Source organism: Lissotriton vulgaris, chromosome 3_1, assembly GCF_964263255.1.
Source record: "Lissotriton vulgaris chromosome 3_1, aLisVul1.2, whole genome shotgun sequence".
Lineage (NCBI taxonomy): Eukaryota > Metazoa > Chordata > Amphibia > Caudata > Salamandridae > Lissotriton > Lissotriton vulgaris.
Genome location: NC_141689.1, coordinates 2,103,592,433 through 2,103,736,611, shown reverse-complemented (window position 1 = coordinate 2,103,736,611; position 144,179 = coordinate 2,103,592,433). Strand labels below are relative to the sequence as shown.

The 144,179-nt window shown below is 46.4% G+C and overlaps 1 protein-coding gene across 1 annotated transcript; it reads right to left on the bottom strand.

Moving 5' to 3' along the window:
* Positions 1 to 27,400: 27,400 nt before the first annotated feature.
* Positions 27,401 to 122,576, bottom strand: OCIAD2 (OCIA domain containing 2). Its single transcript, XM_086962660.1, has 7 exons — positions 122,401 to 122,576; positions 83,199 to 83,295; positions 78,178 to 78,231; positions 73,317 to 73,364; positions 55,105 to 55,222; positions 32,868 to 32,959; positions 27,401 to 27,560 (listed from the first exon to the last, which is right to left on the bottom strand). Exons 1-6 carry the CDS (start codon positions 122,464 to 122,466, stop codon positions 32,878 to 32,880), a joined length of 465 nt encoding a protein of 154 aa, XP_086818786.1. The 5' UTR covers positions 122,467 to 122,576; the 3' UTR covers positions 27,401 to 27,560; positions 32,868 to 32,877.
* Positions 122,577 to 144,179: the final 21,603 nt, after the last annotated feature.

Genomic DNA, 144,179 nt, shown 5'->3' with positions numbered 1-144,179 from the left:
TAAAAGTTTTTTTTAAATAAAAAAAGAAGAATACTGCTAATCTTTGATTATTATTATCGACGTTCTATGCAAGTCACAGTACTATTGGTGTCTTTTATCCCTCTTCGTCCCTCTCTAACATACATCCTTCTGTTTTTTCTCTTGATTGCTTACTCTTCACTCTGTAGTGTCTTCTTCCTTTCGTTATTTTACTCTTATTTCACTTCAAAGCGTTTTACCTTCACCTTCTCACTCTCCTTCTCTCCCCTGTATTTCTTTCTTACTCTCTCTTCAAGATCAGGGGCAGCGGGAGACATGAAGACAACAAACACCCAGTGGCACCGGCCGCCTACCTAATGTGGTGGGGCGGCACTTGGGGGGTAGAAATAAAGTTCTTACTGCCCCGCTGATGCCTGCCTCGCTGCTCCTATGATAAGTCGAAAGGGGATAGGCCCTCAGGGCACAGGCTCCACACCCAATCCAGACCCTGCTCTCACATGACAGCAGCGTCAGGATTGGTCTGAGTGGCCTCGTTTGCAGCTCAGATGGTGCAGTGGAGCCTGTGCCTTTTCTCCAACCCGACTGTGTTGGAGAAACATAAGTGCGCATGTGTGTTTGGCTGGCTTAGGACGACTGGGCAAGCACACATGCGCACTTATAAGTACCCTCTACTCCTCCTCCCTGGCATACCCGGCCCCACCCCATACTTATTGTGGGGCTCAGACAGACAGCTTGAAAGAATGAATGATAATAACATTGTGTTATTATCATTTTATCTATCATCTGCTGGCAGAGGCTGTGAGGCGACGCTCCTCCACCATTACACCTTCGTGCGATGATCTTTCCAACTTCTTCCGTGAAAAGAAAAAGGTCATCGACCTCGACATCCAATCTAAGATGGCCCTCCCACAACCTCTGGCCAATGATGCTAACGGTCACTCACAATTCAAGGTCCTCATCAGTTCTCCACGGGAAATCACAAAAAACAATGCCTCCTGGAACACCTTCGCGCCAATCTCTGAACAAAAAATATTTAATACTCTTCTGTGAATCAATCCATCCAATCACTTCGCCGACCCCCTTCCTCCTGCCCTCTTCAAAATGATAAAAACATCCATCCTACCATTAAGGGAAAAAATGTAAACGCCTCCCTGGGGCAAGGCACCATACCAGATTGCGTTAAAATTGGGCAGGTTACGCCTATACTAAAGAAATCTGACGCCATCCAATCTGATCTCAACAATTACCGCCCTATATCTAACATCCCCACTTTGGCGAAACTGCTAGAGAAATGTGTACAAATTCAATTATGCAACCATATTGAGAATTACAACCTACTTAACACTCACCAATCTGGCTTTCGCCAAGGGCACAGCACAGAATCTGCTCTCACACACATAATGGATGACATATTATTAATGCTTGACCGCAACAAATCCTGCCTAATGATACTGCTTGATTTATCATCCGACTTCAACACTGTTAATCATGACAAGCTACTATCACTATTAGAAGGAAGGATGGGCCTCTCAGGCACAGTGTTACACTGGTTCGCCTCCTTCCTTAATAACAGGTCTCAAAGAATCAAGATGAAGAATGCTCTCTCTCAACCATCCGGGGTCGACATAGGCGTTCCCCAGGGATCAGCCCTCTCACCTATTCTTTTCAACCTACTAATGGAACCCCTGGCTAATGCATTGAAATCAGCGAATATCCTTTATCACTTGTATGGGGACGACAGCCAACTGTATTTGAAAATCTCCACTCCTGAAGACTTCATCTCCCTCAACGCTATTCTTCTGAACACGCAAAGCTGGCTTATTAACAACCACCTCATTCATAATACAAAAAAACCCCAGAATTCATTCTCATCTCCCCACCCAATCACACACCAAAGATAGAGCAATGGTTGAAACAATTAACAGCCATGGACTGTGCACCACTCATTGACTCAGTGAAATCCCTGGGAGTCACCATAGACAAACACCTGAATATGCAGTCGCACATCTCTAAGGCCACCAAGGGAGCCAATCACCAGATGAGCTTACTAAGAAAACTTAAACCCTTCCTCCCTCAGACCGACTTAAAAATGGCAGTGCAAGCTTTAGTGCTATCAAGATTAGACTATGGAAGCAGCACTCTGTGGCCTCCCAAGATACAAGCTGGCCTCCGGTGAGGGCCTCACTTAACGCTGCAGGAAGACTGGTACCAGGATCTAAAAGAAATAGCCACATTTCCCCAACTTTGAAAACACTAAATTGGCTACTATATGAGGCAAGAATACAACTAAAGGTTGCTTGCATGACCCATAAAGCACTTTATAACAACACACCCAGTTATCTAGCCCTAAAGCTTGAACGATCCGGAGGTTGCAGACAACTGAGAAGCACTAGTTCTTTACTTTTGAAACCACAATCCTTTCATAAAAAGAGAACTGGTTGCAGAGCCTTTTCAGGGTACGCTCCTAAGATTTGAAACGCCTTACCCCCAGTGGTTCGGGGAATCTCCTCATTTACTGCCTTCAAAAAGGAGGTAAAAACACTCCTAATGAACAAATTTACATCCTAAGATGTCACAATCCTCTTATATCTGGGTACTGAGTGTCATTATATGCATGTTTATTTCCACAATATTGACCTAAGGCGTAATGACCGATTAAATTGTAATGTACCGTTGCCCTCTATGATCATCATGTGCTGTCCATCGGTCACCTATGTTATCTTATACCTATGTTATCTCATACCTCTTACCTCTTTTGTGAGTAATGTTGTTTATCAAATGCCTGTAGACTACCTTATTTCCTATGTCTTTAACTATATACTGTAAAGCGCTCTGATACCCTCGTGGGTCACGTTCGCGCTATAAAAATTTATAAATAAATACTGAGGAGCCGCCTCTATGCACACCACTTAGAACAATAAATTATTATTTTCCAAGTTAGCTACTGTCCTCTGAGGTCAGGAGGTCACAGTGACAGTGCTGGGGGTCGCGGGAGGCAGATGTGACCCCTTGGCAACCCCTAAATGACGTCCATGGTGGCATTGCAATTATTTGCATTACATTAAAAAACCTTGCCATGTGCAACAAGGCCTGTGATCATGAAATGTCTACTAAGGGCTCTGAAACGGCCTCTTGACTGCACGAGCTCTTTATAGTAAACATATTCCCACACAGAAGTGTGAAAATATTGTGTTCTTTGATTCTTCTTGTAAATCCCTTGCATGATTTCCATGTATGGCAATTAAGCCTAGAAATGACTTATAGTGGCAACACTAAAAAACACAAGTGGCATTTGGTTTCTAATCTGCAGCTGTCACAGAGTAGGTTAAAGGTTCCTGAATTATATTAAGTGTTGTTTGGTGGTTGTTCAAATAGGTGTTTTATGTTGCATCAAAACAAAACTTGCTACATTCACACGTTGTATTGCATTCTAATTACACTAACATAGTGCTTACTACCTCTGACGAGGTGTTGAAGCACTCTACGCTGGGAAGCACGTTGCTCCAGAACCCATGGGTAGTTGTTAGGCCAGTGTTGGTAGTTATTGTCATTAGTCGTGTGTGCACAATCAAACAATGCCATACATTCACTCCAGTTTCTTTCTGGTACATTAAACTTAATAGGAATTAAGTAGGATAATTAGTGGGGAGGAAGAGGATGGATTCCTTCAAGTAGTTGAAGTTAATAGATGTGCTAGGGATGATTACGTATTGTTTGGTTGCAGGGGTCTGATTTGGGAAGATAAAGTTGTGATCTTTGAAATTACTTGAGGGCAATTTGCAGAAATGGAAAGGATGGAAGGGCATTAGGTGAGCATTATAAAGATAAAAGTAAAGGCAACAGAAAGAGCAGTTTTCATGTTGGATTTTAGCATATAGAGGATGTTTTCCTGAGATCGCATGCAATGTTAGTTGCAAGACTGTAGAAAGAAACGTTATTTGCATGTGAAGCTAGTGTCATATTATGTTGTCCTTTTGTACTAGAGTCATGTTCTCTGTCAGGCTACCTAAAGTAATATCAGGACACACATATATGGAAATAGCTAAAGCTTTAGGCTACTCTTAAAGGTACTGGTGGGATTCAGTTTTGAGACCTGCCAGTTTTGAGAAGCTGTAACCTCAAGGTCATAACAATGTGAGAAAATATGCAACCACTGAAAATGAGATTTTGCAAATGGTGGAATGGATGATATGCAACACCCTGAGACTTGATTTCATAATAAAGCAGACATCTCCGAGCCACTCTGGACCTCGAGCAGGGAGGGACTGCCTCCAACCCTGACCTTGGCCTAGAGGGCTGCTATAAATGGACAAAGCATTCAATTTGAAAAGGGCATGCTACGAACCTTTAGTTTGTCCAGGTCTGTGGGGACCTCTAGTGGATGAATAAAATATAAACCCTAGAAAATCAGTCTGGCTTGTCACAGATCATTCTGGCTTGAAAATCTAGCGACCATAGCCTTATCCGTTAAAGGAGACGTAAAAGCCTCTTAAGGGTGATAAAAGGCGGAATGTTATTTTCAGCGCAAGAGCCGATCTCTAGTGCCAGTTTTCACTCTCACCCTGGCATGTCTGTGGCACAGGGGCAGCACTCCCATAAGGCCATTGAGACATTACTGTACCAATTGTGAATCACTTCTTTTATAGTAAAAATATAGCACTTCATTTGCCATTATAACTTGTTTCAGCCTCTGTGAATAGAACATTTAATAGATAATAAAATATGGGGCCTAGCCAAGATGGCGGGCACATAGAAATCTGCGGCTGGACTGTCTCCTCCTGATAAGGAAGACTTACAAGCCGCTGCGCAGAAGTGGGAGGGAATCGGCTTATATATATATATATATAGGCCCAATTAAAAAAAAAAAAATACCACTGGCTGTTTGACAATTCCCAAAGAGATCCAGGAGTGTTCCAGAAAAATGCATCAGTTTTGCTCCTGGTAAGGTTTTCTGTATATTTGTTGAAGTGCAGGAGGGTCATAATGGGGAACCAAAAGGAGCCCAGGCAAAAATACTAAAACCAGCCTCCTGGGCGGTAGTTAACTCCTACAATCGACTGACCCCTGCAGCCTACCTCTCCATGACATTTTCACTTTATCTAAAGCGCTGCTTGATAGCCCTAAGAATGGGAGATTGGCGCTTTCTCCAAAACCTACCCACCTGGCGCCGTAAGAAGGAAGACACAACATGCAGAGGATGCGGGTTAGCAACAGAAACAATCCTGCATGTGCTCTGCATCTGTCCCTTATTTAATTTCCAACGCAGGTGTCTGCTCAAGCCAGAATGGAACAGGCTGGGAATTCGGACCTGTAGGCATGCCATTATCGCTGCTTTGTCTCCAGATAATACTGTCTTAAACATAAACTTGTCCAAATTCATTCAGCACGCTTACCGCACCCTAGATAAAATGGACATTGCGGAGACTGTACTGCCGATTGACAAGATCGAATATGCACTTTAACAGAACTTGCAATGCCCGGGTGGGCCAATCTATGAATTGAAATGTTTTAACTAGCATGCTTACGGTTACATTTTATTCTTTTATCATTTTTTATTTATAAAACTGTACATAATGTAATTTGTGCAATCTTTAAAGATATGTTTTTATATCTAAATAAAGAATTACTTACTTACTTGTACTAAAACCAGCCCTGCTCCCTTCGTCATTTCGCGCTATCACTCCCTTTCCCATTCTCTCTCTTTCTCCTTTTCGCTCTTTACCTTCTCTAATCTCTTCTTTCTACCTCCCCCTCCCTTTCTCACTAAAGACTCCCGTGTCTGTTGCAAATAAACATTGGAGCTGGGGAAAGTGAAAGCCACGAGCAGCAGCCCTGAGCTTTCAAAACCAGCCTCCCAAGGTTCCAGCCCGCTGGGGAAATGCCAGGAGGAATACAAGGCCTGTCCAGCCCTGCTCATACGAAAATCTCTGAGCAATTGTATTTGATAATTAGGTTTGCTTTTTTCTCTGTGGGGGAAATATTTTTGCTCTGAAGAGACCCGTTGGACCGTTCCCTTCCTTTTCACACGCTGGAAACTGACCTACTGCTGCCATTGATCAGAGAACATCTCCAGCGGTTTCTATGATGGGAATGTGCTGAGAAATTATTTGTGACTGCCAATAAACTTAAAAGCTTAATATTGTGTACAGTATTTCGAGAACATTTTTTTTTAGCAGATCGCCTATTCCCAACAAATTTAGGGCCGGATTATGATATCGGTCTGAAAGCCTCCAGCCGACAGTCGGATTCCCCTAGATCTTGTCGGAACCCATCGTAATTGGTCAGTCCGAAACAATTCCGACTGAAAGATTATGATGCAGGGAAACCATTCGGTCATTCCAAATCGGTTCCGACCGGCATTCCAAGAATCCGGGTCAGTCAAAGCTGATTCGTACCGCCCTACAGACAGCGTTTCCAACCGATTAAAATGTCAGATTCCGACAGCCTTTCCAGCTCGGTCCGTCTGACACGAAAAGGCTCTCAGAACTGACTTTGTGGGCCCCTCGCAGCCCACCCTACATCCTGAGTGTTCCGGTTTGGGGTTGAGGGGTCACCCCTGTAAAACCATGCACAGTGTGGCAGGCAACATGGGGTGCCCACCACAGGGTGCAAGGTTTTCCGCAGACATCCATTTTCCCCACAGAAGCCTGTGTTAACGGTCGGAACACCAACTTCCGAACGATGTTCGGAAGCATCATAATTGGTCGGTAAGGACTGCAGACAGCATGTCATTCGGAACCGAATCCGACAAGGAGTCAGGTTGCTTAGTTTCCAACCATCTTAATCAGGCCCTTAGTTGCAAAATAGTCTGAACATATAATAAGCCAAAAGTTACCAAATAACTTTAAAGCTTAACGCCGCTTTGTAAATATGGAGCAGGACTTTGCACTCCCGGAATGTCAGAAAAAAATGACGTTCTGGTGGCGCATTGCCCTTGTAAATAAGCCCCCCAGTATGTCATTAAGTCGCAGAGCATGTCTAAGAGTGGCCTCCTCACCCCTTGTTTGTGTGTGCATTTCAAAGGTTTTCTATAATGTGCGCTGTTGGTGTGATCTGTCATTTGATCGGTTTACCTGATGAGGTAGAGGGCTGCATGGTGTGGGTCAGTGTAATTGTAATAATGAAGGAGGGTATGTCAAAGTATTCACTATTGCCTGCTGTTGTGCTCAAACCTGGAGTCTAGTGTAGTGTAGTATGTCGATGTAGTTCGAGCCATGTGAGGGGTTGGTATAGTGCAAATTGTCATTGTATGGAGTAATATTGTGACAACCATGGCTACAATTGGAATCAAACCGAAAATACAAAGCCTCCCTGAAACCCAAGATATATTGTACTTAACTTATAATCACAAGCATTTACAATCAGGCTCGGGGGAAATGGAAGAGAGGGAACGGGAGAAGCACTGGAGAGCCAGCAGTATGGGACCCCTTGCCATCACCTCTAAGCAAAAGTTTTATCTATTCAAAGTTTGAACACGCTTTAAAACTAAATAATTGGAAATCATATATATGCAATCATTGGTTATTCCACTCACCACCTGGTAGGCTATGGGACAACTTTGCAAACAGGCTGATTCCAAGACGAAAGGAGCTGAATGAGTATGACCAAGAGGTAAGTAGCAACAGCACACTCATTCCTGCCTAGAGAAGATACCCACAGAAATGGGAGAAAACAAACGTGCTAATAGGAGGGAAGCAGGGTAGGAAGTGAAATGACACACCAGAAAGCCCAACAACATGCACAGTTGCCAGATATAGACCAATTAAAAATGCAGCCCTTAAATACTATTTTGCCAATTGTGAACCGGAAGGGGAGCCTGATCACACTCTTGCTTTGGTCTGATCCCTACTTGAAGGTTTAGAATTCCATCATTTGCTTCCATGGATCACCATCCTCCATTTCCCCTGTAGTCACTGGTGCCATGTTGTTCTTTGGTTTCTGAATTTGCCATGGATCCACAACCCCCTGAGACCTGTTCCCAACCACGGTCTAACAGATAGTGCGGATTGTGGTGCAATATGTGTAGAGGATGTTAAGGAGTTTGAGGTAGAATGTCCGGAGGTGCATTCATGAATTTGTTGGATGTCGTGTTGGATGTGATTTTGAAAAGTGCACTGGTTGTCTGATACATCAGTGAGTTGTCTGGTTCAGTAGAATAAGTGGTGGTGTAAGAATAATATGAGGCGGGATAAAGACGTAGTCAAGATGAAATTGCTTCCACAGCAGAAACAAAGGCATGAGCGTGAGAAGGGGTTTCTGTTCCTCTGTCAGGATGACCATTTGGGCAGAGCCCAGGCACTTGATTAATTTTAATGGGGCCTCTCCTGTTACATGTAGATATCGGACGACACCTGCACAAGCCCTTTCTTTGTTCTCCCAATCAACCAGGTTCCAATTCCAATGGGGTGGGAGCTGCCTCCAGAACTGGTTTGAAGTGACCACCACATAGGAGGAGTTTCTCATTTCCCTGGCCGCACCTCTGGGGTGGACACACAGTTTCTGAACAAAGGGAGAATGTTTTCACCATCTTGAATTTAGTAAGAAAGGGAAATTGTGAGATTGTTTGCAGTAGAACAAACTGCTGCAAACTTGGGTAGAGTAACCCCAGGGAACATGTATCCCATTGGTTAGGGAGGAGTCAGGAGTCCCCTCCACCCACAAGGTGGTGCCAGGCATAAATGTGGCATTCTTAGTACCCTACTTAGAACACTACTGGACCTGAGGAAGATCAGAAGAAGACTGCAGCTTATGTTCAAACTACAGGGACACAGCAAGCTACACGAGGCCTACTCTGAAGATTAGCAGCAGACCAGTTCCAACTAGATCTGCCATGGCCCTTGCAGGTGGCCTCTGCTGGAGTGAATCTTGACCACCAATCATTGTTGCTTAGATCATGGAACCTATAGCTGGGTGGAGTTCTACCACTCCTAAAATTCCTGTGACTTGGAAACATTTTGGCTCCATAGACTTGTGGAGGACAGAGACAAACATGCCAAGCCTATCCAACTAAGGTGCATTGCCGGTTAGCCTAGGATTCTGGTTTCTCCTGCTTGAACTTTTTTGCATCAGCAAAACGGATTCAGTGGGACCACGTGGAGAAGTTACGTGGCTTTATGGAGTCCTCTCTGGCAATAGACTGCAGCCCTACCCACCTGGAGGAATCAAAGCTCCAACAAAGTGACTAAGTGCAACTGAAGTAATATTGATCCGGCGAAGTCGCCAAAAGTATGTGACCATGAGGGGGCTTTCCTGGGTGCGAAATCTGAATTTCTCCTGCTCAGAGCCTTCCTAAAAAAAAATCAACACATTCACTGGGAGCTCGACTAGCCCTATCTGACTATCTGGAGCCCTTCTCAGCTACAGACTGCCGCCTTGCTTCAATGAAGATTTTGGATTTCCATGTTTGAGAATAAGTCCTAAGGTAAATCCTCCTACCAGGTCGTACCTGTAGCTGACTTGTGCACCATCGTGGTCGGCCTCAAATTTTGTCTCGGTCTTTCACAACCAGTTGACCATGGTTAAATGTAAATGTAAATTGATACTTGTATAGCGCACTACTCACCCGCAAGGGTCTCAAGGCGCTTGTACGAATACCGCTGTGGAACCCATCCTGGCTTTCCCTGTGAGGTGTCCACTCCTGGGCGCCCCCAAGGTGGACGCCAGGCATCCTTAGCGTAATGGGGGCCGTTGTGGAGATTAAGCAAGCTATTGCCCAGAGTTGCAGAGTGGGACTCCATGATTGGAATAGGCACCGAGGCGAGAATTATCAGGTCCGTGGAATTTAGAGCTCAAGACCCGCTGAGGAGGGGAATTGAACCCTGTTCCCGGGCTAGACCTCTGCATCAGGGTATGCCGCTCTAACCATTGAGCCACACTTCTCCTTAAAACTTTTTGCCGCTATGTCCGGTTCCCCTTATTATTTTAGTGTCACTTTATTTATTAAATTTGATTCCATTTTTGTAAATTGGGTTGGGATTTTTCTTGAGATGTGTTTTGGAACTGCATAAAGACGCTTTGCCTCCAAGTTAGGTCTGCTCACTCTGTTGCATAGCTACCAAGGGGTTGCTCTCAGGCTAATTTAAGACTTTTGTGGTTCACCCTGACAAATATTTTTTTGTAAGGTGCGTATTTATCCCCCCCCCCACCCACTTAACTAACAAGCCTACTTCTTGCATTGTATTCAGTGTTGCGATCCAGGACTTTTGTTTTACAGTACCACTCAGTGATGTAAGTTAAAACGAAAAATATATTTTTAAATTGTAGCAGAAATTGACGTTTTGGATTTTATTTTTTTGAAAAAAATGTATTGCTTTTTACTATGAAATAAAACCCAGCAGTAGTGAACCAGTACTTGTGGATAAATTAAATCAATACAAAAACAAGTATTAATTGGTACGTGACTCCGATCATGGGTTTACCCCAGCCAGTCCACCCCCTCACTCTTTCCTCCCCCCCTAGAAATTGGGCAATTCTGAGGATCAGGAATGAATGTCCAGTTGCCATGGCCATCCACCACCAGGCTGTAGCTGAAGGTCTCTATAGAGGGCTCAATCCTTCATTATTTGACTGTGTTCCTGGGAGCAGCCCCGGGCCATGTATATGGGTCACTCTAGGATGAGGTTTTTTTTCCAAACCCTCCATGGACTACGCCTGTTCGTCTTTCCAAGCAACTGTTATGTCCCGTAACTATCTGGATTTTTAATTGGCTTTTTGCGTTAAATTGCTAATTTTTGATTTGGTCTAGTTTCATTCCTGTCCTCAATTTTTGCACCTCTGATTTTTGCAAACAGGGAGGTAGACTTGAGCAGCATGGTGAACCCAGAAGGAGGTCTACGGCTTTGCACTAAGAGCTTGGGAAGAAATATGCCTGCTACAATCTACGTTTTAGGACCATAAGGATGGGTAGGAGGTGGAGGAGGGACATGAGAATGAAAGTGACGAGGCCCCAGTGTCAGAAGAGTATATTCCCACAGAGGCAGCATTCCCTGCCTTGTCCTGAGCAGAGACAGGAAGCTGTGTGCTTGTCTACATCAAAGCTGAAGGACAGGCAAGCAGAGAAGGCCTTGAAATTGCAACTGGTCACTCTAGGCTTCAAGGAAAAGATGATGACCCTGGCCTTAGAAGAGAAAAAGCCTCAGAGTCCAGTGATGATGATGACAGTGACCCTGAAGTGCCTAGGAGAGGTAAAACAGTCAACATTCCTGACCTCCCTGGTCTAAATGACACCACTCCCACACTGGCATGGCACCACTGTAGTAACCTTGCCGGTCATTTCCTTTTTGCTTAGTCAGTTTTTTGTTTTTCTGAAATTGTCTGACTGCTGTAATATCTTATCACTGTATTTATATCAACTTTATTTCTGTATGCGGAGTGTTGATTTGTGCCCAAATTCCTCATTGCCTATCACAGTTTTCTACCGCCAGTTTCTCCCTGCACCCCCACCCCCCTGACAGCCCCACCCAACATTATTTCTGCAGGCCACTGCACGGCCCCTGGGACAGGGCCGGCTCTAGGCATGTGCAAGCTGTGCACCTGCACGGGGCCACCAAACCCCAGGGGCCACCACACCAATATATATCATTAATATATTAATCCTCTGAGGATGGATACATATTTGCGTGGTGGCCCCTGGCAGGGATTTGGCGGCCTCCGGCTCTGTTCCACTTCTAAACTCCCTGACCCCCTCCCCTCTTTACTGGCCAGCGCACTCCGCCCCGCCCGGACTACCTCTTCCGGGCCCCCTACCTACGCTCCCTGCCCAGGGCCACCATGAGCCTAGAGCCGGCCCTGCCTGGGAGCAGTCCTGGCCTCCCTGGTCTAGTTGACACCACTCCCACACTGGCACGGCACCACTGTGGTAACCTTGCTGGTCATTTCCTTTTTGTTTACCCAGTTTTTTTTGCTTTTCTGAAATTGTCTGACTGCTGTAATATCCTACCACTGTATTTATATAAAATGTATTTCTGTATGCTGCGTGTTGATTTGTGCCCAAATTCCTCATTGCCTATCACAGTTTTGTACCGCCAGTTTCTCCCTGCACTCTCACGTCCCTGACAGCCCCTCCAGCGATTATTTCTGCAGGCCACCGCACGGCCCCTGGGAGCAGTCCTGACCTCCCTGGTCTACTTGACACCGCTCCCCCGCTGCCGCCGTTCAGCTGACTCTAGCTCCACAGGTCGGGCGACCAGGCCGCGATCCCGCCAGTTTGGTACAGCCGTGAACCTTACCGGTCATCTCCTTTTTGCATAGCCAGTTTTGTTTTGCTTTTCTGGTATTGTCTGACTGCTGTAATATCCTATCACTGTATTTTATATAAACTTCTTTTCGGTTTGCTGCGAGTTGATTTGTGCCCAAATTCCTCATTGCCCATCGCTGTTTCTCCCGCCAGTTTCTCCCTGCCCTCGGGCCATCCGATAGCCTCTCCCAGGACGATTTATGCCGGTTGATGCGCGGCCCCTGGGATGCAGTCCTGACCTCCCTGTTCTAGCTGACACCGCTCCCCCGCTGCCACTGTTCAGCTGACTCTAGATCCACAGATCGGCCGACCACGCTGCAATCCCGCCGGTTCGGTAACATTGTGGTAAACTTGACGGTCATCTTCTTTTTGCTTTGTCAGTTGTGTTTTGCTTTTCTGAAATTGTGTGATTGCTGTAATATCCATTCACTGTATCAGGGTCGGATTGGGATCACAATTCGGCCCGGGCACTGACGAAAAAAGTGGCCCACATTCAGGAGGCGTGGCCCATATTTAAGGGACGTGGCCCACATTCAAGGGGCGTACCCTTTCATGAAACACCATTTGCACAGACAAGGAATGAAATTGGGAGGATACTGTTCTTGCACACAACACAGGGCCAAGATGACAATGGCCTACATGCTGAGCAACTAAAAAAAATAGCAATGCCCCTTTTTGTCACAAAATTATTCCAGCCCTCCAGCAGAGGAGCACCTGAAAAGCAGCAAAGCCCCTGCTATTACTAACTTACTCAGCCCTCCCCAGACCTTCAGCTCAGGAGCACATGAACAGAGGTAAGGCCCCTGCAATTAGTAAATTAATCAACCCTCCAGGCCTTGGGAAAATGTCCTGGCAGGGGAGCACAAAACACAGCTTTCTGGGTCATCCCAGGTAGCCAGGGGGGGAGGCTGAGGTGAAGCTGGTGCATGGTAAGTGCCTTCCCAGTGTGTTCTGGCAGTTTGAGTGTTTACCATTTACTGTAGTATTACCCTTGTACCTGTGTATGGTACCCTTTTGTAACTTGCACAAGTCACTTTTCTTTTGTAACACACTGTTTGCTACCTCTTACATTGTGTTTGCTTTAGATACTTGCACAAGTGCCACCATTGCCTATGTAGCCTTTGTTCTTGTGCTGGAGTGTCTGCCATTAATTGCAGTATTATACCTCTACTTGTATTTTGTACGCTTTTGTAAACTGCACACATATCTCTTTTTCCTCCTGTAATGTATCGTTTGCTCCTCTTGTATTTTGGTTGCTCACTATTGTCACTTTTGATTTATGTAACTTAACGTGCTTTTGTAATTTGTCCACTTATAATTTTCTCCTCATGTATTATTGCTGTTCCTAGTGTGAAGCGCTCTGACACCTTCGGGTAAAGTCCGTGCTATATAAAATCACATAAATAAATAAAACAAAAAAATTCCAAACATCACCAGGCCCCCACAGCAAGACCCATTCTTCCTCGCCCACTATGCCCTGAATGTGAAGGGCTGTGTGCGAGGTGCTAAGACTAACACTGTTTCTGGGCTGCATGGGCGCCAGGGGGCCGAGGTGCAAATGGCTCAAAGGCCTGAGAAACACCTGGCCCCCAGGGAGGCCGATTATTGCAAACAATCACCCCTCCCCAGCCCAGCCTCAGATTGCTTGGCAGGGTAGGGGTGAAGGAGAGCCCACCGCTGACAATCGCTGTCTGGCCGCACAGCGAGGCTGCTTTCATTTTCTCAGTCTCTGTCTCTGTGCACTCTGTGGGCCGTTTTTTTAGGGTTTGCCTGGCGAAAGCTGCGCTTTCTGCGCAGCTTTTTCGCGCAGGCGAAAACCTGATGAAAACAGTAGTGTGGCTTTGGTTCGGCCCTCGTCATTGATTGGCTGGCTCCGTAAACGGAGCCTTGCCATTGGACGAGGGGCCTGTCCGTCAATGCCGGACCAGACACGGGGGCGTTCCCGAGATTCTTTGGCTTTTGCCGACGTCACGGGACGCCGGGAACGCCCCCGTGTCTGGTCCGGCATTGCCGGCACTTCTGCGTCTCTCCTGCCCCGTGACTGGCCGGCCGGCCAATCCTAGCGCGGCCGGCCGGAAGTGCCCGCCCCCCGCAGCCCGGGGGAAGAAGGAAGACGGCAAGAGTATACGGAGCTCGCCTGGCCGGGACCCTCAGCAGAAGTTGCAGATAGGTATGTGCGGTTAATGGGTTGGAGATTACAACTCGAGCTCTTACCTAGTCTGTTTTCCTCAAAAACGCCAAATATACGATTGCAACGACAGAAATAAACCCGCTTGCCTCTGCGAGTACAATTCCTGCCGCTGCTCTGAATTGTGCTTCCTGCCTGCAGTCCTGAGCACACGTTCCTACTGGCCCCACTTCACTGCTTCTGTTTGTTAGCTGCATTTCCCCCAAGTGTAACATCGGCCGTGCCTCACGTCCCTGGCTGCTGCCTGCGGTTGCTGCTCTACGGTGCTGCTGCAGCCCTGAGATGCCTGGGACAACCGCCTCCCTCGCGGAAACTGTTTCAAGCCCTTGACTTTCCTGTGATAACCTACTGCATTCTGGGGGTTGTAGTCTTGAATTGCCCATATTGAGCTAATTAGTCTAACACACCTAAAACTGTGATTTATCGGTGAAAAGTTCAGGACTGGAGACAGAGTCCCTGAGGACCCAGAGGGAGTCGGTCACCCTAGTGGCACTCATGGGTGCTCCCCCTTGGAAGCTTGCACGTTAAAGGTGCCTATATGAATCTTAACGCTCATCCCGGGTGCCTCTAGTACCCGTAGGTGTTACCACTGTGTCCTGCTGCTGAGTAGTAGCATGTTTGGATATTTAGCGGTGCTTGCTGGTACTGCCCCGACAGATGCACCTGGATTTCATTCCCTCTGTCTTTAGGAGACGTCTCCTGGTGATGCACACGCCACAGAGTGCTGCACCTAGTTGTTTCCCTTCGGCCTACCTCGGGTTCACCCCTAGGTGCCTGGAATAATGAATGTATGTAGCGCCTCTGGGCCTGCTGCCTTCCAGCACTACCTCAGGGTGATGTTCCTCAGTGCTGCGCCTCTAGATGGCCCTGGACGCGCCAGTCACCGACTCTCGTTCGTGCCCCTGGGCGGGTCTCCCGTGTACTGCTCCCGGGGTAGCTAGGCACTGCTCCGCGCGCTCATCCCCTGCCCGCGCCTCTCCCAGGGCCGGTGGGCGGCAGGCACCTGGGAAGCCTTCAGTGTGGAATGTCGGGGGAGCCGCGGAGCCGTGGGGCGGTGCCAGGGGAAGGAATGCGGCGGCACTCGATGTACCGTGCCCTCTGAACCCTGGACGAGGGAGGAAGCGGAGGCACATACCGGAGAACACTGAGCAGGACCCGACCACCACAGGCCGAGTGACCCCCTGCTCTCCCCCCTCCGCACACTCGAGCAGCCACACTGATGCCCCACACTGATGCCAGGGTCTGCTGCGACACTCCAATGCCACCATACCCGCACACTGGCACTCCCACACCGCCTCTCCAAAACGACGCCATCCGCACGCAAGCACTCCTACACAAATAACCTCGGCAAACACTGCCACCGAAAGACCTTTCCACCTTCCAATCCGGCACCGCAACCTGCCCACCCCCCAGTGACACCCGCGCGCTGGCGCCCCCCTGACTACTTCTCAGGGTTGCACTGGGGTCGCAATCGGCCCGGGCAGCCCAAAAAAGCGGCCCACATTCGCAGATAGCAACGATGACAAATGCCACCATTGCATACGTAACGTTTGTTCTTGTGCTTGAGTGTCTGCCATGTTTTGCAGTATTATACCTCTACTTGTACTTTGTACGCTTTTGTAACTTGCACACATGCCACTTTCTCCTCCTGTAATGTACCGTTCGCAACCTCTTGTATTTTGTTTGCTCACAATTGTCACTTTTGCCTCATGTAACTTAACGTTTGCTTTTGTGTAATTTGTTTTCATGTAATTCTCTCCTCATGTATCATTTACTGTTCCTATTGCGAAGCGCTCTGACATCTTCGGGTAAAGTCAGCGCTATATAAAAACGCATACAAAAAAAGTAATTTGAAGCTTATAGGGCCAGTAATTAAATAGGAAATTAAAATTCCAAAGAGAAAAAAATAAACGTTAGAAGCACAGAGTTATCAAAAACACTAGGAACTCGCTTTTAATTGTGTTTTTTATCCATACGTTTGCTGAGGATATTTTGATGAATGTTTACTGGGGCACATGATCTTGCACAGACCTAAACTGCCTTTACACTCACCATGGGGGTTTATGATATTCATTTTTTTCAGTGCTTCAGGGAGGCCCTCCAGTGTTCTTGTGGCTAGCATCATGAGAGCTTTCTGAGAAAGGGAATGATGCTAATGAGTAAATGCAAAAAGAAATAAACAATAGTGCTTTCCTTACATGCAGTTTTATAAAGCATGAGCCAGACCCAGAGGCATTGGAGCGCTTTATCGGAGCACCAGATAGCATTACAGAGGGTCATATTTTTTTGTTGGTTCATGTAAATTAAGTGATTTCCCCAGAATCACAGGATGTCGAACTGACGCTGGGACTTGATCCTGGTTACTGATAAGTAGACGCTAATGGCTTCCCATCAGCAGCCCCTTGAAGACACGCGGAGGGAGGCAGGCACACCTCATGCTGTGACAGTGGGAGAGCAGACTATTGTCATTCTGCCTCCGAGGCTAGGTCGCTGGCCTGACTTCATGTGCATGGGGTCATGTTTGTTATGGCTCTAACAGCCTTTCACACTGTGCGCCAGGGGTGGAGTACTTAATGGAAGGGGAAAACAAGCATTTGCAATGCAATTGGTCTCGCATTTGGGACCTTATATGTATTTAGCTCTGGTAGTGACTACGGAAGAGCGTCTCGCGGGCTGAAGCACCAGCATGGACCCACTCGGTGCACTAACCTGTAGCCAGCGAGTACCCGGATGTAGCCTCTGCTGCCGCCGTTTCGTTTGCTGCCCAGGGGAAGAAAATTACCCGGATGGAGCTGCAGCTGTACTGTACAGTTCAGTACAGTAAGCATAGATATAGAAAAGGGACGATAAAGGCATGCATAGGCGCACATTATTCTGCACCTACCCAGACGAGAAAGCCATTTTGGAAGTATAAGTGTTTCATGCACTTGAAAGCAGGAATCGCAGTTATTCACGAAGGCAGCAACTTCCCATCAAAAATGTCTTTATTTTAAATTTGCCTGTATGTAAATTATTTGTAATTATTTTTTCCAGCCTCGTGTAGACATTGCCTGCTTGTGCTCTGCTTGTGCCTCTGTGTGCCCCTGTTGCCTGCTTGTGCCTCTGTGTGCCCCTGTTGCCTGCTTGTGCCTCTGTGTGCCCCTGTTGCCTGCTTGTGCCTCTGTGTGCCCCTGTTGCCTGCTTGTGCCTCTGTGTGCCCCTGTTGCCTGCTTGTGCCTCTGTGTGCCCCTGTTGCCTGCTTGTGCCTCCGTCTGCCCCTGTTGCCTGCTTGTGCCTCCGTCTGCCCCTGTTGCCTGCTTGTGCTGTGTTGGTGTGTGTGGAGGGCTCTGTGTGGCTGTGTGTGTAGGAAGCTTTGTGTGGCTGTGAGTGTGGAGGGCTCTGTGTGGCTGTGTGTGTGGGGGGCTCTGTGTGGCTGTGTGTGCGGGGCTCTGTGTGGGGGTGTGTGTGGGGCGGCTCTGTGTGTGAGAGAGAGAGATTTGTTTAAATACCAGGATAATTGCCGGCAGCAGCACCCTTGCCGTGTAATGCCTTGTACTACATCTGTGTTAGCAGTCGCCTCAGGCTGTTTTTTTTTTTATGCAGGGGACGGGATTTGATCATGCCCATTACGCCGTATTGCTTTTCAAAGGCAACTGTTGCAGAGCCAAGTGGGCTGTTGAAAATTGTGTTTTCTCCACCTGCCCCTGTTGCCTGCTTGTGCCTCCGTTTTCGTGCCCCTGTTGCCTGCTTGTGCCCCTGTTGCCCGCTTGTGCCTCCTTGTGCCCCTGTTGCCCGCTTGTGCCTCTGTGTGCCCCTGTTGTCTGCTTGTGCCTCTGTGGGCCCCTGTTGCCTGCTTGTGCCTCAGTGGGCCCCTGTTGCCTGCTTGTGCCTCTGTGTGCCCCTGTTGCCTGCTTGTGCCTCCGTCTGCCCCTGTTGCCTGCTTGTGCCTCCGTCTGCCCCTGTTGCCTGCTTGTGCTGTGTTGGTGTGTGTGGAGGGCTCTGTGTGGCTGTGTGTGTAGGAAGCTTTGTGTGGCTGTGTGTGTGGAGGGCTCTGTGTGGCTGTGTGTGTGGGGGGCTCTGTGTGGCTGTGTGTGTGGGGGGCTCTGTGTGGCTGTGTGTGTGGGGGGCTGTGTGTGCGGGGCTCTGTGTGGGGGTGTGTGTGGGGCGGCTCTGTGTGTGTTTGTGTGTGTCATTTGCGATAGATAAAGCTAGTGGCATTGTAAATGACAATGCCATTTATTTATGTTAAAAAAACATAAATAAAAATAATGTCAAGAGCAATGCCAATAGCTCTAACTTTAACAAAGGCAAAACCATTGCATTGTAAATGCTTGTTTTCTCCCCTTTCCTAGTCCACTCTCTGTGGACTGGGACAGGGGAGAAAAAAAAACGGCCCACAGAGGGCACTGAGGCACCGGCCCTTCGGCCCATTCCCGAATGCCCGCCTTGCCAATCCGCCCCTGCACAGTATTTTAAACAAACTTACTTTGTTTGTTGTGTGTTGATTTGTGCTCAAATTCCTCATTGCCTAACGCGGTTTTCTCCCAACAGTTAACCCCCTCCCCCTGCCTCCTCACCAGCTCTTCCCACCTCCCAGGACTATTTATGCAGGTTGCTGCATGGCTGCATTGCTGGTGCAGTAAAGGCAAGCCCATCTGCACACGGATCGCACCCAGGGCCAGAAACCGTGGCTCACTAGGGTGGACCTCCGAGCCCTGGACCACAGACATGCCAACAAACACTGCTGCTGCACATCCCTAAACATCACCAGAGGAGCATTCTCATACAGACACTGCGGCCTCACCTGCTTCACTGAAGCAAGCAACAACACTAGAGACATTAACACAGACACCACGCTGACCAATAGCACCATGACAGAACTCCAGTGCATTTTACTCTACACACCATTGCTAAGCAAACACAACATGGAAATCTGGGACACGATCTTATCCCTCACCCCGGACATATTCTTCCTCACAGAGTCCTAGCTGAACCCCTCCCCCAGACCATACAGAATAACTCACTGAGACTGAACCAACAATCACAGAAGTGGAATAGCCATCATCTACAAGGACAGCATCCGCTGCATGACATCCCTAGACGAGTGGAGTGGTGTGGCTCACTGGTTAGAGGCGGCAGACCCGTAAGCAGAGAACGGCCCGGGACCAGGGTTCAATTCCTGACGCGGCAGGGTCTTGGACCAGGGTCAAAACTGACTCGATAATTCTCGCCTCAGTGCCTACCCTAACCAGGGAACACACTCGGCAACTCTGGGCATTAAGCTTGCCTCATCTCTACAATGGCCCCCCACAGACGCCGGGGATGCCTGGTTTCACCTTGGAGATACCCAGAAAGGGACCATCTCACAGGGAAAACCAGGACGGGTTCCCCAGCGGTCTTCAGCGCCAGGATACTCCATGGAGTCGCAGTGCGCTTTACAAGTACACCCACATTTACATTTACATTTAGACGACCCAACCCCGTTAACGGAACACCTCAACTTCCAACTCCACACAGACTGAAAAATCACCATCAGAGGGACCCTTGCCTACCAGGATCACGCCCCAACTTCTGCAACGCCATCCTAGCCCTAATCAGACTGATCGTCATTGACTCCAAGTACTACATCTTTTTAGGGGACCTCAACATTCAACTTGGCAACACCACCAAACTCCTGTAGAGTTTCAGCAACATCGGTCTCAAGCAACTGCTCACCCACTCTACCCACATCGCAGGACACACATTCAACCCCATCTTCACCTCCAGCAACAGAAACAAGTACACCTACGACACACAATTCACCTAGTCCAACCACTACAGCATCCCAGCATCCACTTCACCATCACAGGACCCACCAACGCAGGCACCACACCCCCCAGATCAATGCTGGAGACCGAAAAAAAAAAAATCAGAACAATGGAACAACACTCTTCGCTCCCACATCCCAGACTCCACACCCGACCCAGAACAAGCAGCAAAGATACTCTCCCAGTGGATCATAGAAGGTGCCAACAGAATTGCCCGCGCCAAGACTGTAAAGGTCAGAGGACCAACCATAAGAGCCAGCTTGTTCACCGAAATATTGCAAGCAATCAAATGCAACTGCTGACAACTAGAAAGAAAATGGTGCCTCAGCAAACAGTCAGAAAACTGCCTCACCTTCAGGACTGCAGGCTTTCGATGAAGAAACTAGTCAACACAGTCTCATACGCTTGATTTCACATCCTCTGTTTGCTCCACAAGATTTTCAGATGTCGCCCAGTCAACATTAGAAGGACCACCACGCTAGCCCACATCACAAGCATGGAAATACACTCTACGTGGGAATCACTGCACGCCTCCTAACGAGACTCCAGACCATAAAAATCTCAGCAGCATGACTCCTCCTCGGTATCCCCAAAAGGACCCATGTCATGCCCCACCTCAAGAAACTACACTGGCCCCCGAACCAGAAGAGATGCCAGTTTACGGTGCTGGCCCATGCCTACAATGCTTTGCACAACAAAGGACCAGCCTACATCAAGAAAATGCATGACCTTCCATCAACTGACCAGACCACTTCAATCTGCTTCCCTCACCTTCACAGACAGCCCACTGATCACCCAAACCAACAGTCGAGGACGCACCTTCTTGCACCTTGCAGCCATGGAACAGCTTTCCTCTACACCTCAGGACTGCACGTTCACTCCAGCTTTTCAGGAAGGAACTCAAAGCCTGGCTGTTCGACTGAACACCCCACCACGCAGCACTCAACTTCTCCAGAGCCTCAAGACCCTCAAGGGTGAGTTTCAAGGAATTATAAAATCCCCCGATTGATTAATTGGAGGTCTAGCCTATAGAAACACATGCTTATGTTGGAAGGAATACTTAAGAGGCCTAGAAGTAGCTGACAAGATGCAGCATGCCCCATCAAGGAACCGCTTATCTGCAAGATGGTTTTGATCTTTGAGAATTGTCACCAGAAGCAGTCAGCTCAGTCATGGGTAAGTTATGTGGGCTCATCTAGTAAGGCACTGGATTGATGGCTACAGGACAGCAAAGTAAATGTAAAATCAGATGAGAGAGCATGTTTTAAGTAGTTACATGGAGTATAAAAATTATAGTTGTCATTGTACACCCTCGCCCAGTTGACTTTTAAATATATCCTGCCAAGAAGCTTTGAGTTTGATAACTAGATGATGTTTTGACATAGATCGGCTTTTAAAATCGTGCTTTAAAATTTAAATTTGATCTTACTCTGATTTAATTTAATTTAAAATCTTACTTTGTGGTCCTTTTACTTGGAAAATGTTTATCTTATATTTACTTATCACAATGTGCTTTCTATTTTGTATTTCTTTTATGAATTGAATTGACTGAAATAAAGTATTTAAACTGAGAGAGCATATTTTAAGTAGTTTATTTACAAGTTACACCTGAAAGACACCCGGCTCACTGTGATGTGAGGGATTGGAAAAGAAGAGTGGACCGGGTCCCCACCAGCAAAAGAACAGGGGAGGAAAAAATAACCAATGGGAGTCTTCTAAAGCACCCTAAAAGTATTCCCATTTTAGGAAGTCCCATTCCTCCCTATACCACAAAAATTGAAAATTTAGTGCGAAGAAGCACCAGGGGCCTTAGCAGCCCAGGTGCTAGGACTATATCCAGTCAGGGCACAAGAGGGAAGATGCCATCTTCCACTAGAAGACCTCTACTGATAGACCTACACCAGGGGTTGCTAGTTTAGCGCTGGTGGAGACTAGCTTTGGGACCACTGCACAGGTAACTCTAGTGTCCATGGGTGACAAGGAGATGGTACCCAAAACCTATATGCCTGATAACACTAAACGGTACAGGCAGTGGCTTACCATCACTGTGCACAGGGTGGAGGCTCTGATAAAAATAGGAGCTAGCCTGATGACTATTTGATGTTTGCAGAGCAGGTTATCCCCAATTTAATCCTCAAAGTAATGACAACTCACAATCAGGTGAGCCACTACCCCGTGTCAGTTGTTACCCTGGAGTGAGGTTGGGTCTCTGGCTTTCTAAACATAGCTACGAGTCCAGCTATTCCTAAAGACTGTCTGCTAGAGAATGAACTGGAGCAAACTATCTGGAGAGAGGTAGAGCTCAGGTCACATGCTGTAATGTTTTGCCTGAGTTGGTGCTCATGACCACATGGTCCTTGGCAGCCCGTCAGGGGAGTCGGAAGGACCTGCAGTCTGAAAGAGGGCCCAGGTTCCCACCAAGAAGAGAGGTGGTACGGGCTCCCTTGTAGGATTTCCCCATGGTGGAAACCACGATTTGAGAAAGTAGGTCTAGACATTGGTGGGTCTCTGGATCCCGGGACAGCCCGAGGGAACATGTTTATCCTGGTGTTGTTGGGCCATGCCACCTGGTACCCAGAGGCCATTTCCATTAAGGACAGAAATTGAAACCATAGTGGCCAGGTCGCTGATGGGAATATTTAGAAATGTGGGATATCCCAAGGAGATCGTGTCTGATAGAGGCATCAACTTCATGTCCGTGTACATGAAGGCTATATAGGATGAGTGTGAGGTTACCTATAAGTTCTCAACACCATACCATCGGCAAACCACTGGGCTTGGTGAGAGGTTCAATAAGACCATGAAAGTCACTATGATAGGCCATGATTATAAGGCCCTTTAGACGTAAGCTGGGCTGCATCTTTTGATACCGGTTTGCTTTTGGGGAGTTATTACAGAAAGAAGTGGGGTTATAGGTACCTGCTTTGGCTTATTAAAAATGTTTTTTAAAAAGGTCTGTACCTCCTGCAACAAAAAACTGATCCAGGCCTCTAGGTTGCACTATGCCAACTCAATCTACTGGGGTCTTTCTACCCATCCCGAAGCGACTACAGTTGTTAAAGAATGCTGCCGCTAGGCTTTTGCTGTGACCCCCCCAGTAGAGCTCACATGCTGTCTGCTCTAAACTAACTGCATTGGCTGCCTGTTAAAGAATGCGTGAGGTTCAAAGATTTAGTCCTAACACATAGTGCTTTTTACCGCTAAGGTCCTCAGTACTTGTCCAACAGATTTACCCTTTACCAACCGGCCAGGTCCCTCTGGTCCTCCAATTTCTTGCTTGTGGTAATTCCTCAATTCAGAAGGAAAATGATGAGTAGCAGCTTCTATTAATACCTTGCCGCGAAGGACTGGAATGCACTCCCACTATAGCTCCGTGTCACCAGGGAGATCCTGATCTTCAAGAGACTCCTTAAGACTTGCCTCTCTGGGTCTGCTTTCTAGCACCCTTATGAGTTGAGATTAGATCTTACTGCTAAGCACCGGGGCACTCAGAGTAGCTAATGCACTATCCAAATCCCAAAATCAAATAATAATAGCCCATTTAAGTTATTGTTTGGGCTCCTTGTGAGAGGACATCTCAGTTTTATGAAGGACAGGTGGAACAGAATAAAGGGTCAGAGGTCAAAACTGAAGGGGAGCTGCCAGGCAGGACTGAGGTGACAAAACACAAGCCCATGGTAAGGAAGAGGAAGCACTGAATGTGCCTTAAGTCTGCGAAAAACGAAATGGAGACCAAACCCCACCCCCACTTCAAAATCTGACACAGCAGGCGAAGAAGACAACATTGAATAGAACTCCCTTGACCAAGTCATAACATAGAGAACTCAAACACAAATTACAGCAAAAAAGGTTGTTGTCATAGCCAATAGACTTCCACTCTTCGTTCCATGAGTATACACCCCCTCTATGAGAAGACATATGGAGGAGGGCTAGCATAATTTGGCTGTGGACCAGTCACAGTGAGCTGGCTGATTCTAAGGAATCACAGTTAGAAATGCAAAGCGATGCGTACCAATGGGCCTTTAGGCCGATAGGAACAAAAGGTTTGGTATTTTCGAAACTGCATTTCCTAATAGCGATTCCTACTCTGTAGGAATCGCTATTAGGAAATCGCTATTTTTGTACATTCCACTTGCTTTTCCTAAATAGAGATTTCTTGGAATTTGCCATTTAGTAAATGCAAAATTGGAATTTTGTACATCTCGCCCTTAGTCACCAAATGGGGTTCGGGCGTCTTAAGGGAATGGGCTCTCTGTGAAGGTTTCTGTACATGGTAAAATCTGTGGCTGTAGGGGCTTGGCCACCAGCCTTGCACTGATTGTGTACGAGAGGTCTCCTATCTGCAAAGGGTCTGGTACAGGGCAAATGCTGTGCTTCGTAGGGGTGTAATGAAGACACTGAGATTAGTGGGCTTTCCAACATGGCCACTGCAATGGTTCCCAAAGGACAGGAGATGAGCACTCTAATTATTACACCAGATGCAAGAGAGCGGAAGGTGCGAGTGGGAGCTGCTCAAAAGGAGGACGGCAGGGAACGCAAAAAGAAGGAGCAGGTGTGGAATCGAAAGGCGACCCAGAGCCGACAGGGAGAACAGACAGTACAGCCAGCGAGAGGGATGTGTAGAGAGAGCAGAAGAAGCTTGCGAGCAGTGGAGCAAAGGAAGTCAGGTGAAGTGCAGCAAAGTCTGGCAATACGGAGTATCCTGAACACAACACTGACAGATCCTGCAGCCATGGTCAGGAGGAGGCCTGTGGCTTCAGGCAAGTGCATTTGCCAAATCTAAATGGCTTGCTTGGTTGATGGAATAGGGAAGTAGGCACAAGTAAAACTGCATATACAACTAGGGTGATTACCATGAGTGTGACAAACACAAATCCAAAGGCGTATATGGTGAAGGTAAAATTGGGTGGGACACATGATAGCTAGCAGCCAAAACATCCTAATAACATTTTCCCTTCTTTCCTCTGAGGGCCTTGTTCCTTCCTGACTATGACCTGAAACGATGCCTGGAATCCAAAAGTGTGAAGGAACCAGAAGGGAAACTATACAGAAGACATTAATAGAAATGAGTGTGATATTCAGCCCTTGACTAGTCCAGTCCAGGGCAGAGACTTTGTATAGCAGGGCTTGGCCACCTAATGTGGCTTGGGTGTTTGGTGTGACTGGGTTGTCCATGAAGACTGCTGTACAAAGCGAAGGCTGTGTGTTATGGGGACTTGGCCATCTGCGTTTCACTCATTGAGCATGACATCACCTATGCGCAAAAGGTCCTGTAGAAGGCAAAGGCTGTGCACAGTAGAGGCTTGATCACCTAATTGGGCTTGGGTGTCTGCAAAGAGCTGGCTTTCCATGAAAACTTCAGTACAAGGTGGAGGCAGTGCATTGTAGGGGGAATGGCCACCTAATGGGGCTTGGATGCCTGGAGGGAGAGGGCTTTCCATCACTTGTGCCTATGAGTCATGTTTTGCCACCTTGGGGTGATGGGACACATTGAGAGAGGCTAAGAGGACTGATCTCGACTAACGTATGGAATTACTAGAATGACCATTGAAATGGCCTTTTTCAGTGTTAAAAACGAGGGAGTAGCCCAAAACATTTAACATCCCCTACTTGCAACTATATTTCTAATGGTACTAAGCAAGAGAATTGAGTGACCCTGACCCACTCTGAAAAGTACCTTTCAAACTTCTAATTTCTCATTCTAACTATCCATATATCTTTCTCCTTCCATCTATCTATCCCTCCTGACATTGCTCACCTATTCTACTTTACACTGTTCCAGCCTCGATCTTTCCATCCTTCTTATATTCATCAACCCAGCCATCTTCCCATTTAACTGCCAACTCACCCATTTATATTTTCTACCTTCCATGCATCCTTTCAGACTTGCATCCATCCTCTTGCCCGCCTGTTCTTTCCCTCTAATTCACCCATCCCTTCTGTCACCCAGCCTTCAATCCTTTCACCTACCCTATTTTTGTCTCCTTTCATCCTTCTTTTTCTCTGTTCTGTCCCTTTCACGCTTACATCCTTTTAGTTTGGCTTCACTTAACATTTCCTTCTACCTTTTACCCCATTGTGCTACCACTACCTTCTTTTGCTCACATTTATCATTTTCATGCTTTCACCCTTCCTTCACTACTTTCCTTCTCTTTTACCTTCCCCTTTTGATCTTTCCGTTCTCCACTACCTACCATTTCATTCCTACCTTTCTATCTCAAGCTTGTTGTTTATGTCAATCAATCATTTGTAAAGCGCACTACATACCCGCGAGGGTCTCAAGGCGCGGGGGGGGGGGCGCTACTGATCGAACAGCCAGGTCTTAAGTATCCTCCTGAAGGTCAGTAGGTCTCAGTGGGTCTGTCGTAGGCTCAGTGGGAGGGTGTTCCATATCTTGGCGGAGAGGTGGGAGAAGGATCTCCCACCGGTGGTTGTTCTTCGGATGCGTGGGATGGTGGCGAGTGAGAGGTCGGCGGAGCGTAGCTGGCGGTTGGGGATGTAGAAGGAGAGCCGTCTCTTCAGGTAGGCTGGGCAAGTCTTCTGGAGTTCCATGTGTGCGTGGGTGAGGAGCTCGAAGGATATCCTCTTGTTGACGGGGAGACAGTGCAGGTTTGTCAGGTGGGGGGTGATGTGGCCGTAGCGTGGTACGTCGAGGATCAGTCGTGCTAAGGCGTTTTGGATGCGTTGTAGTCGTTTGAGGAGCTTGGTCGGAGCTCCCGCGTAGAGGACGTTTCTGTAGTCGAGTCTTTCACTCTGTTGTCGCTCATGTTCATCATTTCTTTTGTCTGCCTTCACAGTACTGGTTTTATTGCAGCCCTGTATCCCTACCCCAGCTCTGGTATGAATTTGCTCACATGGATATTTACAATCTATTGTCTGCAGACTGTCAGACAGAAAAGGCCCATAAATAACATAATAATATTCAAGTGGCATGAGGTTTACCAGTCCTTTAGAACGCATTTGCAATTTCCTCACGCCTGCTCTAGCGTTTACAGATGATGGTTGAAGACATCACTGCCTAAAAAATATCTTTACATGTCCCAAGGGATTCACACTAACAATAGACATCAAAATACTCTGTTTTCAAATATATTATGTGAATTATCATTCAAAGAGAAGTTCATAAACATACATAGCACAAGAGAGCATTGTGAAGGTTTACATTATGATCGTGCAATGCAGTTAGGAAAGAGGCACCACTAAAAGGCACAGTTACTTCAAAAAACTTTATTGTACAACATTTTTCATTATAGTTTATTTTCTGTCCAAAACGATAGTGCACTATTCATGATTAAGAAATAAAAAAATACGTTTTCTTTGAAAAGGCTATTTCAGCTTCTCTTCGTGCTCTTTTTTCCAGCAAAGTCCTCATCTGATAAAATAAAAGAACAGTTAGAAATAGCAATGATTTATAAGAGACATCTCAATAAACACAAAGCTACATTTGAATAACCTTCCCTCTACCCAAAGGATTACAGTTATAAACAAAAAGTTTCAAGCATCCCACTGCTATGCATAGGTGCTGTAAAAGATGGTAAGGGTCTCCCAGTTTTCACTGGCTGGTCCAAGTAGTGCAATTTTGATCCCTTCTTTTCTGAAGTACCTCACATCAACTTTGTGGACCCCAATATTGTCAGACCGTTCACTAAACATCAGTAATATATACTTGGCCATGCTGGCTGCAATACCATAGTGCTGAACATTACAATATGCAGGCAACAGCCAGTTAGATCTAAAGCTGCAAGAGGGATTGATGGCGCAAAAGTAAGGGCTACATTGCCTTAAAGATGTTTAGGACTATAATTAGAGGAACTGGCTGTGCCTTAGAAACCTGAAACTGTATTTCCCGCTTCTGGGCATTGTGATAATCTCATCCATCCCATTTAAGATCTGACTCGAAGGGTATTTTCTTAGGTCAGTGCAGCTAGCAGGCAGCATAGGTGTGCCCTTTAATACTGACTCAAGAAGTTCAGTGATCTTTATTCGATCTTACCAAGTAGATCATAAAAAATAAGCACATAGCAGATGCACACAATAAAATCATAATAAAACATACAACATTGTTTTAAGAACAGATAATTTATTTATTTATTTTTATTTTATTTTGAAAGTTTTATATAGCGCGAACAAGATCTTTGCAGATATCAGAGCGCTTTACAAGGTCAAAAGCATAGTTACATAGGTAGGTCAAAAAAAAAAAATATATATATATACATATTAAGAGCATAATAAAACCATCCGGAATGTAATACATTTAGAATGCTCTGTCTTAAAAAAAAATATCAAAAGTGCATTGGTCGATTTAAAACAATATATGGGAAAACCAAAAACAAAGTGCAGTTGTGCTCAATATGGAATAAATTAAAACAACATTCTCTTCTCTGAGGTAAAATACACTTAAAAAAACAATCGACAGAATAGCAAATGTCATAATGATTGAGTTGCTGGAGGAAGAGCAAGTCAACTTTACATTAGTAACCTTGCACCTACACAACAATGGCAGGAAAAATCTCCTTGTGTAAGGTAAGTAATAATTAGAGAAAAAACTAAGTGCAATAAAGACTGGGTTGGTTGTCTCATCACATGGACAAATGTCTGCTGCAAAAGAGTATTTCCTTGTGGAAAACACAACAACCAGCAATTCAAACCCAGTCTAAATCGGGCCAGTACTGTTCGCTCATACACATCCATAACATAAAATAGATGGAGTGACATCTGGATTATACAATAATCTCTCACAACTTGTTTCACCACCTCCACGCATCCCTAGAAGCGGTTCTATGCTTGATGAAACTGTCCTGGGACCAGTTTTTATCTTTTTTTGTAATAATATCAGGATTCTCAAACAACTGTGCGCAAACCAGGGTCGAGAAAGTGCCTGACGTATTTTAGCCATGCGATCAATCAATCACTCAATCAAAGCATTTGTATAGCGCGGCTCTCACCCGGAGGGTCTCAAGGCGCTTGGGGGAGGTGGGTCCTCTACTGTTTGAACAGCCAGGTCTTAAGTTGCTTCCTGGAGAGGTGGTCTTGGGTCAGGCGGAGGTGGATGGGGAGGGAGTTCCAAGTCTTGGCAGGCAGGTAGGAGAAGGATCTTCCTCCCGTTGTGGCTCTTCGGATGCAGGGAACGGCGGCGAGGGTGTGGTTGGTCGATCGTAGCTGGCGGGTGGGAGTGTAGAAGGTCAGGCGGTCGTTGAGGTATCTGGGGCCTTGGTTGTGGAGAGCTTTGTGTGCGTGGGTGAGGAGTCGGAACGTGATTCTCTTGGTGACGGGGAGCCAGTGCAGGTCTCTCAGGTGTCCGGCGATGTGGCTGTGTCGGGGAATGTCCAGGATGAGTCGTGCTGAGGCGTTCTGGATGCGCTGGAGTCTTTTCTGAAGTTTGGCTGTGGTTCCGGCGTAGAGGGAGTTGCCGTAGTCCAGTCGTCTGGTGACGAGGGCCTGGGTGACTGTCTTCCTGGTTTCGGTGGGGATCCACCAGAAGATCTTGCGCAGCATGCGTAGGATGTTGAAGCATGACGAGGAGACGCGTTGACTTGTCTGGTCATCGAGAGGGAGGAATCCAGGATGAAGCCCAGGTTGCGTGCGTGGTCCGTTGGCTTGGGTGCGTTGCCCAGGGCAGGGGGCCACCAGGAGTCGTCCCAGGCGGAGGGTGATGATCCCAGGATGAGGACTTCCGTCTTATCTGAGTTCAGTTTCAGGCGGCTGTTCCTCATCCCCTCGGCTACGTCTTTCATCCCTTCGTGTAGGTTGGTTCTGGCGGTTGTGGGGTCGTTGGTGAGGGAGAGGATCAGCTGGGTGTCGTCGGCATAGGAGATGATGTTGAGGTTGTGCTGGCGTGCGATGGCTGCGAGGGAGCTCATGTAGACATTGAAGAGGGTTGGGCTGAGTGATGATCCTTGTGGTACGCCGCAGATGACTTCGGTGGCCTCGGATCTGAACGGGGGGAGGCGGAGACTCTGGGTTCTTCCGGCGAGGAAGGAGATGATCCACTCCAGTGCCTTCTCCTGGATTCTGACGTTGTTCAGGCGCTGCACTAGGGTGCGGTGGCAGACCGTGTCGAACGCTGCGAAGAGGTCCAGGAGGATGAGGGCCGCTGTTTCCCGGTTGTCAAGCAGGGCTCGGATGTCGTCGGTGGCTGCGATGAGGGCGGTCTCGGTGCTGTGGTTGGCCCGGAAGCCGGACTGCGAGTGGTCGAGGGATCCATTCGTCTCGAGGAAGGCGGCCAGCTGTCTGTTGACGGTCTTCTCGATGACTTTGGCAGGAAAAGGAAGGAGCGAGATGGGGCGGTAGTTTTTGAGGTCGGTGGTGTCCGCTGATGGTTTCTTCAGTAGGGCGCTGAGTTCGGCGTGCTTCCAGCTCTCTGGGAAGGTGGCGGTGTCGAAGGAGGTGTTGATGATGTCCCGGAGGTGAGGTGCGATGACGGAGTCGGCCTTGTTGAAGACGTGGTGAGGGCAGGGGTCGGTTGGTGATCCAGAGTGGATGGAGTTCATCGTGCGGATGGTGTCTTCGGGTTTGCCCGGGGTCCAGGCGCGGAGGGTGGTGGTGGGGGGCGTTGGTACGGTCGTAGGGTGCGTCGGCTGTGTGCTGAAACTGTTGTGTATGTCTGCGATCTTGCTGTGGAAGAACGAGGCGAGCGAATTGCAGAGGTTTTGCGAGGGAGTGATGTCGTTGTTTCCGGCGCTGGGGTTCGAGAGCTCTTTGACGGTGTTGAAGAGTTTCTTGCTGTTGTGGGCGTTGTTGGCCAGTCGTTCCGTGAATGCGGTTTTCTTGGTGGTGTGGATCAGCTGGTGGTGTTTTCGGGTGGCGTGCTTGAGGGTGGTCATGTTGTCTGTAGTCGGGTCTCTGCGATATGCTTTCTCGAGGGCCCGGCAGTTCTTCTTGGAGCTCTTGAGTTTGTCGGTGAACCAGGATGCTTTCTTGTTGCTGGGTCTGACGGGGGGGTCTTCAGTGGAGCAAGGTCGTCTGCGCAGTTGGTGATCCACCTTGTGAGGTTGTTGGCGGCTTGGTTGGGGTTCGTTGAGCTGGCGGGAGGGTTCTGGCTCAGGGTTGTGGTGAGTTGGTCGGTGGTGATCTTGTTCCAGCTTCTGCGGGGAAACTGTTGCGTGTGGTGGTGAGTGGTGGTCATACTGAAGCTGAAGTGGACGCAGCTGTGGTCTGTCCAGTGGTGTGGCTGAAGGAGATGTTCTTGCTGTAGGAGAAGACGGGGTCAAGCGTGTGGCCGGCATAGTGGGTGGGGGTGGTCACCAGTTGCTTGAGTCCGAGGTTGGCGAGGTTGTCCAGCAGGGTGGTGGTGTTGCGGTCGTTGTTGTTGTTGCAATGTTCATTCCATGGCTACAAGAGAGGCAATCTATTATGACAGCCGGTTAAGCTCCGCTTCCTTATTCGCCTAGATTGACCACCAGAGGAATGAAATGAAATGAAATGAAATGAAAAGAGATTTGTAAAGCGCATGGCTGCCCTTGAGCGTCCCAGCGCTGAAACCAAACACAGGACCACCACCCAAATACAACAGAAACGAAAGCCTAAAGGGGGAAGAGATAAGTTTTCAAAGCCTTGCGGAAACGCACTAGATTGGATTCTTTCCGCAGGGCCATCGGCAGAGCATTCCATAAATGGCCTGCATTAATAGAGAACCGGCGACCGCCGGACTTCACCTTTTTGGCTCTGGGTATCACCACAAAATTACCATCATCAGGGGGATGTGTTAGTCGATTGTATTGTACATACCCCAGGCCTAATTGCTAGTGCAGAGGGAACTTTGGCATCCAGTGGGGAACTCCCAACAGCCAATGAAAGCATCTATTATCCTCCACCTGGATGATCCCAACATCTCTACAGATGAATTGTCACTCAATTAAGGGCTACTACAACCAGTGCATTCAAACACCTACGAGCACAAGCTCTCATAGCTGGGGAAACCTCAGCTATTCTAATATGGCTGAAACATAGTTATTTCTATTTCTTTTTGTCCTTTTTAAACAACACACTAAACTTATTTCCACTCCTGATATCAAGAAAACAAAGGAAAGGATTAAAGAGCTCTCAGAATTCTTTGCAGTAGGATATGAAATCTTGAACGTTCCCCTTCCCACCCAAAAGTGGATGAAACCCTACTCGCTCTAGCTCCAAAAAGCAAATTGTTCAATCTAGAATAATTCACTGTAATTGCTAAAAGCGAACATGGTAAAACTAAAATGAACACTAGACTATATTCTCACTACAATGATCCAATTCTGCTACCACAGGAAAGACCAGCATATTTCTCATTCAATATTGAAAGGGGCCGATTAACAACGCAACTTTTTCGAATGAGGGGCGGGTCCCAGGCCACCCACTCCACTAATGCTTGAAGACAAATAACTTTCATCCAGTAACACATTTCTAATTTGTTAGTCAAAAATCTATAACGTTGTATTGCAGCTCAAATTGTATGAATTGAAGATTGCAACGCATCAGATGACCTACAGTACGGATTCAGATCAGAGTGTAGCACAGACAAAAACTAGACTTAAAATTGTGACAACAGACTTTCATATGGAGAAAGGGTGGCTCGTGCCACCTTACCCTCCCAGACTTACCAGCAGTATATGATGAAATCAACAAGGCCCTCATCAGCACATTCAGGGAAAGAATGGGGTTATTCTCTTTTCTGATTAATACACTTTCGTGCTCATCTTACCTGCATGGTTTTAAGATGACGAAGGCTGAGTGGTTTTATTTTCATTTGTTGCATTTTTCGATTTGCATTCCTCACACACGTGTTGACAGTGTCTAAAAGGAAGCATGCAGACAAAAGGATGGTGAAGTAAATGAGTCATGATGGTTCAGTAAGGGCAGGTAAATGGAGAGCATTAAGTGTTGTTAAGATGGGGGATATGTATGCTCCAGCTTACAAATGTTCCCCTCCACCCCCAAGGTTCACTAAAGATGATTTGAAGAACATGTGCAGGAAACATTTGGCAATGGTAGTACATATGTGCCTTCGTTATTCAAGCCATCATCGGATACAAACCTTTACTAAGCAATGCCATGGACAGACAGATTGTCACTATCCAAGCACAGTGACTATCTCTAAACAGAGTGACCACAGACCACCTTGAATCCATTCAACAAGAATCACAGACCCTTAAAGTGTGCCTTGGCTCAGATAATACTATTGTACCCAAAAAACGTTAGTGTGTGAGATACAAATGTTGGTAACATAAAACTAACTATAAAAACATTAATCAAATTTTCAAAAGCTAGGAAAAGGAGGCTTGGAGTGGCATGTACTGCAATTAACTGAATGCAGACGATGCCTTCTCAAGGGTAGACATTGAAAGGGAAATCAATATCCCCTTGGATAGATATCAGGAGATATCAAAGGCACGCTTCAGTCGAACGTTACCAGTGCTGGGTGGCTATTTGTACCAATAGTCTGAAACAATTGATCATTCAATTGCACACACATCCTCAAACCTTTCCTTGGTCTTCAATTGATTAATGAGTAGGTTCTGGATCTTACAGCTTCAGTATTTTCAATCCCTCTCAGATGTCTGGATCTCTACTGACATCATGAAGTGGATTGCTTTACTAACACTTTTGTTGTACTAAAGCTTTACAAACTCGAACTCTCGAACAGGTGACTATATCGATACTTAATGTTACTTGTAGCATCTTGGAGAACAAACCTATGAATTTGCTCATGAGTAGCTTTACTCTGAACAACAATAAAAGAGTGCTGTTAAACATGTTGACCATCACTTAATATTACTGGAAACAGACCAATCAACTTAGTTGGTCTAGGTTTCCAACACATTTTTAATATGTCTTATTGATCAGCCAATAAACCATGTTTTGATACAACTAAGGCATTTTTAAACTCACTATTCACACGTTCACTAATCACTGAGACTATCACTTAGCTCCCACATCTTCACATTACCCGCTCCGCAGTAAATCTGGCATTGAAGCACACTGGGGTGGCACTCGTTCACTCCCAGTGGGGCCCCATGATGAAGCATGTCACCGACCAGGTCGGTGAGTGAGGGCTTTCTAGACACACCAAATAGGTGTTGTTTTCCTTTGTGCTTGAATACTCCTTTGTTCTATAGTTAACAACATTCTTTTATTGTTGTTCATTATGTCAAGAGGGGAATAAGAGTGTTGCTTGCTCCCTACCTCTCTTCTTGTTGATACATAGCTTTACTCTGAGACACCCTTTCCCATTCAGAGAGGTATTTTGCGATTAAGAAATAGCTTATAGGGAAGCTTGTTTTAGAGATGACATTTCACCTTAGTTTTTTATGGGCATACGAGAGAAAAAGGGAGATGTAAAACAGAATAAACAATATGCCCACTTTATACAAGTGCCTTAAGGTATATCATTCTGCCCCTACGCATCCTTCTCGGCTCACATTCGGCTGAACCATATAACAGAATGAGAAGGTTTTTCACCTTGATTCAGATTAGTAAAATGTACGTTACTCCTAGTCTTGTTTTCCCAATGATTTCTCTGAGACCATGTGACTGGGATCTGCTGTCAAATTACACCCATCCTTGTTTATACAGACCACCATGTAAGGTCTGTATGAGGAAGCACACTGCAGACTCAGAGGTGTGTGTTTTCCCAATATTGTATTAAGATCGAGAGTACAGCGATCAACCAAACAGAAACGCAGTTCCATTGCTGAAATCTAAACCCAACACATCTCCCCTCTTCACAATCTTTCCGAAAATAAAACAAACAAAACAAAAACAAAATCCAAACTGTAAACATCATTAGAACAACACTACATTTATATCAACTAGATTATGGAAAATGGGAATATTACACAGTGCCTCAGTTTTATGGGTGGTCTCTCACAAGTTGTCCTCGAGGTTTTTGTCTGTTCAGGATGAACACTATCCCCTCTCGAACAATCAACCCTACATACACAACTACCCCGCCCAGGAGACAACCTCTCGTTGTTTCACCACTTGTTATGCTCTAACATGAATACTAGATCTTTGACAAGGATAACTTTCTTTGGTTGAGATTATTTGTACTGACCCTTTTCGAGATGACTGGTAGACAAACTCTGACCACATCACCTGGTTTAAAAAGTGAGGTATATGTTATCTCTGGTTATATGCAACCAGAATACTTATCTTGTACTATTTCACGTTCCAACTTTACTGATGACAAATTCCTTTCCACCTTGGACACACCCATCCATGGACAAATCTACTTGGTAGCAGGCTCACAGTTTTTAAGAAGGGCAAACGGAGACACCCCGTTGACTGCACTTTGAGAGGTTTTTAGGGGGATAGTGAGTGTGTTAGCAACAGTTCTTTATATCATTAGGCTGAATCCTTGCTCATATAATTTGAGTCAAAAGTCCATTTTGTGTAGGAAAATGCTCTTTATTAATTTAGGTAAAAACATGAACAGCCGACACGTGTTTCGCCCCCTGTGGCGATTCGAGCCAGGGCTTTTTAAAGGCTATTTACATTACAGTTTGTTTCGAAGCGGAAGGAACGACCTGCAGGCTCCCGACTACGTAACTTAGGGATTTCCCCTCACAAATCTTTACTTTGAAAAAACGGACTTTGTTTGGAAAGTAGTACAAATTATGATGAAGAACTGAAAAGAACAAACTGTAATGTAAATAGCCTTGAAAAAGCCCTGGCGCGAATCGCCACAGGGGGCGAAACACGTGTCGGCTGTTCATGTTTTTACCTAAATTAATAAAGAGCATTTTCCTACACAAAATGGACTTTTGACTCAAATGATATGAGCAAGGATTCAGCCTCATGATATAAAGAACTGTTGCTAACACACTCACTATCCCCCTAAAACCTTTACTGTTTAAAACTCAAGAGGTCCAGAGTTTTTTTGAGTGTGTTTCTCCTACAAAAACCATGTGAAAACTGATATGGACTTGGATTTTCCTTTGGACCACCCTTCCTCTCTAGAAACTTTTCGAGAGGTGTGAATTGCCCACAATCAATCCTTCTTTTCTTTGCCCCAATCCAACCCAGTAGCAATGGATAACTGAATGTTGTTCTTGATAACTCGATTACACCTTTCCACCAGACAATTGCTGCGAGTGCGGTACAAAGATGTCTTAGTATGTTTAACAACCCAATTGGAAAAGAAGTCATAAAACTCACGAGATGTAAATTGAACCCCATTATCTGTTATTATCGCCTCAGGAGCCCCTTCTCTCATGAACATGGGTGGCAAGAAATTTATGACATTGTGAGGTGTTAGATCACCTCACAAATTCCACTTTTGGCCACCGCAAAACGTAATCCATATGCACAATTGCATACTTGCAACTTTTTTTGACCACATGGATAGGTCCTATAATGTCCATCCAAAACTTGGTCCAAGCCTTGTCTGGTACAGGCATCGCTTCTACTAGACTGGGTATGGAAACTTCAGATTTGTCGCCGATATAACATGCTAAACACTCCCTCACAAAATGCTCCATTTCCTTATCCACACCTGGCCACCAAAACATATCTTGGATCCTTCTTTTCATAGCTCTCATTCTCACGTTGCCTTCGGGCTTGGCTCCAACACTTCAGTACAAAGACCACTGGGTACAATCAATGCATCACCCATTTTTAGAATGCCATTAGATATGTTTAATTCAGAAAACACATGTTTAAAGCCATCAATATGCATAAAGGACTTTTCTTTGGGTCAATTCTTGCCAATCAAACTCCTAATATCCTGCAGGATTTTGTTGCCCTCAAGAGCAGACCTCAACTCACTTTCTGAGATACAACCATTTGTAAGATTGCACACCGCACCAGCCATACTAAAATCTCCTCCATCTTCCTCCACAATATTCTCACAGTCATGCAAGGGTAAACAGGATAAACAATCCGCAAATGTGTTCCCCACACCCAGAATGTATTCCTATTTCACTCTATACTGGGATTCCTGTAGCCTAAATTGCCATTTAGCTATACATAGCAACACATGAAAAACTCCCTTGGTTGTAAAGAGATTTACTAAGGGTTTATGATCCACTCTAATGGTGAATTCCACAACCCACAAGTAGTTCATAAAGTGGTTAACCCCCACCAACAGGCTTGAGTTTCCTGCTCTAAGACTGAATAGGTACTTTCAGCACCCCTCAGGGCACGAGAAACAAAAGCAACCATTTTGTCTTTTTCTCCAGGAGTCTGCAATAAAACAGCGCCCATACCATGCTGGCTAGCAGCTGTGACAATAATGGAAGGGTCACTTGTGTCATATGGTTTCAAAGGAATGGAATTAGCCACCTCCATCTCAATTAACTCAAACTCTTGATTCATTTCCTTGCTCCGCACAAATTTCTCATTCTTTTTGAGCTAGGTCCTAAAATTGCATGTTCTTTCTGCACACTTGGGAATAAATTGTGAAAAAAATCCCAACATGCCAAACAATGACTGTACTAGATACTTGTTGGGTGTAGGGAACTCTGTTATTGCCCTCACCAAACTCACTTTTGGTTACACCTTCACCCTGTTTGCCATTTGTAGTTCAAATAGTCAACACAATCTACCTCAAACTTGCACTTGTCCGCTCTCAATATCGTGCATTTCTCCTTCAGTACAGACATCATAGCCAGGGATTTATCATTAGATGACACGTTATGACCAAATATCAGGATTTCACCCTGAAAGTATCTGACATTTGGTATACCTCTGCACGTTGCCACCACCACACATTGAAATACAGAGGAGGCCAAGGCCAAACCAAATGGCATGCGCTAAAATCTGAATGCTCCCTTTGGAGTAATGAATGATGTTAAGTACCTCAACTCATGTTTCAACGTGATCTGATGGTATTCAGCCATCATGTCTAAGGTATGAACACCTTGGCATCCTTGAGACAAGCTAACATTTCAGTTATATTTGGTAGGGGTTGCCAAATTCTTTCATTGAGGTCTCTCAGATCGATGCACATCCTCTACGACCTATTGGCTTTCCTCGCCATTGCGATTGGAGACAAACACTCAGCACTCTCAATAGCTTTAATTATGCCTTGATCACACAGATTTTTCAATTCCTTCTTGAGCTCTTCCCTTGTGGTCATGGGTACACGTCTTTCTTTATGAACAACGTGTGTTGCCCCAGACTTCAATATGATCTGATAGGAAAAACATTTTAATGTACCTAATTTTTCTTGGAAGATTTCTGTTAACGCACTCAAACAAGGACATGCATCTACTGCACCAACCATGTCACAATCGTTTTTCAATAACACCTGCTCGGGGCTGTTGGGATCCAAGATGATCAACAGTTTTCTTTGTTCCAACCATCCCAATGGGCATGAACCATCCTAGGCCACGTACACTGTGGCCTGCACCTTGTTCCCTTTAAAGTCCAGAGTGGTATAAACTTTCTCTACTACTACTATGAATTTTCCTCCATGCGCAACCGGACGTTCACATGACTTTATTAACTATATATTTTAAAAAAATTCGCACTCCTGCATACGAATTAGAGTAAAAAAAGATCTGTTATCGGCTATCATGTTGATGGGAACATCCGACACATCAATGAGACAATATTGTCTTTTAATCCTATCTGTTCCAACTTGCAAAATATTATTGTTCATGTCCTCCTCACTTTCCATGCATTTCTCCTCTGCTTCTTGTAAGAACTACATTGCCCTTATCAGACTCCGATTTGTTTTCATTACTGTGAGTAGATTCAATCATATTAACATTACTTAGGAACAGATTTGTCGCTAGTAGATTTACATACTTTGGCAAAATGTTCCTTTTTCTTACACTTTACACACTTTTTTAATCAACAGCAGGACACAATGAGGATTTACCTAAATGGTTTCTCTTCCCACGTCTAACACTCCATAACTTTTTTCCTCTCAAATTTCTTCTCTTTATGTTTTTCAACATTCACACCTTGAACAGAATGTTCATGTGGGCTTACAGGCATCTGTTCCATGTAAATCGTGGTTGCTTCAATCCTGCTTGCAATTTGAACTGCTCTCTCTCCAAAGTTACCTTTTCTGTAGTTAACAATTTTTCTTGTAACTTTTTATTGTTGGTTTTCTCCACCATCTGATCTCATCATTTCTTCCTTGAATGTCCCATAACCACAAATAGCTGCCAATATTCTTAAAGCTCCTATGTAGTACTCAATGGACTCCCCTGACAATTGATTTCTGGAATACATTGTGTGTCTTTCCATTATTATATTAATCTTTTTCTTGAAACACATGTCCATGGTCTTAATGGCCGTAGCGTATTCATCTAAAACATCACCATCCCCCATCACATTAGCTGTGGGTAGATTTTTCAAAATCTTTCTTCCCTCAGAACCAAATGAAGGCCTTAAAATGGCATATTTTTTCTGTGTAAAAACCTCTTCTATGGCTTCTAAATAGGTCTCAAACCATCCTTCCACTGTTCCCATTCAATATGAAGAGAACCAGGAGTTGTAAAAACGCAGGGGGAGGAATACTATTCTGCTGAATGTTGTCACTCTCCTACAAATATTATGCAATTAACAGAAAATAAAGCTGATATTTGTACACAAAAAAAATAGATATTTTTGAAGTACTCGAACGTTGGGCATTTGAGGTGTGCGAATCACCATTTATTTTCCTTTTTGGTGTTGCCACTAGCATGTTCAGTAGTCTTACCAAATATATATATATTTTTAAATTGTAAGGTGTGTTAATCAGTGTGAAAGCACCCATAAACCTGTTGTTTTAAATCATAAAGTTATATTTTGTGTGCGAATCACCGAAGCTCCGCACAAATTTCCAAATACCTGACAGAAGGAGTTCCAATAAGCTCCTATCCAGCTTTTAATTACAGCTGTCAAAGCAGTCAGGGGAAAATTGAAAATAAAGCAACGATGAAGAAGTTGGAAACTAGCATGTCGGTTTCCGGTCCTCACTAAGGAGCAGCATGCATCCAAATGGGCATGCGCAGAACATGCACAACAATTTCCAGGCATCACACAGAAGCTGCGTTCATCCAAATGGGCATGCGCAGTACAAGCACGGAACAGAAATGTAATGCCTTCACGTGCATTCTCACGCACCGCCACATGCACTGAATCGGAAAGCGGAACTGCCAATTTGGCCCCGAATCCGAAAAGGGCTCTGCCAAATTAGTTCCGGTAAAGCAGGCATGATTTGGCAGGCTGCCCTCCACAACAGGCACTAATTCCAATGCCAAGGTCTAGAATATGTCTGGAGGTCCGTCGACGATCTCCATGTAGATTCCTCAGTCGGTCGTTAGTCCGGCAATGAGGTAAGTCCTCCTTGTCACCACTATGAAAAAGCACACTGCAGACTCCGAGGTGTGTGTTTTCCAAATATTTTATTAAGATCAAGAGGACAGCATCTAACTGAGCAGAAACGCAGTTCCAACTGACGGTCAGTTTCCACAATCGATTCAGAAAAGGGGGTGGTGATGAACAGAGTGTCTGAATTGAGCAGACCACTCTTACCCAGTCCAAAGATCGGGGCTTGATCCATCACCGTTATTTATCTCACTGCCCCATCCCAGCTCAGAACCTGGCTATATGCAAATCAGTCTGTCCCTGGCCCAGTGCATCATGGGAACAGGGCAGACTAAACTACCAAGCCAATTCTTCACCAGAAAGGAAACAAGCTACCGGGGACCGGTTTCTGGCATTTCAGCCGTCTTCGGCCCGGCTTGCTTGAATCCTGATGGAGCAGTGAGAAAGGGACTCATGTCTGAGTATACCCTGCCACACCTATAGTGGCCAAAATCGATTCAGAAAAGGGGGTGGTGATGAACAGAGTGTCTGAATTGAGCAGACCACTCTTACCCAGTCCAAAGATCGGGGCTTGATCCATCACCGTTATTTATCTCACTGCCCCATCCCAGCTCAGAACCTGGCTATATGCAAATCAGTCTGTCCCTGGCCCAGTGCATCATGGGAACAGGGCAGACTAAACTACCAAGCCAATTCTTCACCAGAAAGGAAACAAGCTACCGGGGACCGGTTTCTGGCATTTCAGCCGTCTTCGGCCCGGCTTGCTTGAATCCTGATGGAGCAGTGAGAAAGGGACTCATGTCTGAGTATACCCTGCCACACCTATAGTGGCCAAAATCGATTCAGAAAAGGGGGTGGTGATGAACAGAGTGTCTGAATTGAGCAGACCACTCTTACCCAGTCCAAAGATCGGGGCTTGATCCATCACCGTTATTTATCTCACTGCCCCATCCCAGCTCAGAACCTGGCTATATGCAAATCAGTCTGTCCCTGGCCCAGTGCATCATGGGAACAGGGCAGACTAAACTACCAAGCCAATTCTTCACCAGAAAGGAAACAAGCTACCGGGGACCGGTTTCTGGCATTTCAGCCGTCTTCGGCCCGGCTTGCTTGAATCCTGATGGAGCAGTGAGAAAGGGACTCATGTCTGAGTATACCCTGCCACACCTATAGTGGCCAAAATCGATTCAGAAAAGGGGGTGGTGATGAACAGAGTGTCTGAATTGAGCAGACCACTCTTACCCAGTCCAAAGATCGGGGCTTGATCCATCACCGTTATTTATCTCACTGCCCCATCCCAGCTCAGAACCTGGCTATATGCAAATCAGTCTGTCCCTGGCCCAGTGCATCATGGGAACAGGGCAGACTAAACTACCAAGCCAATTCTTCACCAGAAAGGAAACAAGCTACCGGGGACCGGTTTCTGGCATTTCAGCCGTCTTCGGCCCGGCTTGCTTGAATCCTGATGGAGCAGTGAGAAAGGGACTCATGTCTGAGTATACCCTGCCACACCTATAGTGGCCAAAATCGATTCAGAAAAGGGGGTGGTGATGAACAGAGTGTCTGAATTGAGCAGACCACTCTTACCCAGTCCAAAGATCGGGGCTTGATCCATCACCGTTATTTATCTCACTGCCCCATCCCAGCTCAGAACCTGGCTATATGCAAATCAGTCTGTCCCTGGCCCAGTGCATCATGGGAACAGGGCAGACTAAACTACCAAGCCAATTCTTCACCAGAAAGGAAACAAGCTACCGGGGACCGGTTTCTGGCATTTCAGCCGTCTTCGGCCCGGCTTGCTTGAATCCTGATGGAGCAGTGAGAAAGGGACTCATGTCTGAGTATACCCTGCCACACCTATAGTGGCCAAAATCGATTCAGAAAAGGGGGTGGTGATGAACAGAGTGTCTGAATTGAGCAGACCACTCTTACCCAGTCCAAAGATCGGGGCTTGATCCATCACCGTTATTTATCTCACTGCCCCATCCCAGCTCAGAACCTGGCTATATGCAAATCAGTCTGTCCCTGGCCCAGTGCATCATGGGAACAGGGCAGACTAAACTACCAAGCCAATTCTTCACCAGAAAGGAAACAAGCTACCGGGGACCGGTTTCTGGCATTTCAGCCGTCTTCGGCCCGGCTTGCTTGAATCCTGATAGAGCAGTGAGAAAGGGACTCATGTCTGAGTATACCCTGCCACACCTATAGTGGCCAAAATCGATTCAGAAAAGGGGGTGGTGATGAACAGAGTGTCTGAATTGAGCAGACCACTCTTACCCAGTACAAAGATCGGGGCTTGATCCATCACCGTTATTTATCTCACTGCCCCATCCCAGCTCAGAACCTGGCTATATGCAAATCAGTCTGTCCCTGGCCCAGTGCATCATGGGAACAGGGCAGACTAAACTACCAAGCCAATTCTTCACCAGAAAGGAAACAAGCTACCGGGGACCGGTTTCTGGCATTTCAGCCGTCTTCGGCCCGGCTTGCTTGAATCCTGATGGAGCAGTGAGAAAGGGACTCATGTCTGAGTATACCCTGCCACACCTATAGTGGCCAAAATCGATTCAGAAAAGGGGGTGGTGATGAACAGAGTGTCTGAATTGAGCAGACCACTCTTACCCAGTCCAAAGATCGGGGCTTGATCCATCACCGTTATTTATCTCACTGCCCCATCCCAGCTCAGAACCTGGCTATATGCAAATCAGTCTGTCCCTGGCCCAGTGCATCATGGGAACAGGGCAGACTAAACTACCAAGCCAATTCTTCACCAGAAAGGAAACAAGCTACCGGGGACCGGTTTCTGGCATTTCAGCCGTCTTCGGCCCGGCTTGCTTGAATCCTGATGGAGCAGTGAGAAAGGGACTCATGTCTGAGTATACCCTGCCACACCTATAGTGGCCAAAATCGATTCAGAAAAGGGGGTGGTGATGAACAGAGTGTCTGAATTGAGCAGACCACTCTTACCCAGTCCAAAGATCGGGGCTTGATCCATCACCGTTATTTATCTCACTGCCCCATCCCAGCTCAGAACCTGGCTATATGCAAATCAGTCTGTCCCTGGCCCAGTGCATCATGGGAACAGGGCAGACTAAACTACCAAGCCAATTCTTCACCAGAAAGGAAACAAGCTACCGGGGACCGGTTTCTGGCATTTCAGCCGTCTTCGGCCCGGCTTGCTTGAATCCTGATGGAGCAGTGAGAAAGGGACTCATGTCTGAGTATACCCTGCCACACCTATAGTGGCCAAAATCGATTCAGAAAAGGGGGTGGTGATGAACAGAGTGTCTGAATTGAGCAGACCACTCTTACCCAGTCCAAAGATCGGGGCTTGATCCATCACCGTTATTTATCTCACTGCCCCATCCCAGCTCAGAACCTGGCTATATGCAAATCAGTCTGTCCCTGGCCCAGTGCATCATGGGAACAGGGCAGACTAAACTACCAAGCCAATTCTTCACCAGAAAGGAAACAAGCTACCGGGGACCGGTTTCTGGCATTTCAGCCGTCTTCGGCCCGGCTTGCTTGAATCCTGATGGAGCAGTGAGAAAGGGACTCATGTCTGAGTATACCCTGCCACACCTATAGTGGCCAAAATCGATTCAGAAAAGGGGGTGGTGATGAACAGAGTGTCTGAATTGAGCAGACCACTCTTACCCAGTCCAAAGATCGGGGCTTGATCCATCACCGTTATTTATCTCACTGCCCCATCCCAGCTCAGAACCTGGCTATATGCAAATCAGTCTGTCCCTGGCCCAGTGCATCATGGGAACAGGGCAGACTAAACTACCAAGCCAATTCTTCACCAGAAAGGAAACAAGCTACCGGGGACCGGTTTCTGGCATTTCAGCCGTCTTCGGCCCGGCTTGCTTGAATCCTGATAGAGCAGTGAGAAAGGGACTCATGTCTGAGTATACCCTGCCACACCTATAGTGGCCAAAATCGATTCAGAAAAGGGGGTGGTGATGAACAGAGTGTCTGAATTGAGCAGACCACTCTTACCCAGTACAAAGATCGGGGCTTGATCCATCACCGTTATTTATCTCACTGCCCCATCCCAGCTCAGAACCTGGCTATATGCAAATCAGTCTGTCCCTGGCCCAGTGCATCATGGGAACAGGGCAGACTAAACTACCAAGCCAATTCTTCACCAGAAAGGAAACAAGCTACCGGGGACCGGTTTCTGGCATTTCAGCCGTCTTCGGCCCGGCTTGCTTGAATCCTGATGGAGCAGTGAGAAAGGGACTCATGTCTGAGTATACCCTGCCACACCTATAGTGGCCAAAATCGATTCAGAAAAGGGGGTGGTGATGAACAGAGTGTCTGAATTGAGCAGACCACTCTTACCCAGTCCAAAGATCGGGGCTTGATCCATCACCGTTATTTATCTCACTGCCCCATCCCAGCTCAGAACCTGGCTATATGCAAATCAGTCTGTCCCTGGCCCAGTGCATCATGGGAACAGGGCAGACTAAACTACCAAGCCAATTCTTCACCAGAAAGGAAACAAGCTACCGGGGACCGGTTTCTGGCATTTCAGCCGTCTTCGGCCCGGCTTGCTTGAATCCTGATGGAGCAGTGAGAAAGGGACTCATGTCTGAGTATACCCTGCCACACCTATAGTGGCCAAAATCGATTCAGATGCTCATTGCACCATCAGGATTCAAGCAAACCGGGCCGAAGACGGCTGTAATGCCAGAAACCGGTCCCCGGGAGCTTGTTTCCTTCCCAGTGTAAGAATTGGCTTTTGTAGTTTGGTTTGCCCTGTTCCCATCATGCACTGGGACAGGAACTGACTAATTTGCATACAGCCAGGTTCTGAAACTGGGATGGTGCAGTGAGCTAAAAAACGGTGTTGGATCTAGCCCTGATCTCTTGACTGGGTGAGAGCTTTCTGCTTAATTCAGAGACTCTGTCCCTCACCACCCCTTGTTGTAAATATTTTTGTCCACCCTAAGCGTGGAAGGGTATTCTCAGATGTGAGACCCTTGCTCATTGCACCATCAGGATTCAAGCAAACCGGGCCGAAGACAGCTGTAATGCCAGAAACCGGTCCCCGGGAGCTTGTTTCCTTCCCAGTGTAAGAATTGGCTTTTGTAGTTTGGTTTGCCCTGTTCCCATCATGCACTGGGACAGGAACTGACTAATTTGCATACAGCCAGGTTCTGAAACTGGGATGGTGCAGTGAGCTAAAAAACGGTGTTGGATCTAGCCCTGATCTCTTGACTGGGTGAGAGCTTTCTGCTTAATTCAGAGACTCTGTCCCTCACCACCCCTTGTTGTAAATATTTTTGTCCACCCTAAGCGTGGAAGGGTATTCTCAGATGTGAGACCCTTGCTTATTGCACCATCAGGATTCAAGCAAACCGGGCCGAAGACGGCTGTAATGCCAGAAACCGGTCCCCGGGAGCTTGTTTCCTTCCCAGTGTAAGAATTGGCTTTTGTAGTTTGGTTTGCCCTGTTCCCATCATGCACTGGGACAGGAACTGACTAATTTGCATACAGCCAGGTTCTGAAACTGGGATGGTGCAGTGAGCTAAAAAACGGTGTTGGATCTAGCCCTGATCTCTTGACTGGGTGAGAGCTTTCTGCTTAATTCAGAGACTCTGTCCCTCACCACCCCTTGTTGTAAACAGTTTCCACAATAACATTCCCTCACCCAGGGCACAAGCCCTAAAAAAAAGAAGTGGGGGGACTCTCCAAGTTAAGTAGTATCACAGGAAGAGACTTCACGGTGCGTGGTATTGCAGGAAGTGACATTACAGCATGTGACAGATTCCTTCACCCAAGAATTGACAAACTAACTCTGCTGCCAGCCTACCCCACCAGGCGTAATATTCCATGTGCAGCACATTTCCATGTAGATGTGATTGCTTTAGCTGCCTGGCGGTGAACACATTTGATGGAAAGATCTTTTTTTATCTAGTCCTAGTTTTGACTTAACCCGTTCAGTGCACTACCTCGCTAGTACTGCGCACGACCTTTGGACGTCCGGATCCCGTTAGCGCAATCGAACGTCCGCACTGGGGCGGAATTTGCGGCGCGCTTAACGGGTTAAAGTAGCATACAGGGTAATGCGCCTCCTGAAAAGCACATCATGTAACATGCAGATGGTAGATCTTATTTTATGTAGATAGGTAAGTAGGTTACTGCTTTGAACACAGATATCCTTTTGTTACACACAGTTGCATTGTAATCCTTCTATTAGAGCACAGTGAGCTATGATGGATGATATGTGACTCCTACACCCAGTAACCCTCACTGTCTTATGTAACACATCATGTGCAATGATTTACAAACTTGTGTGATTTATTGACAATATAAAATGTATGTTTGCTGTAAAGGGATCTGGCACCTTACATTGGGATGAATAGTGCTGTAAAACAAATAAAAAATACTTGTATTTAATTTATTTTGCACTGGGACAGAGTAACGCATTTGACATTCTTACAGTGCATGAAAATCTATGATATATGGGGGTCTGAACAAAGTAAAAATCGTGCCTCTCTTATGCGCCTTAGAAGTGTTAACAAGCTGATATTGTTGTTTCCCTTCCTCTGCATTTACATCTAGGTGTGAGGCTACAGGCCGCCCCCAGCCTGGATACTCTGACAAAGAAGGCCAAATGGGCCCTTAAGTTCGGCCTTTGTTATGGCCCAGCTGGAGTCCCAAATAACAAACCCCCCCTCCCCGTCTGCAAGTTGCTGCTTGGAAGGAAAGCAGATAACGAGCAGGAGCTGCTGAATAAATCCCGGTGTCTCAAACTTACACCGGGATGAGTTCAGCATATTTTAGAGTGGGGCTCAACTTCATGACAGGGTGGACGGCGTCCACTCTGTGAAAAGAATGGGTGGACACTGTCCACCTGCGGGTACCCCCGACTTGAGCTCTGTCCTCATCACATTCAGATTCCATTGCTGGAATCCAAACTTAACAGGCTTCCTTTAAGATGCCCTTACAATAAAGTAACCCTGACAGCATTCATCATGGTTTTTCTTTTTCTTTAATAAAGTAAACCCTTGGTTCCCACAGACTGGGGTCTCTTTATTATTATTCTCTTTCCTCCACAATACAGGCGAGGAGGAGAAATGCTGTTCATTATGGATCAGTAACTTGCCTTAGATATGAATGGGCCTGGGGCGGCATCTCATCAAGGTGGATGTGGTGCCAAAGGGGATTTTATCAATGCCATGGCCCTGCTGGGCTTGCAGATGCACAAGTTACTACTTGTGTAACGATATATCTGTAAGAGACATTAGTTAGTGATAGATTCCTTACCTTAGAATTCCTTACCTTAGAATATCCCCAGGCGTCAGACTGGATCCGGAAATTTTTGCGTAGCAGTACCCTTGCGCGTCGGTAGGCGTCGTCTGCGGCTCCGCGTCCTTCGGCGGCGGCGCCGTGATGACGTCGTCAGAGTACTTAGACGCCGCCTCCGCGTGCTGACGTCAGTTCTTAGACCCAGCTTCTCCGCGCCAGAAACGCAGAGCTATGCTAAAAACCAACACTGGTGCCTTGAAACTAGGGCCCTGAAAGAGAATGACCTTAACCCTAGATATCGGTTCACAGAACGGGGAGGATGGGTGGGTCGGTAAGGAATCTATCACTAACTAATGTCTCTTACAGATATATCGTTACACAAGTAGTAACTTGTGCATCTGAAAGGAAGCCATCAGCCCCAGAAGCCGCAGCGTCAACCTGACCGAAACTCGGGAAAAGGCTGAAAGATTGGAATCAGAGCCTGTATATTCCGAACCCGCTGTTCAGGTGGGTAAACCCAAAACTACGCCGCGTCGAGAACCGCTCAGATGAAAAGGAGCTTCTGAGAGGGGCACAGGTGTGACTTCGGCACATTGATGGAGAACCCCAGCTGGTGCAAGAGGTCTGCCGTCGTCTGGAGGTGGCTAAGGACTCTCTGGGGCGAGCCCGCCTTCAACAACCAGTCGTCGAGGTAAGGGAAGACTGAAACCCCTAACCTGCGCAGATGAGCTGCGACCACCGCCATCACCTTTGTGAACACCCGTGGGGCGCTGGTAAGGCCGAAGGGGAGCACGGTTAACTGAAAGTGCTCGTGGCCTACCGTGAACCGCAGGTAACGCCGGTGGGCCGGCAGGGCGGGGATGTGGAAATAAGCATCCTGCAAGTCCAACGCTACCATCCAGTCTCCTGGGTCCAGGGCAGCTAAGACCTGAGCCAGAGTCAGCATCTTGAACTTCTCCTTCCGGAGGAAGCCGTTGATGTTCCGTAGATCCAAGATAGGGCGTAGGCCCCCTTTGCCCTTCTTGGGTACCAGAAAGTAGTGGGAGTAGCAACCACGTCCTACTTCTGGCCCAGGAACGCGCTCAATGGCCCCCTTGGCCAAGGGGGCTGAAACTTCCTCCTGCAGAAGCCGCAAATGATCCCCTGATACGCGGTGGTGTTGCGGTGGCATGACTTGAGGGGTCGTCTCGAAGGGGAGGAAGTAGCCCCTTCGGACGATCTGCAGCACCCACCTGTCCGAAGTGACAGTGCACTAGTGAGAGTGGTGATGGCGAACCCTGCCCCCCACTGGCGTCACATGGGCCGAAAAACACGGACTAAGAGGGTTTAGAGGCCAATGCTGCGGGGGAGGGTGTGGACTGGCCTCGCCGTTGACCCCGATCACCTCCACAGCGATTTCCACGGCCGCCACTGCGCTGGATGTTAGCCTGCGGCGTGTGGCTGGCAGCACCTGTGGGGGCGCCCCTTCCTTGGCCACGAAAGAAGCGAAAGGCACCAGTTTGCTGGCGCGGGGCGGTGGCGTCTGGCCACGTTCCTATCTACGGGCGAACCCGTAGCGGGCCTGGACCAAGTGCCCAAAAGAACATCGGTCAAGGCCTCATTAAACGGCAGCAGAGGCTCTGTCGGGCAGGACTGCGGTTTAAGGACCTCAGTGAGGAGGTTAGTCCTCACGGCCACGACATGGAGCTCAAGGCCCAAGGCCTTAGCAGCCCTCATCAACACCACACTGTAGGTTGCCCCCTCCTCCGAAGCCACGGTAGGAGGCGAGACAAAACCAGTGTCTGGAGAGGTGTCAAGACCACTGGCATCCCCAAGTTCACCTGTCCAGTCCTCATGAGACTGACACTCCCGTGTCAGAGGGTCCTCAGACCCCTCCCAATACACCTCATCACCCATCTACTGATAATCAGGGTTCTCAATTGATGGGGCCGGTTCATTGAAGTAAAACTCCCCAAGCGCCGTCGAGAGCGGCGCCCAGCGGTGCCGTTCCGATTTTGGAACCGGAGCGAGGGAGGCATCGGGGACGGCGCCGCCCGAGGACGGCGCCGGAGGGGACACCTGGCGGACCGACGCCTGGGGGGTCATAAGGTCCACCGGCGACAACCCAGATCCCAAACCGGGTCCAGTGGGGTCCCGCAGTGCCGGGAACGTTGGGCCCTGCGGCGCCGGGCCCGAAGGCGTTGGGACCGTGGGGCTCTGAGGCGCCGGGCCCGAAGGCGCCGGCGGCGTCGGGCCGAAGCACTCGAAGGCATCTGGGCCGAAGCCCCCGACCCGCTAGGGGCCCCAGACGGGGCCCAGCAGAGCCCGTCGGAGGAGAGAGAGACCTCATGGCCAGGAGGAAGAGCTCGATCTCCTCCGGCGTCGCGTCTCGCCCAGGGACCGAAGGGTGTGGAGCTGGACGCAGCGCCCGCGACTCCGACGGAGCCACGTGGGCGGTGTCATCCGAACCCCCGGCCGCGTCGCGCGAGCATCGGGGGGGGATGGTGGGGGAGTCAGAAGAGCGATGACGCCTCTTCGACTTCTTGTGTTTCTTACCCGACGACGACTTCGACCCGGAGGAGTGGTGCAGACTCCCGGAGCTGTGGTGGCTCCGACCCCGCGACCTGTCCCTCGACCTCCCGTGGGACCGGGACCTCTAGCGGCGCGGGGCCGACTGCCGGAGTTCAAGTCGCCTCCGGGACCGCTCCCGCCTGGCTTTCGAAGAGAGGGCCCGGCAGTCGGAGCAGGCCTTGTCGTCGTGGTCGACGCCTAGACAGAGTAGACACAGGTGGCGAGGATCCGTGACCGACATCGTGCGGTTGCAATCCTCGCAGTGCTTAAATCCAGGCATCCCTATGGCACCGAGTCGTACGACTTCAAAAAGATGATCAAAAAGATCCAAAAAGTTAGTCAAAAAGTGACTAGAAGTACTGATTTTTCCTGATCTGCAATTGCTGGTGCGGAAAAAAGAAGAACTGACGTCAGCACGCGGAGGCGGCGTCTAAGTACTCCGACGATGTCATCACGGCTCCCACGACGCAGACAGACACGGAGCCACAGACGACGCCTACCGACGCGCAAGGGTACTGCTACGCAAAAATGTCCGGATCCAGTCTGACGCCTGGGGATATTCTAAGGTAAGGAATTCTAAGGTAAGGAATCTATCACTAACGTGTCTCTTTCAGATAAGGCAAGCCAGGAAAGGCATGTTTATAGGTCCTTGCTTGGTAAATCATAAGTTGTGAGGTGGCTGCAAAAGCTGGGTATGATACAGCAACTTGGCCACTGCAGGGCTCCCTAGCCACTCAAGCCTAGAAGTAAGACTGTGTACTGCTTAAATGTCAATTTGAGAAGGGTGCAATTAAAGAACAAATGATGGATCTGGGAATCAAAAGATGAAGCATCAGGTTGAGTGTAGTAGGGAAATGCATAAGCCTGTTTGACTTTTCTTTAGTTTACAAAGGGTTTGCATTGTGCCTTTTGGCTACTTTGTTGTGCCATTCAACACAATCGAGCATGTTGTAATGTGTATCAACTGATAACTAAATACTATGCCCGATGATTAGTAATGATTGACGAGGGTGATATCTGGATTTTATACATGTATACTGGGTGGGTCAAAGATAGTCTTAGGGGGAAGTGGATGGACTTAGGTCGGTACAATTGCTTAGTTCAGGTAGTTCACGCACAGCTGCATTTCTTGATGTCTATGTAGTGTGTTCCAGGAGTACTGCATGACACGTAGACCATGTACAGCATGAAAGGTGTCCTACTGAAGGAGGACAAGATAAGTGGCTTCTCTATGAATGAGACAACTTACAGGTTACTATTAACCGTAGCCACCGTTTGCAAGCTGGGGATTGGAAGAATATACATCTGCTTCTCGGTCTGCCAGTACAACTCTGCAATGGTACCCAAGCTGGTCTTCCTTTCACTCCTCAATTTGTCTTATGGTAGGTGTGGCCTAGCAATAAAAAAGGGCCAGAGTGGCTACTAGCCACTTCTCAGTCTTCTAGAACGCCTGGAAAAAGCTGTAAAGCACAGGAGGATGAACTCTGTTATAACTGTCCGTGTAACTGGAAGCTCAGGCTTTGTTTTTTATTGGCATCCCACCGGTGACTCCACAAGAAGTTACACCGTCCTCATGTTGCCAGATGTTTACTTCACCTTGACGTCTCAAGACTGTGCACCAGCCCACCTACTCAATGCAGTCTATCCTAATGGCAGGAACCTGCCCTGGAAGAATAGCGTGTAATGGCCGGCGTCATAAAAGGAGAGAGCAAAAGGACAAACAGCATTCCATAGCTTACTGAAGCCTGTGGAGAAGTCTTCTTAAGAGGGGCACAGAAACATCTGGGTGACTAGGGGATTGAGGACCTGCAGAGATTTATTCCAGAACTCACTGGAACATCACTGACTTTGTGGATGCCTACGTTTTCCACTCTCCAGGCCAAGAAAGACAGAGTTTTTTTATCGCAGTAGGCATTGTGGTAGTTTTGCACTGGCTGCAGCTAGTCACACTGATTCTAGAGCCATGGGAAAGATCTCACTAATTCTTATGGTTCTAGCAAACAGGGCAGTGAAACTGAAATCCTATCAGGTCTTCCTACTGTACCTTGGAGATGCTCCATCTTAATCCTAGATAACAGGGGTGAGGGGGGGGGTGTCACATTGCTTTCCTTCAAATAAGGCTTCTGAGCAAGACATTCTCTCATCTGCTTTGCTCCTAAATTGAAAGAGCAGAAATGGTTGGTGCTAGTATAAGAAATATTTTAGGACACTCTCCAATGTGGTCTCTCTCTCTCTGGCATTTTGAAAGGGGTATCCTCTGGATCTTCTGAGAGCATTGATCTTTTTTACTGACACCAGTGGTCTTGACATGGGCGACAATGTTCTCATGTCTTTGGTTTCCAGGTGAGGAAGTCAGCAGTAGGGACACTCCAGTCGCTAAAATGTATCCTAGGAGGCAGGGGCACTAGCACTGGTGATCCCAGGCTGTTCACACAGTTACTGATAACTGGGCAAGCTAACATGGTAAATTCACTATATCATTCTTATCCCGTGCATCTTCTCTATGATTTTTCCATTCATTCCTACAGAAGATAACACAGGAGGGGATAAATTGCGATACTAGGGGTGGTGTTCTGCCCTTTGAAGTCGAATTACTAGTGGCAATACCTTATGGCCAGGCTCCCAGGGTTCTACGTTTTGTAGGAATTCCCACCTCTGGAAATGTTGCTATATGTATTAAAAGCGGCTACTAGTTATTTATTGCATTAGCTGAAACCTGTTCGAGGTCTGAGGGTCAATTTGCGATCTTTGGTTAGCAAGAAAGGGACTTCTACTGGACAGCTAAACTCTCTGAAGCATGGGAGACTTGGCATCTATCTGACTATTTTCCCATTCTTTACTCCGTCTTTTCCATTCTTCATCTCTGTGCATTTTCCTCCCCTCCCTAACCTTCCCTTGTGCTGTTAATTTTAAATCAACTGGTGATGCAAGGTAAAATAAGCAGACTCTAAAGGAGATTAGCAACACTGGGCCCAATTCACAAAGGGAATTGTAAATCCAACCTAGGTCAAGTACTATTCCTCAAGGGAGCACATGTAAGATGTTTTGTTATTCACATAACTCAACAGTAGTGAACCTGGGTAGCAATCCCAAGCCCAGCAAGTCATATGAATTTTTTTTTTCGAAACTCAGAGTGCCTACTAAGTATAACAAATGTACTCGTCAAGTTGAAGATTTTCGCTTTCTCCTCAAGGCATATGCTTTTAGAGCCGTCCTCATTTAATGATTCATATTTGATGTTGGAACATCTACAAATCTGAAGCAGCAAACAGGGGCCATCGTTCCGACCTGGATTACTGCAACATGGGCATGCCCGAAAGTTAAAGACAGAAACAGAATAGCTCCATAACCAAGCCACCATAGTCTATTAAAGCTTAGAAAAAAAAACACGTCACCTATTTTGAATCACACAGGCACACCCAACAGGTCTAAAATCCTCTTTGCTACCTACAAAACCAACACACAAAATCCAGATCTAGAAACACCAGAACAACCTACCAATAAAGTTTGGATGGGCAAAGTATGAAGGGAAAGGCATCACTAGGGGAAGCACTCATCATTGGAATTCTGAACTTCTCTGGTCTCCTCCATGAGAGCCCATTACAGTCCCCCAAATGTTAGTACTCAATCGTACGTGCCTCTGCCCCAGCTCTGGTCTGCTGACTGGTGGCCGCCTGAATTGGGCCCAGCCCTTCCCCTAAACAGTCTGTGAAAAATCTTGGAGTGAAGCTGGATCGGTCTCTGTCCATGAAAGACCAAGTTAACACCACCTGCTGCTCATGTTTCGCCAGTATGAAGCTTCTAAAAAAGGCTCTTCCTTGGCTCCCTGAGAGTGCCAGAAAAACTTTGGTCCAAGCTCTTATTATGAGCAACCTGGACTACGGGAATGCTCTGTTGATATCAGTAAATGCCTTTTTGCTGACAAAGTTGCAGGTGGTACAGAACACCGCTGCTAGACTTATTTGTAATCTTCCTTCTCGTTCCACCTCTTACCCTATTCTTTGGGATCTTCATAGGTTCCATATCAGGAAATGGGTCATTTTAAAACTCTGCTGTCTGACACATAAGGCTCTTCACAAATCCCACCCCATCTATTTGTCCATTCCTTATCAACCCGCGAGATGCCTTAGATCCTCGGATAAGGCTCTTTTGACTATCCCCCGCATTCGAAGCTCAAATCAGGGGGTAGATCTTTTTCCTACAATGCCCCCTTTCATTGGAATAAACTCCCCATTATTCTTCACTTATGCTCGAGCACTAGAGCTTTTAAGAAGGCTTTGAAGACCTGGCTGTTTTATGAAGTTCCTCCTGCTTGTTAGTGCAGCACAGAGATAATCCTTCGGGAGTGATTTGTGCTCTACATTAAATTTTTATATTATTATTACTATTACTTATTGAAAGAAAATGCGATAGCATGCATCAAACCACCACTCAGCTGCTCCAATGGAGTCTCAACACCGAAGGCTCCAATCAAAGAAACACCCTGGAATCCACTAATCAACAGAATGACGAACTGCAAAATCACTTTGTCGGTGACAATCTTGGCACTGCAAATCAGCTGAAAGATTGCATATTGGTACTGAACAAAACACCTAAATACGTTCTATTTTGTACGGATAAAAAGTTTATCTCACCTACTAAAATGACATTATTACCATTATACATGTTACAACAAGGAGGGTATTAAATTGTGTCTTGAGCAAGAGTGGGGTGTTTAGTTCATATTATATTACTGTAAACAGCCAGGCCCCCAGGTCCATTTGTTAGTGAATGAAAGTCTTACTGAGAGAGGTAGGCGAAAATCACAAAAGTAGCTGGAGTTTTATTAGTTACTTTTTTTGTTGGAAGGTGCAAATAATCCATACCTTTTATGATGTGGACGGAAGTCTTTTCCAAATGGGTACACGCCTATGGTATGGAATTTGCTCTGGCAAACACCTATATATGATATCTTTCCAATGACAAAGCCAAGGACGCCGGCCACTATAAAGAAAGGAAAAAAAAATTTGTAAACTGCATGACTGTAACAGTAATGTTGGGTGCCTATATCCATAAACTATTAAAAGTCTATTTGACGCTGTTGAAAGCAGCCACATTTAGGATTTAAGTCAAATATATATATTCACCCTATTTCATGGATTCTAGCTCAAGTATACAGAAGGTCAATTATTGTAGGGAAAACTAAAAATAAATGTCAATGGCATTATTAATTTAAAAGAAAGCTCATAACAACCCCCTTTCTAAAAAACATTACATATTTCTATTAAGCATTTATATAGTTTTACAGGTACAGCATGTGAGAAGTTGGCCTGGTATATGATGTTCACTAGTCTAGTGAGCACCTTGCACCAGTCCAAACAACCCTTATGGTGATGGTTGTAAAGTCAACCTTATAGACCAGCTATCCTAGGGGTAGCATGGACAAAGCAGTCTTAGGCTAAACTCAAGAGGGCATGTGAAGCCAGCTGTTTTAACATATGCAATCCCTTTAATACCAAATGAAAGGAAACCACACAGGATATATATTCAAAATATATATGTATTTATTTCTAAACAAACCCCTGAACTCTTTATGAGCACAGAAGCACAAGCGCAAAACAAGTTACTTAATAGATTAGACAAAAGTTGCACAATTATGCATAGGGCTGGGTGGCCCGTCAAACCATATATCAAAAAAGTGGTATAAGTACCACAACACGAACAATGGTAAGGCCTAGGGCGTTGGGAATCGCTGGGGCTACACTGAACTAACAATGGTTAGGGAGCAGGAGGCCCACGGGATGCGTGTGCAGTGTCTAAAAGCACACAAGTTCACACATAGAAGTCAATGGGTATGTAAAAGTTATATAGTTAAAGATTTAGAAGTCTTCCGACTGGAATAGAACTTAACCACTTGAAACTAGGAGTGTAAACCTCTACAGGAGCACCGTAGTACTCGTGTTACCTAACCCACAGGAAGCGGGTGCATAGGTCCCAAAGTGTGTCGGGTTTCGTCGTGGAGATCTATGGAGCCTTGGAGTAAAGATGCTGCAGGCGGCCAGAAGAGAAGAGTCCGGGTGGATCCAAGGGTGGATCGAAGACGTAGAGGACCTGAAAGCAGAGGGGACAGAGTCTGGGTCACTAGCCAGTGACCAGGATGGAACCAGGATGGAACCAGGTGATGTCGCGTTGCAATCAGGTGCTGATGGGAAGCGTGTCTCTGCAGCCACGTGGACCAGGAGGCGTCGACGACAACCAGGATGGAGGCACGGACTGTCCCACGAAGGCTCTCGCTGTTGGCTTCAAGATTGGAGGCAACAAGCCTTGGCAAATGCAACCCAGGCAGGAATCGATGTAGGCTGCTTACCCAGAACAGCAAGGTCTGAGGGGCTGCTTCTTTTGAGGTAAGCAAGGGCCAGTCTGGAGCAACCAGACCAGTGGTGTAGTTTCTCGGATTCGTCGCCAAGATGGCCACTAGCCAACGGGCAAGTGACCGGGCAGACGCGTCGAGCAGGAAAATTCAAAAGGGCCCCACGCCGAACTCGTGGAGTGTGCAGAGCTGATCTTTGGTGCAGATGCTGCTCGGGCTGGGGCTTCTCAATTCCCAATGCACAGCTTCGAGGAGGCCTCGGGGGCTGCACAGTTAGCAGGTCGCAGACTTTTCAAGATGGCCGGTCCCACGTCTCTCGTCGCCTCCACGGGTCTCAGCTTTGCAGGGACTGTGGACTGGGCTGTTGGATGTCTGAGAATCCAGTTCTTGTCAGACTCTGGGCTCGGGCTCCGGCGGGAGGTGGCGGCAAAGCAAGTAGTGGATCGCTGGATGGTGCCTGCTTGCGCAGGGTGGTCACTCCTTGACCACAAGGGAGATTCTTCAGTTGTCTTCTTCCAAAGTAGAGTGATGAAGGTCCAGAGTTTCATTTCAGTGTTTCAGTCAGGATAATCTAAAGTCTCTAGACTCAGCCCCTACCTATATACGAATCTTAGGGGCTGGATTACCTGCTAGGTCCCTCCTATGGGTGGGACCAGGGAAGGGGGGAGGTTACACCCCTTTCCCTTTGTCAAGTTTCGCGCCAGAGATGGGGCAGGAAAGCCCCAGCACCGGTTTGAACTGGACTATGCATGGGAACCCTTGTGTGCCCAAGGCAGTGTCTCAATCCTTTCAGCCCTCCCTGTCCCAATACACAAAGTCCTGTCTGGGGTGGTGCTAGCACCTCCCAAGGTAGGAAACCTATTGTCCAAGCCTCCCTCGCTGGAAGGACTCCCAGCAGCAGGAGGTCAGACTTGTGTCTGTGGCAGCAGCATCCATTTTGTGATGCTGAGGCTCTGGTTAACTTTAACCGGGAATAGTAGGAACAACATGTCTTCTCCCTCTTGAAGGGTGGAATTCTACCCCCGTCGCCAGGACTGGTGAGGGGGTAGTATTCCAAATTGTATGACACCTTACTCGACATGTTTTGATAAAGCCAAACCATAGTTAGCATTTAACCGGGAGGTTCATAATGCACTTAAGAGTATATGGTATAGCAACATCCTAGAACAGCTATAAGGACATGGTTCCGAAAGCTGCAGGCAGGCTCGGCTCATGCTAGAGCACCATCTCACATAAAACCAAGCACTCTGCCTTTAGGATTGTTAAGGCCTGCCATAGGAGTGACTTATAGGTGTATATGTGTCCTGACATAAGGTTATATATAGGTATAGTATATCTAAACAAGGGGTGATTACATCACCTTGCCCCAGCTGAGTGATCAGCCAGTTGTGTCGATTTGAATGGCCAGCCAGGGGTGGCAAAAGATATGCTGCAGCCCTTGGTAGGCCTTGGATGCACCTATGCCCTGGGTACCTATGGTACACTGTACAGGTGCTCATAAGGTGACCCAGTATCCAATTGGTAATGTACCTAAAGTACATTGTAGTGAATTTAGAGAGAGAGCAGCTGGGCTGGTGGTCTGATTAGCAGGCCTACAGCCACATTAAGTCGAAAACCAGTGAAGCAAAAAGCAAAAAGTGGGGTGACCATGGGAAAGCAGACCCTACTCTCCTACACAGCATAGCAAATAGTCTACAAGTAGAGCATACAAGTGGCAACACCGTGATACAATGCACTTCCATTAAAAGCATAATAAATATAGCAAAGGTTCGCAGAACAGTAGTAGAAAGGAGTGTACGCACTACTGCGTCAGAGTGGAGAGGGCATAGGCTTGCCAGAGTAATTAAAAGAATACATTTCAACTTCGAACGTGAGAACCAGACCATACCTATGAAATAAACAAGGATAATTGATACATTATTAGAGCGCGGAAAGAGCTATTACATGAAATGGAGGGACGGACAACATCTATCAAGAATGGAAGTGGCATTCTGGGAAACCAGAAACAGCAGTCGGGCATTAGGCATAATAATGCAATTAAGGAGACAGGTTATCGTCCCTCAGAGAAGACTGAACCTCAGTCATCAGAGTGTCCCAGCCAACAGAAATAGGGTATTTACGCAAGCCCCAGATAGCTTCCTGGTGCAGGGCAGTGCTCTCAGCCTGAGCCCAGGCATCCATGAAGTGAGCCCAGGCAGAGAGCTGAGGAGAGATGGTTGACTACCATCTGCTAGAAATCAAACGTTTAACTAGCAAAAGAGCCAAGTCCCAGAACCGCGCAGTTACTTATTTTGTTTTGCTACGTCTGAACATACCTAGCAGGAACACCTCCCATGTGTGTAACCAGAGATTGCCCATATGGCGGGCTAAGAGGTTTGTGATACATAGCCAGTACTGGGAGAACGCAGGGCATGTCCAAAACATATTCAGGAAATCAGAGTCTGGCAACAGGCAGAGGGGGCAAATAGGGTCTGTGCAGTGGAAGTAGCAGTAGATGTTGTATTGGGCGAGGTAGGGCCAGTGCAATATGTAGTACTGAATTAATTTAAAACCAGCGTTACGGGACACCAAGGCTAGGTATGCCAGAATGCCCGGATATTCTTTGTCCAGACAGGGGCGACCCGCCTTGCGATCCCAGTAGCGGCATAGCGATGTAAGAGAGACTGTAGCATGCATTTGTAATGAGCAAGCAAACTATTTTATTAGATAGTGGCCCCTCCCTATGACATGGAAATACTGAATCACTAGGTGCACAGTGTGTTCCTGCTGTATCGCGCCCCAATGAACCCCCATAGTCCTGGTAGGGGAATTGTATAGTAGGAATTGACCCGGGTGAAGCCTGACATCAGTGATGAGTTCCTCCATGGGAAGGAGAAAGTCATCTTGATTAAGGTTACCACAGCTATGAACTCCTACTTCATGCTAAGGGCCCAAGGTAAGGAGCCTATTGTCTGCATAGAGGGAGACTAAATGAGTTGTGTCTACTAGCGGAATGCCCCATTGTTGACCATTCACATGGGAGACGTGAGCCAATGGTTCCATTGCTAAAGAAAATAGCAGTGGGGATAGTGGACATCCCTGACGAGTGACCCTATGAATCCATATGGATTCAGAGAGGGGGCGGCCCGTTTTTATGCTAGTGGAAGGTTGGGTGTAAAGGAGTTTAATCAAGCAAATGAAGCGGGTTCCCAGAACATATGTCTGAAGTAACTGAAACACGTAGGTCCACTCCAGTGAATCAAAGGCTTTTTCTAGATCCAGCACCAGACAGCCTGCCCGGTGCCAGACAGAAAAGGCATACTCCAGGATGCGAAGTAACCTGTGCAGGTTGAGGAAGTATTCCTTGCCGGTGCAAGCCCATTTTTGTCTGGGTGGACCAGACAGGGGAACGGGGGTTGGAGGGAGGGAAGATGGGGGGGGGGGAGCTGGTCTGCCAGTATCTTAGAGAGTATTTTGCAATTCGCATTAAGGATTGCAAGTGGTCTATAAAACTCCAGCTAAAACGGATCGCCGTCAGATTTAGGTACAGAGCTTAGACGAGCTTTGCGAATTGAGGGAGTAAGACAAGCAACTGGCATAGCCTTGTCGTAAAGCGCCTTCAAGCGTGGGGCAAGGAGGGATGCGCATATTTCATTAAACTTGGGCGATCGCCCATCAGGGCAACAAAACCTGCCAGATGTGAGCATGCATATAGCTTCTTTGATGCCAAAAAAGTGTGATACTACTGCATATTCAGGGCACTGCCCAGGCAATGTCCTCTGGTAGCTACGTTGAAGGAATCCCACTCAACCAGACGGGACATGTTAATGTCAAAGTATTCTGATCTGCTATTGCTGAGGGAAACACAAAAGGGAGGATCCTCTAGAGCTGTTTTTGTAAGCGTCATGTTCAGATAGGAGTGGGGCCACAGTCGCAGCATATACGCCAGTGTTCTGGCATTATGGTCAAAGTGAGTGCTACCGAGGTAATCAATGGAAATTATGTGGGGGACTAGATCCAGTGTGCTAACCAGGCGATCAATTTGGACATGAAGTTCATGAGGGTGTGAATAGAATGAATAAACTTGTGTTGAAGCATTATCCAATCACCAGATGTCAAGAAGACTCCAGTGATTTAGCCAGCCAGTTAGCGCCAACGCATTTGAAGTGGCGACAGTGTGAGGAAGTGGGGGAAAGGAGCGATCCAACTCAACATTCAGAACACTATTAAAGTCCCCAGAAATCTACTAGGGTGTTCCGCTCCAGTGCAACAGAATCCCAGATAGAGTATCCAGGAAAGCGGTCTGCTCAGAGTTAGGTGCATATATTGCTCCAAGCAAGACATAACGGCCCTGTGATCTACCATTTATAAAGATATAAGGCTCCTCTGGATCTGTAATTGTGCAGCTGTAACAAAGGGTACTCCCACTCTTATCCAGACTAAAATCCCACAAGTTCATGTGGAGTAGTTAGTAGAAAATACCTGTCCCCTCCAGCGCTTTTGTAAGCGCACAGCTTCGGCCTTCGTTAGGTGAGATTCCTGCAGAAATACAACGTGTGTCGCCCTACGACAGAGAGAGGAGTATACTGCGTAACTACAGGAAGGAGTGTGCATGCCTCAAATGTTCCAGGTAAGTATATTAGTGGTAGCAATTGTGGAAACTTCCCAAGGAATGGTATCCGACTCAATATAGAGAAGTGGTGCAAGTCTCACTTAGGAGCCCATGTTCTGGGTAGGTAGAGGCAGCAACAAAGAACCAATGTGAGCCAACAAGAGAGAACTTATAATAACAGAGGGTGGAGGGACAACAGGTTTCTGCCCAAACTTTTTAACAACTGACATCAGTGGAGGTGAACTAATGAAGGGGGTACGTGTTAGTATACAGGGTGTAGGAGGATGCAAAACTCCTCAATGCCAGGTAGCTTGGGAGGGCCTAGGGCTCTCAGAGCAAGCTGCTAAGATACGAGGCATAGCAGATTTTGCATAGTTAGCCAGCAGGAAAGCTCTGCGTGGGAGCCAGCCTGAGATAGCAGGAGAAAAAGCACAGTTGCCAGCTAAATAGAGTCAAACATGTGGCATTCACAGCACCTAGAATATTGGGAGTCTGGGCCAGATATTAGCAACAAGGGTGCCCCCGACAGGGCCAGAGCACAGGTTTGGAGATCTAGACCTAAAGGAGAGGCATCGGGCAGGTGTACACACTCAGAGCAGCACATAGGACTAGTCGATAGGTAGGTATACAGATTTATTGAGGACAGGACTCACATTTTGGGGCTGCTAAAAGAAGTCATTTCCCAAATGCGGGGACTCATGGCGGTATGCATAAATGGAGCAAAACCCAAAGCCAAACCACTCTAAAAGTCATGTCCCGCAAAGCACAGTGTGTACAACAGTGCCAGGTCTCCTGTAACACCATAGAACTAGTAAAAGAGTGTTCTGTGTACAGCCAGATTTGAAAGGTGAGTAACATTGTTCATACAACACAACAAAGCACCCACTGCACAGGACTGCAAGTACACTAACAAATTATTCCAGTACAAACAACGGGTGGCAAATTAGAAAGATATGTATGCCATACTCCAATGCTTGAGAAGCCATGTAGGACCTGTTACAAAAATAATATACATTTCAGGTTGGACATACGAAGAGAATGCACAAGCATGAAGGTGTCTCACCACCAGAAAGAGTTTAAAGGCTATTGTCTGCTGTTTGTGGAGTCATGTTAGGTGATGGAGCCAAGTCAAGGAAAGCAGGATATTGAGGAGTCCTAATCACTGGAAGATTTAGAGCCATCTCAGTCAGGATCCTAAGATGGAGCAGGATCTCCGAATGCTGCAGCCGCCTGCAGCGCCTGCCACCTCTCCTGTATAACCTGCTAAAGATTGGGCGAGCATGATGACTGCAGCAGTTGTTGTGGCCATAGGGTTCCTGCGGCGTTGACAGCTTCTGTCGGGGGTCCACAACCTTTCTGCCAGTGACTGTGACGAGGCGATCCCGATGGCCCAGCCCCGCTTTGCCCAGTCCTCAGGGCTTCTTAGGGTCCGTGAGGAAGAGCAATGTACCATCTGTCCCGACCTGAAGCTTTGCCTGGGACAGAAGTAAGTATTTAATGTAAGATTTCCCAACTCCACATTTGACAGCAAGAAAAGGACTCCACTGACGTTGTACTGCCCATGTATAGTTAGGGAAGATTATCTCACATGTATTGTCCACTGCCAGAGTGGTAAGCTTGCAGGCCTCTCTCAGGATCACATTGCAGTCCTTGTAGTGCAACAAATGCACCAGCAGCGGTCTCGGCAAGGCGCCAGGAAAGGGCCTCCTCGTCAGCACTCGGTGTGCCCGTTCAATTGAAAAGTAGGGAGAGATGGTAGTGGAGTGAACAAAACTGCGGAGCGATGCCTCTAAGTAGGGACACTGCATCCTGGCCCTCAGTGTCCTCGGGAAAGTCCACCACTCGGGAATAGTTCTCTAAAGACACTTAGCATTTTTCTATGGAAGTCAGGACAATGTTCAGTTTGTCATCAACAGTGGTGAGTGTGGTGGAGGGTTCTGAAGAAACTCCCTCCCTCTGGAAAAGTGTGGGCGGGGCTGAAGGAAGCACTCCGGACCAATTTCTTCTCATGGCCGCCAAGTGAGCATTCGCAGAACCAGAGAAGAAACAGGTCTTGCCTGCTGCTGAGGGTATGCTTGTGAGCACCCAGATAAGGTGAAGCGCTACACAGCATGAGCAGCCCTATGGTTGGAACAAACCTCAGGAGATCATAAACAGCCGCAGGTGAGAATCTAGGAGCTGTGAGGCGGTGGGCAGACTCCGAGGTATATGGTCCGGTGCAGGAAGGCTCCTGCGTTCCAGCGGGGGACAGAGCAACATGCTGGAAGCCGCCCTGCAAGTGAAGTTGGATGCATCGGTAGCGGGAAGGGTACAGCTCAGGGTACACCAGACTGGCACCAAGGAGCACTCGGTAGAGTCCACAACGCAATTTAGGTACCGTCTAAAGAGGGTGCTACAACAGTCAGTGTGCTACTATGCTGAGCATCAGAGAGGTCAGTACCCGGAGGTGTGCTTTGAAAAGTACATCTAGGTGTAGCTCCGTTAAGTTAAGCCCATAACAACCCTTGATATGAGGATTTAATAAAAAAAAAGGGCGCAGTCTTGAATAGATTAAACCTGCGTGTAGCACAAATGGGAAAATGTCTCAGAGCACATTTATTTTAAAAATCATTGACAAAACCAGTAGGACTACAGTTGGCAGATAGTCTTTGAGCTTTGCCAATGCTTGTTCAGTCATGGTCTTTGCGATACTTTATTGTTGGAAAAGCTGCAAGGTCCTGTTATCTCTTAAAAAAAACATTGGCTAAATACAAAAATATTTTGGTCTCATGAAATGAAATGTATATTTATAAGGCGCTCGATTGCCTGGGGGTGTTTTGGCTCTGTGGCTACATGAAGGCATGTCAAAGAATCAGGCTAATTTAACAGAAGAGCCATGTTTTTAAATGCTTTTCTGAAGAAAAGGAGATTTGACCGGCCTTTCAGATCAACAGGAATAGTGTTCCATAGTTTGGCCGTAACGGCTTTGATACTTCTACCGCCCTAGTAAGCCTGTTTAAACTTGGATCCGACTATGTACTTGGCTGTAGCAGATGGAAGCGCACTTAGGGGGTATATCAGGTAAAACATTTGTGGTTGTATTCCGGGCACGAATTATGCATGGCTTTGAAGGCAATACAAAGGGTTTTAAATTTGATCACTTTTTAATAGGGAGCCAATGCAACTTGACTAAGGCCTGAGAGGCCGATTGATTCCTGGGAATCCCTAACAGCAGATGTGCTGCAGCATTTTGCAAAATCTGCAGTTAATGCTGCATGTCTTTGCCGCATGTTCAAAAACAGAGCATTGCAGCAATCAAATTTAGATAAGACGAGAGAGGTCACAATCGATTTCTAAAGATCAGGGGGAATAAAAGGACAAACTTTCCTGATGATCTTCAAGATGAAAAAAACTAAAGTCACCGCTTTCACCTGTTCTTCAAAGGAACAGTTTATTGTCCAACAGAATTCCCAGATTCCTGACTTTCTTTCGCGTGTGTTGGCAGCATACCTAGTTCTTGTACCCACCAACTGGAGTCCAGAAGATGTCATTGCCAAGGATAAGAACCTCCGTTTTCCCCAGAGTTTAACTGAAAGCAATACATTTTCATCCAGTTGTCAATTTGTTGACTACAACTGTTATATCCGGCAGCTGTCTCGTCTGGGTTGATGGACACTGAGACCACAATTTATGTGTAATCAGCATACGAGATTATTGAGAATCCAAAAGATTTAATGAGCTTAGCCAGTGGAGTGACAAAGATTTAAAAACGGTGGGATTCAGGGAGGAGCCCTGAGGCACACACAAGGCAGGGAGAAAGCATCAGAACTTAATCTGTTCATAGCAACAAATTGTTCCCGATCAGATAAAAAGGATTTCAGGAGAGCAAAAGCGGCTCCCCTGATGCCTAGATTAAAAAGACAGTCAATCAACAGGTCATGATTGGCCGTGTGAATGCTGCTGAGATCTAATAAAATGAGGGCAGCTTTATCTCTGAGGCAACAATCAATGCTGACTCGGTACAATGTCTACACCTAAATCCAAATTGTGTGGAATCAAATAGGTTGTTAATGTCTAAAAAAGAGGCCAATTCAAGATTAATGGCGTTTTCCATTATTTGAGCCAGGAATGGGAGACGTGAGATGGGTCTATAGCTACTAGGATCTTGAGGGTTAAGATTTGTTTTTTTCAAAAGCAGAAGGCTAGAGGCTCTTTACCAATCTCTAGGGAAGTGCCCAAGATTGATCATATGATTAAAGGGGTCAACCACGTGGTAACTTATGATCCCAGGTACTAGATGTATAATTTTTGGAGGACACAGGTCCAGAGGAGAACCTGATTTGATAAAATTAGCCATGTTTAAAATCTGATCGGTGGCAAGCAAAGATATATAGCACAATATTTCTGAACTAGTAGGCAAGATATTATCATCCTAGGAATCTCAGGCTAAAAGCTCATTTGCCACAAAGGTGTTATAAAACATCCTCCACCTTAGCCTGAAAGAAGCCTTTTATGGTATTGCAAAAGGCTTGGTTGCAGTTGGCAATATTTTTCTTGGGCAGATTGGCAAGTTTCTTAACTTTCTTAAAAAGTTCTCTAAAAGTGTTTTTAGAGGTCTCAATCTTATTGGTGAAATACCAAGTCTTTTCCTTTATTATCATGGCTTTGCAGTTATCAATAGACTGTTTAGAAGTGTCTTTTACTAACAGATTGTAGTTCTTTCTCATAAAGCGCACATGGTAGCCCCTGGCACAATTACTTTGTGTGTGACTGGGTTCCTTGCGAAATGGTTGAATGCTGTCACTTACAGTGAAGTTAGTCAATGCTTGAAGTGGGCTCACCTACTGCCACATGCTGTAGTCGGTGGAAGAAAAATGTGAATGACAACAGAGCAGTGAATGAGGTGGGTTGGTGGAAAGCCCTCGTCAGAAAATACTTTATAGATATAATTTTAGTAAAAACAAAAAGGTCTTGGCTACAGCCAGGTCTATTTCTTATATATTTCCCGGCATATGACACACCGCAGGTCGCTTAATCTAGCACTAAAATAAAAACAAAAGATAAGAAAAACTTAGAAGTCTGAATGAAATAACAGTTGTAAAGTGTTTCAACATTAAGCACTGGAGATGGAAGAGAAAAACTAGACCCAACCAGATTTTAAAGGTAGTTTAACAAAAGTTGTGACCTAATTTTAACTGCAGACAGGTACTACATTTTCGAATGTTGCCTTGTCTATAAATTCCTTACTTGCATTTATGCAGATCTATTATAGAAAATAATTGCAAAAGTGGATTTGGTAAATGTTGTTGCAATTTGGGCAAAAACATTTACCGAATTAGTTTGTATTTTGCGGACTGACCTATGTACTAATAAGTTGGAGTCAGAATACATGCTTTTATGAAAAAAGGAGTATTTATATACCAACACAAAATAGAATATGGCATTTCCAAGCAAGACACACAGACCTTGTGGAGAGGGCTCGAGTGTTTCAACAGGTGAGTTCCTGAATCCCACTCCTCTCTTGCTATCGGTAGCGGTTATTCCCCATTCACTATAGGAGATAGTCAGATCAAGCCCCACTAGTTGTCTGAGTCTCAGGAGTGCCTCTGATACTGAAATCAAAAGTGTTCCAGCTGCGGCCTCCTCCTCGCAAAGACTGTCTCAACCAAACAACTCTCATTGCTTAGCCCCGGTGTCCCCTGCTTGCATACGGGGTTACTGCCCTCACTCTGTATAGGGCTACGGCCCGACTGGCATAGCAGCAATCTTAATGGTGGCCCGACCTGGCAAGCAAGGCCACTAACTTTGCTCGGCACCCGCGCTACTGTCCAATCTGCACGGCAGCTATTTTCTCGGCAGCCTCCCCTACATAAGGGTCCCCGACATCACTACATGCACAAGTTACGGTCCGATCAACAGAGCTGTAATCTTCACGTCAGCCCCACCTGGCATACATGGTTGCTGACTTCAATCCTCGTACGGCCTATGGCCTGATCAGCATGACAGCAATCTTCAGGGCTCTCTCACGTGGCATACAGGATCGCTTACTTCATTACACGGACCGGCTATGGCCCTACCAGAGCTCTAAGGTTACAGCTAACTTCGCAGCGGCCCTCCCCTGACACATGGGGGTCACAGACTTTATCCTGCACATAGGCAATGACCCAACTGGTGCAGCAGGTAGGTCCTCACACCTTGCTACCGGTATCTAATCGACAGGATCTCCCACTAGACATCCTGGTCACAGACAGCAGTCTTGCAGAGCATCTCCTCCTTGCATAGCCTTACTTGGCTGCTTGACAGTTGCAATTTTGGGGGCCTGGAGCTCCCCTTCTTATAGTTCATTTCCAGAAACCAAATATGATTTAAAGTCAGAGTCTTTGAAGTTTGCGTTGGCGATTGCCTTCCTTTTGTATTGCCCATTCCACGGCCCTGCCTTTCCTCTGGAAAGCAGTCTGTCAAAGCAGGAGCGGCTCCAAATCTGATATCTCCACAACACAGGCCATGGGAGTGACTAGAGGTTCACACATGGAGGTCAGCCACAGTGATATGTGTATCAAATTTTACCACAGGACCTCCCTCAACTCTTTCTGATCCACTTATCAGCTCCATCCCCTTGGTGGGGTGTGCCCTGCCCCCTTTCTAGTGAACTCTCTCTATTTTAAAGAGCACCCTTTGAAGTGTACCGAAGAGCTTGGCTCTCTCTTTCTCCAGTGTGTCCCACCCAGCTCACAGGAATGCAGCAATCCACAAGTCAGTCTGGGGGAATTCTTCTACCTCTTCATGTTTCCCATAATGAAACCCACAGACTTCCGTGTTTAGTACCATTCACAGGCGCGCACACACACACCAAGCACATGCATATAACATACATGTACTGCACAGCACTGCATTGTACCATTCAAAGGGACATATACACCCAGTTTATGTATAAACACACATTAATTAGTTGTAGGTCAAGGGTGAGTTAAGCACATAGCAGCTGAAATGAGTGAGCCTGTAGGCCTCACTCCAGTGACACACTTAGAAAGTCCTGTTAAGTCCTTCTGATCACTACACGGTATGATACCACCACTGCACTTGTGCTACGTTATCTCCTGGCATAGGCAGTAGCCTTTCACCACTACAAGGGCAGCACTTTAGGAGCCCCTCTCAGTCCAAAAAGACCACATTCCATGAGACTGGTCTATGTTAAGGCACAGACGCATGATCTGAGTTCGCCCATGACAACAAAAATCAACATCACGGATCCAGACATCAGTACAGTTGGGACAACTCAGGGCAGGGGTGCACACCCATCACCATGCTAGGGACTTTTCCATTCCAACAGTTGGTTCACTAAATACAAAGTCATAGTAGGCCGTAATTTGACCTACCTCATAAACATCAATGAGGTAGGTAGCAAATTACGACCCTCTACCCCAAGACCACACTCAGAGGCACCCTCCTTTACAGGCCACCAGGACCCCGCGCACAATTCAGTGAAGACATCACGGACTTCATCACTCCACACGCGCTCCCCTCCAAGGACTACATCCTTTTGGGAGACCTCAACTTTCACCTTGAAAAGAACAACGACCACAACACCACCACCCTTTTGGACAACCTCGCCAACCTCGGACTTAAACAGCTTGTCACTACCCCCACCCACATCGCAGGTCACACACTCGACCCTATCTTCACCTCCAGCAAACATGTCTCCTTCAGCCACACCACAGCTCTCCTTTGGACTGACCACAGCTGTGTTCACTTTACCTACAGCAAGCCCACATCCAACAACCATCCTCAACCTACTCTGCAAAGAAACTGGAACAAAATCACCATCGACCAGATCTCCTCATCGCTTCTTCAAAACCCCCCAGCCCACTCCGCAAACCCAGACCAAGCAGCCACCAACTTCACCCAATGGCTATCCAACAGCGCCGACATCCTAGCACCACTGAAAAAACGACAAATCAAAGTAAGCAGCAAGAAGGCCTCCTGGTTCAACGATGATCTTAAGAAATCCAAGAAACTCCGTCGCTCCCTTGAGAAGGCCTGGAAAAAAGACCCAACCACCAGCACCAAGGACGCCTTCAAAAACGCCACCCGCATACACCACCAACTGATTCGGAATGCCAAGAAAGCCGCTTTCTAGGACAGACTGGATAACAACGCCCACAACAACAAGGAATTATTCAACATCGTCAAGGAATTTACCAACCCTTCAGCCAACTCCAACGACATCACCCCCTCTCAAGCCCTCTGCGACTCCCTAGCCTCATTCTTCCACAACAAAATTGCAGACATCCACAACAGCTTCGACAACCGACCCGAAGACCAACCCTCCCAACCCCCTGCAGGACCCCCACACCCCCTGAACATCCTCAATGACTGGAAGCCAATCTCCACTGAGGACACCATCCGTCTGATGAACTCTATCCACTCAGGATCCCCCACAGACCCATGCCCTCACCACATCTTTAACAAAGCAGACTCCATTATTGCACCGCACCTCCGAGACGTCATCAACTGTTCCCTCAACTCCGCAATCTTCCCGGAAAGCTGGAAACATGCCGAACTCAGCGCCCTCCTGAAGAAACCCACAGCTGACCCCACCAAACTCAAAAACTACCGCCCTATCTCACTCCTTCCATTCCCGGCCAAAGTCATCGAGAAAGCGATCAACAACCAACTCGCCGCATTCCTCGAAACCAACAAATCCCTCGACTCCTCACAATCCGGCTTCCGAGCCAAGCACAGCACTGAAACCGCCCTCATTGCAGCAACAGACGACATTCTACTCTACTGGACAATGGAGACACAGTCGCCTTCATCCTCCTCGACCTCTCCGCAGCCTTCGACACGGTCTGTCATAGCACCCTTTTACAACGCCTCAGAAACGTCGGAATCCAAGGGAAAGCAATGGAATGGATCACCTCGTTCCTCACCGGAAGAACCCAGAGAGTCCGCCTTCCACCATTCAAGTCAGAAGCCACGGAAGTCATTTGCGGCGTACCACAAGGATCTTCACTCAGCCCCACCCTCTTCAACGTATACATGAGCCCCCTCGCGGTCATCGCACGCCAACACAACCTCAGCATCATCTCCTACGCCGACGACACTCAACTGATCCTATCACTCACCCGAGACCCTAACACTGCCAAAACCAACCTGCATGAAGGAATGAAAGAAGTAGCCGAATGGATGAAGCACAGCCGTCTGAAACTGAACTCAGACAAAACAGAAGTCCTCATCCTAGGCACCTCCCCCTCCGCCTGGGATGACTCTTGGTGGCCAGAGGCCCTCGGAAAAGCACCCATTCCGACGGACCACGCACGGAACCTGGGCGTCATCCTGGATTCCTCACTCTCGATGAACAGACAAGTCAACGCCGTTTCTTCATCTTGCTTCAACATCCTTCGCATGCTCAAAAAAACATTTCGCTGGATCCCCACAGAAACTAGAAAAACAGTCACCCACGCTCTGGTCACGAGCCGACTGGACTACGGAAACACCCTCTACGCCGGTACCACCGCAAAACTCCAGAATAAACTCCAACGCATCCAGAACGCCTCAGCCAGGCTCATATTAGACATCCAGCATAAAGAACACATATCTGGTCACCTGAAAAACCTCCACTGGCTCCCCATCAATAAGAGGATTACTTTCCGGCTCCTAACCCACGCACACAAAGCACTCTACGAAATCGGACCCGAATGCCTCAACACACGACTTTCCTTCTACACCCCCTCCCGCCAGCTACGATCCTCCAACCAAGCCCTTGCCACTGTACCTCGCATCAACAAAACCACCATGGGAGGTAGATCATTCTCCTACCTGGCAGCTAAAACCTGGAACTCACTTCCCACTCACCTTCGCCTTACTCAGAACCACCTAGCATTCAGAAAGCAACTCAAAACGTGGTTATTTGACAAGTAACTCCCCACCCTTCCTCAAGCGCCTTGAGACCCTATGGGTATGTAGCGCGCTATATAAATCTTCTTGACTTGACTTTACTATTGGCTACAATTACAGGCATGGGGACCTGCTAGGGTCAGCAGACCACCATGTGTGTGCTTGCTTTCAAACACATTGTTCTGCATTCTGCCCATCAACTATTGTTTTTGCATTTGTTACCCCGAGTGGGACGGGTATGCTCAGACGTGAGTCCTGTGCTCTCCATGCCACTGGAATCTAACTATCCTGGCTGATGAGGGCTGAAAGCCTGAAACCTGTCCTAGGATGCTTGTTTCCAGTCTAGGGAGGACTTGGCTTGGCAGTTCGGGCTGGACTGTTCCCATGGGCACATGGTCAAGACTGATTTGCATATGGCTGGGTTCAAACTGGAATGGCATGGTGAGCAAAAAAACAATGGATTTAGGCCCAGATGTCTGTACTGGGGTGAATGTATGACTTTGTTCAGCATTCTGTCCCTCAACTGTTGTTTTTTCATTGGTCACCCCGAGTGGGACGGGTATGCTCAGACGTGAGTCTCGTGCTCTCTATGCCACTGGAATCAAGCAATCCTGGCTGATGAGGGCTGAAAGCCCTAAACCGCTCATAGGATGCTTGTTTCCAGTCCAGGGAGGACCTGGCTTGGCAGTTCGGGCTGGACTGTTCCCATGGGGCACAGGCTCAAGACTGATTTGCATATCGCTGGGTTCAAACTGGAATGGCATGGTGAGCAAAAAAACAATGGATTTAGGCCCAGATCTCTGTACTGGGGTGAATGTACGACATTGTTCTGCATTCTGTCCATCAACTGCTGTTTTTGCACCTGCTTTCAAATAAAGCATTTTAAAATTGTTTTTAAATGCAGCAGATTGTCCTAAAAAGAAAATAGGTTCCGTCTAAAAAGAAAATGGATCAGGGAGGGGTTCCTAAAACAATGCTTTTTTGACATTCACAAAAGGGTAGAAGTCCCTTCGGACTTCTCCTAGTTTGTGAATGGGCTATCACCTCCTTTAAGGTGGTGGTAAAATATTAAATGTTTTCAACCGGATTTCAGTAACAAACATTAATACATACCATAAGGAATCAGTATTTGGAAGGAATGTCCTTAGACGCCCTTCCAAATACCAATTCCTTATGTTTTCCTAAACCCATCAAACAATTCACCAGATAAACCCATTTACCGATTCATGAAATAGGCTTAGCACAAAATTAAAAAATGGCTTAAGCGTTTCCAAACCTCAGATTTACCGAATCTTAGGGTTTGCGAACGCAAAAACCCTTTGTACATGAGGCCCATGGTTCTGTATCTTTAACGGTTCATGAAACCTCAAAGGTCAATACCAGTTTACAGTTGTAAGTACCATACAAGTTCTGCTTCCTTCTTCCACAAGGGACCCAGTGAAATAGGAAGTACATTGAATCATTCTTTCCCCTATTAGGTGACATATGTGGGGTAAGCTGGACACATTAGGTTTGTTCTTCTATTGGCTTTATGTTCTGGCTCCATAAAACACCTTCAAGGAGACAATTTAGATTCAAATGATGCGCAACAGGAGCAACTAAAATGCCAAAGGAGAATTGCAGAGTACAGCAGAATGGACTGAAAGGGCCAAACCTTCTAGTATTGCAAACTAAACTGAAATCACTTGAAAAATATGTAGGAAGAAAGTAAACCTCTGCACGGAGCCCGCCAATCAAATCTGTCAAAGTTCGAGGGGCAATCTCTGAAAGGATATAGTCAAACAGACAGCTTCGAATGAGAAACAACTGATGACTAACATACAGCGCCGTAACCACCAAGCAGGCCACATGAGGTCTCAGTAGCTACTATGCAGTAGGCGATGCTGCATTGTGTTGAACAGGCTGCAGTTTGGCTTTAGTCTGTAAAGCATGGCGGGTTATGTACCATTACAATAACCTCATGAATAAATGAAGTAATCTCATTACTACATTTAAGATTGAAACTATTCAACTTCAAAAAATTTTACTAGAAATCATTGTCTATCTGAGAAATATCATGAATATGCAATCCAAAACTGAAAGTGAATCCATAATTTTTTTCTAACAGTTGAAGTTTGACCTGAAGGACAACTGAATAGGCGTTTGATATCAAATTTATACACTCCAAAAAAGAACCCACCCACCTAAAAACATTTATCGAAAACATCTTTGATTATCCTGAAGCTACCATTGAAAGGACAAATTAGGAATATGTTACTTACAGGCAACCTTTGGAAGGGATCCAAACCTCGGGTTGCGAGAAAGAAAACCTGCAAATAAAATAAACAAGTAGGCAAGATTATAACCAGATTTAATTCCATAAACATTAATTTTAAAGTTAAAATGTTGTAAAGAGTCTTATTGTATCAAATGTGTTATCATTCTAAAAGACGACCCCTGCCATTTACACTTTCCTAGCTCAGGAAGTGTGCAGCGGCCGCCAAGGGGCAGGGTGCTTCCTTCAGAGAGCAGAGTGGGTGCCACTTAGACTACTCCTATTATGCAGCCTATTAAAAGTGTACCTGCAAGTTGCTTATCTATGTAAACTGTTGAATAAAGTTCATGCTCCTATTTCACTGTCACTATTGTCCATATAGTGTCTTGCACAACTTTATAACAAAAACGTACTTATTTACAGTTAGCGAAAAGGCACACGGAAAAACACAGTTCTCAATAGCACCTTTGCATCAGTTTGACTGTTTCTATCTCTTACAAAGAACAAAACAGGCAGACTATGAGTCATACTAGCATTTTATATCGACATAAAATATATCAGAACTCTTTTATTATACCCTGGACTTTGGTACGAGGTAAATCTCAGAGAAGGGGCATGTAAGTGCAGTGCTTAGCAAACCAACATTACACAATTTCATAAATAAATAAAGAATTTTAGTGTCCACAATCAGTTTTGGTAAAAAGATTACATTTTGACAACATAAATAACAAATAAAACGAGTATGAGAATAAAGAGTTCAAACGTTAGAGATAAAGACAACATTACAGAGATAAACATTCGAGAAGATATTATCAAAATTAATGATAAGCCAAACCTAATGAAAAACATCACAAGCAAAAATCATTGCTTAAAATGCTTTATAACAACAAATGTGAACAATGAAAATAATGGTAAAAAACTAGAACATTAAAAATTAAGGGTAACCAAGGGAAAACAAATCCCCAAAAGAAAAATTATCGTAACTCTACAACCTTAAAAATCACAGGGGAAGCAAAACAACGAAAGACTGTAAAGTTATTAACGGTTGAAATACCACATAAAACTCAACACTCTACTAAAAAATTAAATGTATCACCAACAAGACAAAAACTAGTAAAACACATTACATTAACATTCCAAAGAATACAACCAAAAATATGCTAAATTAAAACAAAAGTAGGACTTCCTAAAAGTTGACCAGAACTTGCTATCTTCCAATATCCAATTTTCGAAGACAGATGCAACGGACGGCCAAGTAAAAATGTTACAATTTGACTTTGAAACAAATATGCAAGCCAAAAATCTTGACTTGGATCAACATAGAGGTTCTAGACTATGTGGGTTCTACAAACCCGGGGTTTCCTCAACCAGATATTTTCAGTTGTAAGAGCTTCAACATGGACAAACTTGAAAACCACGTCCAATGGCAGCAGGTCAAATGGCTTGAGTGTCTGGGTTTACCGGAGTCTGCATACTGAGCCTTCTGGCTCAAATTATAGAAATGGTGTCTTCAACCAAGATTCCCCAAATATCTTAAAGTTGTCAAGGGACCCTGTCCACACATAGGAGATACACAGAATAGTCACACTTCCAGAACCGGATACACACCGAGCCAGCTCGACTTATGCAACTGGTTACATTCCACTCCAGGATACCAGAACTCAAGCTAACTTGGCCCCCAGCACAGTTAAAAGACCTTCCTCTGGCTTTACAGGACACTTCCCAGGCCAAACATTCTACAAACCAAGACCCCCTCCAGCTGGAAGTCATAGGCTCAACTTGGCTCGAGTCTTGTTCCTGAGAGTGGCACTTTTCAATCACGGAACAGTTCTTTTGCCACAGAGGAATCAAAGTGCAAGGAGCAAATTCCTGACACATGTCCTTCCTTAGTTGAAAGGTAATGTAGTGTTTCTCCTTCATTAAAATGTGAACACAGGGGGAAGGGATTTGCAAGATATGGTCAAACTTTTCACACATGCATTCAAGTCACTGCACAACATAGGACAAGCATACCTCAATCATTGGCTTCACTTCCACCAACCCCCATGCAACTTCGCTCCACATCACTCTCAGTCGAACATACAGATGCAGAATGGGAGGTCGATCATTCTCCTAACAAGTTAGCAGATTCTGGAAGGACCTCCCCCAACATATCAGGGCCTCCTCCTCACTTCTTGAATTCCGCTAGAAGCTAAAGTCCTGGCTTTTCAATTAGTCTCCTTGCAGGACTATCAAGACTGCCTGAACTCAAGCCCAACCCAACTACCATACTCGGTGCCTGAATATCCTCACGGGTAACAAGCAGCGCTCTACAAATCAATATTACATTACTTCTTAAACTAAAATTCTCAAAGACCTTTGGACAAAGGATATAAGACAATATACAATAATTTTCTTCCAACAAAAATCACACCTCCTTTGACACACAGTAATGTTGGTAAATGTCGGTGCAACACCCAAATTCCACAGAGAATTCTGGTAATATTTGCATGTTGTAATGAGAATGAAAACAGGAGGAGCATGTTATTTCTCAAAACGATTTAAAGTTATAATACCTGTCCCTTGAGGTAGAGGCTCAACTTAGCTGGCTCTTGCGGACATTGCAGTGGCAACAGTTTGTCAGAGAGGGAGTTGGCCAACCAAGCCCATTTTACCTGTGGAAGAGGTTTCAGCATGGACGCACAGTAGATGCAAAGAAGCACTGCCTTACAGAGAACACAGTTTGTGTTTTACACCATCTCCTGTGAGAAGATGGTGCTAGCTGTCCGGCACATAGAAAGATGGTATAATCCAATAGACAGTCCAAGGCAAGAGAAGCGAGTCAGAGTAACAAGAATATTGCCTACAAGAAAAATGAATTTGGACTTGGAGATGCTTTATAAAAAACAGCAGAGATGAGCTCCACTCACAAACGCCGGTCAGTAACAGGCCAACAATATGGATTTGGGGAAATACAAGTGTCCAAGAAGGGTAGAGGTGGGAACACCAGGGACCCATCTCATATGGCTATACATATAAAGGGTCCTGGAGCCTCTACCAGGTGGAGATGGAGAATCAAGGGGAGGTAGAAAGACTGCCATCCTCTCTATCCTCAGTGCATTCACAGGTTTAGACAAATGAGAAGTGAAGGACCATGCTTAAGAGGGAAGTTTAAACTACACTGAAAACAAACCCAAGGAATGTGATGAACTACAGAGCATTAAGTAATATTTGGAGAATCTGTCCAATGATAAAATATAAGCACGACTATATTTGAACAGGACCCATGAGTTTGTCAGTTTAATCTTGTGATTCCCGGTCACACCTACCAACACTGAAACTACAGCTTTCTCTCCAATAAGAACAACGGCAATCTCTTGGTGTCCTAACAACCTTTAATCCAGCCATCTGGTAGTTTCTTGGATTCAATATGTCTACCTAACTTTAAAGACTTTTTCCCAGGAAGCTATATCATGCAGTGGCAGATTTTGTTTAGCCATACATGTAATTTGCATTTGGAAATTTTAAAAAACACGATCAATAGAACTGCAATTACAATCCTGATACTATGATTCAAGATATTTGAATAATGACTTCAAATCCAATCTTTAGCTGCTGTTGCACCTAATATACACAGTGTATAGGACAGCCCAGTATCTTCCTGACAATCTAGGTACTTGCAATATAAAAAGACTATGGGAATCCCAACTGTACTTATTTTCTATATTCTTCTACAATAGGTTTTTAAAATTTTAAGGTGAGTAAATTAACTTTACCTAGTATGCTAATTAGTCATAAAGTGCTTTAGGGACTGTTGGAGAGGGGGGTTTGAGGGGGGTTTGAGGGAGGTAGTGGGAGGAGGGTAGGACGTTGGATCGATTTTGGTGGGTGGGGGGGATTGTAGGGGATAAAGTCTGCTGACTGTCAGAATATACGGGGCAGTCGCCTGGACATTTGAAGACTGCCTATATACCTCTTTGGACTACGGGAGACACCAATGTATGTTTGTTTTGGCTTAGGTTGGTGGTTATGAGGGGCATGTATTCCTGATGTTTTTCCACAATGTCGTCTTTTCTATGTGCAAAACAATAAAAATTGTGTTTAAAAAAAAAAAGTGCTTTAGGGACTCCTGAATGATCCAGTGTAAACAGGATTAATGCTCTGGATTTCCAACAAATCATTTCTTTTATTCAGAAAAGGATTTAATATAGGTGCAGTTGTGCTAGAACAGTTTTCGGAATGGGATGCTGCCATCAATGTTGCATCACTATAGTGAAAAGAATTGTAAAAACCCAAGCGTCACACAAAGAGTACGTTTAGCAAATGAGCCGCCTCCTATCATCAGGAGAATGGTAGGAGTGTGGTATGTAGCCGGTGGTGAATTTTGAAGTATACTGAGCTGCCAGTTAAGGTATTACCTTCACTGGCAGCACATTTTTCATTGATATGGCTGCAGAACTTGCACTGAAATGCAGTTTTATTGACAAAGCCATAGCGACAAAAAATAAAGTAGCACCACCCAACATAGGTCTGAACACTTGGTGTTTCAGCACCTGCCTTAATTCGTGATTTAATAACCAACCAATGTATTAAAAAAACACTGTATTGCTTTATACATTTAGATAAAGCAAAATAACAATAATGGGCAACTGAACAAAATAAACCATTTTTTCCTATGGTTAAATCATGGATATGTAGTGGTTGTATGCTTCAAAATGTTAGGCTTTGGTTAGAATACCTGCTCTTACTAAACAACTTTATTTGAAAAGAGATCTTATTTGCTATGCAGAGACATATTAAAGGAATACAGAGATGTCGGTATATCGTTTGAATAGTCCTGGTTAAAATACCTTGTAACAATTATTTTCATGATACAAAGTGTACATTACCTTTATAGACAAGGCCCTGAGTGACCAGCATGCTTCCAAGGGACAATGGAAGAGCTACAAAGAAAATCAAACAGAAAAGTACATTAAACTATTTAATGTTACAACTCAGAGTGTCCCATTATTAGAATAATTCGTCAGTGATGCATGAATGCAAGCTCGCTTTTTCTCTTAAAATCCCAGTTTACTATCAGTGGTATACAGAAAATAGATATTTTAGAGGGGTAAGCCAATAATTAAATTGTTTATTTCATTGTTTATAGTGTGTGACAGTGTTTTCAACAACTAGTTATAAAGAGTCAGTAAAAAATATCTGAATCCCGCCTTTCTTGGTAAATCAACTCTGCTCTCGGCAAGTCAAAGAGTCAGAAAAATCAACTACAAGTTAAAAAAATCTTGTGACAGATTTTCACCTTTTTAATATACTGGTAACTGTAATAAAGTCATTATTATGTATTCACAAGTCTGGGATTCACACTCGCCCATTAAACAGATCAAATTCAGATTTACAAAACAGGTTACAGTGATGTCCCTGTGCTGGACCTTGGACATGTTTTACCTTGTTGTAAGCTGATAAGTCATTTTCTTTTTATATTTTCTAAATGAGAGAAAGGACGTCCAATCTTGCAAAATATCACATTGACACAAATAAAATAACAACAGTTCATAGGTTTATACAGAGATCAGTGTACTCAATTTCGTAATGCTCTATCCACATGTTAGACATTCCATTCAGTAAAAAAAAAAAAAAAATGAGCACAAGCGTTCTGAGGAACAAACAGCACACCAACCAAGGTCAGAACTGCAGTTCTCATTCTAGTTAATGCAGGACTGAAATTATAAAGTAAACCTAGGGCTGAGCACATGTCTGCATTTTTATTAGTGGGTCGTGCATTGAGGAAATTGAATGAACTGAGGACTATTTGTTTAGGACAACAAAGGTCACATCACATAAAGATTAGTTTGCAATGTGTGTTCGGCATCAGATGTGTTGGAAGTACTTTCAGTGCTTTTGTGATATTATATCTTTTAACTGTGTTAAGGACAATTGACCATCCCCTTCTTTTGGACCTTCTGCAAGAGGTGCAGCTTGAAGGTGGGAGTCCACAGTTTACAATGTCCTCCATGGCGGACTCCTTTCAACTGATCGATCAAACCACCAATATGTGGTGTTCCTCAGCCTTCCATACATCCTTTAAAGTGCTCTGACAACCAATCATTAATATGGATTTCTTTTCTGGGTTTTATTTCTAATGAATGTTGATGTTGACAAACAATGGCCATCTAATAAAGAAAACCCAGGCAGCTTTGGCTACCAACTTTAAGCGTTGTCTATCTGCTGTAAGATAATGGGTTCCTATTGAATGGCCATGTTATGTTAAAACAAGTTATAAAGCGCGCAAATACCCATAGGTGTCTCGCCAAACCCCTTAGTAGAGATAATTCTGTTCCCGATGCCTCTAGTAAGCTGGTTAGTCGTTACTATGTTCAGACTCTCCATAGAATCTTTTCTTGTTTGTCCATGTTGGGTAAACGTGGTCTGAAATGTACTCACATCCCCGAAAGAAAAAGCACACATCTCAACTCTCATGACTTTACAGAAACCTTAGGTGCTCTTCATTACTAAGAGTGTTTTTTAAGTACAACACGTCTAATTTACTCACCATTAGCGTTAATGTATCAACCCCCAAGTATTGCCAGCAAGTCATTTTCTCTTATCTCGGGCTCCGTTTATATCAAGGTGTTCAAACGTCCCGTCTGCAGGTGTACGTGGTCATGTTGGGCGAGTAATAGTGGTTCAGCGAGTATTTACGGTGCTTGTAGCTTTAGTAGCAGAGTTAGATTTTCATATTACTACTCACATTTAAGGAATTGGTGTGCCTATGAGACAGTTATGCCTCTCTCTAGGACTTCATGGTGACATCCACTGCAGGGACTACCTTCAGGATCTAAATACAGTGTTCATAGGACACATATCGGAATGAGAGAGAAAACAATTCTAGTGCTTTGTGAAACAAGACAGAATTCTAGGCACACCTTTCAAATGCCAAGTGACTAGCAACACTGCAGATTGAGCAGATGTTTTCCACTCCTGCTCACAGTCCACACTGCTTCCCTTCACAGCACATGACCCTTCATTTCTCCCTCATTTGTGAATTACTTTAGGTAAGACTCTGTTCACTTCTACCTTTCTAATATATAAATCTCCTCTGAAGATTCTGGAACAGCCCCAGATGTTGTTAACTATTGGACTTGTCAATGCCTGACATTTGATGTGTTTTATTACTAATGCAGAGATGCCACCTATTCTCATGCTTGTGCCATTGCTCTATGTTAATTGTGGCATTTATAGCATAAGGTTCCAGATTATTCCTTCTTTTTCATAATTCCATTGGTGTCTCTGACTAGAATGCCATTAAGTATATATTTGGTAGAGATGGGGGATTATTTATATGCACTGGCGATCAAAGGTCATGTGGAACTGGCTTGAGCCTAGATCAATAGTCTTGTAGGTCTTCAGAAAACAAGTTCATGCTATGTTCCTGCTTTCTAAAAATGTTTTAAGGAGGCAGCTCTTTCTTTGATCTGGGTGCCCAGCTCTGGGGCACTTAGACATTCCCATATGGCCCATATCTGCTACTTTAGCAAATATTACCATCCATGAGCCTTCCAAGTGGAACGTGTGGTGCTCTAGAAAATGTGCTTTCTAACAAAACCTCAGGGAATCCCTGCCTCAACCTGTTGTATTTACACTTACTAGAGTGGGGTAGTTGTATGGCATATAAAGACTCTAAGGAAAGCTTCACCATTTTGCCTCTGATCAACCTTTCCTAACTCTCTTTAACACCACTGACTTGATATTATTAGCCCACATTATTTTTGTTTGTCCCCACCAGTGTACAAGATTCTGCTGGACTGCAGATGTACCCAAGGTGGAAAGGCTTCTAACTTAGAACATAGCTATTGGGAAAACTACACCTTGAAACAGCTGTTTAACAGTGCAAAGGACAACACCTTTTTCATGTACCACTAGAAGATGATCTACCGACCCCTTGGAGTAAAACCATTCAATCCCACATAACATGGGCTGTTTCTACTTCTCCCTCAATGTCTATGACATGGTTGTACTCGTGGGCATGTAGGAGGGGTCTATGTGCCTGGTGCATGGGTACAGTTGTTACAGAACACAATGAAGGCTCTTCTTCAGGTTGACTTTTCTGTTGTGCTCTGCTTCATGCGACAACCTGCATTGGTTTCCTCCAGGCTGGGTGGGGCTTAGTTCGCTTACAAATCCACAGTCACCTGCTTTGAGAAGTGAATGGATAAATTAACTTACTAAAAGCAGTCGTGATGTTTGGGCATTCCAGTGCCCTGAGCTGCCCATAGCTCAATCCAATTGAGGGGTTGGGCCTATAACACCCCAATACAAATCCAAGTTGCTTATCTCTTCTTTGGATCATGACAGGCAAGCTACCTCACGTTGTGTTTGGATGGGGTTATGAATTCTTAAAGAGTACTGGTGTTCTGCCAGTGCCTAGATTTTCATACGTTTTTCCCTTTAATAGCAAGTACTTATTAGTTGACTTGTTTGAAGAAAGTCTGCTGTCCCATCTATGAGAAAACATTGTACCACAACCAGGTTTTTGAGTTGCTGTTCACACCAACAGCCATGATGAAGTGTAGAACCAAGGGAGGAGGTCCTGATGCTGTGACTACACCAAGGCCATGCTGACTGAGCCACTTATACAGGGCGGGTTTAGTGAATAGTTGCCCTGCAGCCATGGGTAAATGTGACTCTGTTGTTCTGGACTCAATTCTAAAACGTTGACACATTTGTGTGACAGCAGGGTCCAGGACATCCCAGAGTCGAAAGATTATGTCTGCTGGGGAGCTCACACTTCCCCCTCATCCAGACCCTTCAATACCCTATGGATTGTAGGGAGAATAGTCCCAATAACAACTGCTTAAGCCTATGCAAGTTTGAGGTAGACTATCATTATTGCCTCAACAAGACATGGGATCTCCCCTTCCTTCCTAGATGTATTCCATTGGGCTGAGGCAGTGCTTAATTTGTATTAAAAAAAAATAAGTACCAGGGTTCTCATCAAGAGGACACAGCAGCCTGCACCACCCATTACCCCTGCCACGCTACCAACACAACTATTAACCATCACACTCCTACAAGTGTGACAATTCGGACATACCCACAAAGCTATAAGAATCAATTGGGCGGCAGGTAATTGTCATTTTTAATGTATATTGAATTAATAATTAACTGTTGTTGTGGTCCTCTCTAAAATAGCCAGACAGTGGCACTTTGTGGCAGGCTGTCACAAGCGTCTGTGTTGACAATTAGGTACTGGTGCGCAGCACTGGAAACCACAGGCTCAAATTAGGGACTGCAGTTGGACAAAATCCCGGTTTCGCCCAGGCTCATTGTGCCTTCTCTAGAATCATTTACCGCGACAAGCTGCTACCAAGAAGGAAACATACAGTTCATGTCCAACAACAGGCAATTTTAGTTTCCATCATGTGTAACATGGAAACACGAATGGAACTCTGCGTTTGATCTGCCATTCCTTCGGAGTTTGTTCCGCTTGTTGTTTTTACCCAGTTTACAAAATGCTTTCACAGTAAGAGTGTTGGTGAACATAGTAGCTCTTTCAGAAGAAGAATGGACCTGTTGTTAATTTTAGTTCATATAATTGTCCATCTAGCACTAAAACACTCCACTGTAATTGCGCCTCATAAATAAATAAACCTTAGCATAACTCTTAACAATAAAAATTGGGAAAGGCGAACAAACATGCAAAGCTAACACTACATCACAGCCAGTTTAATACATCAGGTTTGCTGTGTTTATCTGATCATTGAACAACCATCATGGCATCGCCCAAGATAGGGCACTCCGGGGCAGAAAGATTACAACTGGAAGAATAAGGAAAGAGTCTACATCTAAAGAACAGGCCTCCAGGAAATATAGACATTTATATGCTTGAATGAGCCAATACAATGTTCATTACCTCTGTAATAGAAGCTTTCCTCTTTACATTCGTGTATGATGTTGGCAATATCTTTTCTGTGAAGGTGGGTATTTGAGATGGGGCACTCGAAAAAGCCCTTGCCAAAAAAAAAAAAAAAAGAACAGAAGGTTAATTTGGGGTGAGTTTCATAGCATCACCAGAAAGTAACATATGATTAACATGCCTTATCAAAATCAAAAGATAAATTAATGTGTACAGAAATCCAAACATTGCATATATTCAGTTTAAACTATACTTTATTGACACTGTGAATTCATAATTATAGGATGACACATGTTGAATTAATTAAGCGGTCCGCTATGAAATTAGGAAGCCCTATTTCAGGCCCTGCCTTCTCTATTTGATTCAGCGGTAAGTTGGGTCTGTCAGCATCTCGAGTTTTCTTTTTAGGTCTCGCCTATTAATCCTGCAAGGGTTAATAGACGAGAGTATTGAGGGCAAACCAAGGTCTGAAACCATCGCGGATTTCGGACAGTTTGTGTGGTGCAATGGTGCGGAACGCGCGTCCACATCAGAGCCATCAGCCTCAGCCCTGCAGTTTTATTTTCACGGCCGCGAGGCCGTGCTCTCACTTCAAAGGAATGCGCACCCCGCCCCTGCAATGCCGAGAGCATTTCCCGGCCGCTTTTCCCCCAATAGCTTTTCCTTTTATTAACATCTCTGCCTGCACAGCGTGCCCACATCAAAGCCATCAGCCTCACCCCTGCAGTTTCACTTTCACGGACGCGGGGCAGTGCTCTCACTTCAAAGGAATGCGCACCCCGCTCCCGCAATGCCAAGAGAATTTCCCCCTAATAGCTTTTCCTTTAATTAACATCTCTGCCTTCACACATTTCTCCGCGTCTAAATTTGCCCCATAATATTTTAAGTTCATTTTAACCCACTCAAAAATTCTCCACAACAAGTTGACAAATACAAAACTCTACCGATTTTTTTTTTAATTTGAAGTGTCCCGCTTAAATTGTTTCCACAGTGTAAGCTGACAAATTAAACTCTACGGACTTTTAAATTGAAATCCTCGTTTTCGCTGTTCTGTTGCTAAATACTGTATCCAGAAACAAGAAACGGGGCACTGCCCTATGTATTTGGGTTAAAGGCTCATACGGAGTCCCAAATTTTTTTTCAACGAACAAAGCTCTGAGCTCACTTTCCAATAGGGGCCATTCAATGAGAGTTCAAACACCATATAAAAAAATACATCAATTTATTTTCATCTATGATTCTTAGTCAAAAAATATTTTTATACAAAATTGTCCATGGTTAAATCACATAAAATTCAATGACGCGCCCCAAGTATCCCATTCATTCCTCCATCCTCATCACATCAATCTTCTACACTTTCGTCACCCATACAAACACTCATGCCTTCTTCATACATCCAGTCAACATCATACACTAATACACTGGAATTGTCCTGCAACATCAACTCAGTGCATCGCTGGGAAGAATGTAGATGGTAGTGGCAGGATCAAATATCGACACGCCAACGCGCGTTTCAGTGCTCGGCCCGATCTATGGCCGCACCTTCATCAGGGCATGTATACAGTGGGACACAGGCAGGGACTACGACAATTCAAAGAAATGGCCACTCTATAATAAACATAAGAAGGAAAGTTACTATTAGTAAACATATGCTAAAAATCGAAATTTTAGAACAATCAAGAAAATATGTACACACCTCAACTAAAAACAATGTTTTTATATATTAGCAAGGGTACATAGCGATATCTTATTGTAAATATGCACATGATTTTTTTAAAACAAAACACAACAAGCAATGAGCTCAGAGAATGTTACATTGAAGCAAGGACGTTTAAAGATAGGATTTTAACAGGATATAAACATGGCCCAGAAGGGGCTCAGGTCAAGCACACACAAAAAGGAATCCCTTCTCAAACAAAACACATTTCATTCCTACAAGCATACATTGGGTCAGAGTAAAGGAAGGTTGCAAAAAGATTTTTTTCAAAAAATAGAAAGGGTCCAAGATTCAGTATTCCTAACCATAGTCTCCACAGAGTGCGGAATCAGGACGCTTTTTCCTAGACAGAGTCCGAGCATCCAAAGTTTTCATCCTAATGGGCAATGGGCTAACAGAGTTACAGACTATACCCTCAATCCCCTGTAGCAAGATTTACCTCAAAGAGAGCGGTCGCCGAGAGAAGAGTCTGGTACACTGGATTATATTCAAGGTAATTCGCTTGATTCAACAAAGACCAGTTCCGTCAGTTAAGTAAGGTTCAAAGGGTAAAACCAAGCTGAAACCAAGATAAGATCCACTTTAAACATATATCCGAAGGACAGTTTGTCCTGTATAAGAAAAGGCATAGCCTGATGTAATACTTACTTATCTGCATGTGAAAAAGATCTCATAGAACAGGACTAGCTAGCACCAGCAAGGTCTCCGGCTAAAATGAACTTTCCCCCCCTTTTTTTCTCTTATTTCACCTTTCCTTTTTAGCAGAATAGAATTACTAAAACCTGATGACAAAATAATGACCCGGGTAAGATTAAAAGCCTAGCATTAACAAAGTCTATCAGTCCAAATTGCACAGCCAGTGTTTCACAATTTTAATATAACAACTCACCGTCGAATCTCAAGACGGTAATCCAGGCTGCAGTGGGTAAAACACCTAAAGGCTGTCAAGGCTGGATAGATACCGGCTTGGGAACGGCACCTCGGGAGAGGTCTCTAAATGGAACCGGGGATAGGATGAAAATAAAGTAAGAAGTTTTCATACAGGGTAGATTTTGTAGCAAAATTTATACATGGAGCTTTCATGCTGGGTAAACATCGTAGCGAAAATTAATGCACAGAGGTGTGCCCACAATAGATAGGTCAAAAAGAATGGAATAAATAGATTCCGAACTCACAGAAATCTGAATGCGTCTCTTTAAGCTAATTAGGAACAGCATGTGTCGACTTCCCAAATGTCAAGATGATAAGATATATGCCAGGGGACACACGCCATAAGTGAGACTTACGCGATATTTGTAAGGGCGCTAGCTAATGACTACGGCAAACAACGGGAGGCCAGGGGCGAGCGAGCGGCTTACCTAGTCGGTTTAAAGTTTTCTCACATAGACGGAGCGTCAATCCCCGGGCGTGGGTTCCGCTGCAGACACGGCACTAAATAATCTCACTCCCTTTATACTAACGGAAACAGACACCGCCCTCTGACCAAATTGAGGTTGGCGTGGGGAAAGAAAAGGAGAATAGAAAACTCCGAAATGGATTGTATACCTAAGGCACGTTTCTCGAGCATTTGCTCGATTCAATCTCAAAAAAAGGCAATAAATGGCTCAGTTCAAAACATGCCATCGCATCATGGGCTCCTTTTATATATTATCCCTCTTTTTTTAAAAAAAAAAGAGCACAACTTGAAGGAAAAAAGGGGGCCCCTCTTTCAATATTAGGCTGTTGCTAAATACTGACATTCATTTTTTTTCTAACTTAATTGGAATTCTGCCCCAAATCTCGGCGGGCTTGTCTAGACCAAAGCACAGCTCATGTGGCTTCACTGGTGAAGCACATACGATCATAGCCGCCTCAGCGTTTCCTGTCTTTTGCTGCGTAGCCATGTTTAACCTTATCACATGATTACCACAGAGATGCATTATATTTCAGCAAACTCAGGCTAGAGTCGTGCGATAATCAGAGGCTGTCATTCCGCGTCTAGAAGGATCTCTGCAGGCCTCGGGCTGGAGCGAATCTGGTCAGTGATGACACAGCTCTGTGCACATGGCGGCATCTTAAATCCCTATCAGCAGCACCTGGGCAGCTCGTGGTGTCAGGGCACATAAACAAGCAGTCCCTTAAGATTTGCGTGTAGACAGTACTACACCTCCCGCTCAACAGGCACATTAGACTCCATTTAACTAATCTATGCATACTTAAAGATCTTCTTGTGGAAGCACGCACGGCTACATTTGTTTGTTTATACAACACTTGTATTATTTTATTGGGCATTTATTTAACTTAACATGGCTGTACAAATTTGTTTGGATACTTTTGCTCATTTTCGCTGTTTGACCAGCAATGTATGACTGTATAAACTTGTTTATTACAGACAACAGGAGCATTCTTTTCTGGATAAATCTAACCCTCAAAGAACCCGCCCCCACCATGCGAGGAGCTTTCAATCAAACAGCAAGCATAGCAGCTGTTTTCCCTGGCTGCTTTTCCCCCCAATAGCTTTTCCTTTAATTAACATCTCTGCCTTCACACATTTCTCCGCGTCTAAGCATTAGACTCCATTTAACTAATCTATGCATACTTAAAGATCTTCTTGTGGAAGCACGCACGCCACATTATCACTCAGCACCACCACAGCACCACTCAGCACCACCACAGCACCACCACAGCATCACTCAGCACCACCACAGCATCACTCAGCACCACCACAGCATCACTCAGCACCACCACAGCACCACCCCAGCATCACTCAGCACCACCACAGCACCACTCAGCACCACCACAGCACCACTCAGCACCACCACAGCATCACTCAGCGCAACCCCAACATCACTCAGCACCACCACAGCATCACTCAGCACCACCACAGCATCGCTCAGCGCCACCACAACATCACTTAGCGCCATCACAGCATCAATCTGTGCAACCATTCAACAACAACTGGTTCAAATATGTTCTCTTAATGTTTCAAGCTTTATTACAAATGTCACAAAAAGATGTTAATATTTCACTTCTGTTCTTGGATTTTCATCACAATAAAATACACTGAACATAATCTTCACAAAAGTTATTTACAAAAGTTTAAGCTATTGCCATTGCCAAAAACCTTAATTTGATAATTGTTCTCCCCTGAGGCGGAAGCCGGGGGATTCTCCTACTTTTCTTTTATGAAATCGCCATTTGCTCTTGTGACTGTCAGTGCAGAGGACATTTTTACCGTGTGCTTTACTGTGTGCTTTTAAACAGTAGGAGTACTAACAATTGCTCAATTGCTCAATCGCTCACCTCTCTGCGAGATCTGCTTCGCTGGAGGCGCGATTTTTGTTTTCATCTGGTTAATAGCGCTGCCCTTTCCAGGCGCGGTCACGTGACCTGACTCACCTCACCCGCCATCTTGAGGAGGTAAGGGTTGCGCTCTACTCCATCAACCCACCCGCCCTCTTAGACTATTTAAGGGGCGTATATCCACTATCAGGCAAAACCTTAATTTGATAATTGTTCTCCCCTGAGGCGGAAGCCGGGGGATTCTCCTACTTTTCTTTTATGAAATCGCCATTTGCTCTTGTGACTGTCCGTGCAGAGGACATTTTACCGTGTGCTTTACTGTGTGCTTTTAAACAGTAGGAGTACTAACAATTGCTCAATTGCTCAAATCGCTCACCTCTCTGCGAGATCTGCTTCGCTGGAGGTGCGATTTTTGTTTTCATCTGGTTAATAGCGCTGCCCTTTCCAGGCGCGGTCACGTGACCTGACCCACCTCACCCGCCATCTTGAGGAGGTAAGGGTTGCGCTCTACTCCATCAACCCACCCGCCCTTTCCGCCCCTTGCTATGTATAAAATTGGAGGATCAACCCGTCCGCGCAGCGGGCGCGCCGGAGGCGCGCCGGAGGCAAGCTTGTCTGCGCCCGTCCGCGCCGGGACCGGGCCCAGGGCCACGACCCCTGCTCAATCTGCGTCAGAAATTAAAAGGATGTACACTAGCCAAGATCTATTGGCACTGCGGCCAGCGCCTAATACTCGCTGCACAAAAGTAATGCCATCAGAGATACACAGCCACTTTGTCACCTCTTGCCCCCATTGTAACTGCTCAATACCGTTAAGATTATTAGACGCAAATATTATGCCTACAAAAAACGGTCAAGGAACTGTCATAACCTTTGCCCTTATCAATGCGCGCTCACTCGGAAAACATAGGCAGGAGATCTCAGATCTTATAACTGATTTTAAATTAGATGTTCTGTTTGTCACTGAGACATGGACCGATGATACATCCCAACCAGACCTAGCTATAGCAGTACCAGAGGGATACAAAGCTTACCGCCAGGACAGGCCCAGACAAAGAGGAGGTGGGCTGGCCATAATAGCGAGAGATTCATATCCAGTCAGAACGATCCCCATCCCATCAACTTCCTGTGAAGCTATGCAATTTGCTATTAGGTTATCTCCTTTGTTTAATTTCAAGGGAATACTGATATACCGTCCCCCAGGATCCAAAACAGCATTCCTAACTAACATAAACACAATAATGGAATCAGTAGCCACGGAAAGTGCCTTTACGGTCCTGGGAGACTTGAATTTTCATTTGGATCAATGTCATCTAATTGACACTGTCACCCTGACTACTGATCTCGAAACGCTAGGGCTAAGGCAACGGGTTACTTCCTCCACCCACCTAGCTGGCCACATTTTAGATCCAATATTTTCCAATTTAGAAGGCCTTCAAATAACTAATATTTTACCCATGCCCTGGACTGACCATCATGCAATTTTTGCTACTATAACCACTAATACCACTGGCGATATTAAATCCGCTCCCTCTCCTAAACAGCCTTTTAAAGATTGGAAAAATATCAACCAGGACGACATAAGGCTAATATTGGATCACACCCGCCCAATGTTGGCTGCAGAGCCCAACTTAGCACTACAGCAATTTCATACCTGGCTGAGTCAGGCCACAAATCAATCAGCCCCTACCAAAGAACTATCAAGAAACAGATCGAAGCCTACCGCCCCTGGTATAATGAAAAATTAAGGGCACAAAAGCAAATCAACCGTAATAAGGAAAGGTTATGGAGGAAAACTTATGACTCAGCTAGCAAAGCAACTTACAAGGAATCTCTGACACTTTATAAAGCCATGATCACTAAAGCTAAAAAAGATTACTACACTGATCAAATTCAAAGAGCCAAAAATTCCTGTAGACAATTGTACCAAATCACCAAATCCCTGTCAGGCAATACACCTGATCTCACTCCCCCCCCATCGCAACTTTTATGTGACTCCCTAGCTTCTTTTTTCTTTAGCAAAGTTGATGATATTTATCAGGCATTCTCTGCAAATTCACTTCCCAGGACAAATAACCCATCCACTCCACCCCCAATTAATACGTTCCCCAGTTTCCAACCAGTCACAACAGACCAAATAAAAATCATATTGTCCTCTATCAAATCAGGATCAGCCTTAGATCCCTGCCCACTTTCAGTACTTCTGCCGGTAATGGACTCCATTATACCACCACTCACTCAGGTCTGCAATTCCATTCTTCTTTCAGGTACCTACCCAGACCCACTAAAAACACCCTATTAAAACCTCTGTTAAAAAAACCTTCCTTGGATAAAAATGAGCTAAAAAACTAATCGACCCATTGCGAGCCTTCCATTCATGGCTAAGGTGATCGAAAAAGCCATGAACACTCAGATTTCCGAATTCATCGAGAAATACCATCTCCTGGATGACACGCAATTTGGATTCCGGAAATATCACGGGACAGAGACAGCCTTGATTAAGGCTGCCGATGATATTAGGGTAATAAGGGATCAAGGGGGAACAGCCATTCTGGTAATGCTGGATCTATCAGCAGCCTTCGACACGGTCGACCATACCATCTTCGTTGACCGTGTCGAGGGATTTGGCATCTGCCACACGGCCAAAGACCTAATTGCTTCCTTCCTAGCCAAAAGAACGCAGGCAGTTATCCTAGGACCCTATCGCTCGGCCAAACTCTCATCTCCTTGTGGAGTACCTCAAGGCTCATCCCTGAGTCCGACACTTTTTAACATTTATGTGTCGGACCTTGCGAAAACCATCAAAGCACATGGGATGAGCCTAACCTCCTACGCCGATGATACCCAACTTGTTTTGGCCATCAAAGGGGACGGAGATCTAGTGGCAGAAAAATTCAAGAAAGGACTCCTAGACATAGGAGAATGGATGGCCATCAACTGCCTTAAACTAAACTCAGAAAAAACCGAGGTGCTTATTTTCGGACCCCTTCTTCCAGCCTGGCCATCAAGCTGGTGGCCAGATGCCTTCGGTACCCCTCCCACCCCCACTGCCAAAGTCAGAAACCTCGGTATCATCTTCGACGAAGGTTTAAATTTCATGCATCATGCCAACAAAACAGTCTCCACAGCACACCTAAAACTGAAGATGATAAGAAAAATACGTCCTTTTCTTCCGGAATCAGCTATTAAAACATTGGTCACCGCTCTCGTCCTCTCTGCTCTGGATTATTCTAACAGCCTTTTCCTCAATGCCCAATCCAGAGTAATAATCAAACTTCAAACAATCCAGAACGCAGCAGCAAGTCTGCTTTCTGGTAAAACAAAATACGAATCTATCTCTAAAAATATAAAGGACTACCACTGGCTCATCATTCGCAACAGAATCCATTTCAAGTCTCTCTATATCGTCTATAAGGCGCTTAACAACCAAGGACCCCATTTTCTGAAAGAACAGCTCCAATGATACAGACCGGGTAGAGTTCTACGCTCAACTACTCTCAGCCAACTGGTCGTTCCTCGCACAAAAACAGCATCCTGGGGCGACCGCCGCTTTTTGGTAGCTGCCCCAAAGCTTTGAAACACGTTACCCCTAAACATCAGGGAGAGCTCCTCCCTCCTTCAATTTCGTAAGTTGCTAAAAACATGGCTATTCAATCAATAACTGCTTCCTTACGCCAATTATTACAAATAACAGGTTTTTCCAGCGCCAAGACGCCTGAGGATATATGATGCGCTTTACAAATATCAAAAATAAATAAATAAATTATGAATTACAATCACTTTTATTTAAGTATTAATTATTAAAAAAAATTATAAGCCATTATTATTTGTAATATCAATACATCTAAGTCACGTAAATACAAAACATGTTGCATTACAAATGCTATAGGTGTCACATTTGCGAAAGTTATAACTATTGGCATTGTAAATTCTCAAAGCTATTAATTTAGCTATTTCCTAAACCAACATATAAATAAAAAAAATTGTCATTTACAAGACCAATAGCTCAAACTTTCATAATGCGAAGACCTATTGCATTGCAAATGCTTATTTTTTACATGGTTGTTTTTATAAAAGAGCTAAACATCATATAAAAAACAGACCATTCTGTTGCGTATCCTGTGGTTTAGGGCTCAGGTCTACAGGGTTTCGATTCTTAACCCACAGGTGTAAAGGACGTAGTTCAGGGCACCATCCCTGAGCAAGTAAGTCCAGGATACTGCAGCCCCACACAACACACTGAGCAAGGGTGTTGTTGTGATTTCTGGGTTACTAACAGTTCCATAAAGAGTTTAGGGAAGCAGTAGTAATCCAAACCATCTTTGGTTAATGAATTAAACATACCAGGATCCCGAGAAACAGAAGATGCCTTTTGACATACTTATTTTAAAAGTTACTTTCATACTCATGAAGCCAGTGCACACAATATTGTACGGTATCATCACAGAAGATAAAAATTTAAAGTAGCTAAGCGTTTCATGAACAGTAAAAACAACAGGAGCAAATTGTAGCATTATCATAATTTGTAACCCTAACACCCTCACTATGCTATCTCTAAACAAAATGCTAGATCCAATAGAACCAGTGGCCACAGTGATGAGCGAGGGGGGGTGGCGGTGCTGAGGAATATAACCTCCGTTTGTTGGCCACCCCGCTGCAAATGCATGGAGGGTGTTTGCTGTTGCTGCCCCGAGACGGCGAGTGATAGTGGGGGAGGCCGTGCCGTCACCCCTAAAACCCGTGCAGCGCCCCCCTAGCTATGGCACAGTTTCTTGTATTTCAAAGGCGGGTATGCGGTCTGTTTGGAATAGCTTGCAAGCAATTTAGAGCACAAGGGCAAAGAGACTGTCTGTATGAGACACAATCCTGGCACCTATCAGTGGAGCCAGAGCCTTGCAAGAGTGTAGCAGCTTCGGTTAAGGCAGTGGAATCTAGTGCTGTGCCCATCTGGATCTGCATATGGATCTGTGCCCTGGATGAAGATTCACTCTCCCTCACTTGTCAATTCTTGGTGTTTATATTAGGGGTGGGCAGAAAACTCCGCTCTGACAGCGTAGTGGATGAAGCCAGCCACACCTGCTCCCCGGGCCCGGTCAAAGCTTCTGAAACCTAGCCAGGCCGGGGAGAGCCTCCCCGGGCCCCGGCGGAGCCCCGTTCCCAGCGCCCAGACCCTCTGATGGCTTGCAGGACGGGGCAGCTCACGCACCCCGGGGCCAGCCGGACGGAGCTCATGCCCCGGGCCCGGTGCCAGCTTCCGAAACCTCGCCAGGCCGGCGAGAGCCCGGCAGCAGGGGGCAGAAGCATCAATGTGGAGGACGGCTGAAACTCAGAAGGATCGCTGAGAAGGCAGGGGAACTCAAAGGCAACATGGGACATGGGAGGCCTTAGCAACACAGAGAGGGTTGGAGGAAGGAAAAAGCAACATGGGGAAGAGTGGAAGAAACAGGTAAACAACACTGGGGTTAAGGGAAAGCAACAAGAAGGGTGACAGTAGGTGAAGGGTCAACAGGAAGAGAGGAGGCGACACAGGTGGGGGAAGCAAAATGGAGCGAGCAGGGTGGCAACTGTCCACGTGAGGAACAAACAAGATTGACAAGCTGGGACCAGAATAAGAAGGAGGCAAATCAGAGTGACAGGAAAGCCAACGTGGGGGCTCCAAGCCCCTCTATGTTTTTGGTAGGCACATACTGTCCAGGAGGCTCAACATAATTAAATAAGTGTTTTGAGACAATTTATAGTGTTTAATGTGCAATGTATTATTGTTTAATACGTATCCACTCTGGTATTCAGATAGAAAATAATACTGTGTTCTACTAAAAAAAAAAGTTATCATTTATGTATCCAAATGTTATTTTAATCTAAGCAGCTCAGCCTGTTCATATTTATGGATGCTGATGCGAGCCAATGTTTTCAACAACAAGATGGAAAAGATTTGTGTCATTAAACACAGTTCCTATTTAATTATATTTATCTATTTGTATTCATATTCATTGAAAGTGTGGTCTAACAATAATATGCAATGTTTAAATCTGGATGGGGACATGGCTACTATCGTGGGTCAATCGTGTACATGTCAGGGGCATGGCTGTACGCTAAATTCCTCTGGATAATTGTCTTCGGCGATACTTATGATGACTGAAATGTGTGTCATGTTTCTTTACAACAAAATGCTAAAATAAATTTGTTAAAAAAGAAAGTAAGCTCTAACACATTTTGTTTTATCCATTCATTAAGGAGTTTGTTGAACTTTATATCACACATTTCAATTACTTCAGGTAGCTGTGGCATAAACTAGTGTTTGTACCATGAGAAGGATTAGTGGTGGGATTTGAGTCCAATCCTGAGAGGAAGAACTCAGTCCAATATTCTACAAACACAGGTCGTGTAGCAGGAGACTCAGTTGTACGAGTCAGAAACATTCTTAAATCTCTATCTCAAGGGCAAATAGCTTGTGTTAGATATCAGCAGGGCCACTGGAATTATGTGGTAGGTGAGGGCCAACGTATGCAGAAGGGTTAACAAAATTATGGGATAAAAAAGTAAAATTGTGTGGCAAAATGTGCTTTTTGTATTATGTGATAGTATTACTTCTTTATTTTTTCATTTTCAAACTTGTTAGCACTGTCTGCCGTCTGGGCATTGATTGCACCTCATTAGTACCAGTTTATCACCCAAATCTTGCAATAAACAACAAAAATGTAACTAGTCAACCTTTGCCAACTGCCTTCCACTATGCAGTAGCGTGTGGCGCTGCATTTACAGTATCTTTTGAACCGTTTAAATCAAAAACATTTTTGTGTAAAAAACTGCTGATTATGTGGCAGATGATGGATTATGTGGCAAATGCGGCAGATCTATAATTATGTGATTGTGCGCCAACAGCAATTTTCCCAATTTTCTAGTGGCCCCGGCTATCAGGTCTGGATGCTGAGCATAAGATAGCTCTGGTGCCCTACGAGATATCTCTTACACTCACACATATACATAGATGCACATGCATTGACACAATCAGTACATAAAAATATAAAATGGGGTAGAGTGGAATGGGGTAGGTAAGAGTGCAGTATGGTAGAGTGGAGTGGGGTAGACTGGATTGGGGTAGATTGGGATGGGATTAGAGTGGATGGAGTGGGGTAAACTGCAGTGTAATGGGGTGGAGTGGGGTAGTTTGGAGCAGATTGGGATAGATTGGAGCAGAGTTGATCAAAGAGGGGTAGAGTGGAGCAGAGTGGGTGTTAGAAATGGGAGTCTCTCTGCAGAGGTAGGTACCTTTGTCCAAATAGGGACCCTTGCTTCTAGTCAGGGTAAATGCGATACACACTTTAGATAATCCCGGTTCACCCACTTGGTAGCTTGGCATGAGCAGACAGGCGTATCCCAAAGGCAATATGTAAAGTATTTGGACCAACACTCACAGTAACACTGTGAAAACACCACACCAGTTTAGAAAAATAAGGTATCCTTATCTAAATTCAACAAGACCAAAACGACAAAAATCCAACATATACAGATAAAAAAATATGACTTTCAAAAGGTTCAAAGAACTTGTACCATAAAATAAAGGATGCGTGACTTTTACCAAAGAAACGGTAGTTGCGTCAAAATTCACACGGCCAAACATCCACAGATCCGGAAACAAAGAGATGCGTCAACTCCTGAGACCTTGGAGAGGCGATGCGACAGTCCCGCTGCACGCAGAGGAAGGGTTGCATTGAATCCGGTCTGTATGGGGTGTGATGTGTCGATTCCGGTCAGCAGGTGATGCGTCGGGAAAACCTGCCGCACAGGTGCGATGCATGGAAATCCGGGATGCGTCAGTAAATCGATGCGGCAGCGTCGAGCGGCGATGCGGCTGTTTTCTTCAGCTGCGATCCCTCGATGCGCCGATTCTTGCAGCTGTGACAGGAGCTACGTCGGTTTTCACAGCGGCACAGCGATGCGTGGAAATTCTTCTCGCGCCGTGGAGATGCGTCGGAAAAAACAGCCGCAAGAAGAGCGATGCGTCGATTTTTGCAGTTTCTTCTTTCATACAGCACAGGAAGTGATAGTGAACAAGCTAGCTCGAGGAGCAGCTATCAGTACCAGGATCCATGGAACCAACCACCACAAGATCGCCAAACGGGCCACCGCATTTTTTAGAGGAAACCAACTGGCGACCTCCGAGAGGCTGAGGTGTATCCTGGAACAGACAACCACAGCACGGCCAGAACTACACAGGTTCTTTAGAAAGATTCATCTAAGACACTTCTTCAAACTCTCGTTACCTATATCATCAGCATCATACACTGGGATGCGTCCACCATCAACGTTTATGGCTCCAGCACATTCTGTATCCCACAGGATCCTGACGTATGAGAGAGTGGTATTGCGGGACGTTATGAAAATGTGTGACAAAAAACCCTTTGTGAAATACAACATCACACAAGGTGAACAACAAGCCCTTAACAACCTGAATAATAACAGAACAATTGTTATCAAACCGGCAGACAAAGGGGGAGCTATTGTGATGCAAAACGTTGAGGATTACATAGCAGAGCCCTACTCACAATTGAGAGATGGGATCAGCTATACTCATATCAATATGGACCCCACCAAAGAAATTTGGAGAACCATCATAGGTATCACCGATAGGGGCAAAGAACTAGGTTTCCTGGCACAAAAAGAATATGAGTTTCTGAATGTAAATCAACCCCGCACACCCACCATCTACACCTTACCCAAGGTGCTTAAGGACCCACTTAAACCACCAGGACGACCAATTATATCTGGCTGTGGATCACTGTTGGAACCAGTTTGTAAATACGTTGACTTCTTTTTGAAACCACTGGCCGAGTCAACTAAAACATACTTACGAGACACCATGCAAGTAGTCAACCTAGTGGACAACAAACAACTGCTGGTAACCATGGACATCGTCTCTTTCTACACAAGTATCCCCAAGCAGCAGCATTGGAATCTATGACAAGAGCACTTGAGAGAAGACCAAAACCCAACAATGTCCCTACTGAATTCAAAATCAACCTGTTGGAGGTGGTAATGACTAAAAACTTCTTTGTCTTTCAAAATGAATTCTTCCTATAGAGCAAAGGTGAAGCGATGGGGGCTGCATTTGCCCCAGACCTGGCGATACTCTTTATGGACGATTTTGAAACAACCAATATACTATCATCTGATAACCCATTCAGGAGCAACATCACTGAATGGAGAAGATATATAGACGATGTCCTCCTAATCTGGACAAGAGAAGAAAATGAGCTTACACATTTTTTCTATTGGTTGAACACTCGGTCTGATGACATCAAGTTCACGATGCAGTATGACAAACACACCATTGATTTCCTGGATATCAGCATCAAGGCCAATGACAACCACCTCTACACAACTCTCTATAGAAAGCCAGATGAACAGAATACCTTGCTGCAATATAGAAGCTACCACACAAGGGGACTCCGTGATAACCTCCCATTTGGCCAGTTTCTCTGGATCAGGAGAAACTATTCACTAAAAGTAGCCTTTTTTAGAGAGTCAGGTGACCTCATCAATCGTCTCATGGAAAGGGGTTATCAGAAGAGGTTGGTCAAGAGAGCAAGGAAGAGAGTATGGTACAATGACAGAGAAACCCTACTCACGCCCAAACTACGTACCACCTCTCTGGATAGAATGATATGTGTCACAACCTACTGCACCAGGAGCAACGAGATCAAACGGATAATAAATGGACATTGGGGATTAATCTCTGACACCGTAGAAATACAAGAACCTCCCATGCATGCTTTTTAAAAAGCCAAAAACATTAAGGATCAAGTTGTCCACTCACTATTAGATGCACCACCTAACCAGACCATCCAAACAATGTGGAATCTACCAGAAGTAGTAGGACACTACAAGTGCACTAAGTGTAAGGCCTGTTCTATGTGCATAGAAACCAAGACTTTTGAATACAATGATCATACCATCACCTTGCAGGAACACACAAATTGCAACACTGCAAACGTAATCTACGCCATTCAATGCCCGTGCAACAAACTTTATGTGGGCCAAACTCGACAAAAGGTTAAGACAAGAATACTACAACACTGTAGTAGGATTTGGTGCAAGACAGCAGGAGCCCCACTCGTGGAACATTTCAGTGCTGTCTCACACACCCCTGAATCCATCAAATGGATAGTACTAGAGAAAGTGTCCCTTGGACAACGTGGAGGAGACTTATCTCAAGTCTTAAATCCCTCACTTTTCGAGATTGCGTCTTTAGGGCTCATCCAGGCACGAAACCTTGCCATTAAATCACTGCTTATATTTTTAACACAATCACGGCCGCCGAGCCGTTACCGAGTACTTTTACCCTTAATCCGGCTAAACGCTATGCACTTTAAGTCCCGGTTAGAGGCTATTCCAACTGCACGGACACACACATGGACTCTGCTAGTCCCGTCTGGGTATTTACAAACGTATGCCGGCATAAATTCACCGCCCGCATCTTTGTAACATCAGGCACTCTGCACTTTCAAAAATCTTGCACGCAAGGCGTTTTTCCTGGCAAAGAATCGTCGCCTTTTTTAAACTTATTCACGAGCCTTCACCGCTCATCATGCTCCGCGTGCCTCCCTGCCAGTATTTATTGAACCATCTTACAAACGGGTTAACTGTGTCAGTCCCATCTGGGCATGTATTTACACACAGATGCCGGCCTAATTCTCTGCCCGTACCAGGCACCCTGTAATGCATTTACGTACAGATGCCGGCATAAATTCACCGCTCGCATTTTTGTAACATCAGACACCCTGCACCTTTATAGATCTTGCACGCAACGCGCTTCTCCTGGTAATTAATCACCGCCGATTTATTCAGTTTTCCACATCTTTCCATCATTTGGAACTTCCTTACTTACCTGACACAAGATAGGTCTCACTGACAACCAGTTCTCTAACCTGCTGCATTTGTTACACAGCGCAACTTTTCTAACCTGAGTGCCTCGAGTTCACTCTGACTTAGTTGATATCCCTTCTTCCCGCAGACTCTTTCCCGGATTAACCAGAGATTGATTCTCCATGTTGTTTGCTAAACCTATGAGAGTAAACCACCCTTTGGACTTTCCTAAAGTTTTGGGAAATCCTCCCTTGGCATGTACTTTCACCCATCATATCTTTCCCTTTTAGTAAGCTCGGAGCACCGTGACAGCCCACCTAGGATCCAACATTGTTCAGCTTTCCTTTTACACAAGTAGGTACCAGTCATAACCACCTACTAAACATTTTTCACCACATCCAAGCATAGTAGCATCAGAGACTGAATCTTTATCTGTCACTTATAGGTGCTCTACTGTCCTGATGAAGACCCCGCTGTGAGGCTACCACTCACCCTCCTCTCCACTGGGGTTGAAACGTAGACCGTCCTACTTAACTACTACATGCTCATTGAACTAAATGTATCAAATGCAAATGTACCTATGAGCAATGTATATATAGGAAACAACTGACCCAATATAGGCTGTGAAGGTCTATTTGCCTATATTGTGCATTGTATTCCTTGTCACAAACACCTTTACCTTGTCCCTCACTTGTCAATTCACTACCACTGCCCTTAATTCCCTTTGCTTCCTACACCTATGAGCACTAGAAATAAGTAATGCATAATAACCCAGTAATGCTTTGAATGACAATCGCATTTTATGCTGGTAATATATGGAAATAATATTTCCACTTTTTGAACTTACTTCTAATGTGGGTGATTTGTCTTGCTCTACATACATTTCTATTTATTTGTATCTAATGTTCTGGCTACTCCGACCAACCTTTTAAATGTACTGCTCCCAAACAGCAGCAACAACCTCCAGAGGTCCAAAACTGGAACATGCACCTCTTGGCAGGTGAGAACCTACAGCATCAGAGTTCAAGGGAGCTGGGGATGAAGTCTTTGTGTCCCTGAGAATTCAGAACAGGAGGCTAGCACACACAGGCCCTTGCAGATCTCCTTCAAGCAGGGTACACAGCAAAGTCCTTCTCCTTTCTTTGTCAGAAACCGCATCTGCAGGCCAACCCCACACAGCACACATCAACGGAGCAGAACTTCTCCTCAGTCTCTCGAGCTCTTCTCCTTGGTAAAGGGTCCTTTTGAATTTCCAGGATGATATAAGGTTCTGGGGTTTGGGCCCCAATATTTATACAGCAAAATCCTTTGTTCTCTAGTGGTAGAGAATCCCTGTACTCAGTCAAAACCAGTGCACCTCTCTGGTGTAGCTTCCAAGCAGGAGGTGGAGACTGCATTGTGGAAGGTAGACCAGGCCCATTCAGGTGAAAGGAAATTTCCTCCCCGTCCTCTGAATGCAGCCCAGGTCTATTCAGCCCAGCCCTAACTCAACCAGACTCTCTGGAGCCACCACACATCCCCAGCCCCTGTCACTCCAAAGGCAGGCAGTCCATACACATTCTAGCAGAGGCACACTGGATGGCTAAGAATGAAAATACCTACTTTCTAAAAGTGGTATGGTATGCTCAAACACAGAATGTAAAAGTCACTCTTACTAAAAGAAGCATTTTAACATTCAGAGTTCAGGCATACTAAACTTTATTTTCCTACCTTGTTCCCAGGAGTAGTTATGCTTATAAGATGTTATAAACAATCTCCCCATTCTGTCCTATGGGAACAGATAGCCTTGCAATAGTGAAAAACAAAATTGGCAGTATTTAATTACCAGGACATGCCACACACACCAGGGCATGTCCTAACTTTCACATACACTGCGCCCTGCCCACAGGGGTACCTTGGGCCTACCCAGTGCTTTAAATGGGGAAAACAGTGCAGGTGCTCATTAAAATGTGGCGAGTGGGTGGGGCTAAAGGCAAGACATGCCGATATACTAGTTGCGGGTTAGGCAACACAAGGGTACCTCGTTAAGCGAACCTGGGGTTGTAATGTATATACAAAGAACAATGGTTCAGGGATGGCCTAATTAGGTCCAAAGATACAAAGAAAAAGTTATTTTATCTAGCTATTGAATAAATTAGGGAGCACAGTATGTAGGGCAACATGTATACTTTTAATCATTATGATTGAAAGTTGGCTTTACACAGGTACGTTGAGGTGCTCACATGAGTGAAAAAAGTGCGTAACGTGACTAAGTGAGAGTGAAGATACACAAAATATCACAAACACAACACGAAATCCACAAAGATATATACAATGGGGGGATTTTCAGGGGGGGAGGGGTTCGAATGCGTTTCGATCTTTACTTAGTCAAGATTATCATCAGGACAGGGTGAGCAGTCTGAAATAATTAAGGGAGCAGGTAAATGAAGAGGAGGAGTGTCTGGCGCACTCTATGTAGGTCCAGTCTCTTCGAAGCCTGGTTAATGTAGCACTCTGGTATGGAAGGATTTTCAACTCAGTTGGAGTAGAGGGTCCTCTACATTAATTAATGGTTCCAGGTGAGTATTTAGAGGTCATAGTTTGAGTATACTTGGAGGAGGATATACATATTATACATATTTAAAGAGGGTTTTGGAGAATTGTTCAAGTCGGGTCCAATACAGTCTCTGATTCACGTCTGGGATCGGGATTAAATCACTGTGTTCCGGGCCGGGGATAGCTTTCCTGCTCCACGCGGCGGTCGCGCTGAATGCTGTTGCTGCATTAGAGCTGGTGGGGCCCTGCAGTAAATATAGGGTGCCTGAAAGCGCTTTGGGTGGAATATATATGAGAATAAAGATTTAGGCACAGGTTTTAGAGAGAAATAGAGTAGTTGCTGAGCTGCACAAAATTGAAGATTTAAACGGACATAGTTTTAATGCACAGAAATGAGGTGGAAGACATACTTTTAAGGAGAAATGGATTATCTGCAGCACAGCCCAAAATTGAGGCAGTTTAAAAAGCCACATATTGTGGTGTTGTGCTCTAGTGTTTGAGCGACGTCACAAGGGGATGCCGGGAACGTGGCGTCGGCCATCTTAAATGCTGAACGCCCGAGTTAGTGAAAGGTGTTCTTCCGGCGCTCAGGATAATAAAGCACGTAGTTAAATCTGACTGCGGCTCCGTGTATTCTTTGAACATGCCGCAGCCTCTTACAAATTGGTGACAAGGCTCGGCCAGGTGCCGCCGCAGACCAGAGCACGGCGGCGCACCTCGTGACCCACAGCGCACCAGCAGCCCAACCCAGAGCGCGGCAGAAGAGGCAACCAGGCCCCGTAGGGGCACCGAAGGGTACGCAGTTTGAGCGTACCAGCGCAGTGGCCCTCTATCGTCTCAGGTCCCACCTGTTCCAGGTGGAGAGAAGGACTGAGGCCCAGGCCACGGCAGCAAGTAGGACAGCACACGCCGTTACACACCGGGAGGGGAGTACTGAGCACGCACCATCAGGCGAACAGCAACTGCCCCACCGGCAGGAGGGCAAGTTCGCCCACAGAACAGACCAGTGCCAGGGGAGCGTGAGGAAGGAGACTGATATGCCCACACAACTGAGTGCCCAGCTACACACCTCAGTGCACGCGCGAACACTGCACAGAAGGGGGGGGTAAAGACCTCAAGCCGGCAACGGTCACCACACCCACAGGTGGGCGCAGAACGCTGGCGCACCAACGCTCAGCTCACGAAGGGGATAACAACCCTTCGCCCACGCAGGCGTCAGAGCCCGGAGAGAGGCAAGCCCCAGGGAGCCCGCCAGGAGCAGCAGACCAACCAACCCCACAGTTATGCAACGCCGCCAAAATGTGCGTGCAGGCTTACACCCTAACCAATCTACTCCCCTTCTTACCCACAATGGGCGATCCCGCAATGCCATGGGAAGATTGGAAGCGCTATTTCCTAAATTACTTATCAGCACTAGAAGAAGAAGGGGAAGGGGCCTTCTCCAGCTCAAGAAGGAAGAAAATCCTCCTACACAACTTGGGTCAGAAGGCATCAGAGTATACCACAACCTCGTAAAGAAGGCCAGACCCCCAGAAGACAATAATGAATTCCAACATGCATTGGAAGACCTGGACTCCCATTATCACCTGGTAGTATGCACCGCAATCGATAGGTGCAACTTCTACCAACGGAAATAAAGCGGTGGAGAATCAATCGATGAGTACGTAGCCGCACTACAAGAACTAGCTGTGACGTGCAAGTTCGGCGCACTACATGACAAACTCATCAGAGACCAGATCATAATGCATACAGTAAACACGGCTATCCAAGAAAAGTTATGGGTCAACCGGGATGCTCCCCTCAAGGAAGTTGTAGCGCTCATGAAGAAAGCGGATCTATCTAAAAGGTGCGCTGACGCTGCTAAAAGAGAAAGCATCAACAAGACCCCGGTGTGTAGAATTTCGGACAGGAACAAGCAAGAAGTGACGCAGCAACAAACGCCGCAGGGAGCGAGGTACTAAAAGAAATACCCATCCAAGTTCTCGAAACCCCAAACACCGCAAAGGGACAGCAGAAATACCTGCTACAGATGTGGCTGCCAGACACACGCAGGCAGCGATAAAGGATGCCCAGCCTTCAGAGCCAAATGCTCGAACTGCGGAATAATGGGACACTATGAAAAAGTATGCTGACGCAAGCCCAGGAAAGCAGAAGTGAAGTACATCACACAGGAATCGGACAGGGACGAGGAGGTCGCCGAAGAGGAAGGAGAAGATGAAGTTTTGTGCATAGATGATCAGGTACTAGGAATAGACTGCACAAGATCCAGGAAGCCCTCACTACAAATGTCGATTGGAGGTGTACAGGTGACCATGGTCGCTGATTCCAGCACCCCGTGCACAATAATCCAATGCAATGTATGGGAGAGAGACTTTGAACCCAAAGTAGGCACTCACCTGGCTTCCCCAGACATACATCCGGTTACGTTCACAGGTGAACCCATATTGCCCACTGATGTTCGAGTTCAAAGGGCGAACAGCTGAAGGAAAATTGTATGTCGCAGAGAAAGGACCTTCAGTACTAGAGTGGATGGACAAAGGAGTTCTCGGCATGCAACTGAACCCGGGAGGCACGAACCAAGTGCTCATGACAGACACAGTCCAAACTTACGAGACAAATGCATGGAAGGAGGAATTTCCGGAAGTCTTCAAAGGCGCGATAGGCCGTCTGATGAAATTCACCAAAAAAATCTGCCTCAAGGCTGAAGCAAAGCCAGTAAGTCACAAAGTCCGCAATATCCCTTTCAGGAGCAGAGGCAGTACAGGAAGAACTACATCATCTGGAAAGAAACGGAGTTATTGAGGCTATTGAAAGTGCGGAGTGGCTAGCACCATTGGTAGCCGTGCAGAAACCAAATGGCAAGATAAGCATCTGTGTGGACTTGAGGGAACTGAACAAAAATATAGTGGTAGACAAATTCCCACTACACCGGATAAACGAAATGTTAGCAAGGACAAAGGAGGTCAAATGGTTCTCTACAGTGGATCTTACTTCTGCATACCACCAAATTGCCCTACACCCCTCCTGCAATCATCTCACATCATTCATCACGCCGTTTGGGTGCTACAAGTTCCTGAGGATGCCATTTGGCTTAGCGTCTGTATTTCAGAAACTCATGCACCGGTTGTTCCAGAAGATAGAAGGAGTGCAATACTTTCAGGACGACATCCTCATCATAGGGAAATCCAAACTTGATCACGACGCAAAACTAAAGGCGGTCCTGACTGTTTTAGCGCAAAATGGACTCAAAGCAGAGTGGGAAAAATGCTAATTTTGAGTGAGAATAGTGACATTCTTGGGCCACGAATTTAACGAAAGGGGCATAGAACCAAAACGAGCAAATGTAGCAGCCATCAAAGAAGTGCCCACGCCAAGGCAGAAAGAAGATGTCCGATCATTCCTAGGGATGGCAGAATTTTACAGCAAATTTTTACCTCACTTCGTGTCCAAGACGCACCACCTGCGACAACTCCTGAAAGAGAAGAATGCCTTCAAATGGTCGGACAAAGAGCAAACGGAATTTGATCTCTTGAAGCTAGACATCTGCGCAGCAGTTCCTCTCAATGGGTTTGATCGGGCAGCACTGACTATTCTGACCACCGACAAGGGGCTAGGCGAGGTGCTAACACAGAGATCCCAGGAGGGTGAAGTCACCACAATCAGTTTCGCATCACGGTCACTAGCACCAAACGAAGAGAAATTCAGCGTGATCGAGAAGGAGATGTTGGCAGCAGTATGGGCCATGGAGCGGTTCAGACAGTTCATATGGGGCTCGAAATTCTTGCTCCGCACGGATCACAAACCGCTGGTGAGAGTCCTGACATCCTGCGGACACGCACATGGGATACCCCGCATAGCGAAGATGACCCTGAGACTACTTGATTACGTATATGAAGTGAAGTACCTTCCCGGCACTAGAAACAAGGTTGCAGATTTCCTAAGCAGAGCATCCGCAATGGAACCTGCGGCGGACCAAGAGCCAACGGAGTGGGAAGAGTACATGGTCGCGCTCACAGAAGACCACGAAGCCGCAATAAGCGGTCAAGAATGGGAGAAGGCCTACGCAAGTGATGAGACACTTAGTGCAGTAATGAAATAAGTGACACATGGGTGGCCCGACAAGAAGCACCTGGACAGCAGTTTGAGGAAGTTTTGGGAAGTCAGAGAGGAATTATCCATAGGAGACAACCCAGTTTTCCTACTAAGAGGAGATAAAGTGGTCCCCCCACAGCCTTTGATAAATCACCTCCTTACCATTTTGCACGAGGGCCACCTAGTAATAGTAAAAACCAAAGCAAGAGTGAAGCAGGCGTATTGGTGGCCTGCCATAGACAGTCAAGTGGAAAAACATGTCAGGATGTGTGAACAGTGCAACAACGCAGATAAAGCACAGGTCATGCTATGACCACCACAAGGGAGATTTGCTTGTCCTTCTAGTCTATGGGAAGAACTGTCAGTAGACATCCCGGGCCCCATACTAGATACTAATGGGAAACCCAAATATGCGATTGTACTAGTGGACAGATACTCCAAGTGGCCGGAAGTGGATGTGTGTGAAGTGGCCGATACAGAAGCGGTGCAGTCCTTCCTCACCTCCACATTCTTCAGATAAGGAATCCCAAAAATCGTGACCTGTGAAAATGGACCAGAATTCATATCGGCTAGGTGGAAAGCCTTCATGGAACGCAACAGGATAGAAGTTAAGCACACCCCAGTGTACCACCCAGCAGGGAATGGACTAGCAGAGAGGTTCAATCGAGTAATCATGGGTTCGGTACAGGCAGCAATATGCGCCGGAAAAGACTGGGAGAAGGAACTCAAACGAATGATCTGGGCCTATCGCATCACCCCGGCGAACACTGGATACAGTCCGTTCAAGATCTTACGTGGGCGTGACCCCTTCACGAGAGACAATCTAGCATGGAAACAACTCACTATCCAAAGCAAGTGGTCCCGGGCTGTGGTGCGTCGCAATCTCGACAAAGTGCAGGCCTTATACACTGAATATTACAACAAACAACACAATGTCAAGGAAGTCACCCTGAAAAAGGGCGAGTGGGTATGGGTGAAACAGGCTGTATTAAAGAAGAAGGGAGACAGTAAGTTTAGTCCACCGTTACAAGTAGTGGAACCATACGCCAGGTTAGTCTTACTTAGTGATGGAAAAATATGGTCACAGGACAGGATGGCAAGGTGTAACCGGATCATGAAGTGGGAAAACCCTGCAGGAATGGTCCCAACTACACCGGAAGGAAACAGTTCACCTGAAACAACACAGACACCTGAAGGAGCAGCGAAAGTCCAACCACGACTAGACAAGGAGATGAAGACTTGGACACCCAGGATGGGAGGTATAGCGTGGATGAACCCAGTCAGTCTATACCGCAGAGCCCGGGTATTAGTGGAAGTTAAAAGTTGCTGCAGATCGACACAACATTGGACAGAAGTCTCCCAGTGAGTAACCAGCAAGCGGGCATTGTCCTGACACACTCACGCACACGCTTGGGTAGACTGGTCAAGTTGCCGAAGAGATTTGAAGACTACGACATGAAGGTCAAGACTTTTTGTATCCTAACCTTGCTTGCCCCCCCTACCTGTCCTCGTCCCCCCATTTGCAAAGGGGGGAGACATGTGGCGTTGCGCTCTAGTGTTTGAGCGATGTCACCAGGGGATGCCGGGAACGTGGCGTCGGCCATCTTAGATGCTGAACGCCCGAGTTAGTGAAAGGTGTACTCCCGGCGCTCGGGATGATAAAGCTCATAGTTAAATCTGACTGCGGCTCTGTGTATTCTTTGAACACGCCGCGGCCTCTTACACAGATGTGTCCAAAATGTTTATGTAGCTTAGTAGCAGCCTTGCCTATGACTGGACTGCTTGTCTGGAAAAACTATAGGTGTCTGTTTTCAGGCTAGTGTACGCTTTAATCAGACACACTCTGTAAGCGCAGAGAAGAGGAGCAGCCTACAAACACAAGCAGTCACTCGAACTACTTTAATATTCTGTGCCACTTGCTTGGTACTTTAAAAGGAAGTGCAGAACTGTAAAACAAAGTCACAAACTGCTTTAATAGTTTGTGCCGTTTGTTTGGTGCTGTAAAATGAAGAGCCGAATTTCAAAAAAATTAAGGCAACAACAAAGACATCTTAAGCGACCCTTGACCCTGCTTGCAGGCCAGGTCGCTCCCACGCCACACAGCACCACCAGTGTGTCTGTGCCTTCCCCCGTGCTGCCGATTCTGTCGCGAGTTCGCAGCTGCTGTCCCCTGTGCCCCTGCCGCCTGGTTTGCGCTATAACTGTATTTTGTTGCTGTGAGAAGTTGGCCCGATATGCAACGTTCGCTATTCTAGCGACAGCTATGTATCGTTCCAACGACCCTTATGGTGTTTGGTTGTAAGTCAACCTATAGACCAGCTATCCTAGTAGCGTGGATACGAGCAGTCTAAGGCTAAAGACTCGAGAGGGCGTGTTAAGCCAGCTGTTTACCACACATGTACCCCTTGAACACCCAGTGAAAGGACACCACACAAGTGTTATGAAAATAAACAGGATATTTATTAAGAATCACAACAGCCCTGTACTCTTTATGAGGACAGGGTACTAAGCACAAACCAAATCTCTTTAGCAAATACTTCAAGTGCACAATTAACAAGTGTCCGAGGACACGGAAAGGTTAAGGTCTCGGGCGGACCCGATAAGGCAAGTCGGAAGCGAGGGACTCGGGACCCTAGAGTAAGGAGGCTATGCAGGCACCGAAATGCCGAGTTACCTAGCCACGAGGGCTGCGGCTGCACAAGTCTTACAGGCGTCGGGGTCTTCGCTGACGAGCCAGGAGCCGGAAGAAAGGAGTTGCTGGCCGGCGACCAGTGCTGAATAGTTCGTAGAGATCCAAGCCTGGATCGGAGATTGATGAAACCTGAAAGCAGAGGGGACCAAGTTCGTACTACTAGCCAGTAGTCAGAGGGTACCAGGAAGGCACCGGTTGGCCGTCACCTCGACTAGGTGAGTGGGCGACGCTAGGCTCTGCAGTCTCACGGACCAGGAGGCGTTGTCGGCGACCACGGTGGAGGTGCGAGCTGTCCCACGAAGGATGATGCTGTCGGCGTCGCTGGGCCCAGGATGGGGCAACAAGCCTTGGCAGATCTCAGGGCCACGGGGTGGGCCTAAGATGGCGTCTTGAGTGGACCAGGAGGGTCCGGGGTGCTTCTCGCAAAGATGGAAGCAAGGGCCAGTCTGGAGCAACCAGACCAGCAGTGATGATTCTCGGATGTCGTCACAGAAGGGCACAAGCCAGCGGCGAGTGACCAGACAACGTGCTGAGCAGCGAGCAGAAGGGCCCCACGCAGATCGTGGAGATGCTGGGAGACTGCACTTCGGTGCTAGAGCGGCTCAGGGTCGGGGCTTCTCGGACCCCAGAGCACTCACCAGAGAGTTACCTCGATGGTCGTGCTGGTTTTTAAGAGCGTGCAGGTTCTGATGATGGCCGGTCCCTCGAGGTCTCGTCGCACCCACAGATCACAGCTGAGCTGATGACGTGGGTAGAGGTCAGAGGTGCCAGGGAAGCCGGTTCTCGTCGAGCTGGGCCGTCGGATCCTTGAGGAAGGACTTGCAGCAAACCGCAGAGTTCTTAGTTGGTGCCCGCTGATGCAGGGTGACTACTCCTTAGCCACAAGGGAGAAATCTTGAGAAGAGTCTTGAAGTCCTTTCGTAGAAAGTATTCTTGATTCAAAGATGATCTAATTTGGAAGGGTCCCCGCTCCGGTCTTTATCCTAAAGAAAGGGGTGGGTACATGACTAGGTCCTGCCCTAAGGGTGGGACCAGGAAGGGGGGTAGTTACGCCCCTCTCCCCGGCCGGGCTTTCCCCAGGCCAGGGCTGTCGCCCCTGGAACTGGTTCTAACCGGCAGATGCGTAGTGAGCACCGGGGTGCCACTCCGCAGTCACCTTCTCGCCAAAGCCCTACCTACCCAGAATACACAAACCCTGTCTGGGACGGTGCGAACAGCGCCCTCGACAGGAAACCCTTTGTCCAAGTGCTCCTCGCTGGAAGGACTCCCAGCAGCAGGAGGTCAGACTTGTGTCTGTGGTGGCAGCATCCATTTTGTGGAGCTGAGGCTTCAGTTGACTTTAACCGGGGTTCACAGTTACGTACATGTCGTGTCCCTCTAGAAGGGTGGGATGCTAACCTCATCGCCAGAATTGGTAAGAGGGCAGCACCCCGATTCGTATGACACCTTACTCGACATGTTTTGATAACGCGATACCGGAGTTACCGATATGGTACGCGTTATCATGGAACAGCTATTGGGTCTTGATTCCGCAAGCTGCAGCCGGGCTCGGCTCGGGCCTAAACCTATCTCACACGAGCCCACGCACTCTGCCTTCAGGATTGTTAAGGCCTGCCATAGGAGTGACTGATAGGAACTCGGGTGTCCATTGTATGGTTAGATATAGAGCTACTATACCTAAAGCGAAGGGTGGTTACACGTCTTCGCCCCAGCTGTCGTGCAGCCAGTTGTGTCAAATTTACGAGGCCAGCCAGGGGTGGCATAATACATGCTGCAGCCCATGGCGGCCCTGGGTACACCTATGCCCTGAGTTACAGGGTCTGATAAGGTGGCCCAGTACCAATTGGTAAATGCACCTAGGGTACATATCGTAATTTAGAAAGAGAACAGCCAGGCTGTGGGTCTGATTAGCAGGCCCACAGCCAGAGAAAGTCGTAAACCAGTGAAACAAAAGCAAAAAATCTGGGTGATCATAGGATTGCAGACCCTACTCTCCTACATGACCCCCCCCCCCAAACGTCGGAACACTAAGCTAACCTTGACCAGGTGAGTCTTCTTGTTCTAAGTGGAAATATCTGGAGAGCCCATCGGCATTGCCATGATCAGTACCAGGTCTGTGTTCCACTGTAAAGTCCATCCCCTGTAGGGAAATGGACCACCTAAGCAGTTTGGGGTTTTCACCCTTCATCTGATTTAGCCACAAGAGGGGCTTATGGTCGGTCTGAATCTTGAAGTGAGTGCCAAACAAGTATGGCCTCAGCTTCTTCAGGGCCCAAACCACAGCAAAGGCCTCCCTCTCAATAGCTGACCAATTCTTCTCTCTAGGGGTCAGCCTTCTACTTATAAAAGCAATGGGCTGGTCTTGACCATCAAAATTCAGTTGAGAAAGAACAGCTCCCACACCCAACTCAGAAGCATCTGTTTGGACAATGAATGGTTTGGAGTAGTCCGGACTCTTGAGGATAGGCGCCGTGCACATGGCCTGCTTTAGGTCATCGAATGCTTTTTGACAGCTCGCTGTCCACTGAACCTTTTTTGGCATTTTCTTGCTTGTCAGTTCGTTTAATGGTGTCACGATGGAACCATAGTTCCTGACAAACTTCCGGTAGTATCCAGTCAGGCCCAAGAAAGCTCGAACCTGAGTCTGGGTGGTTGGAGGAGCCCAGTCCCTGATTGACTGTATCTTGCTCTCCAGTGGTTGAACCTGGCCTCCACCTACAAGGTGGCCCAGGTATACAACCTGTGTCTGCCCTATCTGGCACTTGGTGGCCTTGATAGTGAGACCTGCTGCTTGCAGTGCCTCTAACGTCTTCCGCAGGTGGACCAGGTGATCCTCCCAGGTGGAGCTAAAGACAGCGATATCGTCAAGATACGCCGCGCAGAAGTCATCCAGCCCAGTAAGGACTTGATTCACCAACCGTTGGAAGGTGGCAGGTGCATTTTTCAGACCAAAGGGCATCACCACGAACTGATAATGCCCACCAGGGGTTGAAAATGCGGTTTTAGGCTTGGCGTCCTCAGCTAACCTGATTTGCCAATACCCAGCTGTCAGGTCAAACGTACTTAGGTAGTTGGCCGAAGCCAATCTATCGATAAGCTCGTCTGCCCTTGGTATTGGGTGGGCGTCAGTCTTAGTGACTGCATTGAGACCCCTGTAGTCTACGCAAAACCTCATCTCTCTCTTACCACCCTGGGTGTGAGGTTTCGGCACTAGAACTACGGGACTAGCCCAAGGGCTATCCGAGGGTTCAATGACTCCCAGTTCCAACATTTTCTGCACTTCACTCTTGATGCAGTCTCTAACGTGATCAGGCTGCCGGTAGATTTTACTCTTCACGGGCAAGCTGTCACCAGTGTCAACCTCATGGGTACACCAATCGGTCTGGCTGGGTGTTAGAGAAAACATATGTCTGAACGACTGAAGAACCTGTTTACAGTCGCTCTGTTGATGTTCGGAGAGGCTGCCACAAAAGACAACACCATCTACCGATCCATCGTCAGGATTCTGAGTGAGCAGGTCGGGGAGAGGGTCACTCTCCTCCTCCTGTCCCTCATCTAGGGCCATGAGCAAACTCATGTCCTTCCTGTCGACATATGCTTTTAGCCTGTTGACATGAAGCACCCTGTGGGGGCTCCGGGGAGTTCCCAGGTCGACCAGGTAGGTGACCTTTCCCTTTTTCTCAAGGATGGTGTAGGGCCCGGACCATTTGTCCTTGAGTGCTGCTGGGGCCACTGGCTCCAACACCCACACCTTCTGTCCGGGCTGGTAAACAGTCAAGACAGCCTTTTGGTCATGCCAAGCTTTTTGGAGTTCTTGGCTGGCCTTAAGGTTTTCAGATGCCTTTTCCATGTATTCAGCCATCCGCGAGCGGAGGCCAAGCACATAGTCCACTATGTTGGTTGCAGGCTTTTTGAGAGGTCTCTCCCATCCTTCCTTCACCAAACACAGGGGTCCCCTTACAGGATGCCCGTACAAAAGTTCAAAAGGGCTGTAGCCAACCCCCTTCTGTGGGACTTCTCTGTAGGCGAACAAGAGGCAGGGGATCAGGACGTCCCATCTACGCCGAAGCTTTTCCGGTAGTCCATGAATCATCCCTTTTAGGGTCCTGTTGAATCTCTCAACAAGCCCATTGCATTGTGGGTGATAGGGTGTAGTGAACTTGTAGTTAACACCACATTCCTTCCACATAGCAGTTAAGTAGCTCGACATAAAGTTTGCACCTCTGTCGGAGACGACCTCCTTAGGGAAGCCCACTCTGGAGAACACTCCAACTAGGGCTCTTGCCACAACAGGTGCTGTAGTGGTCCTAAGGGGAATAGCTTCAGGATACCTGGTGGCATGATCCACTACCACCAGTATAAACTTGTGCCCTGATGCTGTAGGTGGTTCCATGGGACCGACGATGTCGATCCCCACCCGTTCAAAGGGTACCCCCACCACAGGCAGTGGTATAAGGGGGGCCTTTGTCGTGCCACCTGACTTACCACTGGCTTGGCAAGTGACACAGGAGCGGCAAAACTCCTTGGTATCTTCGTTCATGTGTGGCCAGTGAAAGTGTGAGACAAGCCTGTCCCACGTTTTCGTCTGGCCCAAGTGACCTGCTAAGGGAATCTCGTGGGCCAAGGTAAGTAGGAAACCACGCTGAGACAAGGGTACAACCAGCCTCCTGGTCATGCCAGGCTTGGGGTCTCTTGACTCAGTGTACAGGAGTCCATCTTCCCAGTATACCTTGTGGGTACCTGTGGCGTTCCCAGCAGCCTCAGCAGCAGCCTGCTGTCTGAGGGGTTCAAGAGAAGGGCAGTCTAACTGGTCCTTCCCCAGGTCTTCCCTTGAGGGTCCCCCTGAACCCAAGAATTCAACTTGATCAAGTTCGAATTCCCTAGGCTCAGTTTCCCGCAATTCCTGTAGGTCAGCCTCCTCTGAGACTTGATCCTCGACCTGGGGCAAGGGGGAAGGCGCAGCCTTAACCCTACTGCTCTTTTTCTTGGGAGGTGTCTGGTCCGTTGTTCCAGGCTCCAGCACCTGTTCAGTGGGGCATTTCCTGACCTGTGACCTAGTCACAGCGAACACATGTGCTGGCAAACCTAACATTTCCATGTGAGTCCGGTGCTCCACTTCTGACCATTGTGACGACTCCAAATCATTGCCCAACAAACAATCCACTGGGAGGTCTGGACTAACTACAACCTTCTTTTGGCCAGTTACCCCTCCCCAGGAGAAAGCTACAATTGCCATACTGTGATTGGTAGTGACATTGCTTGCATTGGTCACCAGGAATTCTGTACCTGGCATGATCTGTCCAGGGTCCACAAAGTTAGGCGTCACCATGGTGACGCTGGCACAAGTGTCCCTATAGGCCTGAGCCATCTTTCCATTTATGAAAGGCGTCTGTCGGTATTTGCCCAAAGAATTGGGGCTTACGTCAGGGGACACGTCCACGTCCCCTGTACTGACAAGGACAGCCTGAGTGAGTGTGCCAACTAAGTTGTCACGCCCCTCAGAACCCAGGGTTAACCCTACTAAACCCTTGGGAGGCGCACTACCACTGCTGACTGTACTAGGGGGCACAGGTGCCTTAGGGGCTGCAGTGGCAGGAGTCTGCCCTCCTCCTTTCTTGGTGCACTCACTAAACCAGTGAGATTTACTTTTACAGTACTGGCACCATCTTTTGGATTGGCCTTCTTTCTTCTTTTGGGGAGCCTGACCCCCACCCTCTTTGGGTTGTTGGGGACCTGTCGAAGACTTCTGGTCATTTTGTTCCCCCTTAGAATCTTTACCCTTCTGGTCTGCTTTCTTCTGACCGCCTTGATTCTGGCCCTGGTTCTGTTTAACTCTCGTACGAACCCATCTGTCTGCCTTCTTTCCCAATTCTTGGGGAGAGGTCAGATCCGAGTCGACAAGATGCTGATGCAACAACTGGTTCTGACAATTGTTTAAAATTTGTTCTCTCATCATCAAATTATACAATCCTTCGTAATCAGTAACCTTACTGCCCAGCAACCAGCCCTCAAAAGCCTTAGTGGCACAATCGACAAAATCAGACCAATCTTGAGACTGCGTTTTCTGGGTATCCCTGAACAGCACCCTGTACTGCTCAGTGGTTAGGCCGAACCCTTCAACGAGTGTATTTTTCAAGACTTGGTAATCGTTCGCATCCTCCACCCTTGTGGTGAGGAGCTTGTCTCTTCCTTTTCCTTCAAAGGAGAGCCACAAGATAGCTGCCCACTGACTCTGGGGAACGCCCTGCACAGTGCAGGCCCTCTCCAAAGCAGTAATCCATTTGTGGATGTCGTCCCCTTGTTTAAAGGGGGGCACTATCTTCCCAAGGTGTTTCGTATCGAAACTCTTTTCCCTATTGCTAGGTACATTGCTGCCACCAGTGGGGACTACCCCACTTAACTGTTGCTCTCTTGCAAAGGCAAGCCTCTCTTTGGCCAGGGCAAGTTCTTCCCTTTCGATCCTTAGATTAGCTGCCCTTTCCTTAGCTTCGTACACTCTCCTCTGAGGGGACGTCATCCCTCTCTGAGACGAGTTGTGAGAGCCATTGGTTTGAAGGGATCTGCCAGAGCCTCTTGACAGAGATCTGGCTCGTCCGTTCCCAATGTTAAGCTGACCTGATAGTGGCCCCAGGGGTCCCCCAGTACCGCTATCATGTTTGCTTAAGTTGGACCTGCTTAGTCTGACGACTTCTACCTGTCCCTTATCTGCCTCATCCCCAGAGAGATCCTCATCCTCATCCTCCTCCACATCCTTGTTCTCGGTTGCGAGGTGAATGAGGTCAGGATCGTCTCGGGTTCCCTCGAGGGGAGGCATGTCTCCTTCTGGATTAGAATGGCTAAGAAGCTTCTCAGCCTTTCTGGCATCATAAGTCTCGAGGAGACCAATCAGAAAGGAGGTGGTGGGGTTAGCCCCTTGCTTAATCTTCCTAGAGGTACATACTTGTCGTAACTCATGGAAGTTAAGCGCAGTATATCTTGAAGGGATGACCTGTGGAGGGTCAACTGACACAAGGGGAGACTCAGAGTTTCCTCCTTTGTCCGACATACTGCTTCTAGTGTGGTGTAAGTGATGCACCTACCTACACTATGTGTTTCCCTACTGTTCCCTTGCTAAGAGTTGCAGCCAAGGTGTGCTAAGCCTTGAGGAGCTACAACAGCTGGTTCAGTAGAACTCAGAGTATTCTAAGCTTTAGTTATATGTACTAACAGTACTTATGCGATCTTTCAACAAGATATTCTTAGGATACGTGTGGTAAAACAACAGCAAGCTCAAATCCCAACCGCTGCTCACCAATGTGAGAAGTTGGCCCGATATGCAACGTTCGCTATTCTAGCGACCGCTATGTATCGTTCCAACGACCCTTATGGTGTTTGGTTGTAAGTCAACCTATAGACCAGCTATCCTAGTAGCGTGGATACGAGCAGTCTAAGGCTAAAGACTCGAGAGGGCGTGTTAAGCCAGCTGTTTACCACACATGTACCCCTTGAACACCCAGTGAAAGGACACCACACAAGTGTTATGAAAATAAACAGGATATTTATTAAGAATCACAACAGCCCTGTACTCTTTATGAGGACAGGGTACTAAGCACAAACCAAATCTCTTTAGCAAATACTTCAAGTGCACAATTAACAAGTGTCCGAGGACACGGAAAGGTTAAGGTCTCGGGCGGACCCGATAAGGCAAGTCGGAAGCGAGGGACTCAGGACCCTAGAGTAAGGAGGCTATGCAGGCACCGAAATGCCGAGTTACCTAGCCACGAGGGCTGCGGCTGCACAAGTCTTACAGGCGTCGGGGTCTTCGCTGACGAGCCAGGAGCCGGAAGAAAGGAGTTGCTGGCCGGCGACCAGTGCTGAATAGTTCGTAGAGATCCAAGCCTGGATCGGAGATTGTTGAAACCTGAAAGCAGAGGGGACCAAGTTCGTACTACTAGCCAGTAGTCAGAGGGTACCAGGAAGGCACCGGTTGGCCGTCACCTCGACTAGGTGAGTGGGCGACGCTAGGCTCTGCAGTCTCACGGACCAGGAGGCGTTGTCGGCGACCACGGTGGAGGTGCGAGCTGTCCCACGAAGGATGATGCTGTCGGCGTCGCTGGGCCCAGGATGGGGCAACAAGCCTTGGCAGATCTCAGGGCCACGGGGTGGGCCTAAGATGGCGTCTTGAGTGGACCAGGAGGGTCCGGGGTGCTTCTCGCAAAGATGGAAGCAAGGGCCAGTCTGGAGCAACCAGACCAGCAGTGATGATTCTCGGATGTCGTCACAGAAGGGCACAAGCCAGCGGCGAGTGACCAGACAACGTGTGAAGCAGCGAGCAGAAGGGCCCCACGCAGATCGTGGAGATGCTGGGAGACTGCACTTCGGTGCTAGAGCGGCTCAGGGTCGGGGCTTCTCGGACCCCAGAGCACTCACCAGAGAGTTACCTCGATGGTCGTGCTGGTTTTTAAGAGCGTGCAGGTTCTGATGATGGCCGGTCCCTCGAGGTCTCGTCGCACCCACAGATCACAGCTGAGCTGATGACGTGGGTAGAGGTCAGAGGTGCCAGGGAAGCCGGTTCTCGTCGAGCTGGGCCGTCGGATCCTTGAGGAAGGACTTGCAGCAAACCGCAGAGTTCTTAGTTGGTGCCCGCTGATGCAGGGTGACTACTCCTTAGCCACAAGGGAGAAATCTTGAGAAGAGTCTTGAAGTCCTTTCGTAGAAAGTATTCTTGATTCAAAGATGATCTAATTTGGAAGGGTCCCCGCTCCGGTCTTTATCCTAAAGAAAGGGGTGGGTACATGACTAGGTCCTGCCCTAAGGGTGGGACCAGGAAGGGGGGTAGTTACGCCCCTCTCCCCGGCCGGGCTTTCCCCAGGCCAGGGCTGTCGCCCCTGGAACTGGTTCTAACCGGCAGATGCGTAGTGAGCACCGGGGTGCCACTCCGCAGTCACCTTCTCGCCAAAGCCCTACCTACCAGGAATACACAAACCCTGTCTGGGACGGTGCGAACAGCGCCCTCGACAGGAAACCCTTTGTCCAAGTGCTCCTCGCTGGAAGGACTCCCAGCAGCAGGAGGTCAGACTTGTGTCTGTGGTGGCAGCATCCATTTTGTGGAGCTGAGGCTTCAGTTGACTTTAACCGGGGTTCACAGTTACGTACATGTCGTGTCCCTCTAGAAGGGTGGGATGCTAACCTCATCGCCAGAATTGGTGAGAGGGCAGCACCCCGATTCGTATGACACCTTACTCGACATGTTTTGATAACGCGATACCGGAGTTACCGATATGGTACGCGTTATCATGGAACAGCTATTGGGTCTTGATTCCGCAAGCTGCAGCCGGGCTCGGCTCGGGCCTGAACCTAGCTCACACGAGCCCACGCACTCTGCCTTCAGGATTGTTAAGGCCTGCCATAGGAGTGACTGATAGGAACTCGGGTGTCCATTGTATGGTTAGATATAGAGCTACTATACCTAAAGCGAAGGGTGGTTACACGTCTTCGCCCCAGCTGTCGTGCAGCCAGTTGTGTCAAATTTACGAGGCCAGCCAGGGGTGGCATAATACATGCTGCAGCCCATGGCGGCCCTGGGTACACCTATGCCCTGAGTTACAGGGTCTGATAAGGTGGCCCAGTACCAATTGGTAAATGCACCTAGGGTACATATCGTAATTTAGAAAGAGAACAGCCAGGCTGTGGGTCTGATTAGCAGGCCCACAGCCAGAGAAAGTCGTAAACCAGTGAAACAAAAGCAAAAAATCTGGGTGATCATAGGATTGCAGACCCTACTCTCCTACAGTTGCCATAACTGTACCGTAACTGTACTGTGCCTCTGTACCGCTCTGCCCCTTCGTGTTTTGTTTATTTATCGTGCTCTCATCGCCGTTCTGCTCTCCCCCCCTTTTTTCTTCTGTATCCCAGCCGTCCCGTTTCCGCCGCTGCTCCCCTGCGGCCCAGCCCCCTCGCTATCCCATTTGCCACCACGCTCCCGCCTCCAAGCTGCTCCCCCCTCCCTCCTCGCACTAAATTGCGGCCGCTGGCATGCCGGAGGCACACCAGAGGCAAGCCCGTCTGCGCCTGGACCGCGCCCAGTGCCAGAACCCCTGGACCCCGTGAACGCCACACCACCACACTCCGATACGACGCCACCACCCTCCTCGCACTCAACGCCGGCCGAAACCACACCTGCTTCCGGGCCGCCCCGAAACGGACCCACGGACCCTTCTCCTGCCGCACCTGCAGCTTCACCTGCAACAGAACCACCAAACCTCCAAGGACTGGACCCAACCACCTCCGCTGCATACTCCTCAACACCCCCTCCGCACGCAAACATGCTGTTGAGCTCTGGGATCTGATCGACACCTCCGCCCCAGATGTGGCCTTCCTGACCAAGACCTGGTGGAACAACTCCTCGGCGCCCGACATCGCCATAGCCATAGCCATCCCGGATGGCTACAAGATCACCCGCAGGGATCGCGCCAACGGAACCAGAGGAGGAATAGCCATCGTTCACAAGTCCACCCTTAAGGTCTCCACCCATGCAGACGACACCCTCAACACTGCCGAACACCTGCACTTCCGGATCCATACCAATCCAAACACCACCCTCAGAGGAACACTCATCTACAGACCCCCCGGACCCCAGGCTCAGATCAGCGACTCCATCGCCAACCTCGCCAGCACCCACACACTCGCCTCCACGGACTACATCCTCCTCGGGGACCTGAACTTCCACGTCGAGAACAACAACGACGCCAACTCCGCCACCCTGATTGACAACCTCACCAGCCTCGGCCTCAGACAGCTCATCACCGCACCCACCCACGCCGCCGGCCACACGCTGGACCCCGTCTTCTCCACAGGCTCCCACGTCACCTTCAACCACACCACCAAACTCCACAGGACCGACCACCGCTGCATCCATTTCACCTTCAAGAAACCAACCACGCACCACCGCACAGCTGCCTCGCCGCTGCTGGAGCAAAGTCACCGAAGACCAGCTGATCACCACCCTCGCCCAGAACCCACCCACTGACCCCACCAACCCAGACGCCGCAGCCCGCAATCTCAGACAGTGGATCGACGACTGCGCAAACACCCTCTCCCGCTCAAAAAACCCTCCAACAGCCACACCAGCAAGAGAGCAACCTGGTTCACCAACGAGCTCCAGACCTCCAAACACGCATGCCGGAAACTGGAGAAGATATGGCTCCACGAACGCACACCGGACAACCACATAGCCCACAAGGATGCCACCCGCAGACATCACCCCCTCATCAGATTAGCCAAGAGATCCTCCTTCAAAGACCGCTTGGATAACAACGCACACGACAGCAAAGAGCTCTTCAACATCGTAAAGGAACTCTCCAACCCCAGCACCAACGACATACCGCCCTTACAATAACTGTGCGACTCTCTAGCCATCTTCTTCCACGGCAAGATCGCCGACATCCACGACAACTTCAACACCACGACCGCCCCGACCACACCAGACTCCACCTCCCATGTCAACACCGGCAGCTCCAACTTCCTGAACTCCTGGTCCAACGTCAATGGCGACGAGACATGCAAGGTCATGAACTCCATGCACCTAGGATCGCCGTCAGACCCATGCCCATACCACATATTCAATAAAGCAGACGCAGACATCACACCCCAACTACGGAAGGTCATCAACATCTCCTTCGAAACAGCGACATTCCCGAAAAGCTGGAAGCAGGACGAAATCAACGCCCTCCTCAAGAAGCCCAAAGCGGACCCCAAGAACTTCCGGCCCATCTCTCTGCTCCCGTTCCCGGCAAAGGTCATCGAGAAAATCTTCAACATGCAACTGGCCCGCCACCTGCAAGACAACAACATCCTGGACCCGCCCCAGTCTGGATTCAGACACAACCATAGCACTGAGACAGCCCTCATTGCCATCACAGACGACATCAGGCGCCAACTAGACAACGGCGAAACATCAGCCCTCATCCTCCTGGACCTGTCGGCCGCCTTCGACACGGTCTGCCATCCCACTCTAAAGACACTCCTCCCAGAAGCCGGAATCCAAGAGAAGGCCCTTGACTGGACCACGTCCTTCCTCTCCGGCAGTACCCAGAGCGTCCGCCTCCCACCCTCCGATCCGAAGCCTCCGACATTATCTGCTGCGTCCCCCAGGGCTCATCCCTCAGCCCCGACGCTGTTCAACATCTACATGGCTCCCCTCACACAAGTGGCCCGCCACCAAAACCTCAACATCATCTCCTACGCGGACGACACCCAGCTCATCCTCTCCCTCACCAAGGACTCACACACCGCCAAAACCAACCTCCACGAGGGAATGAAGGCCGTCGCAGACTGGATGAGGAGCAGCCGTCTGAAGCTGAACTCGGACAAGACAGAGGTCCTCATCTTCGGACCCACCCACTCAGCCTGGGACGACTCCTGGTGGCCGACCACACTGGGAACAGCACCAACACCCACCGACCATGCACGCAACCTAGGATTCATCCTCGACTCCTCCCTCTCCATGTCCAAGCAGGTCAATGCCCTCTCCTCCTCCTGCCACAACACCCTCTGCATGCTCCGCAAGATCCACAGGTGGATCCCGACCGAAACAAGAACGGTGACACAGGCCCTCTTCAGCAGCAGACTGGACTACGGCAACGCACTCTACGCAGGAATCCAGCCAAACACCTACAACGACTGCAATGCATCCAAAACGCCTACGCCCGACTGATCGTCAACGTCCCCCGCCGCAGCCCCATCACCCCCCCACCTGAGAGACCTACACTGGCTCCCTGTCGACAAGAGGATCGCCTTCAAGTTCCTCACCCAAGTACACAAAGCACTCCACAACGCCGGACCAGCCTATCTGAACAGCTGACTCAGCTTCCACACCCCCCCGCCAGCCTCGCTCTCGCCGCTGTCCCCCGCATCCAACGTATGACATAGGGCGGCAGATCCTTCTCCTACCTCGCGCCGCCAAGACCTGGAATACCCTCCCTACCCACATACGGCAGACCCAAGACCTACTCGCCTTCAGACAACTCCTCAAGACCTGGATCTTCTAACTGTAGCAGCACCCCCCCTCAGCGCCTTGAGACCCTCACGGGTAAGTAGCGAACTTTACAAGTACTTTGATTGATTGATCGATTGAAGTACGGAAATTAACTCTAAGGTGCAGCATGGAAGTGGAAAAGAGGATTAGACAAAGTGGGGGCGGGGAGTACCCTCAATCACAGCATGAGTAGCGGATGCTCGGGAGAAATAAAAGGAAGTGACTTGAGACATATAGTGACCAATTAGGAGGCAGCTAAAAAGAATGACAATCAACCCATCAGTGGTAATGGTAAAAAGTCATTTTACAGTATACAATACTCCTCGCAGCAACAGCGCACAAAAATGTGGAGGCTGACCTTAAAACACCTTTTGAATGGAAACTCTGAATGGTGCCACAGGTGACCGGATATTGTCTATACTGGGATAGTTTGCCATTATTGTGTTTCTAACTGCCTGCCCGTCTCACCTACATTTATATATGTTTTTGGGGCAATGCGTTGTTACTAAGGCCAAATTCATCTGGAATGACAAGACTGCGTTGCATTACAACGAAGGTGAACAATTTCGCAAAAGAAAATCTGTGATAAAGGGAAAAAAAGTAAACTGGAATGAGTCAACTATTAAATTTGTGAGAGGGCGGAGCCAGGCATCTCCAGCACGGCGAGTTTGGAGAGGAAAAAGGGAGAGAGAAGCTGGTTGTTGTGGGGGCCACGCCACGGGTAAACGCCGCCTCGCTCGCAGATCGCCTGGTTCGAACCGCTGTTAAAATGCTGTAATTTACGTGGCAAAAGAGCCCAGCGAAACTCCCTTTTAGGAGGGAGCCACAACATAAAAGTTTTAATTTCAAATGCTCTCGCAGCACACGTACACTTTGCATCCGATACAGTCAGTTTCGCTGCTTATTGCTTGCTCTGGCTTAATCGTGCTACAAATGAGGGGAGCCCAGCATTCGTCAGGGAAATCCTTCTTGTCAGGAAATAGATACGTTCTTAACTCACCGGTTTGTTTGGTTGTGGAGGAGAGGCAGGCGGCTGTGCTTGATCCGGAGCTGCTTCGGACGCCATTTCGTCAGACTGTGTACAGCGCTGAGGCTATCGCGTGCCTAGGACGACTACAGCTCCTGTCTTTGGCTCTGTGCTGGACGTGAAGTAGAGACTCGGTTTTGCTTCAAGTCAACAGACGTTGATTGGCTGATGAAATATTTACAGAAACACAGTAACACCCACCGTTATTGAAAAAAAGATAGCTAATCTAAACTTTCTGCACCGTGCAGCTTTACAACTGCTGAGAGTTTGTGTTAGGCAAACACATTTAACCCCTTAATACTTAAGATTTTTCATCACTGCCTGAAGGCTGCAGTCTAGATAGGCGCTTTACCTGTTTCGCCAGCTTCATGAATTCAACAAGCTTTGGCAAAGCCAATAGGAGGCGTGCAATGTTTATTTTCTTTGTCTTTGCAAACATAAAAAAGGCAGATGCTTTCACTATATTAAGAGGGCAACCTAACTTTCTTGGTTAAATTGAACTTTCAAATTCGAATTGTATGTATCTGTTATCACTCTTTTGATTTCTATTACTTTACATATCTCATTTTTCAATTACTTTGTGATGGAATTGTATACTTAAGAAAAAGAACTTCATGGAAAAAAGACTGCAACTTCTGGAAATTAATTGAAAAGCGTGATATGTAAAGTCATTGAAAACAAAAGAGTGATTATGCAGTTTGAATTGGAAAGTTCAATGTGAACAAGGACATGTGGTTGCCCTCCTAATATTATGAAAGCATTTACCAAGGATTGAGTTTTGTGGGCAGTCAGAACTCCAGAAGTGGGCATAAGAGAACTATAAGATTGGGATATTTGACCGGCAGGGCCGGACTGGGAACCAAAACCGGCCCTTGCAAAGTGCTTGTCCGCCCCCCTGGGGGGTTGGAGGTGTGGCCGAGCTCTTTGCCAGGGCCGGTTTGCGGCTGATTTTGTTACAGGGCCGATTTTGCAGCTACCGGCCCCCATCCTTGCGGCCCACCAGGGGAATGCCCGGTGCCCGCTACGGCCAGTCTGGCCCTGTTGACCGGTGCCGCCCAGAAACACAGCTGCTGGCTGTCTTTTTGAAATATGAAATAAGCATTATACATTTAAAAGTAGCAAAATAAAAGAAAAAAATTGATGAAAAAGGAGATCATTAGCCCTGGTGGACGACTTTTTATGTGGATACGGACATGTGCACCTGCATGATGGCTTTGCTCACAGTGGAGGAAGCCAATTAATGGTTGAAGTGTGCTGACCCACTGCCCGCACTCCCACTGCCGGCACTCTAGGCTGTAGTGGGCAGAAGCAAAATGTGAACAGAAATGTTACAGACCAATGGATGTAGAGGGCTGACCCAAACACCCTCTGTGCATGCATATATCTATGTGGGCATCCTTTTTGGCACTACAGTGTCAAATCTTGCTTCACAGGTCTGCTGAGTTCACGTATAACATTTGGGACACATTTGCAGGAAGCGAGCAGGATGTCAAGACAGTTTTTGTGTATCTACTGCATGGTTGCTGGAGGATCCTGCTTTTGTCTTACCAGACTTCTGTCTTTGCGTTTATTGTGGGGACAGTGCCTGCTGCAAACTGGATTTTAGTGTCTTATATGGGCAACCACTAGGATTAACATGAGTATACGACCCACTCTCAGCCCCGGCCCTCTGAGCCCAAGTTTAGTGTGGCCGTAGACTTTCGCCATCTTGAAAATGCTCTGACACATTGATTTTGGGCCTGTTTGCAGTAAGATAAAGAGGAGCTACTGCTAGGGTAGGGTAGCTCCTGGGGACTTTAATGTGGAAGATCAGATGAGGACTGGACCTTCTCTCTGTGACCTGCGAGGAGCTCTGAAGGCATGGGCCTGCTCCCTCTTTTACCCAGGATTCCAAGGGTGAGTTGACTGGCATTCTGAGTGGCTACAGGGAGACAACAAGCTGCAAGAGGTCTTTTCCTGGAGGTACCCAGCTGCCCATTGGCAACTGGACTTGGACTGGACCTTTCTGTTGACCTTTGCCTGACACCCTGTGATTGTCTGCCCTGATGTCCTGGGGGGGCTTTAGAACTGTACTCCTGTGGTGGATTTGGACGTAACATTCTAAGTCAGAAGGTAAAATCTTTGACTGGGACAAACTTGGTTAGTGTTTCCTCTCTGTGCTCCATTGCGTTCAGCCTGGAATTGTGATCAGGTTTTGGTCTACTGTGCCCATAAACTATCATTGATGTTTTGTGCGTTTTGGAGCTATTGCTACTTAAAACATCTCAGGTTCCCCTCATTGGATTTTTGTAATTTTGGTATCATTTTGTTTATTACATTTTAGTCTATTCTTTTTGAGTTTGGGCTTTTTATTGTTTTGCTTTTAGATGTATTACTTTTTTCGTACTGCATATGTACTTCACATGTTGCCTTGTCTGATCTGTGCCAAAGACAGCAGGGGGTTGAGCTGAAGTTAATTTAATGACTTTGAGGTTTCACTCTGAAAAGGGTTGTGATTATTCCTTGAAGTGGGCAGTCGCCGGCCCCAAAAAATAATCAATTTTCGTATAATGGATAACGTAGATTTCATGAAATTTGTCGATTAGCAAACCCACTCAGATGGGCACAGCCTTGATTTAGTAGACTCTCTCCGATACCAGGTGGATCTTAGAGTAAGTGGTTATCAAACTAACATCTCTCCTGGCCAGACTATGGCCTTTTTAACCTTTCATTAGGGGACAGCTTCAGAGAAAACGTAATCCTTCAATCGAATAAGGCCTACCTATCATGTTGGGAAACTTTACAAAAGTTCAAATGGACAACTTCACAAATATCCTTTTAGACTTAGACAATCCAGGCATGGAAACCTCTCCTGAGATACTTTACAGCGTGACAGGTCAAAGGGGCATTTGGGATGGTGCCTTAACAGTCCTAGGGAAGGGTAGGGAGAAGAAGGAGATTCACAGACTGGCCTGCTGCTCTCCAACTGCTGAGGCGGGCAGCAGAATAACAGCAGAGCAGTGGATGGACACACACTAGGCTCCAAGACAGACACTGGCAAAACCTGCTGTGAGCTGAGCCCTGCCTCCTGGACCCCACCCCTCCTTCCCATTGACTGACAATCCATGCAGTCAGCCCATGAGAGGAGGAGGCAAGTCAGAGAGGTACAGAGCCAGAGAATGTGAGTAGCCACTGTTGCCTGTTTGCATCCCTGCCCTTGCCCCTGGCAGTATCCTTCCCTCTCAAGATTTCCCATCCTATGAGCTCACTTGATGTTGGCCCTCAGCTGCCTTGGGCATGGAAAGGAGAGCTCCAGCTAGCTTTGCTGCTAGGTACCAGGTTTTTCTCACCCTAATCCAGTCACTTGATGCTGCCCATGCCTTTGCCAGAGGATGATACAGACATCTGAAGAAACTGATACAGTACGTACTGCAGTGCAGCCGGGATCCTGAATTCACTGTATCTGCTGGTAGATGAGTGAAGAGGTGGATTGCGTTAGAGAGTCGCACATGTCTGTGGGCATTTCTCAATGTATGTGTGTGTCTGTGAGTGAGCACATGTGAATGAGCATGTCTTACTGCGTGTACATATGTGTCTGTCTGCTTGTCTGTCTGAATGTGATGATCGTTGCATGTAGAGGAAATGGCAGAGATGGCGAGCTTGCAGCAACTCATTCGTTTTCAATGGCATATAGTAGCCCCAACATAACGGGGCTTTGTTTTGGGGGTATTCTTGCCAACAATTTTCTGTCATTGGCATTACTGTGTCTATCCATTCATAGTGACATACAGGCTATAACTTGTATAAAAGCATTCCATCCAGGACATACTGTGGGGACTCAATACATAATTCTGGCTATTCCAGGCATAATTAGGTCGATCCTTGACATATTGTGGGCATTCATAGCAACATTCTGGATGCCCCTTGCTTATTAGTGGCCTATTCTTGTCAAATTGTGGGTATTCATAGTGGCATTCAGGTTATGCTATGCATAACAGTGGCCATCGTTCAACTCAAATCAATTCAATGTATTTTATTGATTTAGATTGTTTACGAGATTAACAATTAAGCTAAATACATTAATCCATCACTTTTATAAACTTCTTTTACAAACATTTTATTAAAATCTAATTTAAAGCATAAGTAAAACAGATTTCATGAATTTGTATGAATTATGGCAAACAAATTCATCCGGTGGGGATTTCAAAAAAGCGATCAAGTCGGTAGAGGAGAAGAGGTTATATCTAAAAACAATAGGTTTTTATAAAACTTTTTCTAGCCTCTAATACTTCTTTATTGGAACATAAATATAAAACATGTATTAAATTGTTGATTCCATTATTGCATTTGTCGCATACCCCATTATATTTTTCTAGGTCACTCCAACTTCTTGTATGAGCCTTTAAAGGAAGTATACCTTGTCGAAGTATGATGATACATCTCCAGATACTATGCTCCAGAGTACATCTCACTTACTTTTGGGGGTTCTTAAACTCTATAGTAGGAGTAAGAGATTTATAATGGGATAGTTGAATGCAATATGCCTTATCAAGCTCATAGCTTAATCGGCAAGTCATATTTTTTAAAAAGAGCTTCAGATGTGATGGGGACCAGGATTGGAGGATGCTTTCAGTGCATTGAAAGTATACTAGAGCAATCTAAGATTTGTTTTAAAAGTGTCTTATTTTTTCCCTGACTTAAAGGTTTAATGTTTCAGTAAGGCCCTTAAAGAGCCTTCTTCGGCATGCAAGAGTTTAAAAGCCCGTCTGATTAGATTGGCTTGAGCTATTTATAATACACTTAAAGTTTCAAGTTCTAAGCAAAGGATCTCTACTGGGATGGCCTGTCTCAACAGCGTTATTTTATGTAAAGATTTGCCTTCACTAATATTCAGTTTGTTCCATCTAGCTATTGGAATATACTCTATGGAATAGGTGATGGGTGCCTATATATTTCTAAAATAGCATAAAAGTGCCACTTGCCCGAAGACGAGTATAATTTCCTTAGGGCATTTATATGTGCTACTGCTTTTTGTTTAATCTGTTGTAGGTGGGGGTCTACTTCTATGGTTTTTGAAAATACTCAACCAAGATAGGTGTAGACTTTTACGACATCGATTGTAGTACCACTTAATTACCATTTATTATGAGTATGATGTTTCCTGCCTCTAAAGGGGACTACCTTAGTCTTAGAGATGTTCACTTTTAGGTAGTTCTCTTCTGAATATTTAGTGAGTGCATCTACAGTCCTCTGTAACCCCAACTGGGTAAGATCAGAGAGTAACACATCATTGGCGTACATTAACACATGTATATTTACTGATGCTACTTTAGGGGGGAGAATTGTTTACATAAAAACAATTCACTGGTACATCGTTTATATAAAGCGGAAACAGGAGGGGGGCCATCCTTGATATATTGTGGGTATTCAGGGCACAATCCAAGCTATTCCAGGCTTAATAGTGACCAACCTATGACACGTTGAGGGCATTCCTGGCAATGGTGCTGCAATGCTTCACAAAAAAGGTCTCTTTTTTGACATGTTGTTAATATTCCAGGTGACATTGTGGCTATACATAGAATAATAGAGGGTCAGTGTAAGAAATTGGAGTATTAAATGAAGGAGGTACGAACTGATCTCAAATAATAATCCCAATCCATGTAAGGTTGACCAACAAAAGTCACTTAATAAACCTGTTTTTAACACACTGGTAGCTTGGCACAAAACCAGTTAGGCTTAAATTGAAAGCAATGTATAAAGTATTTATGCAGTCCCCAAACAGTAATAAAGTAGAAACACAGCACAAGAAAAATCCCAAACGAATTTATAAAAATGGATTATATTTTAATAGATAAAATGACATTAGAATGGCAAAAACACAATGAATGGAAATGGATAAATGAGTTTTTAAAGTTTTAGGTAAAATTCAGAGCAAAAGCACAAAGCACCAACTGTGGGTATCTGGTCGCGCTGGACTGGGACAAAGTCACAAGTTCATGTCCATCGCCATGGACCAAGTTTGTCCCACTGGAAGTTTTATCTTTTGACTTTGGTGTACGACTTTGAGGTGCTGCTCTGCGTCGTTCGGCATCAGAATCTGTGAAGCCGTTGGTTAAGAGCTGCACAGCTCTGCCTTGCTCTGCATATGATCTGGTGAAGCCTTCAGTCAGGAGGTGCATGGCTTGGCTCTGTGTGGCTCTGCATCGTTTGGAGTAAGATCCAAAGACAGGAGCGGCATGTGGAGGGAGTTCTGTGGGGAGAAAAGGCGGGGCGGGGAGGGGTAGGGTGGGGGGTAGTAAACACCGGAATATGGATGATTGGAGGTAAGTAAACAATTAAATAAATAAAATGAATTTCGTAGCGTGCGCTGCATCGTATTTTGCGATGCAGGGCGCACAACGAAATTCGTTTTATTTATTTAATTGTTTACTTACCTCCAATCATCCATATTCCGGTGTTTACTACTCCCTACCTGCCCCTCCCCCGCTGCACCTTTCTACCCCATGGAACTCCCTCCACGGGCCGTTCCGGTCCAAAGAAGCCTTTGACTAGGACCTGCGTGGCTCTGTGGGGCTCTGCATTGCTTGGCGTCGGATCAATTGAGGCCTTCGGTTAGGCAGGGAGAAGTGCACTCCAGCCAGGGGTCCAGAACCTTGAGGACAACACTTGGAAGTCAAGACTCACTCTCACAGAGGCCAGCAGACGGGGGTAGGTCAGGTTCAGCTGGGTCTGTCAGCGGGGGAAGTAGGAAAGGCACCTGGAATGTGTTGCATCCCTATAGTTCACACAGAAGGTCAGCCAATTCACCCTTGGAGTCACATCTGGGGTACTGGATTCTAGGCAACCAGGCTACATTTTCCTTCAGGCTTCAAACAGCAAGGCAATCCTGCTTCAGAGTCTTCACAGGTCCAGGAGTGCTCTTATTGTTGTTTTAGGAATGCCACTTGTATGCCCAGTGCCAGCCTGTGGGTGGGGACACCCCTTTGTCTAATTATAAAACTGCTTTTTGTCACTTCCTCCCTTTCCTCTGGGCTTAGCTCCAGCCTGGCTAGTGAAACAAAGGTAGGGGTAGGCCTGGTGTCAGATTCTTATGTGTAGACAAGGGCAAGCCCTTTTGAAGTATAATTAAGTCAGGTGCACAGGTCTTCCCCCAGCCATCCTGCCATGAAGACCCTCACCTACCCACACCCAAGCCCTTTTTCCACTGTCTGAGAGGAAAACAAATCACACACCATTCGCATTCAGGTGGCCCTGAACACTGGCAAAAAGGCACATTTGGCTTAGGCAGGAAAATAGCAACTTTCTAGAAGTAGCTTTTTCAAAATAGTAATTTAAATCCAACTTGACCAGTAGGTTGGATTTTAAATTACAATGCATCATGCATTATAAGGAGTTATAATGTAAGCTAGTGTTTTCCTATGGGGAGCCAGCCTTGCTGCAGTGAAAAACAACCAGGGGGTTTTGACTGCTAGGACATGTAAATATTACACACCCTTCCCTACAGACATTTAGGGCCTACCTTAGCGGGGACTTATATGTATTATAAAGGACGATTTAGACATAGCAAACTTTTTATTTTGCCCGGTCAAAGTTGCAGCTTTAACACCTTGGCTGCTGTGACTTTTCCCCTCCTGTGCTAACATACTATGAACACCATTGTTCATGACGAGCTCAGCTCGTCATCAGCACAGCTCCACTGTGCCTCATGACGAGCTGAGCTCGTCATGAGCATGGAAGGGGTTGAACTGCACTACAAGGTTCAGTGGCAGGCCTGAGATATGTTTTACATTGTTTCTTTAGTTGGTGGCAAAATGAGTACCTAGTAGTATTTAATTTACAGGATCTGAGTAAATGTAGTGCCATATACTTGTGACTTATAAGTAAATTAAATGTGTCAATTAGATGTTGGCCAATTTTACCTTTGCAAAAATCTGAAGGAAGTCCATGCAAAGGATGGTAATTTCTGAAAGACATCCTTGAACCCACAGTGAGCATTCAGGGAGACATTCATGCTATTACAGGTATAAGAAGGCCCATCCTTGACATGTTGTTGATTTTTTGGCAATACTGTAGACATATAAATAAACAAAAGGAATCCACTCCTTGGGTGTCGGGTGTGTCCTCCAAAATTGGGGAGCACCCGTGTTGTTTTTGGTCCCCTCACACACCAACAGGCCCCTTGGTGTCATGCTTCATCATTGGGGTCCTCGTACCCCTCTACGGGGTACGGCGTGCTGCAACCTACGGATACACGGGAGCACTTGTAATGACTATGTGTGGTGTGGATGAGGTATTTAAATGTGAGTGTGTGGTGGGGTTTTAATCTAAGTGAGTGAAGTTTAAAAAGTACCTGGCTCGTGGCGTGGCAAAAAAATTTAATGGGCCCCCGGGCTGGTGCTATTAAAATTAAGTGTGGGAGGTTATCAACGCAAAACAATGTGCATCACCTCCTTCCTGTGTGCTTCGACATGTTTCGGTGTAGAAACACCCCATGAGCCAAATTCCTCCCGACCGACCCCTCCATGGCTCATAATCACCGGATCCACGGAGGGGTCGGTCGAAGGAATTTCCTCGCTGAAATCGTACTAAATAGCAGGAGGGACCCTGACGTTTGGATTGTTGGCTCATGGGGCATCTCTACCCCTTCAAAACAGTCGACTATTAAGCGGCGTTTTGTTAGGTACATTATTTTACCTGCACTGTACTTCTCACTTTTTTTAGAGACTCTGAAAAAAGTTAGAGAAACGTGAGTAAGGTGGGGATTTGTGTACCCCGTCCTGAAGAAGGTGTTTTTACACCGAAACATGTTGACGCACACAGGAAGGAGGTGATGCACATTGTTTTGCTTTGATAACCTCCCACACTTAATTTTAATAGCACCAGCCTGGGGGCCCATTAAAAATTTTTGCCACCCCACGAGCCAGGTACTTTTAAAACTTCACTCACTTAGATTAAAACCCCACCACACACTCGCATTTAAATACCTCATCCATACCACACATAGTCATTACAAGTGCTCCCGCGAATCCGTAGGTTGCAGCACGCTGTACCCCGTAGAGGGGTATGAGGACCCCAATGATGAAGCATGACACCAAGGGGCCTGTTGGTGTGTGAGGGGACCAAAAACAACAAGGGTGCTCCCCAATTTTGGACGACACACCTGACACCCAAGGAGTGGATTCCTTTTGTTTATTTATATTCGTTTAGGGAGAACAAATCCATTTCGATCAATTCTCTCTCTCCCCCTTTTGTTATTGATAGAATACTGTAGACATGACTCACATAAAAGGGGTCTGTCCTACCTTACCACAGGCATTGTCAGAGAAATCATGGCTATCCTTGGCATAACAGCATCATGTAGATGCTTGATACTTGGGTTTGCAGCACCCTTATCCATAGTAGGTCATTGTTAACATATTGCAGACATGCTTCAGGGCTTTGCTGATATCGCTGGCATGATAGTGGCCCGGCCTTGCCATATTGTGAATATTCCTCCCAACACTCTGGCCAAACCTGGCATATTTTGTACCCATCCTTGGCATATCTTAGGCACCAGTTATATTACGTTTTTTTTGGCACAATTGTATCGATCCTTCATTTACTGTGACAATTTAGGACATACATTTGGATATCCCGGACACAACCCTGGTAAACATCACCACTATTTAATGATAATGATAAATGGACATGAAAGGCAAAATGTGTCCCTGCGTGACAGTAATACAGGTAAGTGTCTGGGGAAAATGACACAATGATGTTTGGGGATTGTCATCTAAGACCCTCCATAGTCTTAGATCTGAGCTTTTCCCTTGAAGGTGCTTTACTCTCTGTGTATTGTCCACTATGGAGTGTTGATATTTCTTACTTGGCATGTGTTGGATACGTAAAATGGGTGGAAAGGATCATACTTTCCTGGGGGTGCATGTGGAGCCCAGCTTTGGATGTACATTAGGTATTGACAACTGAGGGACTTTCAGTAGTCAAATAGTTGGGCATTTTCCATTAAGAGTGTATGGATGTCTGGGGTTAGTTGGTGCTGTTCTGTATTCTGGACCACACCTCCATTTTGAGTCGACAAAATCCTCCATCAACTAAGCTAGCAAAATAAAGGAACAGGTAGAAGAGAAGTGTCATGCTCGGTTTTAGAAAGGCGACCTTTAATCTATGAGTCCATCTGTAATGAACATGCTTAGTGGTACCTGACAGTGGTGGGTGTAATCCCCTGTGAACCCCCATGGACCATTGTCACACTTCTTACCCCATCTCCTACTCCACAGGGACACCATGGTGTTGTGGTGTAGGAAGTCTCATAAGGAGGTATTATTCAGGGAGTGGGTGGTCTTCTCAAGGTAGAGCTGCTTGCATTTGAGCTGTAAACCTTGCTTGGCTTTGTCTCTACCATGTGAGCTACTTGAAACTTGAAATCACTATTGTGTTGTGTCTGTGGAATATATAATATATTTTTTGCAGAATCCGCTGTTTGTGTTTATTTTTCATTGGTCGATTTATCCTTTCTCATCTGCCGTAAAGTCCCTTGCAGGATGGTTGACCCGTGATTTAAAGGGAGGGTGTATAGCCCAGAAATCCATTGCTTGAGGGCGTCTGAGCCACAGAGACCAAACAAGCATTTAATTAAAAGATTCTGGGAGGATGGGGCGTGGCCGGGCAAGATGGCCGATCGGACATAGCCCCTCTCGGCTCCCGGTCAACGCGCTGTCTGGGTGCGAAAAGGAGCATCTACGAAAACCTAGAAGCGCCGCAAACTGAACCTACTAACGTGAGTTGATGTGAGGCGCCAGCGGAGGTAATTTATTCATTTTGACCGCAGCGAGAACTGCCATTTGGCTCCGCTACCTCGGAGGGGGAAGGCACTGCAGGCTAAAATGGCAGCGTGAGTCCTGCGGCGACGGGAGCCTTTCCTGATTCTCCACTGACAGTGTGGACGCAGAACCCCCTATAAGCAGAGCGGAAGCAAGTTTAAGGTAGCGGTTGACTTGGGGGCAGCAGCAGCGGCAAGCTTAAACACCTAACTCGGCTGAACTTTACCTCCTCCGCGCATGCCTGGCTTCAACATGGCGGCCGCGTTTTCCTAAATGGCGGCGGCCACCGATACTCACGACTTGATGTCCAGAGCCCCCTGGTGTCTCTGCATTGTAGGGCTCATCAAGCACTGCCACTAGTATTTACTCCTCAACAGACTCCGTGGAACCGGCGCCTACTTACAAATGGCCTGATGGATTGAGACGCTGCTACTCGCCGTTGCCTCGATGTCACAATGCTTATACACCTCCCCCCAACTGTGGAGATCATCAGCGCAAGCTAACCATGGCTAACGAGCCCCACATAGGCGACTTTGGACACCACGGTTTGGTGCCTTGCTGCCCCCACTGAAGTTTCCTCATAGCCGGTTCCTTTTGGGTGAGGGAGCGATACTTCAAGGCTCTCTTCATTGCCAAAGGCATTAACGCGCACCTGAATGTCGTGCTCCCACGTGGCAACATTGGCCTCTCCTGTGCGCTGGCTGATTGAATAGTTGACTCCATGAGAAGATCCTTCGTTAGTTTCAAAGTATGAGCTCTTACAGCACCGAGGTCAGCACTTCAGGCACCACCTCATGACGCTCCCCAGTCGGAACCCTGCAAACTATTCTTACTACGCCTGCATGACTCTGGAGGTTTAAGCCATATGCCAACTATGAAGACAATGAGTAAGACACCGAATAAGGTCTCAGACTTTTTCTTGACCTCAGAAAAACGATCAACACTATGAGGAGACACAAGCTCTGCAGCAATGGCTCTCATGAAGGCGGAACTCCTAACCACGTTCAAAGAGGGGGGGCGTGCTCGCTTCTCTTACTCTCTACTGCGTCGCTCTCGCAAAGAAGGGGGAGTTGGACTCCTAGACATTCACTTATATTACAAAGCAGCGCAGCTGAGAGTCTTGGTTGAATGGTCAGGACTCCGAGAAACATTGGTGACATATGGACCGCATTGTGACGGCGAGGACTATTTGGGATTTGTCTGGCGCCCTAGAAAGGACTGACCTAAGAATACATACATCAGCACCCCCACACGCACCACCCTAAGAATGTGGGACTCATTCGCGGGTGACGATAGGTAGACTTTGTTCTTCTCTCCATTTACACCACTCCACTTCAACCCAGCATTCCTCCTGGCCCTACATGAGGGACCCTTTAATGCCTGGAGGAAGGGAGGCTGCCTAGCTCTGACATACCTGTTCCATAACTTCCACCCTCTCTTTTGATAATTGTAAACGGGACTATGAAATAGGGCACACAGAAAGATATCACAATACTAAATTGATGCATTGGGCTCTTACTCCACAGGTATGGGAAGCAGCCAACCGACCTCACACCAAATTTGAGGCCTTCCTCACCAAGACTACTTCTATGAAAGGGGTGATATCGTTAATATATAGCGTCCTGCTTAAAACCGCTCTATCCCCGCGCCCACAATATATGTTCATGTGGGAAGACTTGATACACCGTCCTATTTCCGATGAGGAATGGGCACATTTATGGTCTGATATTACACAATTCAATCACTCCACGGAGCTCAGGAAAGCGCACCTGAAGACCATGATGGACTGGTACCAGCATCCATCCAAGCTTAGGCAGATCTTCCCTGCCACCTCTGATAGATGTTGGAGAGGATGCGGATTACTTGGGGACTTTCAACACATATGGTGGGATTGACCGACTAGCCGTCCCTTCTGGGAAGAAATTCTGGTGCATATAAAAGACATGCTGGGATATTCCATCCCCACTACCATGGCAGGTGTCCTTTTGGGGCTTTGTGACACTTCCTTAGAACACCAGACCCGAGCTGATAAAATGATCGTGTGGCTTTGCATTGGAGAAGCTAAGATAACTTTGGCAGCCACCTGGAAGAGGAAGGAGGCTCTGGCTATCTCCCTTTGGCAATCTTGCCTTTGGAAATTGCTTAGCCTGGAGCGTATGTCTGACATTTTCAGAGATAACTATAAGAACTTTGGATTTAAATGGGACCTCCGAGTCTCCTTCCTTTCATGAGGCCTCCCATCGGCTGTTTGTCCTTCCACCATAAGAAACCTTCATCTCTTTCAATTTTGATTAGAGATCTAGTGTCATACGACTCCTTCACTGTATGATTGTAGCGGCCACCACGAGAAGGGTGGGGGGTGGGTACAAGGGGGGGTTATTTTGTCTTTTATTTACGTTATATCACGTTTGAGATAAGTTTGCATATGATTTATGTTCATTCCATGTAACACTTTCCGCTTGGAAGACGTAGGGAAGTTACCGTCGCTGAAGGAAGATGAAACCTCTGTAGAACTGCTTGCTCTTATCTTGTACCAGAAATTACTCACATCAAGTTCTGTTATGTTTAGAAACTGTATCCAACACTTGGGCCACTCAATAAGGAAGGAGCTTGATATATATTGGGCCAAGCACCTTGTTCAGCTATTATGATCTTGCTGAATTATTCTACTCCCCTGCGTGGGATGATGTGATGGTACTGTCTCGGACTGTATGCTGTATAAAATGTAATATAAATATGTTTGACAGTAGCGGGTGGCGCTGACGTGGGGAGGGGCAGGGTGGATAGGTAGTAAACTACGGATTAGGGCAGATTAGAGGTAAGTAAACATATAAATAAATAGAACAAATTTCATTGCGCGCGCGCTGGATCGCATTCTGTGATATATACACCTAAGATTGGACTAACTAGTCTGCTCCTTGAACATGTAACCTCTACATACTTTAGAGGTAGCATTACTGTCAAGATCTTCTGTCGATAGCTCATGAATGTAAGATTTGTATTAACATTTGATTTCTCCACTCTTTTTCTTCCAGGTATATTCTCTGTCATAACACATGGCAGGGAATCAACTTGGAAGAGGTAGAATGGACAAGTAAAATGGTATATGTATTTTGAAAAATCTTAGGCCACGTCCCTTTGCCCAACCAGATTGTATAATCTGCCTTTATAGTTCTTAGCCAACCTTTAGGCAATTAATGCAAGAAAATACCTATTTGCAACCATTTTAAAAAGTTTTCTTGGGGTGGGTGAATGTCACCACTTCTAAGAAGGAGCATCCTCCCTCTCCCTCTACACTCCCTTGGTTGTTTGCTTTGCTTGCATGGTATAATTTAGGGCAGCATTTGTATGGCATCACTATCAATGTTCATAATTCATCACTGCTATTCGTGCTCCTTGAATCAAAAACTACAATGGCTTTTAAGCAGTCTGACTCCATCATCAGCTGCAAATGTAATCCCATAAAGGACAGGAGATGAAAGGGCAGCAGGTGTTTTATTGATGATAAAAACACGCACACACACACTTCTCCTGCCAAAGATTTATCTGGGAATTGAATGTAATTTGTAAATACCAAAATAGAGTCCTTCAGTGCAAAGATTATTTTATACATATCTTAGTTATCCCTGATTTGTGTGCAATGCCTCATTGCTCGGACCCCCACTACAAATTTAAATCACATAAGTCCTTACTTCCGTCAAAACCTTCCTACGTCTTATATTGAGATCGATGTAACGTCAATTGCCCCCTTTCATCTTCTGACTGTCCTCTTGTTCTAAAAAATGAATTTATCACCCTTCTCTTATAGAACCCTGGTTCACATGTTAACTACAATTTCATTTTGGGCTTACCATGTGCTATTAAAGCCCTTAAAAGAGTTTCCAAGTTGATTGTCTCAGTACGTTGAGCCCAACAGCGTTGTAGATTGACTTCCAATGAAGTTTCAAATCCCTGTCTTAGAACGTAGACAAAACGTCAGAACTTTAGGAACAAAATTACACCCCTCTCATCTCCACAGTTACATTAGACCCTAATTCTTAAAGCCCTTTTAGCAGTATTCAACACCATACGCCACAATTCTCTCCTGAACTGACAAAAACACATTGTAAATTAAAGTGGACCTTATTTTCTCCAAACATCACCTCCCACAAGTATGAGAAGCTTCTGCTCTGTTATCCTTTCTATTCTTCTACTGTATGGCACCACTCACCCAAATTGTGGACACTGAAAGGATTGGCTAGCATATGTCCATGGATTACAATCGGATGTATCTCAAATGAGAAAATCCTCTGAATGTGCCACATTGCTTAGAACAGGAACGCTTTTGGGTGTTTCAAGGCTGACATTTCCTGAATGGTGATTAAAATGAAATTTTGCTCATTGGCCTTGGTAAGCGATATACTCCCTGCTTTACATCTCTGGATACTCCACCATTTTATGTGAAAGAGGTTTATAACTTGGGAGTTCTCTTTGACATTGAACTGGCCATAAATTCACAAGTTAATGCTACCTCCAAATCATCATCTGGCCACATTGGAATTCCAAGAGAAATCCTGCCTCTCCTTGACCTCGCTTAAAAATTTCCAGTGATAATCTCTTGGATGAATTGTTGTCATGACATCTACACGTTTCCCACACAGGTCCTTCCCAAAACTCCAGAGTATCCAAAACCATTTCACAACAGCACAGAGACTTACCCATTGGCTCCCAACAAAAAAAGACCTAATATCAAGACTCTATGCCTCTTCCACAAGGAATTTATAGCCACCCGCTAGGGTACCATGCTAAACTATTTGCCTCCTTCCAGCCTTGGATCAGAAAACCTAAAAAATAGTCATCATCTTTAGCACTGTAGAACTCAAAAATGACTTACTCAAATTAAGAAGGAGCTTAAAAACGAACCTTTTCATTAAGGCCGACAGCTAGGGTCCTTCTGCAATGCAAAGGGCCAGACCACGTCCTCTTACTTCCATCGTCATACAACCAAGACTGGCACTATGTTCACTTCGCTTCAGATCAATCGCCAAGCCTCTGTGGTTTTTCTGTGCATTCGCTTTTAAATATTGTATTTACATCTAGGAGAGAGCTTCCACGGGTACCATCCCTCCTGCTGTGAACTGTTTTTTCTTTGCTCTCTTATTGTTCAACCACACCCCCTCTCTAGCTTCCTCTTCTGATCTCTCAACCACAAGTATTACTGCAATTTGTAATTCTATGTTAAGTACAGGCATATACCCAGATGTCCTAAAAAAACCCTTATCAAACCGCTGCTCAAGAAACCAAACCTTGACATGGAAGAATTAAAAAGTTACCGGCCTATCGCCAGTCTCCCAGCCTTGGCTAAAATTGTCAAAAAAGCCTTGCATCTTCACCTATCAGCCTTCATCGAGGAACATAATCTACTCGATGAATCTCAGTTTGGCTTTCGCCAATACCGTGGTACAGAGACGGCTTTGGATAAAGCTGCGGATGATATTAGATCCATCCGTGATGCTGGAGGTACAGCAGTCTTGATACTGCTTGATTTATCGGCGGCTTTCAACACGGTCGATCTCACCATCTTGATCGACCGTGTCGAAGGCATGGGAATCAAACATAATGCCAAAAAACTCATAGCATCTTTTCTGACGGACAGGACCCAGGTGGTCACTATTGGACCTTTCCAATCATCCGCCTTGTCACTGCCATGTGGAGTTCCTCAAGGCTCATCCCTTAGTCCGACACTATTTAACATTTACGTGTCGGACATTGCCAACGTTATCCAGGCACATGGGATGAGCCTGACCTCCTATGCAGATGACACCCAGCTGGTCCTCGCCGTCAGGAACGATGGCCATAAAATAGCAAATGCTTTCAACCTGGGCATGCTGGCAATAGGGAAATGGATGGCTGCCAATTGCCTGAAATTAAATTCCGACAAGTCGGAAGTTGTTATTTTCGGACACTTGACCCCGGAATGGTCCTCCCTTTGGTGGCCGTTATCACTGGGTCCCCCGCCTGAACCAGTCAGTAAGGTGAGGAATTTGGGAGTCATGTTCGACGATCGTCTTACTTTTCTCCCTCACGCCAATCAGATCACTTCCTCCGCCTTTCATAAATTACGTCTGATCAAAAAAATTCTGCCATTCCTCCCTGAGACAGCTGGCAAAACCTTGGTTAGTTCCTTGGTACTGTCTACACTAGATTACTGCAACGCACTCTTTTTAAACGCTCAAGAAAGAGTATTAAACAAAATGCAGATTATCCAAAATGCAGCCGCCAGGCTTCTAGGAAGAATTCCTAAACACCAATCCGCGTCACAAACCATTAGAGATCTACACTGGCTCCCAATTAGAAACAGAATCAAATTCAAAACACTCTGCATAGTCTACAAGGCCCTGATCAACATGGGACCAGCATTTTTCACCAAAAATCTTATCCCCTACTGTCCCTCCAGAACTCTACGCTCCTCTAGTTCACATGAACTTGTGGTACCCCGTACCAAAACTGTGTTATGGGGAGACAGAAGATTTCTTGTATCAGCGCCCAAGCTTTGGAATACTTTACCGCAATCGATTAAAACATGCCCTTCACTTTGGTCCTTCCGCAAGCAACTTAAGACCTGGCTTTTTAATCTGTAAACCCAGCTTCCCCTTCTCTGGTTAGACAGTGCAGATATTTTTAGCGCCGAGATGCCCTAGGGCCTTCGTTCGCGCTTTATAAAAGCTGTTAATAAATGAATATAAATAAAGTATTCAGGCTGTTGTATGGTGGTAAGTAGCACATTACAAAAAATTGAATAAAAAGAATGGAATGCAAAAAAGGAATTGCACCCTTTTGTGCATTGTAATGATCTAGACAGGGCTTTACTACATGCACAATCACTCTACAGTGTTTATACAGCTAAATTTGTAGAAAGTCCTCCTTGGACCATGTGTGGTACCATTATAAACAACACTCAGATCCTGACAGAACCCTATGTCAGTAAATGTAGGTGTTATGCCTCATATAAACGTCTGCTAAGTATGAAGTGACTGTTATATCCTAACTGTTCCCTCCATTCCTGCCATTGTAGGATAGTGGAAGGCAGGAAAGCTTTCTCACTATAAAGGTGCAGTTCCAGACACAGCACCTTCAGTAGGGAGCAGTAGCTTGCCACTAAATTCACCTGAGAAAATTAATTTATACCAGAGAAGAATATAACATTTCGTAGATTTCGTAATGGAAATTTTAATTCTATTAAGGACACTGAGGCAAGTATTGTGCTTTCACCTTTCTTCACTTTTATTACAGTAGCCTCAACAATGCAGAAAAAACTTCCTTTCCCATCAACCCTGGATCAGGAATAACCATGAATAACCAATCAGGGGATAATGTACACAGTAACAGTCCAGTGTCCATGTTCATGCCCCTCTTTCATTGTGCGACCGAAGCCTTCAGTACCATTGTGTTCATTGCTATTTGGATGCATCATTCCCTGGAAGAAAAAAGGACATCCTTGTAACTTTTCCATCCAAAGACCCAATATCAATTTCATAGCAAGACAAGCAGATACTAATATCACATTACAGTTTAGATGTGATCTATCTCCCACCTAACAATGGTGGAAAGTATACTTATACCATATGCAATTTCGACACGTATTATCTATCACCACATCCTAAGGGGGAGACAGAAATCCCTGATTTGGGTGGGAATAATCCTCGCTTTAGTGTCCTTAATACAGAGGTCTTCAAACTTTTGGATGCCGAGACCCCCCTGTCAACATTTTGAGGCGAAAGGACCCCCTCCTGACAAAAACTTCCAAACCTGTAGGCGGGGCTACTGGAATTATGAGGCAGGTGAGGACCAAATTACGCAACAGGCTTGACTAAATTGTGTGGGAAGAAAATGTAAGTAATGTTATGTGATGCCGCGTATTTTGGGATAGCATTGCTTCTTTATTTTGACATTTTTTACACAGAGTAACACTGAGGAAAGAGTTAACCCCATCAGTACCCGTTCATAACCAAAATACAGCAATTAACATCAGAAAGATTTCTAGTCAACCTTTGAGAAGGGCCTTCCGCTCCACAGGAATACGTGCTGCCACATTAGATGCTCACCTGGCCCTGGCCAGGAGAAGCAGGGGCCCCTTGAAAACCTGGCGGTTTTGTGCAGAGTTAAGCAGTTTACCCATGTTGCTTTCCTCTCACCCCCTCTCTTCCACCCCTCTCTCCTCTCCTAACCCTGGATCCCTCTCTCACTTTGCAGGCCATTTTCTTTCACCCCTTTTTACAACTTCTGAACTCTCCCCATTCAACCTCTCACTTCACCTTTAATCACCTCTTGCCATTCTCTCTTTTCACTGCCCTCATCTCTAACAGTCTCTCACATTTATCTCATGGCCTCTCTGGCCCTGTCACCTCCTGTGCCCCTCAGCACTTCTCATTCAACTCGTCTCTCCATTCAAATGTTTGTCTATTTGTATCTTACACCTCTCCAGTCCCCCCCATTCAACTTTCACATCTCCTCTTTGTTCTAACAGAAGCCCTCACCTTTGGCTCACACTCACTTCTTGCCTGTCCACACTTCTCTTCGGCAATTCACATTTCTCCTCATCTCTGATCTCTTCAATCGAATTCTCTCAATCCCTTGCTGTCCTCTCTCATCCTCATCTCTCCTCACCAAGCATACGGGCCGGTCCTGTATGTTCCTCTCGGCCTGTGCCACTCTGCTTATTGTTCCCTAATTCAAGAAGGCATGGGTTGTCTAACTCGCTGTTTTGATGCAGGCCGCGCTGTTATGGAACTTGCACCCTCCTTTGCTTCGCTCCACCAAGAATCTATTATCCTTTAGAAAGATATAAAAACCTTTCTCTATGCTATGTAGGTTACCCCATTTGGCTGGTTTTCCTTCTCCTTCTGTGTTTCTCATTTGCCTACAGGCAGCAGATGGTTATTAGCCCCAGGACATCTTTTGGTAACAGTAGCGCACTACAAATGTAAATAATAATAATAGCCAGAAGCAGGGAAGTCACTAGATCAGAAATTCGGAGGGGACTAACACTCCCAGCCAGGGCTGGTCCTAACACTGGTCGCACACGGTGCAACAGTCTTTTTTGGTGCCCCACCCCCGTTTCCTCCTCCATCAATTCCTTCACTGCCACTCACCAACAATGCATCTCATCTCTCTATAGCACCTTTCTGGCAAACATTTCATTTTTTTATAGCGCTACTCATAGTTTACTCACACTCAGTTCTGTGATCTGCATGGTTCACGTTCTTTGTAGCAGGCACATTAACCCTCTGCACACTGTGTGGGTGACAAGAGTGCCCATGTGAGTGCACGGTGAGCGGTGCAACAGTGCGAGATTAGGGTAAGAGGAGTGACTGCAGGGTGATTGAGGTGGCGTATGAATTTATGAATTTAGGTGCGAATGCAAGTTCAGAATGGGACGAATTAATGTATGATTACTGTTGGGCTTGTTTGAGTGAGTTGCAGATTGAACAGTGAGGGGGACAGGTGAGTGAAGTGTCACAGGAGTCCAGTATGAGTAGTGTACTCGTGTGACTGCAGGGTGAGGTGTAGGGTGAACAGCGCAAGTGCATTGTGAGTGCAGAGTGATCACTGTGAGTGCAGGGTGAGTGGGTGAATGGTGTGCGTTCGTGGTGATCAGTGTGAGTGCAGGGTGATCAGTGTGAGTGCAGGGTGAGCGTGAAAGTGAAAGGCAAGAATGAGGAGCGAATTGTCTGAATCCAAGGTGCAATCCCAGACACTTGAAGTAACTCATCATGTTATTGACGGCGGCGTAGGGTTTAAGATCTAAGTTAAACTATTGCGGCATTAATCAAGGGTGGAGGAAATAAATAATGTGCTGATCCTGCAACAAACTTACAGTCCTATGGTTAGGGTTGCCAGCAGATTATTTTGATGGCCCAGTCGGTACAAAATTAAGCAGTCACCTAAAGCTGTATCTTCAGCACTTACCTGTGCATACTTTGAACAGCAAATATAAATAAAAAGCACTTTTAATTGTGTTCTAGGGCTGCCTCAATGATCCATGACTGACAAAGAGAAAAAAGACAGAAAAGTCACATAAGGAATGCATACATACTTTTGTACTTAAAAGTCTATTGTCAAGAGTAGGTCTTTCCAGGCTCTTTAAACAAAAAAGGCAGGCATTTTTCTTTTGGCAACCCTACTTTATATTCCTTTTCATTAAAGGCATTCTCACAGTACAACAGTACATGTAAAATACAAATGTAAGGAACAGGCAGAGTGGGGGCCCAAGGGGCACTGGAACCAGGCAAAAAAATAAGCCTCTGTAACCAGTTTACAAAGGCATGTAAATATGCAAATGATCTTTAAAGACCTGTGAAAAACTCAGGCGGCTGGAGGTGACTCCAGACACTGCCCAGCCGAGCCCCCAGCAGCTCGAGTTTCACTGCAGCAGCAGCCCAGCTGAGACACACGATGAGGGAGGAGGGGGGCTGAAGCCCTTGGGCCTGGGCAGAAGTGTAACGGTGAAGGGGCGACCCCCTTTGCATCGCTCCACGGCCCCCTTGGGGGTCGCGCCCCACAGTTAGAAGACCCCTGCCTTAATAGAAGTTAAACTTTCCGTTACGAATGCTAGGAAATGTTATACTGTATGTCAGAAGCGGGTGCGAGAATTATGCTAGTTTGAAGCTTATTGATGACCAGCACGGCATGTTAAGTACAGGTTTGAAATAAAACATCATCAATGTAGATTCAGACGACCAACCAGCAGCATGCAAGATATCCCTCAACCTAGCCCCCAAAGGAAAAAGCCTTGGAAGCCATGGCACCTCTCGCCAAATGTGGGCCAAAAACAGGAATGCCAATCCCAGCCTCTTGCATGACATTTCGCACCCATCTGGCTATAGTAGAGGAAGACACAGCCTTGTATGATTGATGTAATGAAATGAGGAGTTGACTTGGCGCAAATGGGCAAACTTCCCCACTAATGGCTTC

What these genes read in the sequence shown, in the direction of transcription:
- OCIAD2 (XM_086962660.1), bottom strand. Translation starts at nt 122,466, where the DNA reads ATGGCGTCCGAAGCAGCTCCGGATCAAGCACAGCCGCCTGCCTCTCCT. An exon ending in TCAGGGCCTTGTCTATAAAG is followed by an intron (nt 73,365 to 78,177) that starts GTAATGTACACT and finishes TTTTATTTGCAG; the next exon opens with GTTTTCTTTCTCGCAACCCG. An exon ending in TTCCGTCCACATCATAAAAG is followed by an intron (nt 32,960 to 55,104) that starts GTATGGATTATT and finishes GCTTCCTTTTAG; the next exon opens with ACACTGTCAACACGTGTGTG.